Raw genomic sequence first — 144,179 nt, forward strand, 5'->3', positions numbered from 1 at the left:
GGCCTACAGCTCAATGGGTTTACATACAGATGAGGTAGCTACAATAACAACAACAACAAGAGACAAGCTTACCATCATTACCTTTCTTTCCACCTAAGATGGTGTGAGTCAGGATCCAAGGAAGCAGGGAAATAATGTACAAATCGAGCAAACTATCACCAGCATGCCCAGTGAAATATAACGGAGACTTACTGTACTATGATGTTAGAGTCACATGTTTATATTTTTGCAGTTTGCTGTGTACTCTGCCTAATTACATCAATTTAGATAAAGTTTTGCCGATACCACACAATTATATTTGGACTGAAAAAGCACGCTGGTAGTGAATGAATTAACAATGATAATACCTAACCCCTTCAGTCTGACATGTGTCCCTTGTGTTGAATATTTGCCTACTGTTCAGAGGGAGCAAAAATAAAGTACAAAACATATCCGTATGCTGAACAAGATAAAAAAAAAAAAAATCGAATGTGCTGTGGACCTGACCTTTTTTACACACACACACACACACACACACACACACACACACACACATACACACCGCTCGCTGGTGCAGTGGTAATGTTCCCCCTTGCCAACTGGTGGACGGGAGTTCGCGCCTCGCTCAGGTTGCGAAAAAGTTTCACTGACGAAGTGGGTGGTTACTGTCCCCCTTGAGCAAGGGGACGGGTATATGAGTGTGTAAAGGTCACAGCCTTACCTTTAGATCGGACTATATGAGCTTTCAGCTCCCTTCTGGGAGGGTAAAAGCTGACGATCACGACCATCAAGTGATCCTGACCAACCCGGTGAATTACAACTAAATTTTCTGGTCGCAGGAAAAAATAAAAATATCCTCGTGCTGAATACCTTAATAAGCAGCGTTTCTCAAGCTTACTGTAAATTAGTAGCAACAGAGGCCATTAAAACTGATGAACCTAACACTGCCCTACTGCACGACAACAGCCAATACTTATTCATTTCTTTCGAAGTGTAGGGGTGTGTAGCTGGGCAATCATAATCCAGTATATTTAAAGGTAGGTGGGGTTTCTATTGCCTTTGCTGACATTACATGATAGGTAACCCTCGGGATCAAAGCTATGCAAGACTGTAACTCCCTGATGGAGCGCTGTAACCACCAGGCAAAGTTTTGTATTCTGTATAACGTCAGGGATGCAGCCAAGGATACGAATTTACTGTAACATAAGCTACTGTGAACTTGTCCACTTCAGTATGCAGATGTCATTTATATTTTATAATTTTAGTCACGCTATATCCAGACGATCTTAATCAACCTTAGGAAGGACTTTCCGAAATGGAAAGGTTACATTTTGACTTCAATTACCTCACCTGTACGAGAGGCGTTTCCACACCTGAATGAATTTGATCAGGTAGCAGCAGGAACAAACCCCCCAAGAGGCTAAAGCATATGCAAGGGATTAACAATGAATAAATAAATAAATATATATATATAACTAATTCCACATACTTAAACTACATTGTGGCCAAGGATTTTGTTGTTTACTGACAACTGTGTTCAGATGTAGATGGTGTTTCTGAACTGGAGAGATTTGATATTTCCGTAATAAACCCTTCAATACAAAAGGCTGTTACTAAGCTGGATAAAATCATCTGAAAACAGCAAGAATAAATGTAAAAGGACATCACTTAAAGTCATGTAATTAAACAAAGATAACCAAGATGCTAGTGGTGGAAAACTTCCCACAGGTAACCAAATTGCAAGTGGTGAAAGACTTCCCCTAGGACTTTGGTAATCAAGTTGCAAGTGGTGAAAGACTTCCCCTAGGACTTTGGTAATCAAGCTGCAAGTGGTGAAAGACTTCCCCTAGGACTTTGGTAATCAAGCTGCAAGTGGTGAAAGACTTCCCCTAGGACTCTGGTAATCAAGTTGCAAGTGGTGAAATACTTAAGTAAACAAGTTGCAAGTGGTACATACCTTCGTGGATGTGACCGAATATGTGAACTTTAGGCTTGATCCTGTAGGTAACTTCATTCTTGAGGTCTTTACAGCCAACGTTGTATCCCTTACGTGTGAGGTCACCGTGACCCCAGGGTGGCCCATGTGTCACCAGAATGTCCGTGTCGTCTGGTATGGCGCGCCAGCGAGTACGCAGTGCCTCACCCCTTGGCAGGCTGAAGGCTGGACTATTGAAGATTGGAATCCTGGACGAGAGAACACCTTGTTTTATTTTATTCCTAGTCACAAGAAAAATTTCTCCTCTTGCGCCTATAGACATCATATATATTTTATTAATGCTATCACCACAGAATATAATTTTATTCAACTTCAAAGAGATCTCCTAGCGTTAAGAATGATGAGGATCCTGGGAACGGAAATGCAACATCCTTATTACACTCTTTTTACCACTAGACAATTTTGATTCCTTCATTCCGTGGATATCATCATCATTATCATCGCCTCTCACGCCCTGCTCCTTCCATGGAACCCTCGGACAGAGGATGAATACGACAGGACTACATGCATCTCACCAATATACTGCTCTATTCTCCTCCTTCATATCACATAAGTTCTGCCACTACCAACAGTACTTCCTTTACAATAGGTCCATCCGTACTGCACTAACCATGACAACGATCGCCTAAAACATGATAACCTGCTGGTCAGTTTCCAAAATCAAGCCTTCCCAAACATAAGCACATACTCATACACACACAAACACTGTAGTAGTCACTCTAGAAACACAGAACAATCGTCACTATAACTAAAACAAGAACTAAACATACCCTTCTTCCTAGAAACCTGTAACACTGTTCTGCTTAATATTCAAGATAACTGAACGCCTAATTCTTAGCAAAGTCACATCTCATGTCCCCCTTTCTCCCTCACTACACGGCTTTAGAGCACTCCGTTCCACAAAACCTTACAAACTAACCTCAAACAACGCACATCTGACGGCATCAATTCTGCACAACCCACACAACATACAATTCTTACAACTATGGACATTCGTATAACCTTTGATGCTATCCCGATGCAAACTAATAACTAAAATTTACAACATAAACATAGAGAACAACAACAAACGCTGGCTCGCTATCTACTTATGATACTTATCCGTCAGACAGGCATATGTTACGCTCCAGGGCAAATCTTCATAAACACAAAACTTTCCTAACAGTTCCACAGCGCTCCGGACTTCCACTCGCACTTTTCAGTCTATACATGCACCTACACCCTAACAACCCATAAACATTGCCACACATTCAGATGACATTACCATAACCTCACACCACATCAGACACAGCCTGCACACTGCAACAAGCCTGCCTTAACACACTTCAGGCATGGGTCGAGGACAACTGGCTGACGATCGTTCCACCCATATCCACCACCACACTCATCACCAGCAGCAAACATGAACACAGGTACTCCCCGAAAATCACACCTAACAATGAACCTGAGCCACACACACCCTCCACGAAGATCCCTGGCGAGACATTTGACAATGGACTCATTTTCAAAAATAACAAACAAGACACCAAGAGGAGATTCACCCGCAGACCACGTAGCCTACTCAGGGCACTTACAAGGACAGACTTAAGGCAACAAAAAGAAACCCTGTACGAACACTGTATTAGATCAGTGATGTTCTGTGCCTCCCTGGCATAGGCCTCCATCCCATCTAACACCCACTACAGCACCTTGCAAACTATACAGAACAACGCCCTACCACCACCACTGGCTGCATGAAAACCACTCGCACAGCTCAAACTTTTTAAGTCCTCCCTGTTAGAGAATATCTTGATGTGAGATGCACACAGTTCTATGTAGCAGCCTTTGCCAACTCACAACACTCTATCATTACATGATAGAGCCACATACTGTAACAATATCAATCATTTCCTGTGGCACCCCACGGGATGCATAGGGCCTCGATGAACTCTCTCCACCAATATTTGTGTCTTGCCATCTCCTTCAGGTCCCACCAACACTCCTCTCCCGCTTCTCTTTTCATTATCTTCAACTAGGTTTCCCTCGGCCCACCTCTGCCTCTTCTTCCTCTAGCAGTCCACTCTGGCAAATCCTATATTAAAGTGCCTTCTTTTCTGTATATGTGCCCCAGCCATTTCCAGCGAGACAGTCTCACATATTCACCAACTGGTTCCACTCTCGTAATATCCCTTACTCTTTCATTTGTAACTCTCTCTTGCCACTTTACCCCCAAGAATCCTTCTCAGCATTTTATTCTCAAATCCTAATACTTTCTGATCTGTTACAAACATACTGTACCATGACTCATGCCCATAAATTAAAATTGGACTAACCATGGACTTGTAAATTTTTACTTTAGTATGTACCGAAAGCATATTATTATTCCAAACAGATTTCAACATTCCAACAGCTCGCCAAGCCTGTGTAATCCTCTCCTCAATTTAATTGTTTAATGATCCATTAGATGATACAATCGTTCCCAGATATTTAAAGTTTTCTACATTCTTCACCACATTATTCCCAATTACACAATCGATTTGGTTCTCCACGTTCATATTAATAATTTCAGTCTTTCCACAGTTTATTACCAATCCCACTTTTTCTCCTTCCTCCACCAGACAATCAAGCACCCTTTGCATCTCGTAAATACTTCCGCAAATCAGTACAATATCATCAGCATAGTCCAAATCCATCAGCTTCTCATTTTCTTTCCAGTTAATTCCTGCACCTGTCCTCCTTACAACCTTTCTCATAACATAATCCATAACCAAAACAAACAACAATGGCGAAAGAACTCCTCCTTGAATCACTCCTGACCTAACTTCAAATGGATCACTCAAAGAACCACCCACCATTACCTTACAAAATGTACCTTCATGCAGGCTTCTAATAATATTTACAAACTTTTCCGGTATACCATTGGATATCATAATTTTCAACATAGCTCCACGTGAAACACTATCAAACGCCTTTTCAAAATCCACAAAACACATACTAAGTGGCATTTTCATCTCATTAGCTTGTTGCATTAGATGCCTTATAATAAAAATCCGATCATTACAACCTCGACCCGTTCTAAATCACGCTTCTTCTTCTCTTAAAATTTTATCAATTACTGGCTCTGTTCTGTTCAAGAATATTTTGGAAAAGACTTTTGCAACTACAGGTGTCAAAGTTATCCCCCTCCAATTTCCACACTTACTTAAATTTCCCTTTTTTTTTGTTTTTTTTTGGTATTTTTATAATCATTCCATTTTTCCATTCTTCTGGAATTCCACCATTATCCCAAGCCACATTAAAAAGTTTCAACAGCGCATTCACCAACTCATGATTACCTTCAGCATTTCAGGAAATATTCCATCCTCTCCTGGGGCCTTAAAATTCTTTAATTACTTTATAGATTTTGCTACCTCTTCCAGTGTTATATCCCCTGTTTCTATTTGCAAATCTCTCTCGGCTGGCAAAATGTCCTCTTCAGCTGGGATTGGTCTGTTTAGAACAGATTCAAAATGCTCTTTCCACCTTCCTTTTATATCCAAATCTTTAGTTATCAAGTTACCATTTGTCTCGTACAAGTATTTCCTTCCTTCTCTTTTCAGTCCCAGTTAACATTTTATGGCCTGATACGCTGCTCTTGTGCTCTGGTCGTCATTTTTACTTAATTTAAGTTCTGTCTCTGTTGCCTTTTCATCATACAGCCTCCTCTTATCACGTCTAACGAGTCTTTTTACTTCAGAATGTAAACTCCAGTACTTTGTTCTAAGTACTTCAACTACCTGGCCATCAACATGTTTTTCTTCACTACTTAACTTAGCCTCTTTCCTTTTCTGAATTGCATTCCATGTTTCATCTGACATCCACTTTTTCCCTCTCGCTTTTCCTTTTTTCTTAATAGTAACCTTAGCACTCTCATGCAAAACCTCTTTTACCTCTCTCCACATTTGATTAATATCATTGTCTTCAGATTCCATCAAAGTCTGCAGGACTAGAAACCTGTTCCTACATTCCCACCGAAACTTTTCCCTCGTGCTCTCATCACTTCTCAGCTCATCCAAATCATAATTATTACCTCCTGTACAATTACCATTAACGTTTCTCTTAAGTTTTATTTTAATATTTGACACAAGTTGATGATCACTACCTACATCTGTCCCCCTCCTTACGCAAACATCCTGCAAATAACTCCTATGCCTTCTGCTAATTGCAATGTGGTCAGTCTGGTTACAATATTTACCACATGGTGAAATCCAAGTAGTTTTATGTATTTTTCTATGCTCAAAGATATTTCCACCAATCGTAAGGTCATTTGCCAAACAAAATCTTCCAAATCGCACCCCATTTTCGTTTCTTATACAACACCCTCCTTACCCATACAATCTTCAAAGCCATCCCTACTACTACCAACAATCGCACGAAAATCACCAATGCAAACTAACACATCATGTCTTGCCACTCTATTCACTACATCCTGCAGCTTCTCATAAAAGTCATCCTTCATTTCATCAGCAGCCTCATTTGTCGGAGCGTACCCTACCACCATACTGATATTACCATGGTCAGATTTTAAACGAGCATAAAGCAAGCGCTCATTAATTGGTTCAAACTCATTTAGTGCTTTGCAAGCATCTCTACTCAGCAGTAAGCCTACTCCTTGGTAATGATTTCCATCACTCCTACCAGAAACCAACAAAATAATACCATCTTCCAAATTCATTTTATCTACTCCAAGCAACCTCGTTTCAGTAAAAGCACAATTATCTATATTGTATTCCTTGAACACTGAAATAAGTTCTTCCATTTTACCAGCCTAATTGAAAGTTCGAACATTCCAATTTCTTATTCTTAAGGTTCTTTTTGGATCTATAAACTTATTCCTACACCGTGGGATTCTTAGCACCCCCTGCCCACTTAAGGGCTGCACGGAACTGAGGGCCATTGCTTCATAACCAGAGTTCATCAAGATTTCTTAGGCAGAACAATATTTTACCCTGGAGCCAATACCAGTGGCTCGCAGGAACCAGACAGTGGAGAGAGGAAATTATCTAAAAGAAAATAAAATGCAGAGGGTTAGAACAGACAAAATACAAGGGAAAGAAAGACAGCAAAAAAGAATGTAGATAAAAGTCACCACACAAACATTACCAGACCCTCGTCAACATCCTACCTTCAGACATTCCAACACCAGCAATGCAGAAACACCTACATGCACATTTCACACGCAGGGCAATACAACTCCTCGATCAGTACACTATCCTACAAGCTCCCCTCCCGACATTTACATATCAGAGATAAGCTATATAGAGCTAAGCGAGTTGACCTAGCTAAGCTTAGATCAGAACACCCAGCCCTCCTCAGTTACCAGTTTAGATTCGAGTTTAATGGACTTAGGTGACACTTGCCCGTTTGTCAAACAGGCCCACACAAGATTATACATACAGCGGAGCACTGCACTGCACATGCCTAGATGCAGACACGACATCAGCAGTGCAAGGAACCTATGAGACGACCCGATAGTTACAGTTGCTCACCTATGGACAACAGGTCTGCTCAGCCAGGCGAACCGGAGTTAACAACAACAACTACAAAGTGAATAGATCTGCCAGAATGCAGGGCAGGCCCAAACATTCCGAAGTATGGCATTTCCAGCTACTGTACAGATTTATCCACAGCACCGAGCACTTTGGCTGCTCAGAGCCTTACTTCGCCGCTCCCCCCCCCCCCCCAAGTCAGTGACGCCACCGCCGCCACCTCACACCTGCCCGGATTTATTAACACGCCCCAGATGCAGACATTATTATGGCCAACATTACGAACAGCTACGGAAAACTCTCTACGGTGGCATTTTCTGATCGTTCGTAGGCCTTCGTGGGCCACTGATTATCGTGGGCTGAGGTTAACGTCACTCTATCGTCACAAATCTCCTAGCCATTCTGAGTATCGGTGGTGAAAGCGACTCGGGGAAACGCCCAATCACCAAACAATTTGTGGGGCGGCTGACTTGTTTACATGTGGGGTAAAGAGACGTCCCTTATACTAAATGAAAGGGACGTGGATGTATTGATTCTTATCTAGTTTATGACATTACTCCTACAGTTTATCAATTATAAGCACACTGTAGTAGTTTGGCTGTTAATAGCCTAAATTGTGCACATGTATAACGATGCATGGGTTGGTGAGGGAAGCTGCGACTGGCCCGTTAATTCCTGCACGAGACAACCCTAGCATGTATTCAGTATGGACGGTGGGTGTCAGCGCCGAAGTGGTGACATGCAGAGGTGTATGGTATGTAGGAGGACTACTAGGTCTTGAAAGCAGGGTGTGAAGCCTATGCCCAGAGTCGGTCACATAAAAAAAAAAAAAAAAAACATTCATTCGCATCTTAGCCCCCTCAATGGGGCGAAGAGACAGATCCTCACCTTACCATACCGCACGAGGGTCAACTGCGCAGTGCAATCAGTGACATCCGCAGCAAGGCCCGACAGCAGAGCTGGTTTATATATATATATATATATATATATATATATATATATATATATATATATATATATATATATATATGTATATATATATATATATATATATATATATATATATATATATATATATATATATATATATAATCATCATCAGCCGTTTGAGTATCCACTGCAGGACCGGCCTATCCCGACCGAAATCGAGACGATACAGGCAATGTATACCTACCAAGTGGCTTAGGCTGTCTGGTAGAGATTGTATGTACTGTAGGGTAAGAAGTGCTTGTAAGTGTAATTGTAGTGTTGGAGTGGCTATGGATGTGTGTAGTTTATGAACCAAATGTAATCGGCCTGCGCAAGCCAACTGGGTGCAAGCATACTTTATAGTAAGCAACACTGGTTCAACCACAGCACCCCTTGTGTCCGCCAATGCAGTACATGGCCGGGTGAACACTCCCAAAGTTTATTACCCTGGTGAGGCACGAACCCTGGTTCACCCGCGTACGAAACGCACACTCTACCACTGTACCACAGAGGCTCCATATATATATATATATATATATATATATATATATATATATATATATTTTGCCAGTCGCCTCAAACCCTTAATGGGTGGCCACAAACAAATTGCCTCCATGTCGCCCAGTCCCTCGCCATTTTACTGCCCTGCCCCCATTTCACACCCCCCTCTCTTATGTACCTCTCCATTTCATTACTCTCCCCGCTGAGGGGGGTCACCTTGACGTGGTGGCGGGGCTTGAAGCGTGGCTGGCAGTGCCACCTACTTTGGAGGCATGCCTACCTTTGTAGGGTTCGGCATTTGTCAGTGTCGTGGACCAAGCACCCCCTACATCACTGGTAGAGGAGGCCTACTGGTGATGTCAGTCCCTGCCCATTTGCCATCTAGGGCGGGACTGTTGCCTCCCCACGTGTTTGCCGTGCGTGGCGTCCCGTAATGCTGGGAGACGGGAGTCCTGGAGGTTGAGTGATGCTGCATGGTGCGCCCTGCAGCTAGCAATACACCTCTTTGGTCCCTTATTCTGGCTAGACGGGTGGCCTGGTTGGGCCCGACCAGGTCAATCGGCTTGGTCACTGGCTAGCCATCCAGGCTAGTCAATTAGTGGCTTTAGGGTCAAGCGGGCACTGGAGGACCTGGTGGCTCCTATCGTCCTGGAGTCACCCTTGTCAGGGTCCCTTGGTGGTTACCTGCGTATACTTTTCCACTACCTCTGGGGTCGCCAGTGGTGTTTTCCCTGGCATATGGCCTCCCCTTGTTGGGCTCCATGGTGGGTGGAGGGGTGGGGGAATGAAGGTAGTTTTCTTATTATGGCTGCTAAAATTTCATCTGTTGACGACCCTGGTTCTGTCCCTGACCACCCTTTACAATCTCCCTCCTGTGCGCCTCTTGTGACTCTGGCTGGTGAGACCCATATTGCCACCCTGGATCCATACCTACCTGGTTCCAGTGGTTTACGGTCAGCGGCCACTACAAAGAAGAGCCGGACACAGACAACAACATATAGTGGACATGCCCGTGAGGTCCTGCCGGGTGTCTTTGAGAGGGTTGACTTCGCAAGGTACTACACCATTCGTACTTTGGATGGTCAACCTATTGCGAATTTGGATATTTTTACGGTTCATCGGCGAATCATGTCAATCTGTGGGAGGGAGCCGAAGATTTCACCTCAGGGGGATGGTAGCCTACTAGTGGAGGTTACATCCCCTGAAGAGGGTTCCCGGCTGGCTGCCCAGTGTAAGGACCTGGATGCGCTGTTTTCTTGTGTCCCTCATGCTTTTTTCAATCAGTGTCGAGGTGTTGTTTTCTCCAAAGACTTACTTCGCTACAGTGAAGAGAAGCTACTTGAAGAGCTTCAGGTCCACAGGGTTGTCAAAGTGGAGAGGTTTCGGAAGAAGGTTGATGGTGTACTTACCCCAACTCCATCCTTGTTGCTGACATTCGACTGTACTGTTCTGCCTTCATCCATAAAGGTGGCTTGGTTGTCCCTTAGGGTTAAACCCTTTGTACCAAATCCACGACGCTGCTACCACTGTCAGATGTACGGGCATGTTGGGCGAGTCTGTCGTCGTTTGCAACAGGGCCTCCCAGTGGTGTGTGTCAGTTGTGGAGAATTCACTCATGCAGGACAGGACTGTCCTGGACCTGTTTGTTGTTTGCACTGTGGCGAGGCACATCCTGCTTCATCTAAAGACTGTGCTCGGTTTTGCTTGGAGAAGGAGATCCTCCTCATCCGTAATCGTGACAAAATAAGCTTTTCTGAGGCCAGGAGTAGAGCCATGTCATCTGTTTTCCGTAACGGAGTGTCTTATGCGTCAGTTTTGTCCGGTCATAGCCGTCCTCATCGACCTGTCCAGCAGCAGACTCGAGTTCCTCCTGTTGTGTCAGCTCCTATGCCTTCATCTGTTGATCCCATGCCAGTGCAACAATCTTCCGCACTTGAGATGGTTGCCGCTACAGTTCAAGATTCGACCTCTACATCTATGGTATCCCCTGTTAGTCATGGTGCACATTCTTCATTCGCTAAACGTCATCGTGGTTCCTCAGAGTCTTTGAGTCTTGAAGATCCTCCAAGCAAGGTGTCGGTCGTGGAGTCCACACCTCTGTAGTCACTCCATCTGGTAACAGCCCTCAGACCCTGCTTCTGGGTCTTCGGGGCTTCTGGGGTGTCAGGTCAGTCTGGCACCTCTTCCTCCGGGTATCGGATGTTCCTCCTCCGGTTACCTCGAGGATCCTGTCCTGCCCCCTCCACGTTTGGAGGCCAGGACCCCAATCCCTCCTGCTCGACCTCTTGGTTCACTGGGGGCCCCGGGCAGGGTTCGGAGTAGCTCTTCCTCTCCTGCTGGGCAGCGACGGGTGTCTGTGAAGTCTCCCAACACTTCGCAGACCCCAGGCCCTCGTTCTAGCCATGCTGCTGCCCGTGACAAGGCCCTTCGTGGGCGTATCCGCATTCCCAAGAAGATTGTCTCCCAGGGTCGCTCAGTGGTTTCCACTAAGTGACCCTTTCTTTTGGGTATATAGTTCCTCCATTTTAATATTTTTAGTATTTTTTTTTTTTTTATGGTTTTCTGTTTGTCCCTCTCCCCTGCCCCTTTTTATTTCAATAGTTTTAATGGCTAATATTATTCAATGGAACTGCCGTGGTTTACGAGCCAACTGGGAGGAACTCCGCTGGCTTCTGGCTGAGTATTCACCTGTGTGTGTTTGCCTACAAGAGACAATGGTTGGTGATGCTGCACCTCCCAGTCCACCTGGTTACCAGGTTTTTATTCAGATCCTCTTCCTGGACAGGGTCATGGTGGGGGTGTGGCTATTCTAGTACGCAGTGACATACCTTTCACTGCTGTGAATCTTAACACTCCACTGCAGGCTGTTGCTCTCCAGATTTTCCTTCCCCGTCATTATACTGTGTGCTCTTTGTACCTCCTCCTAGTGCCATTATTCAGAGGGTTGATCTTGAAAATCTTATTCGTGTACTTCCCTCACCCTATTTCTTGCTGGGTGACATGAACAGTCATCATCCCTTGTGGGGTGGCTCCACAGCTGACTCCTAGAGGTACTATGTTAGCCTCCATTGTGGAGGATGTGGATCTGTACATTTTAAATTCTGGTGAAGTTACTTACTTCCATAGTCAAACGGGTATTTTTACTGCTATTGATTTGTCTCTGTGCTCTGCAGGGATAGCCCTGAATTTTACATGGGCTGTGTTACCAGACTTACATGGCAGTGACCACTTCCCTATTTTATTAAGATCGACACAAAGCGAGCCTCGGAGTCGTCTTCCCCGTTGGCGCTTGGATAGGGCAGTCTGGCCGGTTTTTGAGGAGCTGTGTTCCCGAGCCGATGTGTGGAGGATTTTGTCAGCACTGATGCTGCTGTTGATTATTTCACAGACTTACTTTACTCGGCGGCACTGCAGAGTATTCCGAGAACAGCTGGTCACTTTCTCTCGCGTCCAGTTCCCTGGTGGACCAATGAGTGTGCTTCTGCTGTTCGGGCTAAACGTGCTGCTTTCTCCCGACTTCTGTCGTCACCGAGGTGACCCTGGCTACTTAGTGGCATATAGGGAGGGCCCGAGCTCATGCCCGGCGGGTTATGAAGGAGGCTAGGAGGAAGTCTTGGGCGTCATTTGTTTCTTCAATTTCTTCACAGACTCCTCTCACGAAAGTGTGGAAACGGGTGAGGAAGATTTCAGGGAAATTTCCCTGCCTCTCCTCCTGTTTTATCTCGTGCAGGTGTGGTGGTGGCTCATTCTTCGTCTGTTGCCGAGATATTTGCCGCTTATTTTGCTAATGTCTCTAGGAAGGACACCTCATCCTCGCCGGCACGCGCCACGACGGCACCTGGAATCTTTGGGCATTAGTTTTCCATCTACTGCAGAGGAGTCGTATAATGTTGCTTTTTCTGCTTCTGAACTTCAGACGGCATTGTCACAGTGTCGCGACTGCCTCCAGGCTTGGATGATGTCCCATATGCCTTCTTACACCACTTGCCTGATGCAGCCCTTCATTTTCTGTTGTCACTGTATAACAGAATTTGGTGCACTGGTGGGTTTCCGACCTCATGGGGTGTTGCTGTGGTTCTCCCCATCCCTAAGCCGGGTAAGGATCACTTGCAGGCCACTAATTATCGCCCAATCTCGCTGACATCTTGCCTTTGTAAGGTCCTTGAAAAATGGTGAATAGTCGGCTCATGTGGTACTTAGAGAAGGGTGGTTACTTGTCTCCAGTCCAGTGTGGGTTTCGAAGATGCGGTCGACCACAGATGCTCTCCTTTCTTTAGAATCTTCCATCTGCCAGGCTTTTGCAACTAACCAGCATCATATCACAGTGTTCTTTGATTTTGGAGAAGGCGTACGACACTTCCTGGCGTCATGGTATATTACAATCACTTTATGAGTTTGGTCTCCCGTGGGCGACTCCCTCTTTTATTCGGGAGTTTTTATCTAATCGGATTATTCGAGTCCGAGTTGGGAGTGAGCTGTCTACTGCACATCCCCTTGAGGATGGTGTGCCACAAGGGAGCATACTAAGTGTTACCCTTTTCGCAGTGGCAATTAACAGCGTTATTTCTGTGCTCCCTGATGGTGTTCGTGGCTCTCTCTATGTTGACGATTTATCAATCTCTGTCACTGCCTCACGGATGTCAATGGCAGAAAGGAGGATGCAGATGGCTCTCAACCGTGTCTCTAGATGGGCTGATGACCGAGGTTTTCTGATTTTCCTTCAAGAAGACCGTTGCCATGCATTTTTGCCGCATTCGTGGAGTCCACCCTGACCCAAACGTTGTTTTAGACGGGCGTCGTATTTCGTGTTTAAAGGAAACCCGGTTTTTAGGGCTGATTTTTGACAGCCGGTTGACTTGGGTCCCTCACCTGAGGTACGTAAAAGCTGAGTGTCTCAGAGCATTGGGTCTCTTGAAAGTTTTAGCGCACACGTACTGGGGAGCTGATCGCAAGACCCTCCTCCTCTTGCATCAGTCTCTGATTTTATCCAAACTTCATTATGGATGTGAAGTTTATTCTTCTGCCTCAGAAGCCCGGCTTCGTAGTTTAGATTCCATACATCATGCTGGTGTTCGTCTCGCCACTGGGGCATTCCGATCTTCCCCGATTTCGAGTTTGTTGGCTGATGCTGGTGTCCTTCCTCTAGACTTCCTCCGTTCTTCCCTTTTGATGAGATGTGTGTCCTTTGTCAAGGTCTCTCAAGATTCTCGGTCACCTATTTTTGCCACTCGGCCATCCTTTCCAAAGCCCTTTGGTTTCAGGGTGCAGTCAGTTATGTCTAGCTTCTCTGTTCCTTCTGTGCCGATCACTCCCCACCGTGTCCCGAGGGTGGGCTACTGGCTTCTCCCCAGGGTGACATTTTGTCGTTTCATCTCATCCAGTAAGGCCTCCCTTCCGTCTCAGGTTTTATTTTCTGTTTTTAGAGCATGCCTCTTCTCATGGGGACTCCATACCAGTTTATACTGATGGATCCAAGTCTGATGCGGGTGTGGCTTTGGTGTGGTGCTTCCCACCTTCTGTCGAGGTGGGAGCCTCCTATGACTGCTTCTGTTTTTACGGCTGAGCTGACTGCTATTTTATTTGCCCTTCAGATTCTCTTCACTCTCCCCACACTGCTTTTACTGTTTTTAGTGACTCACGAAGTGCTCTTTCTGCAATGGAGTCTTTTAATCCCTCTCATCCTTTGGTTTTATCCATTTTGGAGTGGCTTTTCCTTTTAGGGCGTCGTGGACGTCGTGGTGGATTTCTGTTGGGTTCCAGCTCATGTAGGAGTGGCAGGGAATGAACGAGCTGATCAGCTGGCCAAGGCGGCAGCGGCTCGTCCCCTCTTGCACAGTCTCCTCTGTATCGTCTGCCTGCTGCAGATATGCGCTCCTGTATTGCCTCCAGAGTTTGGTGCTGTTGGCAGGAGCATTGGGATGCTGTAGGTGCCAATAAGTTGCGCTCGATTTGCCAGAAGGTGGGCTCATTCAGTTACTAGGGGCTTCCCTCGTCAATGGGAGACTGCTTTGTGCCGCCTCCGCATTGGCCACACCCGTTTCTCTCATGGCTTTTTAATGGAAAGGGCTCCTCCTCCATTCTGTGATGACTGTCTGGTTCCCTTGACTGTTCGGCACCTGTTGGTGGAGTGCCCTAGTCTTGAGGATTTGCGTCGTCGATTCCTCTCTGACCACCAAACGGATGGGGGTGTGTATCATCTTTCCTCTGTGCTTGGGGAGGATGCCTGTGCCTTGGGAGGGGCAACCCTCTCGTTTGTGAAGGAGGCAGGATTTTTTAAGGATATTTAGAATTTCTCCTTTTTGATTGTGTGGTTTATCCTCTGTTTTTTGTTTTTACTTTTTACTTCTTTGTTATACGGCGGCATATGACCCTGGCAGTTGCGCCGCCATGATTATTATGAAAAAAAAAAAAAAAAAAAAAAAAAAAATTTCATTACTCCATCTCATCCTTGGCCTCCCCCTCCCTCTCCCCCCCTTCACCTCACTCACATACACTCTCCTCCTTAGTCTCTCGCTTTCCATCCTCTCCACATGGCCAAGCCACCTCAGTGTATTTCTCTTAACGCTTTCTATCACGTCCACATCCACACCACAACGCTCCTTCCTCTCCCCATCTATCAGTCTGTCTCTCTATGTAATTCCACATGCTCCTCTCAAACTCATTTCCACTTATATCACTCCTGACTTGTGTCCTTTACACAAGGTCCATGCTTCACAACCATACGTTAGAGTTGGTGTCACAATCCTACCATGCAGAGACTTTTTTACTTCCATGCTCACTTCATTATTTCTTATCATTGCTCTCAAAGAACCAGCAACCTTTCTTCCTTGTTGTTCTCTTTCAAGCATTTCATCCTCCAAACTTCCATCCTTACTCACCACACTACCAAATTACTTCTATGTACTCACATTTTCCATTTCCTCATCATCCAACCTCCCTGTAGGCTACATTCAGTGACTTTGATTCTCTCCAAGTCCATAACCTTACCCTTCCCTACATTCACTTTTGGATTCTGTTTCTTACACACTCTCCCAAACCCATTCACCAAGACATGCAGTTCCCCTTCGTCTTCACTTAACAATATAGTATCATCTGCAAACAACGGTACAGGGGGTTTCCAAACACTGCCCTCTCACATTAGGGCCGCTCCAACATCCACTGCCCTACCTTGTATCTCTTTTATAACCCCATCCATGTACAGATTGAACAACCATGGAGACATGACACATCCCTGTTTCAACCCAACCATCAAATAGAAAAACTCACTCAGTTTACTATCCACACGCACTGCAGCCTTAGCACCCTCATACATACTCTTCACAGCATTCAACAACTTCCCATTTACTCCATATATTCTTAATACTTTCCACAATCCTTGTCTATCCACCCTGTCATATGCCTTCTCCAAATCCATGAAGGCCGCATACAACTTCTTTCCCTTCTCTAGAAACTTTTCCACTAAATACCTAAGAATGAGTATCTGATCTACACAACCTCTTCCCTTCCTAAAGCCTCCCTGTTCTTCTCCAACTAATTTCTCTGTTATTTCCCTAACTCTGTCAGTAAGTATCCTACCATATACTTTTCCTATTACACTAAGAAGACAAATGCCCCTATGATTACCACATACTTCTTTTTCCCCTTTCATTTGTACAAGGGAATAATTATACCTGACTTCCAATCCTCCGGGACTCTCCCTTCCACCCAGGCCAATCTGCACATCTTCCACATCCATTCTACTATTAACTCTCCCCCATGCTTCGGCATTTCACCACACACTCCATCAGTTCCTGGGGCTTTCCTCATTTTGACTCTTCATTGCTTTCACAACTTCCATCCTACTGATTTCTTCCTCTCTTCTCACCTCCCTCCTTCTCCCAGCCATTCCTCAGCCTCTTATATTCGCATTACTTTCATTCTCTATGTTCAACAATTCTTTAAAGTGTTCTCGCCATCTGCTCACATTTTCTCCCTTCTCAACTAGTAATCTACCATTTTTATCTTTCACTCCCCAGCTAATTTCACTTCCACCCTGTCTTACTCTTTTCACCTCTTTCCAGAACATTTTCTTACAGTCCCTCCACTTTACACTCAAATTCCTTCCAAATTCCTCGTCCACTCTTCTTACTCTCTCTCTTACTAATCTTTTCATCTCTCTCTTCCTTTCTACATATAACTCTCTCTTCCATCTCTCAACTTCTTTCACGCCCCTATTTCTCATCCACTCACTATATACTTTATTCTTTTGTGCCACAGCCTCTCTCACCTCTTCATTCCACCATGCTGTTCCCTGCACCCCCTTTCATCTTCTCTTTGCCCCACACACCATCTCACATGCTTTTTTTTTTTTTTTTTTTTTTTTCATGTGAGAAAGAAGGAACCAAAGGCCATGAGCCCGCAGTAACAGTTCCCTCCAAGAGAAAAACAAAATACAATAGAGAGCCAAATTCAAGATCCGATCATTTTGAGATGCCTGGACACACTGCGTTTGAAAGACTGGAGATCGTAGGCAGCAGGAAATACAGACAGAGGGAGACAGTTCCAGAGCTGACCTGTTGCAATATGAAAGACTGGAAGTAACGGTTAACTCTTGCATTAGAGAGTTGGACAGAAAAGGGATGAGAGTTTGCTGCCAAACGGGTGCTATGCGCCCGTTGTAGAGGTGGAGGAATGCAAGCAGACAGTTCAAAGGTGCAGTGACCATTAAAGTAGCGACAGAAAAGAGATAAAGATGCAATAGTGCGGCGAAGAGACAGAGGTTGAAGGGAGTCAGTAAGAGGAGGAGAGTTAATGAGACGAAAAGCCTTTGACTCCACCCTATTGAGAAGAGCTGTATGTGGGGAGCCTCCCCACACATGAGAGTTGTACTCCACACAGGGGAGGATAAAACCCCTGTATAGAATCAACAATTGTGCAGGGGTAAAGAAAGAGCGGAGTCGGCTTAGCACACCCAATCTCTTGGAAGCAGATTTTACAAGAGATGTAATATGATCTTTCCAAGATAAGTCCCGAGTAAATGAAACCCCAAGAATGTTCAAGGATGATGCAGGATTAAGCTGAATATTATTAAACATTAGTGGGTATACCTGTGGAAGATTTTGTCGGGTTGATAGGTGTAAGAACTGAGTCTTAGATGCATTAAAAACAACCATATTATTTTTACCCCAGTCAGAGATACGAGCCAAGTCAGACATTAGGTGTGCCATAGCCTCATCCCTTGTTTGTTGAAGTAACTGTTGAGATGGGCGTTGCGGGAACCGAATGGAAAGGTGAAGGGTGGAGTCATCAGCGTATGAGTGGATAGGGTTAGATGTACAGTTTAGAAGATCATTGATGAATAAAAGGAAGAGAGTTGGTGATAGGACAGAGCCCTGAGGAACACCATTGTTGATAGATCTAGGAGAAGAACGATGGCCGTCTACAACAGCGGCTATAGAACGACCAGAAAGGAAGCTAGCAATGAAGGCACAGATAGAAGGATAGAAACCGTAGGAGGGCAGTTTGGAAATTAAAGATTTATGCCAGACTCGATCGAAAGCCTTTGAGATGTCAAGTGCAATGGCAAAGCTTTCTCCAAAGTCCCGAAAGGAGGATGACCAGGAGTCTGAAAGGTAGGTGAGAAGATCGCCAGTGGAGCGTCCCTGACGGAACCCATACTGACGATCGGAAAGAAGGTTGTGATAGGAAAGATGCCTTAAAATTTTTCTATTGAGAATTGACCCAAAAACTTTTGAAATACAGGACGTTAAAGCAACTGGACAATAGTTGGAGGGTTGGGAGTGGTCACCCTTTTTTGGGACTGGCTGAATGAGAGCAAACTTCCAGCAAGAAGGAAAGGTACAAGTTGACAGACAAAGGCGAAAGAGTTTGCCTAGGCAGGGTGTAAGCACTGAAGCACAGTTCTTGAGAACAACAGGAGGGACCCCATTAGGCCCATATGCCTTGTTAGTACTGAGGCCAGTGATGGCAGAAAATACATAAACTGAAGAAATTTTAATGTCAGCCATGAGGAAGTCAGAGGGGGGTAGTGATGGAGGAACAGCACCGGAATCGTCTAAGGTGGAATTGGAGGAGAAAGTCTGTGCGAAGAGATCTGCTTTATCAGTAGAAGAAATAGCTACAGAACCATCAGAGTAGAAAAGAGGAGGGAAGGATGATGAGGTAAAGTTGTTAGAAAGATTTTTGGCAAGGTGCCAGAAGGAGCAGGAAGAATTCGAGTTGGAGAGTTGAGAGCAATTAGTATGGATGAAATTATTTTTAGTAGAGCGAAGAACAGATTTAGCACGATTCCGGGCAGAAACGTAAAGATGATGTGATTCAGGGGTGGGTTGGCTCCGGTACCTTTTGTAGGCCCTCTCCTTGTTGTGGACAGCATTAGAACAAGCGTGATTAAACCAAAGCTTTCTTGCGTTAGTCAAAGGGTATGAGAAAGGAATGCATGCTTCCATGCCCGAGAGAATAACCTCCGTAATGCGCAAGGCACACTCAGATGGCTCCCGGCCATGGAAGCAATAATCATTCCAGGGAAAATCAAAGTAGTACTGCCTGAGGGCCTCCCAGTCCACGGCTCCAAAATGCCACAGACAACATTTCCTTGGAGGGTCCACAGGCCACACCGGAGTGATAGGACAGGTTAAGGTAATAAGGTTGTGATCGGAGGAGCCCAACGGAGAGAAAAGATTAACAGAATAAGCAGAAGGATTAGTTGTGAGGAAGAGGTCAAGTATGTTGGAGCTCTCTCCAAGGCGGTCAGGGATATGGGTAGGGTGCTGTACAAGCTGCTCTAGATCATTAAGGATAGAAAAGATGTAGGCTTGTTCACCAGGTGGATCCGTGAAAGGAGAGGAGAGCCAAAGGTGGTGGTGAACACTGAAATCTCCTAGAATGGAGATTTCAGAGAAAGGAGAAATGGATAGAATGTGTTCCATCGTAGAAGTAAGATAGTCGAAGAATTTTTGATAGTAGAATTAGGGGATAAGTAAACAGCACAGATATATTTAGTCAGAGAATGACAGGAAAGCCGAAGTCAGAATGTAGAGAATTCAGAAGAATCGAGTTCAGGAACACGAGAGTAAGATAAGTCGTTGCGTATATAGACACAACAGCCACCTTTGGCTTTGAAATGAGTATAGAGAAAGTAGGAGGATACAGAAAAGGGTTTGCTGTCAGTTGCCTCAGACAGCTGAGTCTCCGTGAGACAAAGAAGGTGAGGTTTGGAGGAGGAGAGGTGGTGCTCAACAGAGCGAAAGTTAGAGGAAAGGCCGCGAATGTTGCAGAAATGAAGAAGAAGAGAGTCAGACAGTGGTTCCAGGCACCTTGAGTCATCACCGGGAGAGGGGCGGACGGTGGGGGCACGTATTTCTTCTGTGAATATCTTGCATACACCTTCCACGTCCCACATATGCTCCAATTCGTATTTATCCAGTCGTTCCTGCACTTCTCTCTTATATTCTGCCTTTTTCTCATCCTCTTGTAACCTCTCCACTCTCCTTGCATCTACTCCTTCGTCCCATCTTCCTTTCTTCTATTTCTCCATTTTATTTGGACCTTGATTCTGACCACCACCAAGTGGTGGTCAGACAGTCCACTCCCCCAACCTTTATATGCTCTTGCATCCATTACACATCTTCACATCCTTTCATCCACACACATACATAATCAATCATTGCCTTCCTTTCATTCAGTTCACCATCACCCTTCTCATCATTTGTCATGCATACCTGTGGATCATTTTGTGCCTGAAGAGGGTATTGGTTATCACCAACCCCCTCCCAGCACGAATGTCCACTAACGCACTGCCATTCTCATCTATCTCAGCAGGCACACCCCACTCACCAACTACTCCATCCACCTTCCATTCATATCACCAATCAAAAACACTCTTTCATTCCTTTCGAACTTTTCCATGTACACTTCCACATTTGTCCAGAACTCTTCTCTCACTCTGCTTGCACGATCTTGTGTTGGCAAATACACGAACACAATCGCCCACATTCGTATTCCAACTTTCAATCTTACCCACACAATCCTTGAGCCAACTGATTCATACTTTCTTATATTTCCTTCCATCTGTTATTCACAATAATACACACTCCTTCTTTTGCCCTCTTATTCTCACCTACTCCTGCACATATACCCCATCCATACTCCCATTCTCTGACACTCTCACCTCACATTTAGTTTCAGTTAATCCACATACATCCACTTTCGCACCCTCAAGCAGCTGGAGAATCTCTCTCTCTCTTTCACCTCATCATTTGACCCCTTACATTCCACGTCGCCATCCGTATCATGTCCTTTGTACGGTCTTTAGTCGTCATCTTTTGGTCCGTCCTGGTCCGAGGCTTCTTGTTCGTATTTTTTGTTAGTTGTTTTCCTGGGAGGGGCACTAACCCTTCACCAACCCACTTGCTGTTACGTAAGGAACACGTGTTGGTTGGTTATAAGGTTACCACTCAGTGCTTAAATGGTTTCCTGGTTTACAGGAAATCATTTGGCTTGCCACTCAATGTAGAGATACCCCCAAAACAGGTTATCACTACTTCTATTTCTTCATTTTACTTGGACCTTGATTCTGACCTTGATTCTGGTCAGTCCTGGTCCGAGGATTCTTGTTCGTATTTTTAGTTAGTTGTTTTCCGAGGAGGGGCACTAACCTTCCGCCGACCCCTTTGCTGTCACGTAGGAAGCACGTGTCGGTTGGTTATAAGGTTACCACCCAGCTCTGTAAATGATTTTCTGGTTTACAGGAAATCGTTTCGCATGCCACTCGATGCTGCACAGATTTCTTCGGCGAATATCTTGCACACACCTTCCACCTCTTCCATCTGTTCCAAATCATACTTACTGTACCCAATCGCTCCTCCACTCCTCTCTTATATTCTGCCTTTTTTCCATCCTCTTGCAGCCTTTCTACCCTGCTTGGATGGACTATTTCCTCCTGTCCATCCATCGCTCTATTCCTCCATTGCACTTGAACCTTGACTTTCAACACCACGAAGTGGTGGTCAGAAAGTCCATTCCCCCAATCCTTGTGTGCTCCAGCATCCATTACATACCTTCTCATTCTGTCATCCACACACAGATAACCAATCACTGCCCTCCGTTCATTCAGTTCATCACCCACCCCTCTCATTACTCGCCACGTATACCTGTGGATCATTTTCTGCCTAATGGTGGAACTGGCCATCAGAAACACCCTTCCTGATCAAATGTCAACTAGAGCACTGCTATTCCCATCCACTTCTACAGGCACACCCTGCTCACCAACTACATCCACCTTCACATTCCATACATATAATGTATGCTAAACCTCGACTTAAAGTAAGTTAATAGACCAAATATCGGATTTATTGGACACTACAAAGTTACCGGGTTTCCATCGGCTAAAACGAAGAATGGCCGTTAAACTCGGTCACAATACATGTGTTTCACGAAAACAAAAAAAGTGCGATATTATGGACCAAGTTAGTGTAAAATGGATACAGTTTTCATTTTTAACACTAGAATATGCTGTTGTAGTCATTTTTTATTAAAGAGCTTAGAATCCCTTTTCAGAGAGATTGCCATTGGATATAATGGATTTTAGGCTTTATTGGACCAGCCTTCCCCCAATTAATCCGTTATATATATATATATATATATATATATATATATATATATATATATATATATATATATATATAGAGTCAATCGGGGTAAATAAAAACATAGGGCAAGTTGGGGTAAAAAGTAACAAAGCCCTGCCAATCTTTATGTGTTGTCTAATTTTTCTAGTTGTTGATGTTGTGAGAGGCCTACCTGTACTCCATATTGTGTATGCAGATTTGCCCAACAATGATCTGTTGCCAGGTTATGATCAAATGAAGACTTTTTGTTTTATTTTCTGCTCATTTAACTTTTTTGGCGTTTTTTCTTTAAGTAATATCATTTCAGGTGCTCTGAATGCACTGCATTCATTCTGCTGTCAGGTGATTAGTGACAGTTGCCCTTAAGAGTCAAACCAAGAGACAGGACCTGCCTTCTTTTGTAACTCCAGTATAGATATGTGGTTTTTTTTACCCAGGGTACAGACACCCCCAAATGGGTAATAAAAAACCAATGTTTCTTATTGCATCTAAAAAACAACAAAGCAGAAAATACAACAAATCAGCAGTGTGAGGTCCAACAAAGCCTCACATTGAAGATAAACTTCATGGAAAGCAATACAATTATTTTTCTGATGACGCAGTTCTCGAATGCTTCAAAAATGTAGTTAAGTTTGGATTTCCTTCTCCTAAAAAGGCAAAACATTAGAAGAATGTGAAGTTTGCATGGATCAGTCCAAACAAGTAAGATACCAGTATATATATAAAGGACAAGAGGGCACTCATGGAGCGCATACCTCCGTCAGTGTGATTGCAGGATCCTGCTCCGGATCTGCCCTCAAATTTAATCATTTCTTTTTTGGCCCATGGCCCACTCTTCCACAAAATTTTATTGAAATTCATCGAGAACTTTTGGAGACACTGTGTGGACAAACAAACAAGAAACACACAAACACAGGTGAATACATAACCTCCAACTTCGTTGGCAGAGGTAAAGCCTTGGTTCGTAACTGAAATCGTCTGCCTATATTCAGAATGTATGCTGTATTTTTTTTTTTTTGATCTAATTATAGGTTATGTATAAATGTGTTGTACACATAAACAAAGAAAATTCATGAGCTTTTGGAAGCTGTATTTCCATTGGTTTCAGAGTCTTTGCTATTTTTTTTTTTTTTTACCCCGAGAATGGTTTTCATTTTCCCCATTCACTGGGGTAAAGAAAAATCCACATATTCTTTAAAATCTCAACACTGACATATCGTGTTTCCTTTTCTTTGTGGCTATCAGCATATCTATGAAGCACGTGTTATTAATATAATTGCATATATATATATATATATATATATATATATATATATATATATATATATATATATATATATATATATATATATATATATTATAGATAGATAGATGTGTGTGTGTGTGTGTGTGTGTGTGTGTGTGTGTGTGTGTGTGTGTGTGTGTGTGTGTGTGTAATTCACCGGTCGGTCAGGATCGCTTGATGGTCGTGATCGTCAGCTTTTACCCTCCCGGAAGGGAGCTGAGAGCTCATGTAGTCCGATCTAAGGGCAAGGCTGCCACTCTTCACACACACACACACGCGTCCCCTTGCTTAAGGGGGACAGGAACCACCCACTTCGTCAGTGAAACTTTTCGCTACCTGAGCGAGGCGCAAACTCCCGTCTACCAGATGGCAAGTGAGAACGTTACCACTGAGCCAGCGTGTGTGTGTGTGTTTGTGTGTGTGTGTGCAGAGGGTTATGTTTTTGAGGCTGAGTCAGGTTTCTGGGGCTGAATGGTGAGTGAATGAATGTACTGTCTGTATTGCCCAGTATGCTTTTGATAGTACTCACTCGTTTATGGTTTTTCTTTTCTTCTTTTTCTTGACCCTACCTCATAACACCCTTAGATGGATGAAATATATGATGATGATGATGTTGATGATGATGACTTATTGTATGCTTGTGATGTGGGACAAGGTAGTTACAGATGAGAGGTAAAGGAGTGGGAGAAAGGGATGGAGACATGGGGACAGTGGGGTGGAGTTGGGAGGAATCAGATGGAGATGAAAGGAATGGAATGGAGGTGGAATGATATTTTGCTGAAGAAGATGGTAGAAGGGGATGAATGTGAGGTGGAAAGAGGATGGAGATCATCAATGCCTCCACCACCAGCATTACCACCATCCGCCTTACCATGGACTGCCGTATATCTTGAGTCCATACAGGGTGATTTGTTGATCCTGCAGATACGTGGCATTGGTCAAGAGTTTATGTGGGTCCTGGGGTCGGGGGCATACCAGTGGGTCCAGCACTTCGTCGTGATTACCTGCTATCACCACCTTATGTGGGTGTGGCAGCTGACCTGGGGGGAAAATATAACACACAATAGTCAGCCATAACTATAATATGGCAGGGATGGGTTCCAAATATAACAACTATTTCCTACAACTGGTGCTGTACACTGAGACAACTGGCAAATCAGCTTTAGAGGTGCTATGGAAGTATAACAAATGCTTTGCTAGCTGATGTGACGAAAGCCCCTTCACTCTGATGAATCAACCATACAATTTTTTTTTATGCTAGGAAGAAGGAACCAAAGGCCACAAGTGCGCAAAAACTGTTCCTTCCAAGAGAAAACAAAATACAAGACAGAGCCAAATTCAAGACCCGATCGTTTCGAGATGCCTGGACACACTGAGTTTGAAAGACTGGAGATCATAGCAAGCAGGAAACACAAACAGAGGGAGACAGTTCCAGAGCTGACCTGTTGAATAACTGTAGGACTGGGAGTAACGGTTAACTCTTGCGTCAGAGAGTTGGACAGAATAGGGATGACAGTTTGCTGCTAGACGGGTGCTACGCGCCTGTAGTAGAGGTGGAGGGATGCAAGCAGACACACACATTATATATATATATATATATATATATATATATATATATATATCATCTCATCTCATCAGCCGTTTGAGTGTCCACTGCGGGACCGGCCTATCCCGACCGAAGTGGGGACGATACAGCCAATGTATCTCTACCAAGTGGCTTAGGCTGTCTGGTAGAGATTGTATGTAGGGTGAGAAGTGCTTGTAAGTGTAATTGTAGTGTTGGAGTGGCTTTGGATATGTGTGTGTAGTTTGTGAACCAAGTGTAATCGGCCCGTGCAAGCCGACTGGGTGCAAGCGTACTTTATAGTATGCGACACTGGTTCAGCCACAGCACCCCTTGTGTCCGCCAAAGTAGTACGTGGCCAGAAGAACGCTCCCAAAGTTTATTACCCTGGCGGGGCGCGAACCCTCGTCCTTCAGTGTACGAAAACGCACACTTTACCACTGTACCACAGAGGCTCAATATATATATATATATATATATATATATATATATATATATATATATATATATATATATATATATATGCATGGATCCGGTGTTTGCTGTGAGACAGGTATGTGAAAAGTATTTAGCGAAAGGTAAGGATGTGTTTTGGGCGTTCATGGATGTAGTAGAGAAATAAGTGATAGGGAGGCTTTGTGGACTGTTTTATGATTGTATGGACTTGATGGTAGGTTGTTAAAAGGAGTGAAAAGTTTTTATGTAAATAGTAGAGCATGTGTAAGAGTGGGAAATACTGTGAGTGATTGGTTTCCCGTGAGAGTGGGGCTACGACAGGGTTGTGTGATGTCGCCTTGGTTGTTTAATATATATATGGATGGTGCTGTAAGGGAGGTGAATGCAAGTGTTAGGTGGAGGTCTGAGTCTGGTGATTGTTGATGGTAGAGAGTGGAATCTGAAGCAGCTGCTGTTTGCAGATGATACTGCACTGGTGGCTGATTCAAAGAAGAGATTGAGACAGTTGGTAGAGGAGTTTGGAAGGGTGTGTGAAAGGAGGAAATTGAAAGTAAATGAGAATAAGAGTAAAGTGATGAAGTGTACGAGGTTGGTAGATGGTAGGAGGATGAATATAGTTTTGAATGGTGAGTTGCTTGAGGAGGTAGAGTGTTTTAAGTACTTAGGGTCAAATGTTGCTGTGGATGGAAGAATAGATGCAGAAGTGAAGTTTAGAATGAATGAAGTAGGAAAGATGCTGGGAGGAATGAAAAAAGTGTTTAGATGTCGTTCGCTTAGAATGGACGTAAAGAGAAGGCTGTATGAGGGTGTTGTGGTTCCGACTGCATTATATGGGGCTGAAACATGGAATATGGGTGTAGCAGAGAGGAAAAGTTTGAATGTAATGGAGATGAGGTGTCTGAGGAGTATGTGTGGAGTGGCGAGTATGGATTGAGTGCGAATTATGAAGTGCGAAGGAGATCTGGAGTTGTTCGGGAGATGGCTGATCGAGTTGAGCAGAGGGTGTTGCGATGGTTTGGGCATATGGAGAGAATGGATAATGAGAGATTGGTGAAAAAGATAACTAGCTCTGATGTGAGAGGTGTAAGGCTGAAAGGAAGACCACGAATAGGATGGATGGACAGTGTGAAGAGAGCGCTGGATGTGAGGGATGTCTGTTGAGCAAGGAAGAGTGGCTGTGCGTGACAGAAATAAATGGAGAAAAATTGTGAATGAATAAGTGATGACGCAGCCCTGAGGGGATATTCTCCCGCATTTGGTCTGATCAGCTGATCAGGTCAGGTGCGGGGAAGGAGATGGGTCCATTATGATGTGGCAGGGGTAAATCAGCTCTGCTGTCGGGCCCTGCTGTGGATGTCACTAATTGTACTGTGCAGTTGACCCTCGTGCGGTTTGGTGCGGTGATGCTCTGTCCCTTCTCCCCTTTGGGGCTAAGATGCGAATGAATGTGTTTGAGTAAATTGGGAGTGCGTCGTCTTGTCTTGGCTACCTCCCTTTCCTTGGGGGAAGCAGCCTGCTTGTGTGTGTGTGTGTATATATATATATATATATATATATATATATATATATATATATATATATATATATATATATATATATATTCTGCTCTATTCTGTTCTACTAGTGCTACTACCAAATAATTTCATTCGGCTTTTGAGAGACTTTGAACTGAGGTTGTCAGACACAGCCTTCATTAATCCTTTGACTGTCTGAAGTCCGTCCTAAGTTGAATAAAATCGTCTCATGTTAACATGAAAAGTCAGTCCAGCAACTATTACGCAGAACAAAAAAGTACTTTAACATGCATCTATGGTGTAAACCCCTTCACTGCCCGGACCTCTTGTTACTGAAGAAAATCATCTGGTGTTACCCTAATCGTAAGTTTCAGGTGGCCTGTAAACTTAAAAGCAATAATCGGTTATCCCCCAGCAGAAGAAACCACGGACCAGTGAGCAATTCGTTGACTCTGAAGGGGAAACAAACTACATATGGTGAGAGTGAGGGGGAGTTCACAGTGACATCATGACAAAATAATTGGAAGCTGACATATTTTGTCCGCTGGGAGGATGCCAGTCACTGCTGTCGTCTGCACCAGTAGCAGAGAAAGGCTTTCCTGAGATGGTTTTTCAGGACATTAACTGCTGTGTTAGGATTTCTCTGCTCGTAATATCCTGAACAAAGACACTAATGTCGGCCACAGAAATAAGGTTATTTGAGAAATTACCATACACTTGGCGTTTAAACTGCATCCAGAGTATCAACTACAGAAAGTCCTTGTTATAGCCTATGTCGCCCGTTTTAATGCTCAGCGCTAATATTACAGAAAAATTATAAATTAAAGTTTGACTGGTGTATCATACAGTACAGATTGAAAATAAAGGCCAATAATGTTCTTACACCTTGATCCGTAATATCCCATGTTTTTGTACATTTTTGTCATGATGTTATGTATTCTTTACATCAATTCAATATTTATTTATTTATTTATTTTTTTTTTCAGTTGATCGATGACACTTGAGGGTAATATATTACCAATGAGTTCCTATACATTTTGTAATAATTATCCACACTACTAAAATGTACATTCATAGGTAGTTTGAAATTTTAATCATAAGGTGTAATAACCGATAAGAAACTGAACAAATTAAACTCTGGTCTGACCGAGATTCGACCTCAATCCCCTGTGCTCCACGCGCGCACGTTACCACTGAGACAAAGAGAACAGCCCCACTTTGCCTAACGGGCCACGCGGGCTCTTATAGACCCCATTACAAAGGGTTCCTAAGAGTAGGTTGAGAGCTTCGCTGAGGGAAGAAACACTTGCTCTCTCTCTGTTTTGATTTCTCAAGGACTAGGCCGTGTCCTCCTGCCGAGGGCTTTTCCTTCGTCTAGCCCCATTATGAGCTGACACATCGACTCCTAATCCCCTAAAAGGAATTTCGATCATATTAGGCCTATGCTAGTAATATCTGGAAAGTGAACCCTTCCATGAAAACTGTGAGATATGAGAAATACAAAGCAGCTGTGCGGTGCGATGGCAGAAACAGCTGTCAGCAGCTTGGCGACCTGGGATAAGACTAGACGGTCAAGTACCCCATTCTGATACTAAAACTGTTTTGTACTTCGTTCGTTCGTTTAAAGATTCCCTGCACCTATAGTGCAGGCCGGGCCATACATTAGCCCGGTCAGTGGGGTATGGGCTGGTTAAAAAAACAGTAAGGGGGGGGGGACAGGACCTGGAGATTGCCCAGCACACACGTCCTGTCTCCTGGCTGGCTTTGTGGTGTGTGTGACGACACCGTTTTGTACTTATGAAATAAGAGTGATAAATTCTTATCCTGCGCGTATCACCCTAACAAATAAAGGTTAGGGTGGTGAAAGGGCAGCTTCATTATCTTAATACCCTGAAATATTCAGATGATTTTTTTTTTTTCATATTAAAATATAATACTTTCACCTTATTAATTTGGTAGAACCTACCTGATAGTTCTAACACTTTCAAGGGCTCAAGTTTGGGTATAAGTCTGCGAGTGGACTTCAAGTTCCGGCAGAGTATTTTACTTTCGAGACTGGATCCAGCATGGCCATTGTCTGGTTTTCAAGTTTTTTTCAAGCCTTGCCCAGACCTGAATGCAAAATTGAAATCCTCAAAGGCCAAGAATTTGGGGCTTTCATAAACTGAGGGGTCAACGCTGCCATGTATATCTTGTACTGTTCTTCAAGTTATAGTATGGACACCTCTTTCTATTAGGTTCATTTATTACTCTTTCTTGAGATGTACTGCTAATAACAGCTCAAAATTTCATATCCTTAACTCTTTAAATTTAAATGTACTGGTCAATTATTATTTTGAAAGTGGCTGTTTTCTGCCGACACAATATATATGGTTGATTTGCAGATTCTCTAAATTCCTAATACCAGTTGTTTGGAAGAAGAAGTTGTGTTACTGTGGAACATTTTTCAGACATACTGTATAACGATGATTTAATTGTAGCATGCTGCTGAACCTATCTCTATCTATCCATAGCCCGATGCACTAATCCCGCAAAGAGTGGCCGCAGACAAAACGCCTCCAAATTTCTCTGTCACCCACCATTTGACAGCCCTCCCCCCAATTTACTCCTCCCACCCTTATATACCTCTCAACTCCATCCCTCCACCTCATCCTCGGTCTCCCCCTCCCTCTCCCTCCCTTCACCTCACCTACATACACCCTCTTAGTCAGTCTTTCATTCTCCATTCTCTTCACATGTCCAAACCACCTCAGTGTATTTCTCCTAATTTTCTCAACCACATCCACATCCACCCCACAACGTTCCTTCACTTCTTCATTCGTCAACCTGTCCCTCCATGTCACTCCACACGCTCCTCTCAGGTAACTCATTTCCACTGCTCTCACTCTTGCCTTGTTCCCCTCTTGCAAGGTCCACGCCTCGCTTCCATACGTCAGGGTGGGGATCACAATACTATCATGCAGAGACTTCTTACCGTCCATACTCACCTCCCTATTTCTCATCACTGCTTTCAGTGAACCAACAACCTTCCTTTCCTGCTGTACCCTTTCACGCACTTCATCCCCCAAAGTTCCATCCTTACTCATCACACTACCCAAGTACTTGAATGCACTCACATTCTCCATATCCTCACCATTCAACCTCACTGCGCATTCTGTGACTTCATTCCTCTCAAACACCTTAACTTTACTCTTGTTTACATTAACACTCAGATTCCTCTTCTTACACACTGTCCCAAATTCATTCACCAAACCGTGCAACTCCCATTCATCTTCACTCAACAATACTGTATCATCAGCAAACAGCAACACCGGAATCTTCTACACCTCACCCTCATTCATTACAGCCACCTCCCACATCCACTGCCCTACCTTGCACCTCCTTTGCAACCCCATCCATGAATATATTAAACAGCCATGGAGACATCACACATTCTTGTTTCAGTCCCACGTTTAGATAAAGGAACTCACTCAGCTCACCATCCACTCGCACCGTAGCCCTAGCTCCCTCGTACATACTCTTCACAGCACTCAACAATTTCCCATCCACTCCATATATTCTTAATACCTTCCACATACCTTGCCTATCTACGCTGTTATATGCTTTCTCCAAGTTCATGAAGGCAGCATACACTTTCTTTCCCATCTCCAGATACTTCTCCACTAAACATCTTAGAACAAATATCTGATCTACACACCCTTTTCCCTTCCTAAATCCCCCTTGTTCTTCTCCAATTAGCTCCTCTGTTACATGCCTAAGCCTATCAATAAGTATTTTACCATATATTTTTCCAGTCACACTAAGAAGGCAAATACCCCTATGGTTACCACATACTTCTCTCTCCCCTTTTCCTTTGTATAAAGGAACAATTATATCTAATTTCCAGTCCTCTGGAACCCTTCCCTCTTCCCAAGCCAATCTACACAACTTCCATATCCACTCCACAACAATCTCACCCCCATACCTCAGCATTTCAGCTAAGCCGACTCCGTTCTTTCTTTACCTCTGACAATTGTTGACTCTATACATGGGTTTTATCCGCTCCTTTGTGGAGTACAACTCTCATGTGTGGGGAGGCTCCCCACATACAGCTCTTCTCAATAGGGTGGAGTCAAAGGCTTTTCGTCTCATTAACTCTCCTCCTCTTGCTGACTCCCTTCAACCTCTGTCTCTTTGTCGCACTGTTGCATCTTTATCTCTTTTCTGTCGCTACTTCAATGGTCACTGCTCCTCTGAACTGTCTGCATGCAATCCTCCACCTCTACGACGGGCGCGTAGCACCTGTCTAGCAGCAAACTCTCATCCCTTTTCTGTCCAACTCTCTAATGCAAGAGTTAACCGTTACTCCCGGTCCTTCATTTATGCAACAGGTCAACTCTGGAACTGTCTCCCTTTGTCTGTATTTCCTGCTTCCTATGATCTCCAGTCTTTCAAACGCAGTGTGTCCAGGCATCTCGAAATGATCGGATCTTGAATTTGGCTCTCTCTTGTATTTTGTTTTTCTCTTGGAAGGAACAACGATTGCTGGCTTGCGCCCTTTGGTTCCTTCTTCCTCGCATTAAAAAAAAAAAAAAAATCACCACACACTTAATCAGTTCCTGGGGCCTTTCGCATCTTGGTCTTCTTCATTGCGTCCACTACTTCCACCCTACTGATCTCTTCCTCCCTCCTCTCATCTCTTCTTCTCCCAGTCATTCCTCCGTCCCTTACACTCGCACAACTCTCACTCTCTATATTCAACAAATCCTCAGAGTGCTCCTTCCATCTCCTCAATTTCTCTCTCTTCTCCACCAACAATCATTATTCCTGTCTTTCACTCCCCTACTATTTCCCCTTTCACACTGCCTTACTTTCTTTACCTCCTTCCAAAACAATTTCTTACTCTCCCTCCATTTCACACTCAGATTCCTCCCAAACTCTTCATCCACTTTCTTCTTACTCTCCTTCACCAGTCTCTTCACCTCCCTTCTCCTGCTCACATATACCTCTTTCTTCTTTCTCTCATCTTCTCCCCTACCTCTACTCGCCAACCATTCACTATATGCCTTCTTCTTTTGTTCCACAGCTCGTTTCACCTCATCATTCCACCATGCTGTCCCTTGCACACCCTTGCATCTCCTCCTCACTCCACAAACCACCTCACACGCTGCACCTATCACTTCCGTAGATATCTTACATACGTCTTCCACCCCTTCCATCTGCTCTAACTCATACCTTCCCAATCTTTCCTCCACTATGCTCTTATTCTCTGCCATTTTCTCACTCTCTTGCAACTTCTCCACTCTTCTCACAGGAGCTGTTTCCTCCTGTCTTCCCCTTCGTCTCCTCAACCATTTTCTTTGCCGCCTTACCTTGACCATCACTAAGTGATGGTCGAAGATTCCATTCCCCCACCCTCTCCACTCTCTTCCATCCAACTCTTGTCTTCTCATTCACTCATCCACACACACGTAATCTATCATTGCCTTTCGTTCAACAAGTTCACCATCCATCCTTCTCATGACTCCATGTATACCTGTGGATCATCTTATGCCGGAAGGTGTTGGCTATTGCCAACCCCTTACCAGCACAGATGTCCACCAAAGCACTACCATTCCCATCTACTTCAGCTGGCACACCCCACTGACCAACCACTCCATCCACTCGTACATTCCTAACTTTGCCATTTATGTCTCCAATCAAAAACACTCTCGCTCCTCTCAGACTTTTCCATACATGCTTCTACTCTCGCCCCAAACTCATTTTTCACTCTTGCCACTCGGTCCTCTGTTGGCACATACGCACATACAATCGCCCAAGCTTGTATACCTACTTTCATCCTCACCCATACAATCATTGCACCCACTGTTCCATACTCTCTTATATTCTCCTTCCACTTCTTGCTTATCATCAGACATACTCCCTCTCTTGCCCTCTCATTCTCATTAACTCCTGCACATATTCCTAAACCATACTCCCACTCTCTCACCCTTTCACCTTACCATTTAGTTTCAGTCAATCCATATATATCCACTTTTGCATCCTCAAGCACCTGGACAATCTCTCTCTCTTTCACTTCATCATTCACTCCTCTCACATTCCACGTTCCCATCCTTAGAATGTCCTTTGTTCGTTCCTTGGTCGTCAACGTATGGTCTGTCTTGGTCCGAGGCGCTTTGTTCACTTGTTTAGTTAGTTCTTTCTACGGGGTGGGACACTAACCCACCACCAACCCTTTTAGTCGCCTCATACGACAACAAGCAGGGATACTGGGGGAGTATTCTTGAAACCCCCCTACCCCCAGGGGGTAGTATTCGAGTACCCAAATAACCATAAAAGCCAAGTAAAACTAGACAGATTATGACGAAAGACTTCTTCATTAAAAAAAACAAAAAACAAACAAACATATGTTGGAAAACATTCATGACCTATATTCCAGGAACTAACAAGACTCTAATTATGCATTCCAAAAGTTCATTAGTATTTTCTAAAAGGTTTACTGTTGTTTGGCAGGTTATTTTGACATAAAACTAATGGACTGCAGGCTAAAGCTGCTCTTCTCCTGCGATCCACCTGCTTCATTCGAGGGAAAGAGGAGAAGATTATGGACGTTTGTGTAAATGAACAGCGGAACTGCCAAATTATATTGGTGCTAAGATGTGAAGGTGTGGGATAGTACCTCTAGTTAATAAAAATCAAATTCTTACAAAACTCTTATGGTATATTGCTCAGAATACAAGTTGAAAGGTGAGGTACCGTCCACATCAGTGGTTCTTAAGCTGGGAGTAAATACTCCAGAAGGGTAATATTGCCTGTTCAAGGGAGGGTAATACTGTATCTGTAAAACATTGTTAGGCATTTTTTTTAAGACAAAAAATGATGATCATAAACAGGATCTGGCTACTTTCTGGATAAAGTTTAGTAAAGAACACACCATTCTATCACACTGAGCAAGTTCCTGGTGCCCTTTGCAGCTACATACCGCTCTCCGGTGTGCATTTCTGCCATGCAAAAAAAAAAAAAAAAAATCCAAAAACAGAATGCTGCTTGACTGACATGCGATGCGTATTGCCGCCAACTGAGCCACACAGGAAAACTGATTAAAGAAAAAACTGTTTCACCCATCACACCAGTAGTTTAATGTAGTATATGTTCTACTGAAAACACTCGATTTAATGTAGTTGAAAACCATACACTGACTTCTTTCTATATACTGTATAATCACTTAGAAAATACATTACCAGTACCAATATGTTTTTCTACACTTTCTCCTGGTTTAAGTAGGATGGAGGTAGTAACAGAATATCTTGGTGTGTCAAGGCATAATAGTGGCAATAATGTTAAGCACCACTGGTCCAGATAATATGCTGAGATTTTTGCCCGTGTATCATTTGGTATCAGCGGAGCCTACTAGGCCTCAGGTACAATTCTGCAGGCTTCGATTCCTTCTCAAGCCATTTTGAGACTAACCACAACACTACAGGCATACCATAACTACCCACAAATGATACCAACTGAATATTAACTGCCTATATTCTTTTTTTTTCTTTTTGCATGACTATGCCATTACCTTCAACAACACACAGCTCAGTCCTTCTCCTCTCAGCATTACTGATTTTCTTTTTCTTGTGATCTGCCTCATAAAGATCACATTACTTCTAAAAAAAAAAAAAAAAAAAAAAAAGAAGAAGAAGGGGGTTTGCTTATGGGTGTTTATGGTTGTATCAGTGTCTACATTTATACCTGTGGAGAGTCTCGGATGGTCTGTGAAGGAATTCAAGCATGCTAAATTGTTGATGAGGCCTAGCAGGTTCCATTCATAACAAATATTCTCACACTGATGAAGTTACATATGGGTACAAGAATCATTCATTTAACCAAAACATGACAGATGAAAAAAATTGCAGTGTGTCGTTTGGATGGGACCTCACTGTGAGTTTGATTTCTGAATGAATGCACCATGAGGACTGCAAAAATGGATTTTGTTTACCTAGAGGTACTGCACATTCAGAAAATACCAATGGTCCTTTTGGTAAACATGATACAAAGAAGCTCTCACACTATCTTGATGAGAACAGCCCGGACGATCAAATTACCAAGACTAATCCCAACTCCAGTGAAGGGAAAAATTCCACGTCACTGGTGATGAAGGTATAAGCAGACAGACTGATGGTAAGGGAAAAAGAGTATACCCACGAATTCCCTGCATCCTGTTAAGGGTATGACAGTGGAAATGGGTTACCTGAAAGGTGCGTGGGGAGTTACGTGGGTGGAGTCGAGAGGGACCGAACACCCAGGACAGGTAAGGAAGTTCAAGATCATTCTGGTATTGATGGGTAAGAGTATGTGCTGGGAACTATCACGAGGTGGTAGGTGGGGTGTCCACCATCCAGTCACTTGATGTAGTGTTGCGTACTTCTTCCTTCACGTCTATCATTCTTTCTCTGTATGTGCCCTCCTTTCTTCCTATTTCTACCATCTTTTTGTCATTATTTATTACGTTTCTTTTCATATCAGATGACTCTACACTGAGTGACATCCCCAAAAGTTCCATATAACTCAGGAAAATTTTACAAGACTGGATGGTAACATGGAACCTAGTATGGTGTCCCTGTTACCATTGGTGGAGACAGAAGCGGCGTCCATCCAGGGACCAAACCTCCACACTAATTCCTGCGCCTTGCCGTATCGAGGCTATGTCAGCTTAATGAGAAGTTCGGTTCACTGCCCTGGACGGCCCTGCAGGGGCGGTTGCTTGCCCGTGGTTGATGGGTCTGCTTGATCAGATAGACTGGGGTAGATCAGCAATAACAACAACTTTTACGAGAAGTACCATGGGAATGCCTGGTCATGTAAGGAAATCAGAAAATGAGGGATTTACAAAAAGAATATGTGATGTGGACGAAGAAACTAGGAAAGAGACACCGGGGATAAGGTGGTACAATACGATGGAGAGGCATAAGAATGAAAAGCTTTGGGATGGAGGAAGGGTTGCTTAATGTATGTTTAGGGATAGGGTGACCTGTGCAACCCTCTCTGGGATTAAGGCATCTTGAGGGCTACAAATCCCCCTCTTTATATCAAAGTAAAGAAATGAAGACCCTGGCCCCTGCCCTCACAAATCCCACACACCCCAATCCTACTAACCCATCCTCATGCCCTCACCAGCAAAGGTTTTACTGAAATCCCAATGAAGGATGACCAAGAATCTTAGAGCAATGACTGGAGCTTGCCAGTGAAGCATCCCTGCCCTCACAAGCTCCTACCCCATAGCCCAACCCCCTACCCTCACTAACCCTACCCTCTACCCCTTACCCAATGTCTATACTTACCAAGCCAGTCATTAAACTGCCTTATCTCCTTGTATATGCCATACATGGTTATGTCACCAGCGTGTATGAGTATGTCACCCTCCGCCACCTCACTCACGGCCAAGCGATGTGCCCGTCCATGGGTGTCACTCAGGCACACCAGTCGTACCTGGAGGTTAGGGCAGGCCATAAGGTTTATTGTGATGTGAGCCTAATAATAACTTGACAACCAGGCACCTGAACTACAAAAGACATCACTGTACTGAACGAATTCATAAGGAGGTAGAGAGGGGTAGGGAAAGCTGTGGGTGTGTGGCTGTGGCTAAGGGTGTGGGTATACGTGTGGGGACATTTGTGGATGGCAGTGTGAATGTGGTAGTGGGTGTGAGTATGGAGATGAGTGTATGTAAGGAGATGGATGTGGGTATGTGGGGCTGAAGATACCAGTGTGGGTATGGCTATAGTTGTAAGTGTATGGAGTGAATTATGAGTGAGAGAATGGTTGGAGAATGGGATGGGAATATGGGAATGGTTAAGGGTGTATGATTAAGTGATTGTGGTTGTGGATGTGACTAGCGGGAAGTGATCATGTTCAGCCATTCAATCAATGACATTTTTTTACCTTATTCTTAACATCGCTAACCAAGTTGGAGGAGGTTATGTGTTCACCTATGTTTGTCTGTTTGTCCACGCGATATCTCCAGAAGTTCTCGCTGAATTTCAATGAAATGTTGTGGAAGGGTGGACCATGGGCCAGGAAAGAAATGATTAAAATTGGAAGTGGATCCGGATCCGTGTCCTGATCCTGATCCTGCAAAAGCATTGGCGGATGTATGCACTCTCTGAGTGCTTTCTAGTTTTTTTTAAAGGATTGAATTTTGAACTGCAAATGTCAGACAATTTTAATTAACCTCTTCACTACCTGGCGCGTCCCCAGGTGGCGGATAGGGAAGGCCTTGTAGATGTACAAGGTACCGTCTTAGACGGCACGGACCATGGGACCCCCTATAAATATATAGGGCTCCACCGAATATAACGAATAAGGTGGCAGAAAAATTACATCTCACCAGAAACTATGTGGCAGGGAGGTGAGATTATTTGCCACAATCCTCCCAACCAAACATAAGTTCTATTGCAAAGTATTTGACGGCGTTCCTGTTGGATCATCGTCTACTAAAGGTCCAACCGCACTGCCTCCTGTGTTTACAGGCAGTGTGCCACCGAAAGTGAGTAGACACTGTGTTGACAAGTTAGAGACTGGGATATTAAACACCTTAAATCCATGAAGATCTATGCATACAATGTAAGAAGCCTCGCTGAAGATTACAAGCTGGATAACTTAATGGCTTAACTGGAAAACATTAGTTGGGATATTGTAGGTTTGAGTGAGACCCACAGAAAAGAAGAAAAAGTAATTCAGCTCGATGACAGTGGCCACCTATTTTACTACAGAGGAAGAGGAAATAAAAGAGTTAGTGGTGTAGGATTTCTAAGTAACAGAAATCTTGCAAACAACATTGATAAATTCAGCAGTGTATCTGACAGAGCAGCAGTGGTTGTAATCAGACTGTGCAAAAAATATACCCTGAAAGTAATACAAGTATATGCACCAACTTCTCAGAGCTCAGATGAAGAAATTGAAACATCTATGATGACATCTCCCTGATTATGAAAGAGGAAAAGGCCACCTATTAGTTTAATACAGCATGGCCTTGCAAGGTTGGAGTAGGTCTGCCTAGGTTAATCCAGGTACTGCACAGCCGGTTTACCGCACGGCCTTGGTAATTTCCGATAAAATCGGTAATAAAATTTATTGTTCTTTCTAGAACCTTACTATTTTAGTGACTGTACAATTTTTATTGCCACATTTATCCCAGATTTCCCATTTCAAGGGGAAGGGGGGCAAAAACTAAAAAATGGTTAATTTGCAATAAAATCGACAATCGAAACCTTATAGAAAACACTAAATTCGTAAGGTTCTAGGAAAAAGAAACGAAAATCAAGGATTTGGTCGAAACGATAATTTTACCATTCATTCAACTGACATCGGTGGCAACACAGCAGCGATGGACAGGGCAATTTGTAACCACGAAACCACCAGAGGGATGAGAGGTGGTATAATCACTATGCATCTGAGTGGAGAAGAACCAGATACTATGACAGTGAGATATGGAATATGCAGAAAAATGGTGAACAAGTGCATCAACTAATATATACAGGAAGACCACACCAAGTCTCGTCAGCGCTCAGACCATCCTGAGAAACATCACAGGAAGAAAGCCACAGCCACAGAAGATTGGCCGGCAGACAGTGCACGTATGGTGAAGACAGGGTTGCAGTTACAGTGCTTCACACGAACAGTCGTACACCGACTGCAATGAGCAGGTTTCCACACACGTATCCCAGCAGTCAAACCTCTACTGACAATGGCACAAAGATCAGCATATGACATCTGCAACCCAGTATATTAACATGACAGAATTTTGGCAGCATGCTGTACTTTGCGACGAGAAAACCTTTTCATCAGTATCTCTTTGACCATCATACATCTGGCATCAAAGCAAAGTAATTCCCGTGGATCGTTTCCTGGTGGTGTATTCTTACCAAGTTATTATATATTATATAACATTATATATAATATATATCACATATAATATGAAAATACCCAGGACTCCAGCTCAGATTGAAAGTATGCCACAGTCCCAGCTCCAACTGCAACCAGAAACCACCACCAGGTAGCTGAAATACGAGTGTCTGCATGAGTGTCTGCATACATGGTGTCCGGAAGTTTCCTAGGCCGGAGCCACCGCACCGCCATCATCGCAACCCAAGCCACCAGTACCAACGACAGTGGGGGCTGGTCAGCTTAGTGCCTGCTAGAGGCGGCACAACTGAGCTTACTAGATGTGGCTTGGCAATACAGAAGGGGTTCCAGTGTCCAGAGTGTTTGCTGGAGGCGGCTTGGCAACGCAGGAGTGGCCACACACTCCCAGGAGTCCAGCAAGCTTCTCCATTGTGACCTGAAGCTGTAGTCTGTCCTCCCCCCAACACACATCCCCTCACACACGTAAAGAGAGCCCTCCTCCCCCAGGAAAAGGAATCCAGGGCTTTGTCTTGACAATTGGGTCCCTTCTAACTTCACCGCTAGACCCACTCTGGGTACAGACCACACTACTCTATTCCCAGGCTGAGAGAGAGAGAGAGAGAGAGAGAGAGAGAGACCCAGACATTGGGTCTCCATTTTGCTGGAGTCAGAGTTGTAGTCGATCTCCCCCTTGGTCCTATCTGAAATAATTTACTATGGTCGTACCATTCTAAAGTGGCGGTTTGGGTGGGGCACGAACCTCTGTACAGTGTTGTCACGTTTTCCATACTCGCGATGCCTCTCTGTCTGTCTGTCTCTCTCTCTCTCCTGGGGGGATGTGCATCACCCTAGGGAATTTTGTTTCTTTTATGTCTTATAAACTTGTGCTTTCATTTCTTTATTTTGTTTTTTATTATATTATTGTTTTACATATGACGCCAGATGACCTCGGTGTTACGGCGCCTTTTCATTGAATCATTCTCGCCCTCCTTCCTTCCCTCCCTTCATCTTTCCCTCAGCTTGACAATGCACTCAACACTGCCCCTTGCCTGCCTTCTCTCTCTCTCTCTCTCTCTCTCTCTCTCTCTCTCCTTGGGGAGATGTGCGTCACCTTGGGAATTTTGTTTCTTTTATGCGTGACTTATAAACTTGTGCTTTCATTTCTTTATTTTGTTTTTATTATATCTAATTATGTTTAAAAATATTATTGTTTTACATATGGCGCCAGATGACCTCGTTGTTGTGGCGCCATGATTTGTTTTCATTCAATCACTCTCTCCCTCCTTCCTTCCCTCCCTTCCTTCATCTCTCACTCAGCTGCACTCAACACTGCCCCTGGTCCGCCTTCCCCCCCCCCTCTCTCTCTTTCTTGCCTGTGGTACTTTAGGATACATTTTGGTTATATTCTTTTACGTTATAATGTATACAGTATATTGTAAATTTGATTTTATTTCCACACCACCCAGGAGGTTAAAGTCTTGGCGCGTTTTTTTTAAGAGGTGTCCCCAAACAGGCCTATTCCTCTATCCCTCACAGATGACCAGGTCGGACTGGGTGTGTGGGAGTGTTGCCGCTCACGAAGATTTAATGTATATATTTTTTTTTACTAAGAAACTGGCATATTTTTGCTTATATTCCTGCACATTATCTTATAATCATAATTGTGACATTATTACCCACCCCAGAAATACGGTAACAGCCAATAAAAGTGACTACTTTTTTTTAAGCAACACTGTAAAATAATTATGCCACGTTTCTGTATTGCCGTATAAATATTTTACGCATAATCAGTTTACTGTTCTTTCATGTATTATAATACACACGTTACCATTATATTCTTATGTGTTTATCTTATTGTGATGCCTATTACATATATCAGAGCCGTTCACAAAGCGGGTATGGAACACGTGGCATCAATGTACAGAGGCTCGTGCCCCACCCAAACCGCCACTTAAGATTGGTACCACCATAGACTCTAACGCCCCCCTACAGACATAGACAAAACCTGGCTCCATCCTTTTCCAGAGGGGTCCTTGTGATGGGTGTCAGTGTTATATGTCCCCTCCAGATATCCCCTTCAAATTCCCTTTCACCCCAACTAACCATTTCTCGTATATAAATCTCACGATACTGGATGTAAGGTGATATGTACAGGCTGGAGCAATAATAAATCTTTTGTCTTGCCATCTGGAGTTTCTGTGTCTATCCTGTACTCTTAAGGTGTATTGAAGCTTGCTTCGGTGTTCCTCCCTGTTTAGAAGAATCCCACTAGACCAGAAGGACTCCAGCATAACACTCGTGACAAGCAGTGGTTCTAATTACGGTTGGAAGGCAAAGCAGAGTTTCAGTCACTGAGGTACACGGTAACACAGATGCCAGCTTGGCATCACTAAGGTCCCACATCCCCATTTCCGAGTACGATCGTGAGCTGTATGATATTACAACTTATATGGAAACGATCAGACTGGTGTTGGATTTGGTATATAAGGAAGATGCACAGAAGACTGCGGTATTACTACCCCACTTAGCGATGTTGATAGCTTTCATAGCCAGGAAAATTAATGCAGCCCTAACATGGGCACAATTCAGAAAAATTGTCATCCAACCATCCCTCAGGGCAGTCGTCGCACTGTCACAACTGAATGACGTGAAGTTTGAGTGAGACCTTGATGTTACCCTAGTGAGATTTGCTGAAGCTCTCGATGTCTTCGTATGTCTAGCTCACTAAGAAACGACGAAACTAACACATTTTTGCTCACCTTATACTGTACATGTCCTACTGAGTGCCGTCCAGGAACATTTTATCATTCACAACACACAAGAGTTCGATCAGGATATAATAACGATCCGACAACTACTAACAGCACAGACAGTGCGATAGAAGTAGATTGGGGTCATGCGCTACATCTTGACTCAACCAGGTTGGAAGATTGAAAAGAGGCAAAGTGTGAACTGCCCCTTCTATCCCTGTATCTCCCCCTCCCCGCAGAACAAACAGCCACAGCAAGACAACTTAATCTTGATCAACCCTTGGGAGTTCAAGGTTTGTAGTGCATTCTGCGCCCTGCACGATATATGGGAACAAATCAGAGCCCAATGTAACCAGTCGAATTGGTGTGGCCCACCCCCAACAACCCTGCCCCATTTCTCATCATGTAACCAACAACAGTACCCGGATGGAGAATGCGGAAGTAGGACCTGAGGACAGTGTGGAGCCAATAACCCTCCTTGATGACAAGGAGGTGTCCATAGAAGAGATGGAGACCTCAGAAGCCGGACTGGATTTTTAGCCCTCCCCTGTCAGTTCTGGCCCTGGTGGGGGCAACCAGCAACCAACTCAAAACACCAATCTACACAAAAATCAAGGTCCAAGGAGTCCCTGTGCGGCTCATAGTGGACACAGGTGCCGAGCATTCTTGCCTGTACATGTGGTACTACCACAGAAACTGGGCAGCCTTCGAACCCCTCCAACCGTCGTCCACTACCCTCATCGGGGCAAGGTATGAGCTGTAGGCCCTGAAGGGTGAAACTTGCCCACCACCATGGAACCGTCCGCCCACACTCACCATCCATTAATTGTGTTCGACTTCAAATGTATAGTGTACGATGACTATCTTGGGATGGACCTATTACAGAAGCTATGAGCCACCACTGACTACCAGCACCAGCTGCTCTGATTCGGTGCCCGCCCTCATGCAGCCAGCCTGCACACAGTGGTGCAGGCCATCACCAAAAAAAAAAAATAAATAAAAAAAATAAAAAAGTGCCACCTCACCACCAGGCCCGGGTACCGCTGAGTATCTCAGCCCAGCAACCCCTGCTTTTCTTTCTGTGGATGGACCAGCCATTTGCTGCTAACTGCCTAATTTCCCCAGCAGTTGTCACCTCCCCCCCACCTCAATGCGGAAAAACTCACTGCAGTGCCAAGAGGAAGACTGCCAGGTCCAAGAGATGCTTGGTACAGGGATAGTGACACCCTTCAAAAGCCCCTGGTCTTCCCCTGTAGTCTTAGTAAAAAAGAAAGACAGATCCATGAGCTTTTGCATCAATATACCATCAGATTAACTTTTTTTTTTTTTTACTCATTTGTTCTTCCTTCCTCAGTTTTGTTATTAAAAAAAATGACAAACCATAAAAGATGCTATGCCACTTCCTCAGATTGACAACTCCCTAGACTCTCTATACGGTGTGTGGTGGTCCTCCACGTTAGACCTGCAGTTGAGCAACTGGCAGGTACTCATCCAACCAGAGCATCATATCAAAACTGCCTTCACCAGTGGTGGATGGCTTTATGAATTCAACATCCTCCCCTTTGGCCTGTGTAATGGGCCGGCCACCTTCTTCTACCTAATGGAGTCAGTCCTGCGAGGGCTCACTCGAGATACGTGCCTAGCTTACCTGGATGATGTCATCATATTTGGGTGCACCTGGGAAGAGCACCTTGACAGCTTAGGACAAATACAAACTGTGGGTCTGAAACTCAGTCCATCCAAGTTCAACCTGGCATGAGAGTCCATCACTTTCCTCAGCCACATCATCTCACATGAAAGAATAACCCCAGATCCTGACAAGCTCCAAGCCATCACAGAGATCACCCCACTTACAGACATCAAAGAAGTCTGTACCTTCCATGGTCTCAACTCCTGCTGTCGGAGATTTGTTAGGAATTTCGCCACTATCTCCAAATCCCTACACAACCTGACAAAAAGGAGGGGAGGCCTTCCAATGGACTGCCCAGAGGCTCGAGGCTTTCGAGGTACTCAAGCACCACCTTATCACGGCGCCAATAGTCACATTTCCCAATTATACGCAGCCCTTCTGGCTGTACACCAATGTCTCCCTAGTCAGGATAGGTGCCATCCTCGCACAAGTCAAGGAAGGCAAGAAGCTCATCATAACATGTGCCAGCCAGGCCCTGATCCTGTTGGAGGTCAACTATACTGCCATGAAATGTGAATGCTTTGGCATGATCTGAGCACTGAAGCACTGCAGATCATACCTTCTGGGTACCCCACTCACCATTATTACAGACCACCAATCCCTACAGTGGCTATGAAGGTCCCATACTACTGACGCCCTCTTAGTGCAATGGAGGGGAAACTCTGGAGGAGTTCAATTTGAGATTTTATACCACCCCAGCAAACTCTACACCAATGCTGATGCTTTATTGAGGCTTCCCCTTAACTCGCTCCTTGAGATGCAGAAAACAGGGCACCATGCACCACAGAACACTCCAGTGCGACAATGGTAGACTAACCAAAAACTGACGTAGATGCCCAACCATATCTTCAGCAAGCTGGTGAGGGTAGACCACCTCTATACCCCTTCTGGCAATATCGATATTGACCTGGAGAAGGTTGAGGACATCCTGACCCATCTACATTATGGAGACGGGATCCACCTCAGACAGCAGAAGTTGCTTTAAACCTTCAGAGACATCTGCTGAACAACGCACCCCTCAGCAATCGCCAAACGATTGATAGAAGCTTGTCGGGCCTGTGCCCTTGCGAAGGACATCTCCCGAACCACAGGATCCACCGGGCACCCAACGGCCACCTGACCCTGGCAGCTGCTGGCCATAGACATTATGGGCCCTCTCCCATCTAAGACAGCGGTTCGATTTGTAATTACCTTTGTTGATACATACTCAAAATTTTTAGTCACCTGCCCTGCTAAGTCTTACTCTGCTACCACAGTCACTGAGGCTCTCATCATCGACGTGTTCCTCTACTTCGACGTACAGCAGGCCCTCCATTCAGACAATGCCCATGAATTCTCAGGCCAAGTTTGGGAACAACTGTCCCAGCTATTCAGGTACTGTCTCTCCCACTCCTCCCCTTACGACCCCCAGGGAAACACCATCTGTGAGAGAAGCCAACAAAGCCTTGCTAACCAACTCCGGACCAGGCTAATTGCCCTGGACACTGAGGACTAGCCCTCCCAAGTGAAATTCATACAGTGGGGGATGAACACCTGTCCCTGATCAGATGGTATTATGGCCCACGAACGTGTCTTTGGAGAACACTGCTAATCCCCTTCCGGCACTTGGCGGCGCACAACTGTTAACCACCAACTCCACCTCCCTAGACCCTCTCACACACCTCAAGAACCGGCTCCACCACTTGCAATCTTGCCAGGAACTGCTAAAAGATGAGCCTTCGCCAGACAACCCATGTTAAGTAGGCCCATGAGTCATGGTTGCTTAGTTGCCCCTTGACCACAAACTTCTGACCAAATTCATAGGCCCCTTCGAAATTACATGCATACCAAATTGTTACCAGGTCATTGTTAATTCTCACCGTAAAGCCAGGGTCTACCGAAACAGGCATATATGATGGTACAACCACCTCCAGAACAACCAGACCTACACCAAGACCAGCGACACGAAAACCCCATACTGTATGTTGCCAAACCCCATCACTGACCAACCCTGATTCCCACACCTCCTATCAACTTCTCACTCCATCTATCCCCACCATGAACCACCATAACCCTGCTCTCTGCCTCCCCATCAGCCCCATCTGCTCCTCTGACACCAAACCCTGTGACCCCACCACCACCTGGCTTGCAGTCCTCATCATCCAGCTCTCCTATTCTCTAAAACCCCAGCCCCCCATTCACACCAACTACAACCAGATTATCCATCCTGCACACCCAGCCAACCCCCTCCACACCCCTCCCCTAATGCCCCCAGCTCTGCCTCACCCTCGTCCCAACTCACCATCACTCCACCCCACCCTGTGCCTCCATTCAGGGATTCTCCCTCCTCCCTCACCCCAAGTTGCACTTCACCAGCCTCCTAACATCCTCCATGGCTTTCCCTGATTCTTTCTTCCCCCCTCGTACCCTTAGCTTAGCCTTCAGCTTCACATCCTCCTTCTCCCACATACTTAACAGACGGAGTCACATTCGAGTATTCACAAAAGCAGGCCGACAATCACGACCCCTGAACAGATATAGCCTCACACTACCACCACACAATGTAACCCCACCCCCGCCAACCCCTGCTGCTGACCCCACACCCCACCCAACATTACAACCCCCCGAAATCAAGTCCATTACAAACACACACTCCTACCTGTCCAACAACACCAATGCCTTCCCACCCCTCCCTTGCAGCAGTGCTTTTGCATCCGCTCCAGGCTATGACAAGCCAGCCCCCCGGTCTCCCTGCCACATCTGCAGCCACTACCATCGCCACTATTTCCTCCCTCCAGCCGCAGCTGACCCAAGTCAACATACTTGTCCGCTATGCCTTCTGGGTCTTGCAGGACGGGCAATGAAGGAGGATCCAGAAACTAGAACACCTGTCCCAGCTGCTAGCCAGTTATCTTCACCCCAGCTCCTTGATCCTCATCAAAGACCCCGCCAAAGAACCCGATGAACGATCCTGCTTTAGGGACCGCCTCCTCCACAATCTCAAGCCAACCACCATCACCAGCCAGTAACATGTATTTGACTTTCTGCCACAAGGACATGGCTTAAAGGATTGTGGAGGTGGTAAAATACCTGGGACTCCATCTCAGCCGGAAAAGTAAAGCACATTCCCAGCTCCAACTGCGACCAGAAACCACCACCAGGTAGCAGAAATACGAGTGTCCACACCAGAAGGACACAAAGAGTTGGCACACCCAGCATCCAGAAGTCCCTCTAGACCGAAGCTGCTGCACCGCCACCAATGCAACTTGAGCCACCATTACCAATGACAGCGGGGGCTTGTCAGCTTAGTGCCTGCTAGAGGCAGCACAACTGAGCTTGCTAAATGTGGCATGGCAATGCAGGCGTTCCATTGTTCCAGAGTGCTCGGTAGATGTGGCACAACTGAGCTTGCTAGAGGCAGTTTGGCCAAGCAGGAGTTCCAGTGTTCCAGTGTGCTTGCTAGATGATGCACAACCAAGCTTGCTAGAGCTGGCTTGGCCACAGCAGAAGTTCCAAACCACACACTCCCCGGAGTTCGGCAGGCTTCTCCAGTGTGATGCTGAAGATGGAGTCATTCCCCCTCCCACAAACACACACACACACATCCCCTCACACACATAATGAATGTCCTCCTACCCCTGAAAATGGAATCTCGGGTTTAGTAATATAACCTTGTTGTCCCAACTATCTTGAGTCCCTTCTAGTTTCACCGTTAGACCCACTCTGGGTACAGACTACACTACTCTATCCCCAGGCTACGAGAGAGAAAGAGCCAGACATCGGGTCTTCACTTTGTCTGAACCAGAGTCGTAGTCTATCTACCCCTTGCTCCTACCTCAAATAATCCACTACACTCCAATATATATATATATATATATATATATATATATATATATATATATATATATATATCCCATTGGATCCCAGAGTTGCTGGGTGAAGCACATGCACACCACAAAGCCAGCCAGGAGACAGGACGTGTGTGCTGGGCAATCCCCAGGTCCTGTCCTCCCCCCTTACTATTTTTTTTATCTAGCCCATACCCCACTGACCGGGCTAAAGTATGGCCCGGCCTGCACCATAGATGCAGGAAATCTTTGAAAGAAAGGGTGAAGCACTGGACTGGGAGGGTACTAAGTGTACCGCCCTCCGCCTATCGGCTCATAGTCGCGAAGCTCATAGGTCCCTACCGGGATTTCCCTACTTTATCAAGATGTGAAAATTCCCAGTTCTGTCCAGTACTGGGGACACTGGGCTCCATTGGGATATATATATATATATATATATATATATATATATATATATATATATATATATATATATATATATATATGTATATATATAAGAGAGATAGAGAAGTGCGGGGTTGCTCTGTGACTAACAGTAATGACCACATACAGTATATATAACGGGAAAGCACTCAAAGAGCACATACCTCCGCCAATGCCATTGCAGGATATGGATCCGGATCCGTCTCAAAACCTAATCAATTCTTCTTTGGCCCATGGCCCACCTCTCTAGAAAAATTCATTGAAATTAACTGAGAACTTTTGGGGATATCATGCAGACAAACAAACAAACAAACATAGGTGAATACATAACCTCCTCTAACTTCGTTGGCGAAAGTAAAATACTGTATTAACTGACGTCAGCATTTGTCTCTGGTGTTTTCCATCGGTTGCAAATACGTCATGTTTTTGGATATGCCCTATATGTAAGTTGTTCGAACTGAAACATCATCATCAATGTTTGCGAAATACATTATTGTGTTGCTAGTTACTAATCATTATGTCAATCATTAGTCTTAAGTAACAACATTCCAAGGTCACTGCCTACCTGACCTACCAGTTCCTCCTTTCTTCCACTGTCATTCCTTCCTCACCGATTGATGGCACATTATGGTACCACTGGCAGATTTGACGAACGTAGCGTTGTAAGGTCACGGAGAAGTGGCCGCATCACGGGTGGAGTGTGGGGCTGGATGGCATGGAGTGGTGTGAGTGAGCTGACACACACTGATCATCGTCTCATGGCACAGAGATATGTTGAAATCATGGAGGAAGTATTGTTGCCATCTGTGATTTCTACATGGTTCAGGACAACAGTCCACTTCACAGTGCAGGAGTAGTAAAGGATTGGTTTGCCTTACATCCCCAGATAACAGTCCTTGACTGGTTCTCGCATTCTCCAGACCTTAATCCCGTAGAGAAAGAACGTGTAGGGCCATATGCCTAGGAAGTACAATGGATACTGAAATACTCACCCCAATGGGAGACCACAGGAGTGGCGCAACACCCAACCCATGAAGGAACCACGAACAGGGTGTTGTGACACCCACCCCAGGGGAAGACCACAGGGAGGTGCACAAGGCGCGTGAAGGGCCCAGTCAAGACGGGCTTGTGTGCCCCACTACCTTGCGCCCCTCTTCCCCTCAATGGCGCCAGACATGAGAACGCCACCCCAGCAGACTACTCTCCAGCCGGGCCAGCACTTGCCAGCATTGTGGGGGGACTTGTGGCAATACAGTCCCAGGTAGCACCATGACGACGGACACTGTCCGTGTCGGGGAGAAGTTGGCCACTGTACACTTCTCAGCTACTACCTCCTGAAGGACCATGGCGATGGCCACCGTCCACACCGGGGAAGGGATGGCCACCGTACGTCCTTCACCTGCAGCCTTTGCTGGGAACAGGACCGTGGTGACGGCCACTGTCCGCACCAGGTAGAGATTGGCCATGTACATCTCTCTGCTGTGTCCCCAGACACGGGCAGAACCACAGCAATGGCTATCGTCTGTGCCAGGGAAGGATCAGCCACCATCTGTCCTTTGTCTGCCACCTTCTCAGGAAGCAGGACAGTGGCGACGGCCACCGTCTGTGCCAGGGAAGGGTCGGCCACGGTACACCCTTTACCTGCTGTCCCAGGGGCTAGGAGAACCGCAGCGACGGTCACTGTTTGCACCAGGGAGGGATGGGCCACCGTACATCCCTCATCTGCTGCCCCTGTGACTCCCCTCACAGAGGACATCTCTTGCATGCCTCACCACCCCCCACAGATGCAGTTCCCCGGCGAAGTTGCAGCTGAAGGAGATCTGGCGAGGCCCCATTGTGAGTCTGGGGATCCGTGCTCTGCAGTCAGTGCCCCGACGATGCCCCTCGTTGTTGGACTCCAGGAGGAAGGGATGCCACAGGCAGCCCCTGATGGCGACTCAACCCGAACGAGACCGCAGCCTCCAGTCACCCAGGGGCGCCCCCAGGACTCCGGGACGTGACCTCCCCAGCCCTATCGGCAAGCAGTCCTCCTCCAGGAGTGGGAGCAAGGAAGCGCACCTGCTCACCCTGTTTGGTCCCAGTCCCGAGGGTCGCCCTCCCTACCATGGCCCCACTAGGAAAGGGCCTCCCTCCATGCTGCCCAGCAGCCCACTCCAGACGACCCGGCCCCTGGCAGTGATCCCGTGCCTCCTGCGGGAGGGTAAACCTGATGAGACCCCTCCCACACCTGGACAATACCTGTGAGCAGCCTAAACCAGAGTCCACCTGTCTTATTGTGAGTTTTACCTATACAGTGTATAGTACTGATATTGTATTCAGTATTGTGTTGTTACTAAGGTAATATACGTGTAAGGTTGGTTGACCTGAGTTTCTATGCCATTCCTCTAGTTGCATGCTCTAGACCCAGTCTTCAAAGGGAACCCCAGCTCAGTCGCTTGTGTTCAGAGGACAAGAAGTTGTTCCTTGAACACGTAGCAAAACACTGGTGGCTAGTGGTGGTTCTTGATCCGGTCAGAGAGCAACAAATAACATTAGGGAAAGTTTAACAAAATGGCGGCCAAACCACACGTGCAGTTGCCAAAGTTCGACCTTGAACAATACGATATCAATACATACCTGTCGATGGTTAAGCCATTGGTAGACATAGGATTCGATCATGACAGGGAGATGATACTGTAGCAGTTACCCCGCTGCACGTGGGCAAAGCAGTGTCAAGTATTGCCACTAAGATCGTCCTGGAGCTAACATGAGCGCAATTCACCCAAAGTGTGAGTCAGGCAGTCACCCCATCCTTGGGGAAAGTTGTAGCATTGTCACAGCTCGACACTTTCATCTACGATGACAACCTGGACAACACACTCATCCAGGCCAGGCGACTTGTCACCGCCGCTTACCCGGCGACCACTGCAGCCACCCGGGAACAGCATATATTTAATACACTGTTGAGGATCCTCCCCAGCACCATAGGGGAACACTTTACAATATATGACCCAACAGGAGACCTCGACAAAAATGTCCAGCTAGTGCAACACCTCTTAGCCGCCCACTCCACCCCACAGCACATTGGGACAGTCAGTAAATTCCCCACCCAGAGGGCAATGCCACACCACAAACCACGGACGTCCCTTACCCACGTAAACTCTTCAGCAACACCCACCATACTTAGGGTATACCCTACCAAGAGGGGCCCCAACCCTAAAGAAAATACGCATGTTATCTCTATCAGCCCATGGGAATTCTCTGCCTGCAGCCACAGATGCCCTATCCATGACATCCGTGAGCAGCTAAAGACTGCCTGGTGCAGGACAACCACCCAAGGGCGCCGCAAAGTCTCCTCACTAGACGACGAGGGCACCGAGGATGATACCTCATCCACCGACTACGCAGACCCTGGGGAAGTGCACCCCGAAAAGGAAGACGCCCCACAACAGTTGGGTTTTTAGGACCGCTCCCACACCTTCCCACGGTGGCAGGGGCCATTTCACAGAAATACCGCCCTCCCAGTCTAAGACAAGATGAGACTGAATGGGTAAAAGTGAGGCTACTGGTCGACATGGGAGCAGTCAGATCCTGCCTCTACAACTAGTTCCGCTCCCACCACATCTCAGCTTTTGACCCGCTTCTCCCCACCTTTGCTCACTTCATAGATGTGGGGGATGGTCCCCTGCCAATATGTGGGAAAACCCGGGCCCTATGTGCTGATATCCACCAGCAAGTATCCACCCAACACAAGACCATCATTTTTTACTCAATCTGCCGTGCCTACGACAGCTACTTGGTGCTGGACCTCCTGCAGAAGTTACACAATAGCATCGACTGTTACAAGTGACATCTCCACTTCCAGAAGCCTCCAGCCCCCCCCCCCTCCCAGCCACTCTTCATGTGCACACCCTTAACCCCTCCTTCTCCCTACCCCCCTGCCATGTCCTCCACCCCACCCCCTACCCCCCTTTCCCCCCCACTCCTCCCCATCCCACCTTCCCTGCAACTGTCACCTCTGCCATGACCATCCCCCCCCAGCATGAGGCCTGGCTACACCTGAACATGCCCACAGGAACCTCTATCCTGCTCTCCCCTAGCCTACAACCTGGAACCTTCTCCTCCTGCTTACTGTTCCCCACCTTCCTCCCCCCTCACCTCAGGGCAGTACTTGTCACTAACATCTCCATCACCCCCCTCACCCTCCCCAGAGGCCTAGTGGTTGGAGAAATGGAGGAAGTCGAGCCTTGTGCACTCCCCTTCCTCCCCTGCCATCCTACCCCCCCTACCTGAACACCTCTCACCTCATCACAAAACCCCTGCACTACATGAATAAAAAAGGTGAGCCCTTCATCTAGACCGACGATTGAGTCATTGCATTCTACACCCTCAAAACCAAACTCATCACCGCTCCCATTGTTGCATCCCCTGACTACATCCTGCCCTTTCACCTATACCTATACACTCACGTGTCCCTAGTGGCGATCGGCGCTGTCCTCGCCCATCACCGAGAAGGGCGAGAGCACATGATCATCTGCGCCAGCCGCACCCTCAACCAAACTGAGAAAAACTATACTGCCACCAAACAAGAATGCCTAGGCATCATATGAGCATTGGAGCACATCCGAGCCTACCTCTCCGCCACACGTCACCATCATAACAGACCACCAGTCCCTACAGTGGCTATGTCAGTCCCACACCCACAATGCCCAGCTGATCAGGTGGAGAGAAAGTCTCGAGGAATTCAACTTCGAGATCTCCTATCGACCTGGCAAATTACACACTAATGCCGACATCTTGTCCCACCTGCCAATCAACTCCATCAGCGCCACCTCAAACCTTGTACACCACTGGCAGAACTAAGATCGCCCCCACTGGATACCACTTCATATTCTCTAAGTTCCATTAGTATGGCGATCACCTGTTCACCCAGGTTGGACCCATAGTGCTTGACCTGGTCACTGCCCTTGATACAATGACCCACCTACACTCAGGCAAAAGCATCCATCTCAGCACCAAGAAGCTACTGCCAGTATTTAATGATATTTACTGGATGCCCGGCCCCTACAACCTGGCCAAACAAGTCATCCAGGCCTGCCGGGCCTGTGCGCTAGGCAAGGACACACCCGAACACCTGGCCTGTTGGGGAACATCACCGCCCACAAACCATGGCGTCTGTTGTCCATGAACGTAATTCACCCTCTACCATCTAAAGCCGGCTGCGAGTACATCATTACCTTCATGGACACTTACTCAAAATTTCTCATTGCCTCCCCAGCCAAGGAACACCACGCCATGGCCATGGCTGACGCACTCGTCTGCCATGTCTTCCCCTACTTTGGCATCCCCCAAGCCCTTCACTCAGACAACGCCCCAGAATTTACCAGCAGGATATGGAAAGAACTTGCCACCATCTTTGGCTGCCAGATCTCCAGCTCCTCTCCTTACTGGTCCCAAGGGAACGGAACATATGAGAGAAGCCACCGCACCCTTCTCAACCAGGTGCGGGCTCGAATAGAAGACACAAAAAACGGAGACTGGCAGGCGCACGAAAAAATTGTATAGTGGGGGATGAACACCTGTCCCCGAGAAGACGGAATCTCTCCCTACGAACGGGTGTTTGGAGAAATCCCCCTCCTCCTGTCACTACAACACCACATCCAGCCCCCCTCCACGTCCAACCCCCTTCACCACCTCAAGAGCCAACTGCACCACTTACAAAAACATCAGGACTTACAACCTGACATCACCCCATCCAACCCCTACAAGCCAGGAGACTCGGTAGCAGTAGCGCAATTACCGGTCCCAAACAAGATCTCACCACGGTTCATGGACCCTACACCATCATCAACGTCCCCAACCCCTACCAAGTTACCACCCAGTACCATGACACCCAGCACACCTACCGCAACTTCCACGTGCGACTATTTCACCTCCCACCTGACACCTCCCAACCATGTTGCACTCACTCCTCCACCCACGACGCCACCCCACCACCACCTGCCACCACAGATCACACATCTGACTCATACAGCTACTATTTCACGCCCTCCATCTCCTCACCCTCACCCAGTTCCCCCTCCACAGCCACCTCCCCCACCCCACCCTCCACCCGCTCCACACCATCCCCACAAGCCCCCGACGCATCCCCGGTGACCTCACCTGATACCTCACCACCCGTCAAAATGCCGCCACCCCTACACCCACACAGTTCTCTTCCTCACACACCCCCTGCTCCACAACCATGACCTACACCCGACCACACACCAGTCCTTCAACCACCACCACCACCACAACCCCATGTACTCCACCACCAAGGCGGTCAATCACCCACCCACGCCCAGCCACCACACCACGTGGTCCCATCACCTTACCTCCCACACCTGTCCTCACTACCACCACAACCAGATCCGGCTGCCTCTGCTGCCCACCAGCCAGGTACGCAACCACATGCTCATCCACACCCCCAACATCACCAAAACCAACCTCCCCCACCCCCACCACACCCAACACAGCCCCCATAACACTAAGGATGCACCAGGCCCAATGGAAACTTCCACTGACCCAATCCTCCAGGGAGAGGATTTGCACCTGCCCTCAGCAATCCCATAAAATCCAGGTCACCTCACCCGTCGCCAGCATTCAGCCAGGAGAGGTCGGCCCCTCACCACCACCAGAGATGAATATACACCGAATGACCTGCACCCCTGCCCAGGTGAAACATCAGCGTATCCAAGGAAAACCTCACCTCCCCCGCCTCCTCCTAAAGACACCGCAGACTTCCACCCTCCACATCTCCTGCGCCCCGCACCAGGAACCATACCCGCCCATCCATCACTGGACCACCCTCCTCCGCCACCTCACACCAACCCACCGGACCACCACCTTGGACATCTACCACTTCCAGCCACAGGGACGTGACATTTTCCCCACCAATGGTGGTGAAATACCCACCCCAACGGGAGACCATGGAAAGGGTGGCACAACACCCACCCCATGGAGGAACCACGGACAGGGTGTCAAAACACCCACCCCAGGGGAGACCTTAGGGAGGTGCATAGGGCATGCAAAGGGTCCAGTCAAGATAGGCCTGTGTCCCCCACTACCTTTCGCCCCTCTTCCCCTCAATGGAGCCAAACACGAGAACATTGCCCCGGCAACTACACTCCAGCCGGGCCAGCACTTGCCAGGATTGGGGTGGGACTTGTAGCAGTACAGTCCCAGGTAGCACCGTGACGACGGTCACAGTCCTCATCAGAGAGAAGTCGGCCACTGTATGCTTCTCAGCTACTACCCCCTGCAGGACTGCAGCAACGGCCACCGTCCGCACCAGGGAAGGGACGGCCACTGTGCGTCCTTCACCTGCGGCCTCCACTGGGAACAGCACCGCGATGATGGCCACTGCCAGCATTGGGGAGAGATCGGCCACCGTACGTCTCTCTGCTGTGACCTCAGAGACGGGCTGAACCATGGCAATGGCCACCGTCTGTACCAGGAAAGGATTGGCCACCATCTGTCCTTTGTCTGCCACATCCTCAGGGAGCAGGACCACGGCGATGGCCACCATCCGTGCCGGGGAAGGGTCAGCCACTGTATGCCCTTCACATACTGTCCCAGGGGCTAGTAGAACCGCGGTGAAAGCCACTGTCCACGTCGGGGAGGGATCGGCCACCATACATCCCTCGTTTGCTGCCCCTGTGACTCCTCTCACAGAGGACGTCCCTTGCATGCCTCACCACCTGTCCACAGGCCGAGTGGGACACCTTTCTTTTTCTCTCCGCAGAGGCAGTTCCCCAGCAGAGTTGCAGCTGGAGGAGATATGGCGAGGCCCCGTGGTGAGTCTGGGGACCCGTGCCCTGCAGCCAGCACCCCGACAACACACCTTGGTGTTGGACTCCAGGAGGAAGGGATGCCACAGGCAACCCCTGATGGTGACTCGACCCGAACGAGACCACAGCCCCCAGTCACCCAGGGGCGCTCCCAGGACTCTGGGGCTTGACCTCCCCAGCCCCATCAGTGAGCAGTCCTCCTCCAGTAGTAGGTGCATGCAAGCACACCTGCTTGCCCTGTTCGGCCCCAGTCCCAAGGGCTTCCCTCCCTACCGAGGCCCCACTAGGGAAGGGCCTCCCTCCACGCCGCCCAGCAGCCCACTCCGGATGACCCGGCCCCTGGCAGTAGTCCTGTGCCTCCTGTGGGAGGGCACACCTGACGTGACCCCTCCCACACCTAGACGACACCTGCAAGCACCCGAAGTCCACACCAGCACAAACCAGAGTCCACCTGTCTTTTTGTGACTTTTAACTGTACAGTGTATAGTACTGATATTGTCTTCAGTATTGTGTTGTTACTAAGGCAATATATGTGTATGGTTGGTTGATCTGAGATTTTATGCCCTGTTCCTCTAGTTGCATGCTCTAGATCCAGTCTCGAAAGGGAACCCCAGCTCAGTCGCTCGTGTTCAGAGGACAAGAAGTTGACCCTTGAACATGTAGCATAACAGATATGAAGGACGAGATCAGAGGGAATTGTTTAACAAGGTGGGTGAGTTGTGGGAGAGTCTTCACCAATACCTTGACTTTACCCAATGCCTTGCAGAGTCATTGCCAGGAAGGCTACATTAAGTCCTTGCATCAAACGGGGCCTACATCAGATATTAATGTATCATCAGTTTCTTCAATAAAATCTTTTCTATATGTAATGCTAGGTGTATTAGGGTCGGCTTCCCGTCTCTCTAACACCTACTGTGTAGCTGGGTTCTCTTTCTAGACTGGAGCTTGGACAAATAGGAGAGAGGTAGGACACAAAAACTCAAGGCAACAACCGTACACGTGTATTACTAAATTCTACAGTGGAATGGGTAGATGTCACGAATACAGATACACTGGACAATTATAATTCTTAGGCCTAGATATGGGTTATTAGTATCGTGCAGGATACTATCCAGGTTAACCCTTTAACTGCGGGTGTCATTCCAGAATGACATCGACAAAACTGGACCAAACCGCGGGTGTCATTCTGGAATGTTCGTGAATATTTTGAACACAGCGCGTTTTTCCTGTGCGCAAATTGTCTCACACAAGAGTAGCTGTCGAGTTCTTTCACGCCAGCCATCCCACACCTCCCTCCTCCCACCCCGAGGGGGCCCCCCCCACCCCTGCCCTGACACGCATCAGTCAGTATCTGTCCAGCTCTGTGCGTGATAATGGCGCTTTGTCCTGACTCATCGTCGCTCGCTTCCTCCTCACAAATGATCAGTGTTAGTGTGCCTTCGACCTCTACACCGGTGAAGGAACTGCCGACGGCGAGGCAGAAGGGGTTGAGCACTCCAGAAATTAGAACAGAGCTGGACAAAACTGTTAGTACTACTCTGGATTGTGACAGTGAGAGTGATACACTTACAGCAAGTAGTGACGATTTTGCAGTGATTGGTGGTGAACCCTTTACCATTGACAGTGACAGTGATGAAAGTGAGCGTGTAGTTTCCCCTCCACCACCCCCAACTTACTCTGGGAAAGGGAAGGCGCCTATGGGGAAAATTGGTGTTGCACGTGGGAAGGGAGTGAGGCGCAGACTTACGTCTCCTACACCAGGCCCTAGTAAGCATTTCCCACCACTTTCCCATTCCCCCAGCCCTATTGCCCTCACATCATCTTCATCTTCTGCCGTGCCCTCTCCTCAGTTTACATCATCTGAGGAATATGAATTCCCAGAGCCTGCACAGCGAGGGAAGGCAGGCCGTGCAGGCAGGGTAAGCAGGGCAGGCCGGCCTAGAACAAAGGGGATGCGTGGCAGTTGGAGGGCAAAGCTGGGCGATAAGTGAGGTGGTAAGCGAGGTGATAAGCGGGAAAGAAAGGGTCAAATTTCACCACGCACCAGGTCAGTGACCCCCCTGCCTGCCCCCCGCTCAGCTCCCTCACCCTCGCCACCCCCCCACTCACCGCCCCCGCACTCACCCCCCTCCCGCTCGCCTCCTGCCTCACCTCCTGCCTCACCCATTGCCTCCACCTCAGCTCCTTCTCATGGGGAAACGAGTGCAATGCGACCTGCCACTTCCACTGAACCACGCACAGGGAAAGTTGATGCATTTGTTTGGTCTGACGGTGCAGATTTTCAGCCACACAATCCGCCGTTTGATATGACAAATGCTGGAATACAGCCTGCCTTTCCATGCAACGCAGGAGATGATTTTGTTGACTACTTCCTGGCCTTCATGGATGACGAAATCGTGCAGCATGTCAGCAATGAGACCAATAGGTATGCAGCTCAGTGTGCAGCAGAAGGGCTGGGACCTATTGGCTCACCAAAGCAAGTGTCATGGTTGCCTGTCGGGATCAGAGAGCTGTATGTGTTCTTTGCACTGATGTTCTTGATGCCCCATATCAAGAGACATGAGTTGGAGGTACTGGCTCGTGGATGATATTACTTTTATCCCAACATTCGGGAAGTATATGTCACGGGATCGGTTCCGACAGCTGCTAGGATACCTGCACTTCACTGACAATGGAAACCTGTCCCAAACTGACCCTTTGTGGAAAGTGAGGGATTTTCTCAACAGGATTAGGGATCGATTTATGCGATTTTTCCGTCCTATGCAGAAAGTCGTCATAGACGAATCCCTGGTATTGTTCAGAGGACGTCTCAAATTCATGCAGTACATCCCCAGCAAATGCCACCGCTTTGGGATAAAGTTCTTTGTGCTGTGTGACTGTGAGACGGGGTATATCCTTGATTTCGTCATCTACTCTGCAAGCACAATGGACGTGAACAGGAAAGACCCCCTTGGCTTCTCTGGCTCCGTTGTAAAAGTGCTGATGGAGAGGTATTTTGATGGGAATCATGTGCTGTACAAAGACAATTATTACACAGCACCGAAACTCTCCAAATACCTGGCTGAACACGGCATTGGCACTGTTGGCACTGTACGGAGCTATAGGAAAGAGTGGCCAAGTTTCCCAGAAGCATCATCCTCATCCAAGGGAGATGTGCACCTGAAGAAGTCAGACAAGCTTCTGGTGATCAGGTGGCATGACAAGAAGGTCGTGAATATGATCAGCACCATCCACAAGGGGGAATTGCAGAGAACTGGGAAGGTCAGCTACAGGACGGGAGAGCCAATCATGAAGCCTGATGCCGTCATTGATTACAATGTGAACATGAGACTTGTTGATAAGTCTGATATGATGATTGGCGAAATAGACTGTCTCAGGAGAAACACCCGATGGTACAGGAAGGCTTGCCTGCACATGCTCGATATGTTTTTTTTTTTTTTTTTTTTTTTTTATGTGACCGACTCTGGGCATAGGCTTCACAGCCTGCTTTCAAGGCCCAGTAGTCCTCCTACGAACCGCACACCTCTACATGTCACCACTTCGGCGCTGACACCCACCGTCCATACTGAATACATGCTAGGGCTATCTCATACAGGACTGGTGTATTGGTATTAGCGGGGGTATTTTTACGACATGTCGGCGGGCCTTCTGCATGCTCAACGCCTTCATCCTCTACAAGACACAAGTCGGGGGCATAAGGCAACCATCCCTGAGACAGTTCTCCAAGACTGTCATGCAGCAGCTGCTTGCACGATTTGGTCAGGTGACGGCATTGATCCCGAGGCGACACTCTGACACACAACCTGACCGTCTTGAGTGCCGCATTTACATGAGCCGGCACCAGCTTATGAAATTGCCTCTTACAGCAGGCGGCAGGTTGTCACAGGGCCGCTGCAGAGTATGTCATAACACCACACGGAGGCCTCGGACGAGAAAAATGAGCACACACCAGTGCCAGGAATGCCAAGTCGCTCTCTGTGTGACTCCGTGCTTTGCTGAGTACCACTCTCTGAGTAAATACTGAAAGTGACAGTGATATACAGTGATGCAACAGTAACGTGCTTTACCAATAATTGTATAATGGATAATGTAGTAATAAGGGATATTTTGCCTAGAAAAAAATGTAAATATTGGCCAGTATAATAAGTGATATTGTAATAAGAGAATCTGCGGCACTTGTGTAATTCTGCAGCACTTGTGTAATTCTGCAGCACTTGTGTAATTCTGTGATGCGACAGTGACGCAATATAGTAATAAGTGCAGTGTAAGTATAATGTATATTGCCCAGATTATATGTAAAATAATATTAGAAGTTAGAAATAATGAAAAGATCGCCACTAACCAAACGTCAGTGAGCAGGTGAAGCCGCAGTAAAGTGGGGCGCGGCTGCAGTGAAGTGCCTTTTACCTACCTCAATGAACACAGAGTGGGTGTTTATCGTATGTGCAGTGTTCATATATGTTTATATTACTATTATCAGAGAGTGGTTGGCATTTGGTACTGGTGTGTGGGGCGTAAAATAGTGATTTTACACCCCTCACTTCTAACGGCACTACCCGTCCGTGAAAGTCAACAAAATCATGAAACCTACATCAATGGAAAGGTGAAGGTTAGTACTTTCTAATGGTACCTTATTTTTTTCTCTACCTTTATTCTGTGCAGAGTTATTAAGGTTTAAAGGTTTGTTTACATTTGGCTGAAACCCCCGTGGGAGAGGACAGTCAGGCCAAAACAATGCCCGCGGTTAAAGGGTTAAGGTCGGGTAAGGTGAATAGCACTTAGGGCAGAGGTTTATATATTATTATTGCAGGAAGTCCTGTGGAGAGGGTGGTACTATTTCACTGTTGGCAATTATTACTTTAACACTGATTTTAGTATGATCTGGCGTTATCAGATGGTAGCATATTCACTGTAATATACTTGTATTTAACTGCTTGGCCGTGATCACAGTTTCATTGATACTTTTATTCACTCCACCACTTTTATATTGTCACTGGTGCTTCTCTCACTGACTTCCCTTATATGGTTAATTCATTGCTCTGCCTTCACGTCACTAAGCCACGGACACTGCTTTCACTATCACTTCTTTCGGGTCTGGGCATCGTGGCGGTCAGGTACGAGGGCGGCGGAGATGACCCAGCCTCACTACTGATGGGGCTGAGTTCCGCCGGGGGCCTCTGTGTTCAGGGGCCACAGGATCATGCGCAGGGGCGTCCTCTCTCGTCCGGGGCTGCAGGTGGTAAAGGGCCCCATGCTTTCGGGGCTTGGGGCGGGAGTACGGCCCTCAGGGCTGGGGCCAAGTAACTGCCTGAACTTCTCACTCAGGCACCTGATGGAGGACCAAGATCTCCGGCGTCTGGGTGTAGGGAGGTCCCGCCTGGGGGTCCTGGGGGTGGTCTGGGGATCCCAAGGGCCGTGGTCCCCGGTGCTTGGTGGCGCCTTCAGGAGGGGGCTGTGGTGCTGGGGTACATTGGGGTCCGTCAGGTGAGTCCTCCCCAGATCCGGCTGCAGGGAAAAGAGGCCAGGGGAAGTCATGGGGCCTCTCCAGTACTCCTCCAAGCTGGAGACTCCCTCTGAGTCATAGGTTGGTGAACAGGAGTCAGCACCTGATGGAGGTGCAGCTACAGGCCATCTCCTGCCGTAGGACCTGGCTACTGGCCATGGCCTTCTAGGGGCGCAGCTACAGGCCGTTGCTAAGGCCCGGCTACTGGCCATGGCCTGGGGAAGGAAGCAGCTACAAGCCGAATCAGGGGCACCTTCAGAGCGGCTACAGGCCGTCTCCTGATGAAGGCGGGAATGGCTACAGGCCGTCTCCTGATTTCCCTCAGAGCGGCTACAGGCTGTCTCCTTCAGTAGAGTTGAGCGGCTACAGGCCATCTCCTGACGAAGGCGGGAGCGGCTACAGGCCATCTCCTGACGAAGGCGGGAGCGGCTACAGGCCATCTCCTGACGAAGGCGGGAGCGGCTACAGGCCATCTCCTGACGAAGGCGGGAGCGGCTACAGGCCGTCTCCTGTTTTCCCTCAGAGCGGTTACAGGCTGTCTCCTTCAGGAGGGTTGAGCGGCTACAGGCCGTCTCGGAAAGGACACCTTCAGAGCGGGTACAAGGCATCTCCTGACGAAAGCAGGAGCAGCTGCAGGCCGTCTCCTGTTTTCTCTCAGAACAGCTACAGGCCGTCTCTTCAGGAGGGTTGAACGGCTACCGGCCGTCTCCGAGATGCTTACTGGAGCTGGAGTAACAGCTCCACCCCAATGTTGGTTGGGGAAGGCTCACCCAGAAGGTAGTCTTGTATTCCTGCTATGATGGTGGCGTGCGAGCTCCGGGTCATTGGGACACGCGGCCCAGGCGGACTTATGTTGTTGTCGCGCTGAGTCCCAGCACGCTGTCGCTGCTTCTCTGTGGGCTCCTTCTGGGGGTGTTAGGTCGCCCCATGTGGCACTATACTGCATTTTACCACCGTCTGCTGGGAAAAAGTCACATCCCTGTGACTGGAGGTGGTAAACTTTGGTGTCGTTGGTGTGGCAGACTGGCTGTAGGTGTTGGAGGAGGGCATGCCAGGCTGTGGTGGCTGAGTTCTCGTCTAGCTGCTCTTCACAGGTGATGAAAAGGGTGGATGAGTCGGTGGAGGTGCGAAGGAGTCGCAGGAGGTGGTGAGGTCCTCGGACTTTTGTTTCCGTCCAAAGGGCTGCACCCATATGGCTCGTCAAATTCTCATGGCTCTAGGTGTTATCCTCTGTGCAAGACTGTGTTGAATGCTGGAGATGGACGGTGAGTGTGGGGTTTTATGTCGGGGTAATGCAGTGTGGTGTCTCTGGGGAGTGTAGGTGGCCGGGATGTGTACCTTGTGTATCATGAGTGTGAGATGATTTAGGGCAGGGGTAGGGGTATGATTTTGCGGCGAGGCAAGTGGGGTGGGAGAGTGGGTGTATCAGGCAGGTGGGTGAGAGAGGCGGCTGGAGCATGTGATGGTTGTCTTAAGGGTGGGTGTGGGCGGTGATGTGGGTGTGCAGTGTCGGCATGTGTGTGAGGTGCACGGGACACGCGAGGGCGGCTGTGGGGTGGCAGGAGTGTGGGCGGCATGGCACGGGGAGCGGGGTGTAGGGTGAGTGGGTGGTGGCATCGTGGGGGCGTGGGTGACGCAGGTGGAGTTGCAGGTGGGGTCGAGGGGGAGTGTGCGGGTGGCGGGCTGGGAAATGTGGTGGCAGTGGTGGGTGATGGCTGGGGCGAGGTGTGGTGGTCGGAGGGGGTGTGGGCGGGACACGCAGTGCTGGGCATGGGAGAGAAGGCGGCAGGTGGTGAGGAGGTGGGGGAGCGGCGGGGAGTTGGTGGTTTCGGTGGGTTGTCAGGTGAGGTGCAATGCAGCGTGACGGATGGTGAGGTGGAGGTGGCGGGGGAGGGTGAGGGAGAGAGAGATGGCGAGGGGGAGATGTAACAATTGTAGGAGGTAGAGGGAAGTGGAACGGGGGTAGTGGGTGGGACGGGGTGCAGGGCCGGGGCGGTGGAGGCAGGAGTGCAAAAATGTCACACATGCCGGTTTCAGAGAGTGCGGGGAGTGCCGTGGTACTGGACGATCACCTGATAGGGGCTTGGGACGTGGATGATGATGTGGGGCCCCATGAAGTGCGGCACGAGCTAGTGGGGAGTGGGGAGCTGCACTATCATGACAGTGTCGCCCGGCTCGTAGGGGTTGGAGGCGGTGTTGGGGCGGAGGTCCAGGTTGTTTTGGAGGTGGGATAGCCGACGTTTGAGATGGTGTAATGGGTCTGACGTGGGGGTTGAAGTGGGGGGTTGCAAATGCTGCCGAAGGGGCAGGAGGAGGGGTGTTTCCCCAAACACTAGTCTGTACAGTGAAATTCCGACTTCTCAGGGGTGGAAGTTGATGCCCCATTGCACGATTTTTACGTGGGCGGGCCAGTCGTTGACTTTGGTGGCTTCTATCCAGGTGCGGAGTTGATTCATCAGCATACGATGGCTTCGCTCGCATATGGCATCTCCTCGGGCCCAGTAAGGGGATGAGTGGGAGGTGTTATAGCCGAATATGTGGTCCAGCTCCTCCCAGATCTTACTGGTGAACTCGGGAGCATTATCTGAGTGGATCTCTTGTGGGATACCAAAGTACAGGAATGCGTGCCAAATCAGGGCGTCGGCCACTGCGACAGCGTGATGTTCCTTCGCCGGGCAGGCTATGACAAATTTGGAGTATGTGTCAGCAAACGTGATCACGTACCTATAGCCTGATTTCGAGGGTAACAGTCCCACTACTTCAATCGCTAATAGCTGCCAAGGTTTGTGGGTGGTAATCTGGCCCGATGGACCGGCGGTATGGGTGATGTCTCTACCAAAGGAGCATGCTCGGCAGGATTGGATAATTTCCTTGGCATGGGCGGAAGGACTGGGCACCCAATAGGTGTCGTTAAAGACCTGCAGGAGTTTTTTCGTGCCCAGGTGAATGCCGATGTTGGTGTGCAGGTGACAGAGGACGTCGAGGGCAGTGTCGGAGGCTAGGAGGATATGCCGGGACAGGGTAAGCAGGTGGTCGCCCTGACGATACAGTTTCTTGAAAAGGTGCTGGGGGATCCAGGGGGGTCGCTCTTTGCGATGACACTGCTGGAGGAGATCTGGCTCCAGCTGGGTGGCATTGATGGGGAGCCGAGAGAGAGAGTGTCTGCGTTGGTGTGGAGTTTGCTGGGGCGGTACAAGATTTCACAGTTGAACTCCTCCAGGGTCTTATGCCATCAGCTGAGCTGGTCATTGTGGGTGTCAGACTGCCGCAGCCACTGGAGGGACTGGTGATCAGTGATGATGGTAACTTGGATCCCTGATAGATATGCCCAGAAGTGATCAAGTGCCCAGATGATGCCCAGGCACTCCCTCTTGGTGGCGGCATAACTTTTTTCTGCCTGATTAAGGGTATGGCTGGTGCAGGCGATGATGTGCTTGCGGCCCTGTTGGACTTGGGCCAGCACAGCCTGATCGCAATTAGTGAAACGTCTGTGTACAGCTGGAATGGGAGGGCATAATCGGAAAAGGCCACGATGGGGGCAGAAACAAGCTTATCCTTAAATTGTTGGAAGGCAGCTCATCTCTCGTCTGTCCAGATGAATGGTTCTCCCTTATGGGTCAGGTCATGGAGTGGTTTGGCAATGAGGGCGAACCCCTTCACAAAACAGCAATAATAGGACGTCAGGTCGAGGAAGGCTCGAATCCCATGAACGTCTTGTGGTGGGGGTATGTCCGTGATGGTGCAGAGTTTGTCTGGGTCGGGAGATATGCCATCCTGGGAGATGACGTGCCCCTGGAATGAGACAGTTCTGACGGCCAGGACACACTTTGTGGGCCGGAGTTTGAGGCCTGCCTGTCGGATCCTGGTGAAAACCCGGTGGAGGCGCTGTAGGTGGTCGGCCCAGGTCTGGCTGAAGATTATAAAGTCATCCAAGTACGCGAGACAGATCTCCCACGTGAGGCCACTGAGGACGTATTCCATTAATCTGGAGGTGGCGGGGGTGTTACAGAGGCCGAAGGGCAAAACATTAAATTCATAATGTTTCCCGTTGCTGGTCGAGAAGATGGTTTTCCCTCTGTCATCCGGATGCACTGGGACCTGCCAATATCCTGACTGGAGGTCGACGGTAAAGAACCAGGAGGTGCCACATAGGGAATACAGGGAGTCATCTATGTGCGGGAGTGGAGTGGCGTCCTTGGTGGTTACGTCATTAAGCCAGTGGTAATTGATGCAGAACTGCATCGTGCCATCCTTTTTCTTCACGAGGACAACGGGGGAGGACCAGGGGCTGGTGGAGGGGGAGACGACTCCAGCTTCACTCATCTCTTGTACCTAGTGGTCTTCCTCTTCCTGCTGTTTGGGGTTCTTCCGCCAGGATGGCCGCCAGATCGGTGGGCCCATCGTATGGATTTCGTGAGCCAAGTAGGTGGTGTGTCCAATGTCAGCTGGTACCACCGCGAACAGATCCTGGAAATCCAGGAGGAGGCGATGGAGGGTGTCTAATTGGTGAACGGAGAGATGGTCGGGGATGGGGGGCAGGGGAGTAGGAGGGGGAGGGGATGCAGGGCTCGGCTTCCTGCATCTTTCCAATTATGAGCCCTTTAGTGATGGTGAGGGGCGAAGGGGTGAGGTTGGAAATCCAGACTGCTGTGTGGTGAGGGGCAAGGAAGGTTGGGGGCAGAAGGCAGGCCGAGAGGATTCTGGGTGGCAAGAGTGGGGAGAATAGGACAGAGGTGCCTGACGGCCGGTTGAGGGGCACCCAGGCTTCATGGTGGGGGGGAATGGTGACGGCAGAGGAAATGGTGGTGGGAAAAGAAGGGGGGGAGGGGGGCGGTCAGGGGGAGGGAGGAGGGAAAGAGGGGGGGTGCAGAGTCTTCCGGCCATGGCCGTGGCATGCAGGTGCAGACAGCCCAAAGGGGAGGGGGTGATCGGGTGATTTTCGGAACTGGAGCTGTCTGTTGCGGCGGGAAACATTATGCGGGGAGGCGGTGGCTCAATCGGTAGAAAGGTGGCCTGCAGTCCTTACGGACCCAGGTTCGAATCCTGGCTGGGGCAGGGAACAGTTTAAGGATTTGAATTTCATTAAATCAGGCTTTACTGATCTACCAGAAGACCCGCCGACATGTCATAAAAATACCCCCGCTAATACCAATACACCAGTCTTGTATGAGACAGCCCTAGCATGTATTCAATATGGACGGTGGGTGTTAGCGCCGAAGTGGTGACATGTAGAGGTGTATGGTATGTAGGAGGACTGCTGGGCCTTGATAGCAGGCTGTGAAGCCTATGCCCAGAGTCGGACACATAAAAAAAAAAAAAAAAAAAAAAAAATCAATGGTGGCTCCTAACTTCTGCAACAGGTCCAACCCCAGGTATCCATCATAATTACGGAAGGAAGAGTCGAATACTATGAGCTTATGCTGGGTTGACACCGGCTGATGGGTGTCAACACGCAGGGTCCGTGTTTCCCCATGGATTGGAAGGGGGCCATCCCCCACATCCACAAGGTGAGTAGTTGTTGGGAATAACTGGCCAAAAATCGATTTGTGACGAGAGAAGTAGTGGCTATACAGGCAGGATCGGGCCGCTCCTGTATCGACCAGAAGTCTGGCTTCCACCCTGTTCAGCTTCATCTTGTGGTAAACTGGGAGGTGATATTTGGGGAAAGTGGCCCCTGCCACCGTGGGAAGGTGCGGGGACAGTCCTAAAAATCCAACTGTTTGGGGCCTCCTTCTTCTTCCTCCAGCTCTTGTTCCCCGGGTTCTGTCTCCTCCCCGGGTGCAGGTTCGTCCTCTGTTACCTCATTCTCTAGAGAGGAAACTTTACGTTGGCCTGGGGTGGTGGTTTTCCGTCATGCAGCTTTCAATTGATCTCTGATATCGTGCAGTGGGCACCTGGAACTGCACACAGAGAACTCCCGGGGATTCACTAGGATGAGGTTGGGGTTCTCCACGTGGCTGGGGCGCCGGTGGGTGGAGTGTGCCCTCGGCGGGCTGGGTGCTGGGGTGGGGCTGGTGCGGGGCATAGGTGGATGTGGCTTGACTGAGGGAGCCGGAATATTTGTGGGAAACTTTTTTACCACGTTGATTTGCTGGGGTGCAGGGCGGGAGGTCAGGAGGCGGCGTATCAGTTGAATGTCCTTATCCATGTCTCCGGTCAGGTCATGGATCGTAAAGTGCTCCTTGACCATGCTGAAAAGCACTCTCTGAAGAGTATTAAAGGTGTGTTGCTCCCAGGTTTCATCATCTGCCTCCAGGTAGGCAGCAGTGACCAGGCGTCTAGCCTGGATTAAAGTATCATCCAAGTTGCCATTGAAGGTTAAACTATCCAGTTGGAATAGCGCCACCACTTTACCTAGTGATGGGGTGATGGCTAGAATCACGAGTTTTGTGAAATTCTGCCAGGTGAGCCCCGGGACGATCCTGGGTGCTATATTAGCTGCCGCTTTGCCCAGTAGCTGGAGTGTGACTGCAAATTTCTGCTTGTCATCCTCAAAACTGATATCTAGTAAAGGTTTAATAATTGCCAGGTATGTGTGAACATCACACTGTTCGGGGTCAAATTTAGGTAATTGCACATTCGGTTTGGTTGCCATTTTCCCAGTATTTCTTAATTACCTCTCTCGTATGCCCGGGTCAAGAACCACCGCTGTCCACCAGTGTAATGCTAGGTGTTTTAGAGTCGGCTTCCCGTCCCTCTAACGCCTAGTGTGTAGTTGGGCTCTCTTTCTAGACCTGAGCTTGGACAAATAAGAGAGAGGCAGGACAAAAACTCAAGGCAATAACTGTGCACGTGTATTACTAAATTCTACAGTGGAACAGGTAGATGTCACGAATACAGAGACACTGGACAAATATAATTCTTAGCCCTAGATATGGGTTATTAGTATCGCACAGGATACTATCCAGGTTAAGGTCGGGTAAGGTGAATAGCACTTAGGGCAGAGGTTTATATATTATTATTGCAAGAAGTCCAAGTTTTATATATTTGTGGAGTGGGTGGTACTATTTCACTGTTGGCAATTATTACTTTAATACTGGGGTCTGTGTATGATTTTAGTATGATGCGGCATTATCAGATGGTAGCATATTCACTGTAATAGACTTGTATTTCACTGCTTGGCCATGTTCATGGTTCACTGTTACTTTCATTCACTCCACCACTTTTATATTGTCACTGGTGCTTCTCTCACTGACTTCCCTTATATGGTTAATTCACTGCTCTGCCTTCACGTCACTAAGCCATGGACACTGTGCTTACACTCCCTTCAAATCTGGGCGTCATGGCAGTCAGGTACAAGGGCAGCGGAGGTGACCCAGCCTCACTACTGTTGGGGCTGGGTTCCCCCTTGGGCCTCTGTATTCAGGGGCCACGAGATCACACTTAGGGGCGTCCCTTCTCGTCCGGGGCTGCAGGTGGCCCTGTGCTTTCAGGGCTTGGGGCGGGAGTACGGCCCTCAGGGTTGGGGCCGAATAACTGCCTGAACTTCTCACTCAGGTGCCTGATGGAGGACCAAGATCTCCGGCGTCTGGGTGTAGGGAGGTCCCGCCTGGGGGTCCTGGGGGCGGTCTAGGGGTCCCAAGGGCTGCAGTCCCCGGTGATCGGTTGCGCCATCAGGAAGGGGCTGCGGCGCTGGCCTACGTTGGAGTCTGTCAGGTGAGTCCTCTCCAGATCTGGCTGCAGAGAGAAGAGGCCAGGGGAAGTCATGAGGCCTCTCCAGTACTCCTCCAGGCTGGAGACTCCCTCTGAGTCGTAGGTTGGTGAACAGGAGTCAGCACCTGACGGAGGAGTGGCTACAGGCCGTCTCCTGTCATAGGGCCTGGCTACTGGCCGTGGCCTTCTAGGGGTGTGGCTACAGGCCATTGCTAAGGCCCGGCTACTGACCGTGGCCTGGGGAAGGAAGCAGCTACAAGCCGACTCAGGGGCACCTTCAGAGCGGCTACAGGCTGTCTCCTGATGAAGGCGGGAGCGCTACAGGCCGTCTCCTGATTTCCCTCAGAGCGCCTACAGGCCGTCTCCTTCAGGAGGGTTGAGCGGCTACGGGCCATCTCAGGGGTGCTGACTGGAGCTGGAGTAACAGCTCCACCCCGATGTTGGTTGGGGGAGGCTCGCCTGGAAGGTAGTCTTGTATTCCTACTATGGTGGCAGCTGGAGAGCTCTGGGTCATAGGGGCACAATGCCCAGGCGGAATTATGTCGTTGTTGCCCTGAGTCCCGGCGCACTGTCGTTGCCTCTGTGGGCTCCTTCTGGGGTGTTAGGTCGCCCCCTGGGGCACTATACTGCATTTTACCATATGTCTTGTTTCATCCCCACATTCAAATGATTCTCTCTCTCTCTCTCCTAATTTTTTTAGACAGTGTAATTATGTTCGACCTATAGTGTGCTAGTCGTTACCATAATTATTCATTCAAAGTAGTTTGGTATGTGAAACAATAGATGACTACTTAGAGCCTTACCTCCCTGTGACATTATTTATTTTATGCATTATAGCAATTCCGACATTGTTAGAATATCAACTGTCATGCCAGTGGCTACATACGAAGCTCAACCATACCTTATCTATTTATCTGATAAGTTAGGTAATCAATACAGTCTCACGTTGACAGAACTGGCTTATCAAGTAGTGACAAACCCATGACGTGATTGAGATGATTTCAGGAAACTGACAGGGACCTAATGCCACTTGTAAGCATGGTGTCGAATGAGAGAGATAAACGTCGTTTAGATCAGATACAGGGGTTGTTACACATGTAGTTTACTGTATATACAACGATCAAATATGTGATGAGGTCGCCAGTCACGCTGAACCACTGCTAACATTCCGTGGCAGAATATCTGGAGAAACTGGCAACTTTTCTCAGACACCAGTACCAACTGCTCCGATCATGTCAGGAAGCGAGCACCGTAATGTTGGTCCGTCATGGTGTGTTTTCATCAAATTTCTGGAACAGAGTTGCCTTTTACTGTATATGTTTTCCCAGTGAATTTGGGGCGTTATTATTTTCAAGATGTGTGCCTCTGTAACATTATCTGCTTGTAATCACACTTTTTAAGACAACCTGTTCGTAGTCGTGGGTGTGGTATATATATATATATATATATATATATATATATATATATATATATATATATATATATATATATATATATATATATAAACCTACTGTCGCAGTTTTAGAGGCAAACTGGTCTTGATGGTAGCTGAGGAACAGTGTTTACCCATAATCACACTTTTGAGGAAATCATTTCCTAGTAGCAGGTGTGATACAACTTTTATCCAGTCACAATTCACTCTGATAGCTGTGCTCTTATTTATAACCACAATGGCACTTTATTATTTTTGCACACCTCACGTTCAGGCCCGTTAGAATAGCACCAAAACCAAACCTGAAAGTCCAGGGAACCGAAGACCTTCCATTGGAAGTGGGCAGTAAAGGTGCTGTTGGTAAAACAGTCTGGCCAGGGGCATTCATTGCCTTTTGACCAAATGCTACACACTGGGGATAATGTATGACCTGGTCACATACCTTGCATGTAACTCCAGAGAGAAAGAACACTTCCCTTTCAGTCCCTTACACGCCCTTGCCTGCACTTCTCTGAGTTGTTAATGACACCTATCGCTAAACTTGGTTCATAATCGCTAAAATGTTACTAAAAACGCCTGGAAGTATTTAGAAAAACTATCCACATTTCCAATGCTACAACTGAAGTTGGATTAAAAAATAAAAACAACTTTTAGATTATACCTAGAAAGGTAATAATGGTGTACTGCCACATCCACGTTCACAACTAAAGCTTAATAAAAAGAATGGTAGGATGCCGCCAAACAAATAGAAAATCTAAAAAACAAAAATTTCAATAATACTGCTAGCACTGCATAAACAAATCTCTGGCGTGCACTTAGAATTGTTAAGCTTCATCTAAAAATCGCTAGAATGTAGCCAGATGCAAAACTCCAGAAAATGGCAGAAAAACCTAGTATCCGGAAGAATGCTAATTCTGTGTTGTAACCTTAGGGATATCACAAAAGTTATCATCGTTATGAGGAAGTATTATCTGAGTTGACAAATCCAAAACCATTTATATTGCTAAGTTTTATTTCATAAATCTCTATCATCACCAAATAAAATACTCAAGAAAATCAATAAAACAACCTTCAAGGAATGCATACTTCCGACGACACCAATAAAACTTGTAATCTGCTATCATTCCTCTCTCCCCTTGGAATAATAATTCTATGATTTTACGTGGTCAGTTTTTTCTACGGTATTCGTCGCCCTGTTACGTTATTACAGACATGCATACCTCAGCTAACGAAAACAGAAATTGTAATTTTTTGCATCTGGATCCAGATCTACCTTAAAATCGAAATCAGCTCCTCCTTACACCATTGCTCACCTGTCCACCAGATTTCACAGTACTCCGATAACAGCTTCTTGAGACATCTTTTACACAGGCATAGGCTACGGGTATACGGGTGAATAACCCCGCAGCAGTGGCTGAGAGGTCAGCGTTGCTGCCTGTCCCATAGCGCCAGAGTTCGAATCCTGGAGCGAGCAGCTGGTGTCACTTGGCTCGTGTCGGTCCACCCTTTGTGGGTTGGTAGGTGAAATGAGTGCCGGGAGTAACACCTAGGGAAGGTAACTGTGATAACTTAGATGATGCGCTGACCTTGTAACTCAAGATATTATGTGAATAACCAGCCACAGGCCCAAAGGCTGATGTTACAGAGATGAGCATCGCAGCTAAGTGCCTTATGGCATCTGACCCCACCTGTACCTTATCTTTATGTACAGTAAACCACTGATGGAGGTAATTATTAATAATTTGCAAACTCTGGCTAAAACTAAGTAAAATGAAAGAAAAACATTTGGGAGCCGAATGCTAATCGCCCGCCAGAATATGCTACTGGCTAATTTACAAGCGCGGCCCACCGGGGGGAGCTGGGGGCCGGCTTTCCCCAGGGGGCCAAGGGCCGGCGCCCTCCCGGGGGGGCAAGGGGTGGCGTCCCCCGGGGGAAGCCGAGGTGCAGGCCCCCCTCCGGTGAGGGCCATGGGGCGGCGCCCCTCCCCGGAGAGGGGCCGTGGGGTGGCGCCTTGGGGGGTGGAAGATTTTGGCCATCTCTTGTTACCCTGAAGGTTTCATATTGATAGCTCAAGCCGTTCGTCAGATACAATGGGAACACACACACACACACACACACACACACACACACACACACACACACACACACACACAAAGGTGGATAAAAACATTATCGTCCGCCTTTATCAAGATGGGCGATAATTAGTAAGACCGTCACTATATTTCTTGTCGATAGGCTTAAATAACTGTTGCTAAATGGAAATGAATATATTTAAATCTAGCAGTAAAAAAGAAAAAAAAAGAAGCTTTTGTGGAAACTGTGAATGCTTAAATATCAGGTACAAAGACCTGACTGCCTTTTTAAAGTATACAGAGAACATAAGCAACAAAAAGTGGTGATAAAATCTGAGTCCCATACAGGATCAGACTAGCCGGTGAAGGGTGAGGGCTCGCTTTGCTCATGTAATGTCTATCTATCTATCTATTGCCAGACGCCTTAATCCCATAAGGGGTGGCCACAAACAAATCGCCCCCACGTCGCTGTTCCCCGCCATTTCACTGCCCTGCTCCCAGCTCACACCCCCTCCCTTATATACCTCTCCACTCCATCCCTCCATCTCATCCTTGGCCTCCCCCTCCCTCCACCTCACTCACATACACTCTCCTCATCAGTCTCTCACTTTCCATTCTCTCCACAAGGCCAAACCACCTCAGTGTGTTTCTCCTTACGCTTTCAATCACATCCACATCCACAACACAACACTCTTTTACATCCTCATTTGTCAGTCTGTCTCTCCATGTGACTCGACATACTCCTCTTAAACAACTCATTTCTTCTGCTCTCACTCTTGACTTGTGTCCTTCCAACAACGTCCAAGCTTCACTTCCATACGTTACAGCTGGTATCACAAGACTGTCATGTAGTAGCTTTTTCTCTTGCATGTTCACTTCCCTGTTTCTTACCACTGCTTTCAAGGAACCAGTAACCCTTCTTCCTTGTTGTACCTTTTCAAGCAGTTCACCTTCCAAACTTCCATCCTTACTCATCACACTACCCAAGTACTTAAACGTACTCACACTTTCCATTTCCTCCTCATCCAACCTTACTGTACATTCACTGACTTCACTTCTCTCGAAGACCATAACATATTCTTCCCTACATTCACCTTTAGATTCCGTTTCTTACACACTCTCCCAAACTCATCCACCAAGCCTTGCAGCTCCCCTTCGTCTTCACTTAACAACACAGTATCATCTGCAAACAACAGTATAGGGAGCTTCCAAACACTACCCTCTCTCATCAGGGCCACTTCAACATCCACTGCCCTACCTTGTATCTCTTCCATAACCCCATCCAAATACAGATTGAACAACCATGGAGACATGACACATCCTTGTTTCAGCCCAACCTTCAATTAGAAAAACTCACTCAGTTCACTATCCACATGCACTGCAGCCTTAGCACCCTCATACATATTCCTCATTGCATTGAACAACTTCCCATCTACTCCATATATTTTTAATACTTTCCACCATCCTTGTCTATCCACCCTGTCATATGCTTTCTCCATATCCATGAAGGCTGCATACAACTTCTTTCCTTTCTCAAGAAACTTTTCCACTAAATACTTAAGAATAAATATCTGATCTACACAACCTCTTCCCTTCCTAAAACCTCCCTGTTCTCCAAGTAATTCCTCTGTTATTTCCTTAACTTTGTCAGTAAGTATCCTACCATATACTTTTCCTATTACACTAAGAAGACAAATGCCCCTATGATTAACACATGCTTATTTTTCCCCCTTTCCTTTGTACAAGGGAATAATTATACCTGACTTCCAATCCTCCGGGACTCTACCTTCCTCCCAGGCCAACCTGCACATCTTCTACATCCATTCTACTACTATCTCTCCCCCATGATTCAGCATTTCTCCACACACTCCATTAATTCCTGGGGCTTTCCCCATTTTGACTTTCTTCTTTGCTTCTACAACTTCGATCCTACTGATTCCTTCCTCTCTTCTCACATCCCTCCTTCTCCCAGTCATTCCCCAGCCACTTATACTCACAATACTTTCATTCTCTATGTTCAACAATTCCTTAAAGTGTTCTCTCCATCTGCTCACTTTTTCTCCCTTCTCCACTGGTACTCTACCGTTTCCATCTTTCACTCCTCGACTAACATCACTGCCACCCTGTCTATCTCTCTTTACCTCTTTCCATAACACATTCTTACAGTCCTTCCACTTTACACTCAAATTCCTTCCAAATTCCACACCCACCCTCCTCTCACTCTCTCTCACTAATCTTTTCACCTCTTTCTTCTTCTCTGCATGTAACTCACTCTTCCAGCTCTCAACTTCTTGCACACCCCAGTTTCTCATCCACTCACTACATGCTTTCTTCTTTTGTGCCACAGCCTGTCTCACCTCTTCATTCCACCATGCTGTTCCTTGCACCCCCTTTCGTCTTCTCTTCACCTTACACACCACCTCACATGCTGCACATATTTCTTCTGTGAATATCTTGCACACACCTTCCACGTCCTTCATCTGCTCCAATCCATATTTACCCAATCGCTCCTCCACTTCCCTCTTATATTCTGCCTTTTTCTCATCCTCTTGTAACCTCTCCACTCTCCTTGCATCTACTCCTTCCTCCCATCTTCCTTTCTTCTATTTCTCCATTTTATTTGGACCTTGATTCTGACCACCACCAAGTGGTGGTCAGACAGTCCACTCCCCCAACCATTATATGCTCTTGCATCCATTACACATCTTCACATCCTTTCATCCACACACACACATAATCAATCATTGCCTTCCTTTCATTCAGTTCACCGTCACCCTTCTCATCATTTGTCATGTATATCTGTGGATCATTTTGTGCCTGAAGAGGGTATTGGTTATCACCAACCCCCTCCCAGCACAAATGTCCACTAACGCACTGCCATTCTCATCTATCTCAGCAGGCACACCCCACTCACCAACTACTCCATCCACCTTCCATTCATATCACCAATCAAAAACACTCTTTCATTCCTTTCGAACTTTTCCATGTACACTTCCACATTTGTCCAGAACTCTTCTCTCACTCTGCTTGCACGATCTTGTGTTGGCAAATACACGAACACAATCGCCCACATTCGTATTCCAACTTTCAATCTTACCCACACAATCCTTGAGCCAACTGATTCATACTTTCTTATATTTCCTTCCATCTGTTACTCACAACAATACTCACTCCTTCTTTCGCCCTCTTATTCTCACCTACTCCTGCACATATACCCCATCCATACTCCCATTCTCTGACACTCTCACCTCACCATTTAGTTTCAGTTAATCCACATACATCCACTTTCGCACCCTCAAGCAGCTGGACAATCTCTCTCTCTCTTTCACCTCATCATTTGACCCCTTACATTCCACGTCGCCATCCGTATCATGTCCTTTGTACGGTCTTTAGTCGTCATCTTTTGGTCCGTCCTGGTCCGAGGCTTCTTGTTCGTATTTTTTGTTAGTTGTTTTCCGGGGAGGGGCACTAACCCTTCACCAACCCACTTGCTGTTACGTAAGGAACACGTGTTGGTTGGTTATAAGGTTACCACCCAGCGCTTAAATGGTTTCCTGGTTTACAGGAAATCATTTGGCTTGCCACTCAATGTAGAGATACCCCCAAAAACAGGTTATCACTACAGTAAGTGGGTGGATGATGTGTGTCCCCACCTACCACTGCTCAAGTAATGTAAAACTTCTCATTTCACAAACAATTAAATTTATAAATTCTCACAATAGAAGTGACATAAAAAATGCTACACATCTCAAGATGTTAAAGCTTCAGGATAAACAATATCTTGGGTTTTTCCCTCTGGTACAAGGCCGAAAAAAATTGCTTGGGTAGCCAACCCTCGAGCTTCCCATGTAAAACTGATCGTGAGAGAAGCACGGTGTGGTAAGGTTAAGGCCAAAATCTTGAGGGACTGCCCTTGAGCCTTGCTGAGTGTCATGAAAAAGCTGAGATGCACAGGAAACTGAAACCGTTTGAACTCGAAAGTGAGATCTGAAGGCTTTATTGGCATTCTTGGTATGAAGATGTCCTCTCCTCTGCCATTCCCTGTGGTGATGGTTGCTTCAGTGACATGGTGTAGGAGCTGCTTCACCACCAACCGTGTTCCACTGCAATGCTTTGGAGGGTCAAGGTTCTGTAGGAGAATGATGGGTGCACCAACCTTTAGTTCAAGGCTGTGCTGAGGTCTGTCTATCTATCTATAGCCCGTCGCCCTAATCCCGCAAAGGGTGGCCGCAAACAAAACGCCTCCAAGTCGCTCTGTCACCCACCATTTGACTACCCTCCCCCCAGCTCACTCCCCCCTCCCTCATATACCTCTCAACTCCATCCCTCCACCTCATCCTCGGTCTTCCTCTCCCTCTCCCTCCCTCCACCTCACCTACATACACCCTCCTAATCAGTCTTTCATTCTCCATTCTCTTCACATGTCCAAACCACCTCAGTGTATTTCTCCTAATCTTCTCAACCACATCCACATCCACCCCACAACGTTCCTTCACTTCTTCATTCGTCAACCTGTCCCTCCATGTCACTCCACATGCTCCTCTCAAGTAATTCATTTCCACTGCTCTCACTCTTGACTTGTTCCCCTCTTGCAAGGTCCATGGCTCGCTTCCATACGTCAGGGCAGCGATCACAATACCATCATGCAGTGACTTCTTAACTTCCATACTAGTGTGCTGAGGTACACTAGGTAATTCCAGTGAGCTGAAGAATTCGACAGGATACTGGACTGCCTCAGGGGTATCAAAAACAGAATCAGTTGACTTGTAAAGCTGAACTGGTCCAGGAATCTGCTGGAGGAGGGTCGAGTTGATCTGTCCCACACATCATTCTTTGGGGCAAGTATCACTCTTTCACATGGCCATTGGGAGTGGGGTGGCTCAGTGGTAAAGCGTGTGGGTCGAGATTGCGAGGTTGAGAGTTCGCACCGTGCCTAGATAGTTTCCTTTGCCAAGAGGGGTAGCACTCTCCTGTAACCCTAGCAGGGCTACATGATCTACCTAGGTCTAGCTCGGGGGAAATATCCCTTAATCCCGTTTGCAGTGCCATTTGTGGTCCCTGAAGTGCTCCAGTAGGTTAGAAAAATCTTTGTTTCTCAGCTCTTCCTCTCTCTTGACAACTGTGCCAATCTCTTTCATGATGATCTGACCATCAGGATCAAGAACCACCTTGCCATTACCAAGCAGGAAAAGGCACTCAGCGATATCCATGCAAAATGGATGCTTATGTTAGTAAAGAGGCTGAGTCTGGTGAAACGGTGCCAGAGATAAGAGGATTTGACATAAGCTTGCATCTCATCAGCTCGAGGTCCTCGAGGAACGATAGGTAGAGTCTGCCTGAAGTCCAGCCATAACGAAAGTTACACCTCCCATGTGGGACTTATTTCCATGAATATCTCGGAGAGTTTTGTCAAATGCTTTGAAAGCTGTTCTGTGTGACATGGTGCACCCATCCCAGACAATCAGCCTGCAATGCCTCAGAACTACAGCAAGGGCTGTGCCTTTGGATATGTTGCAGCTTGAAGCTTCAGCAAAGGACAGATTGAGGGGTAGTTTGGAGACGGAGTGTGCAGTCCTTCCACCAGTGAGAGGAGTAGCAGCAATTCCAGAGGAGGCCACTGCAAGTGAGATGCAGTTGTTCTGCTGGACATTTGCTAAAACGAGGTTGATGACGAAAGATTTTCCTCTTCCCCCTGGAGCGATGAGGAAGAAGAGACCCCTCAGTTTTTCTTTACACTGTCATTGATTCTATGCTGCCTTCTTGTTATCCACCAGCTTGGGCTCATTCTCAGCGACGAATTGGTGTTGTAGCTGGTTCTCTAAAAATCTCAACTGGAGTGGTCGCTTGTCTTCTCTCTGGTTTAGGGAGACTGTAAGAGTCTGCAGTCATCAAGAGTCTTGCCATCCAGTGAGAGCACAAGATCCTCTATCATGATAAGAGCCTGGCTGAAAACTGTGTTGTCAGAATCCAAGGACATGTTTTGGTTCTGCTGGCGATGATGATGGAGGATGTCATCGGAGAGGTTTTCACGGTAAGTCGTCCACAGAGTTGGAGGGGAAGAAAGATCACAGCTGTGAAGTATGACTGTAAAAAGAGCCTTCTGAACTGGTGTGGGACCTGATAAACCAATGCCTCTTGGAGAATCATGTCCAGTGAGTGTCATCTTCCAGCAGTCCTCTCCTCTGGCAAGCTTGCTTCCCTGTAAGCTTGACAAAGATTGCCAGCGACGGTGCGGAGATCTTGGAAAGAGTTTGGACCCCTGACATTAAACAGAAGCATGCGCAAGAAGAAGCACTCAGACTGGTTTGGATGGACGCTCTATACCTTTCTTAGAACGTCAGAAGACTTGATGCCTGGATGACCCTTGACCATCTTACCTGCCTTTCGTCATTGTCGTGTTCAGCCACTGGAATTCCAGGTATAGTAGCGTGGTTCCTGCCAGTAAAAGAGAGTCAGAACGAAGTCATCTTCACGATAGGGCTTGAAAAAAGCTGTGAGTTTGTCTCTTGGGTAGCTCCTGTGTCATCTGTGCAGCATTCTGTGCTGTGAAGTAAACTTTGTCCACTCATCAAGTGAACTACTAGGTGTTCAATGGCTGGGTGGCGTTCATGTATTGGGAAGCCAAGAATTCTCCACACTGCTTCATTGCTGCTGATGTAGTGTCCGTTCTGGTGCTGCCTAACCTCATCTATGTCTGTTAACTTAAGGTTGAAGACTGCCATGTCCGACCCCTTGTTGTCATACTTGCAAACATATTTGGTGGATTTGATAGAGTTGCAGAATTTGACGTTGACATGGGCATTAAAGGCGCGAGAGAACGAAGGACAGAAAGGGGCAATCCACCAGTTGTCAATCTCGACTTCTTGATATTGGCCACGTAGTCGGATGTTTGTCTTGTCTGTCGACTCTCCATCTTCTGGTTTGTGCCATTCGTAGCATGGATACCCATCATGATCGGCCTGCATCTCTTTCAAGGCCTGCTTGGGGTACTTCTCTGTGCACTGGCCGTCCTGCATGCATGGAGAGTTTGGACTGAAGCGACCGCAAGGTCCATTGCCTAACTGGCTCTTGATTATCTTGTGTAGCTCAGGGTCTTCTTGTGGACTGGGGAGTTCGGTGCTGATAAAAGAGTCGGTCTGGGCTAGACAGATGTCTCCTGTAGCCAGACAATATGGGCATAAGGCAGGCAATGTTTTCGGCATTCAATCGTGTACATGTCACATCGTGTGGGACCGAAGATGTGCTTGGTGAGGAGATCTATTAGCTTGACAGCCTTCTGTATGAAGACTAGCAAAAATGTCATGGCCGCTATTGGAAGCTTGTACTGGCAGTAGCTCAATAGTGATTTTTGGCCATTTGGATTACAGGTGAAAATGATGAAGAGGTCAGGACAGCCAAAGTGTCTTATGTATGTCAAGAGCAACTTTTCGTCTCATACATATACCTTGGTCCGCCTGTGAAAGTCAAGGGAAGAATGACCATCTTTCGAAGCTCATGGCCATGGGCAGCATTGTTACTGATGGAATCTCGAAGGTGAGCATTGTCGTCTGCCCTAAGCTCTTTCTGATGGCTGACAATGTTAGCAAGCCTCTGACTCTCGACCTTGGCATACATGTGTGCCAGGTACTAATGGAAAATATCACGCTTGCAAAAAAGATAGTCTGAAGACCCTGGCTGTAAAATCAGATGGTAGGCATAAAACTCCATAGCTGTCACCTTTTTGTCTGTCGGATTGCCATCTGAATCTTGATTGTAGATTTGCCAGTAGTTGCCGTCTTCACCTCTGGTGTAAATGAGTGGATAATGATGTCCGTCGTAAGCCCTGTTAGATGCACTGATCCTCTCCTGTTCATTGTTTGTGTCTGATGACAACTGTTATGGCACATCCTACGAATATAACGTACTTCATATTTTTCTGTGACATGATATTTTGGTTTGCAGTGTTTGCTTTGGTTGCATGTTATTAGGCAAGAAATTCGAGCTTCAGCTAAGGAAAATAGGAGGGCTGTTCGCTGATATTTAGTTTATACGTGTGATCTCTTTTGTGTACGGACAAAGACCTGTTGTTTTGTATGAGAGAGGCAGTCCACTCGCCTAACTAGAAAGACGTTGTGTTGGGGGCTCCGTATTTTTCTAGGGATTAACCAGGGACTGAGAGGTGCCTCAGTCTGTAAATACTTCAATCAGGTCTGTGCAGTACGATATCTGTGACAGTGAGAAAACAGAGTTGTATACTTTACACTGTCATATGGCTAGGGGTCTGTGTTTGGGCTCAGCCTCTCGAGGTGAGGGGAAGTTGAAAAGATTTATGATCTGGGTTGCTAAGCCTCCGAGGGGAAGCTGTGGGCGTAGGTGACATTACTGTGTGATGAATATCCAATAAAGAAGACCCCGGTGCAAGATAAGGTGTTTTACAATACCTACCCGTATGGCGAACATCTTTGGACGTTACACGTCGAAGTTCGAAGATTCGCTTCACTTAAGAAGATTTGTCACCCATGGTGAGGTGATTTATGTAGTCTGGCCCCAGGACCGCCATTTTGAGTGAAGTCCCACCCACTATGTCAAGCTTTGACCCTACTGAACACCGGGACACATCCACTGAGTAGCCAAGTGATATAACATCATTGGACTTGCAGTATTTGTGTTTGACTTGTATGGTTTGAAAAATTCCCACTGAAACTAGTGATAAATGAATGGAGAGTTTGGTGCTGGGAACAAAGGAATTCATACTGCCATTACATGGTAACAGCTACTCACAGATATTAATGAATACTGTAACCTCATTGTGATATAACTTAGTATTGCTTGATGCATGATTGCATGCTTGAAGAAAAAGTACTTTGCAGCAGTTAATTAATGTTGCTGTGTTGGTGCTGTCTAGTAGTAAATACAGTATATTGCTGGGTTAAATGCTGAAGTAAAGGTCACTGTGCTGAGTATAACTGCAGTGAATTGACCTCAATGCTTTGTTGATTCATTTGCAATATTGTTGCTGTGTAATACTTAGGGTACTGAATTGCTGTCGTGAATTACGATTTGTACAATACTTATTGATGTGTTTGATGCAATTACTTTGCCACTAATTTAATTGTATGCTGATGTACTGATTGACATCATTTGCTTGGATTTTACCAGAAGCATTTGGATACTATTTCTGTAACTATTGACAAACTGCATTTTAATTTTGTCATTTATCTGGCACTGTAGAAGTTAAATGTCTCATAGGGTAGAGGAGCACGAGCTCTTCAACCTGTAGGAAATGCCATGTTATGTAGATGCTGCTGTAAGTGTTAACACTCCTGTCTCGGATTCTGGTGAAAATACCTATAACAATGAAGTGGAGCAGCATCAGCTGGATGTAGAGCATTTTGTAACCAGCGGAGGTAATAAAAAAAGTCAACAAGCAGATAATAAAAGATGGAGTGATATCTGAACGAACAGAGGCACTAAAGAACTCGACAGCTGGTAAGTTAGGAATATTAACCAAGAGACTCAGAGCAATAAAATTGTTCATTTCGAAGGATAGTTGCAATACTGAAGCAGTTAAGTTTGCAGTCGATGGTGCTGAAGCCTCTGTCGTATGTCTTGAGGAATGTCATTTGAAGCCAATGAAGTCTTTCAGCTTCACCACGATACAGGTGTGCAGCAGCTGGTAGATTCATACCTTGACCTCGTTAGAAAACTGTCTTATGAACATGTGGATCAAGCCAAGAGCTGGTTGAGTTGAAAAGAATATGCTGGGTCTACTGTAGCAGACCCAACGATAGAGCAATACAAAGGCCTCAGAATCAGGGAGCACTGTACTGTCGAATGCATCCTCAAAGAATTTTTCATCTATAAAGGAGTGCTATGGGGCATTGAGCTGCGCAAGAGGCCAAGCTTTGGAATGCCAAAGAGATTCTCTAGAATAAGCTGTGAAAGCTTGAGTTAGAAGAACAAGAAAACAAGTTGGAACGACAAAGGAAGATGCGGGAACTTGAGTTAGAGGAACAAGACCATAGGTTAGGGCGACCAAGAAAGGAAACCAAGTTGAGATCACAATATATGGCACTGGAAGCTGAAGCTGCTGCAGCTGTTGGTGCCGAACAAGCCTGGGGCGACTTCTGAAGAAAAGAAGTCCAGGGGAATAGCTACAGAAATAAGGAAAATCAGAAAAAAAAGTTGAATCCGGCACTTGAGAGTGTCCCATGAAACAACCAGGTTTGGAGTTCACCAAATGATGACAGGTCCGTGAGACTCGATCCTCATGCAGAACCATGGCGCCTATGTAGTGAGGAGAGTGATAGAAGCGCCAGAGTTGAGAGAATTCGACCATCTAAACCTCCTGAGATGATGACATCTCAGCCAGAATATCCTCCTCCCGCGGAATCACCCACGAGAAGTGACTGACGTATTGATTCAGAGGCAGCAAGCTCGATGAGTGAATGACCACATCTCTCGGAAATGATTCAACTATCGAAGACGGAATTACAAGTCTTGAATGGAAACCCACTCGAATACTGGAGATTCATAAATAACTTTGATGAAACCATCGGTAGAATTTCAGTTAGTCCTTCAGCTAAGCAAAGCCAATTGCTGTAGTTGTGTTCTGGAACTGCTGCCAAAGAGATGTCATGTTGTTATATGATGACAGCTGATGAAGGGTATAAAAAGGCGACAGATCCTGGAGGAGAGGTTTGGTAATGACCTCCCAGTATCGCAAGCCTGGCTAAACAAGATCATTCAAAGCCCCAAATATGTCCAAATGACAAAGCCGGATTGCAAGAATTTGTGAATAACATCAAGGATTGCTTAGAGGTGCTCAAAGCTATTGGAAAGAGGGATAAATTGAGATTAGAGCACAGTATGGTCAAAATAGCTGAGAGGTAGTTCATTTTAAGGACAAATATAAGGAGTACCCTGATACAGAAAGGCTTACTGAATTCATTGAGGAATCTGCAAAGACAGCAAACGAACCACACTATGGAAACGTAAGTATAACACCGTACGAAGAAAAGAAAGGAACAAGACCCAAGAAGGTAAATGTTGCACCTAAGAAAGCTTGTTTTAATACAGAAGTTTGTGATAGGGACTTTGCCTCCACTTCCGTTGAATCCACAAAGACTATGAAGGAAGCTGGAGCTATGAATGCAAGCAGCATGAAAAAATCCTGGTGTCAACTTTGCAATAAAGAACACTGGTTACCGGACTGTGAGCAGTTCCAGAACTTGATATCAGAGAAGTGATTGAGTTTTGCCTGAATTATAACTGCCTGCATGGAGAACACCGGGAGGGTCAGTGTGGGAAGTGGTCTACCTGTGGTGTAAATGGTTGCATCCTATAGCATTCCAAGTTGCTGCAAAAGGTTTTCTAAGGTACGGATAAGAAGACTAAGCGAACCAGTGAAAGTAATGAAAGGACATCGAAGTTTATTCACAGATTCAGCTACGGATGCAGGGCACCAGGGACTAACAACATAATAGTCTTGCCGGTAAATAGCGTTTTGGTACAAGGTAAAGGCGGGTCCAAGCCAGTTTGAGCTCATGCTTAAGTAGACACGGGAAGTAACAGGACATTTTGCTCCTAGTCTTTGGTGGAAAACTGAAACCTTGAACTAAGAAATGTGTCCCCTTCTACCTTGAACACAGCTGACAGTGAGAAAACAGTGTTATATACTTTACACTGGTGTAAAAGTTAGGTTAAAGTAGACGTAATTCCTCCAGTCATATGGCTAGGGGTCTGTGTTTGGGCTCAGCCTCTCGAGGTGAGGGGAAGTTGAAAAGATTTATGACCTGGGTTGCTAAGCCTCCGAGGGGAAGCTGTGGGCGTAGGTGACATTACTGTGTGATGAATATCCAATAAGGAAGACCCCGGTGCAAGATAAGGTGTTTTACAATCCCTATCTGTTTGGCCAACATCTTTGGTCATTACTACAATGCCATATTGTCCGTTCTCGTATCCACAATGATAGCTGCCACCTCAGAAACAGAAGAAGCGTTGATACGACGGCGATGTTGCCCTACAGGTACTCTGTCAGGGTTGACGACTATGTTAAACTCCCTTGCTGGAGGGTTTTCAAATGTGTACTTTAAGCCGCAGACACGCAGACAAGATGGTCGTTTTGGTGAAGCATGTCTTGAAGAGACCGGATGATTGGGAGACTGGTTCCAAGGATGACCTGACTTCGTCCTTCTGCCTGGGGCTTGGGGTTTCCAATGAAGTAGATGTGGAGGAACTTGGGCTCCCCATCAGCCACAAGAAGATTACCGATCGTGTGATGGACCTGCTCTTGAACCTTGCAAGCTGGCATGTAGCCAAGCTCAGTGACTTCTTTGTCAGCTCCAAAACTCGTCATTTGGAAACAGCTGTTGTGTTTGCGTATGTTATCGAGAAAGTGGCGGCTTTAGGCTCTTTCTTCCTTTAGGATTATTATTATTTTTTACGGTTCTGTAGGGGATGTGTGTGTGGGCAAAATAAACTTGTCATTTGAGCAACACATGCCTTCAGTTTCCTTCTCCCGTTTCAATGCTCCACACGTACCACACCTCTAACACATCGAACCAGTTTCCGCCGCGGTAGAATAACACTGATCTACAGTTTTTGGAAGTCCACTGCTTCAGAAATGAAATGTGCTGTTTCTGGTAGATTTTGACGTGCTGAATTCAAATATGACCATTAAATCCCTTGATTGGCTCCTGGTTTCCGGATATTTTCATATTTAGTACATACATAGTAAGTCACACTACGTATATTTCATATCACATTAAGACTGAATAATACAGACAAAATGTGTTCACTAATTCAACATGATGCTGTGAAAGTACTAAACTCGAAGACATCTCTCAGATATCGGTGCGTTATTAAGCACGTAAGTTGTGTATATTGTTATTTTTGACATTTACATGCAGTCTTCTTATTATTTTTAGTGTATTTGTCTTGTGTATGTAGGTTAAGATAATATATATCTTTCTTTAACAATTAATGGATTCCGTTCTTTTATCTTAAAATACGGTAATGTTTATTTTTAGGATCTTGCTGTACTCACTGATGATGGACTACGATGGTCCGAAATACTGGGAATCAGTAAAGATGGATTCGATCATCGCTCTCGTGCTCCTGTTTATTTTCAAGATTCGATACCCTGGTGACCAACCTGCTATATCTATCTATCTATCTATCTGTCTATCTATCTATAAAGATTGCTATGTTAGTACAACCAAGAGCACCCAATTTTTGACATAATTCTTTCTGTAGGACGTGATGATAATATGAGCTAACTGAATGACTGCTGACCAGCTTACACCATGCAATGTGGGAGTCAGGCTGATCACAACAAACAACTGTAGCTGTTCGATAATGACCATCAGACTTTGGGGCTTGCTTACAGCTTAGCTTACACCTTCGCTTACTTAGTTGTTAACATGACGCAGCACTCAGGGAGTGCAACACCAGCATTCTATAAGGTATGCAAGGGTTTGACATTTTACTGTGCCCAGTGACCATGACTTTCGACAGACTGGTTTCAAAATCGAGCTACTTTTTTCTTGCCTAACCTTTAAGTAAATTTGGTTCTGATAATTTCAAAACCGTTTGGGTTGACCTTGCCACTTGTCATGGCACCTTGGCTTTTGACGTTCTTCTGTGACCTTGAGCTTTGAATGAATGTTCTCAAAATCGAGTACCTTTACCTTTGCTTTACAAATTCATTATATACAAGGTAAAATGAACATAGTAGCTGACGCATTATCTAGGAACCCGAACACAATTCAGGTCGCGGCGTTAGATCTCAAAGGAAATATCCCAAACCACGATGATATCGCAAAGGCACAAAGACTTGACCCAATATGGTCTAAAGTTATATACAAGTTAGAAAGTGGAGATGACATCCAATTACCCAAACTGCATGTACCACTCGAACAATTCACAATGGTCAATAATACATTATACAAGATTAACTCTAAACAACCAAAACGCCAAAGAAATACTAACCAGTTGGTAGTACCTAATGACATGATACCCCAAGTATTACGATTGATACACGACAGCCCACATGCAGGACATCCTGGAAAGGATAAGACATTCAACCAAGTCCAGCTGTTATATTACTGGCCTTCATTACGAAGAGATATAAACAATCATATAGACAGATGCGAATCATGTGCAAAACACAAAGGATACCCAATCACACCTGCACCGATGGGTAATTACCCTGTACCACATCAACCATGGGACGTTGTCGCTGTTGATTTACTCAAGATGCCATTATCATACAATAATAACCTATACTTATTCGTAGCAACGGATCATTTTTCCCGTTATGTCATTTTAGCTCCAATTAAAGATAAGACAGCAGAGACAGTAGCAAAGGCAATAACAGATAATGTAATATGTCGCTTTACTACCCCAAAGGTACTAATAAGTGATAATGGAGGAGAATTTAATTCTGAGATCTTACAAGAAATATGTAAACAATACAACATCAAAAAGGTTAACGTTTTAGCCTATCACCCAGCATCTAGTGGGTTAGTAGAGAGACAAAACAAAAAGTATTAGATGTGCTACGACACATTCTCAGTGAAAATTATGCAAGCTGGGATGATTGGATTCCCAGAGTAGAAGCCTCAATTAATGGATCTATAAATAAATCCATAGATGACACACCACATTTCATTATATATGGGACAGATAAAAAACTACCATATGAGCTCCTAGAAGGTGACAGTCTGCCCATATACAATTACGATGATTACTCTAAACTCCGTTTACGTGAATTCCAGGACATTCACAAAAGAGTCAAAAAACAATTGACGATGTCCAAGGAAGAAATGACGGAAGCATTTAACAAGAAGGCAAGAGAGTCTCCTATCAGCTTAGGAGACATTGTTTACGGTATCATTCATACGAGAGACAATAAATTATCCCCAAAATTTGAGGGCCCATACAGAGTAATTAACATAAAAGCAAACAAAGTTTTAATTAAGTCACTGTCAAGTGGCGAAGAGAAACAAGTTCATATTGACCATTTAAAACGAGTTTCAAGGGAATTATCCAATAATTATTCAGCATCGGATACAACCGAACAGGCGAACGTACCTCAAGAAACCAAGCAAGAAAACAACAATAATTACAAAAATAGATTAAGGTCATATACCAAACAATCAAACATAGGTGCAACTGTTCCAGTAAAATCTACAGCACATCATTTACGAGATTTAAATATCGATTTAAACTCCTTCTATAAATGAAATAACAATCAACCGTAACGCACATCATCACTATCATCGACCACAGCATGACCATATTAGAAAATTAATTGATTTTTTTTGTCGGTAGGTAGCGATGAAGGGACTTATGCTATGGATTCTCCTCTACATAGCAAGAGGATATGAGCACTTAGACCCCCAACACATAGTACAACAAGGATGCCTCATAGCTCCAACGGCCACGACTACAATCGTTAAGGACGTCATGAGTACTGAAATAAGTCTAGATTACTTGTATGAATTACCTACTTATCTAGACAGTCTTGCGAAGCCTATGCGAATTCTGGACTTCATGATAGGAAATTATGTTTCACAAGCACATAACACAAAGGAAGTGAATGAAATGGTAAAGTTAGAGAATTGGAAAATAGAACAGGCAAAGTCAACTATGCTCATCATGATCCAAGATCTCCCATCTTATGGAACGAAGGTATTGAGCGACAGGAACAACATCACACGTACTCGCCAAAAGCGCGGTTTGTTCGACCTGGGTGGCACAGTTCTTAAGAACATCTTTGGATTGGCTACAGAGGATGACCTTAAAGAAATAAACAACAAATATAATAAAATAGCTCAGATACTAACATACCAAGATAAATCCATCACAGGACAGAACTCAGCAATGAAGACAATTGTGAAAAATCTGAAAAAGGCAGAAAACATAGCTCTCGAGAGTGTAGATAAAATAAATGAAATGGAAGGAAACATTACACTTTTCCAACACTTCTCCATCATCACAGAACATATTGACACGATTCTACTACAATTAGACAACACTAGAGATCGTTTCAGGGCACTTATCCAAGGAATTTCGAATGCTGGTGATGGCAAGATCACAATTGACTTACTCCCAGTTCATGAGCTACGTCAGATAGTTAGTCAAGGCATACATAAACATAAATTGAAGCCGTTGTTCCACAGTAAGGAATTCATGCAATATTATCCTTATTTAGAAACAACACTAACACCAACATCAGTAGTAGTTCATGTACCATTCATAACTGAAGACCTGTTCACAGTATACCAAATACATCCCTTCCCCTATAAAAATAACAACACTTTGGTCATCATCAACATCAACACAGACACCGAACTCATCATGGTCTCCAAGAGACGGGACACTGTCACTTTCGCAAGTGAGTCAACGATTGAACGAAAGTGCCGCACATCCTTACATGCTGTTCATCTTTGTCCTGCGTACATTTTCACGTTTCAGCCTACTGATACAGTCCCTTGTGAAATGGCTATCATCAGAAATGACAATATTCATAATCATTGCAACTTCACTTTTCCTCCAGATAAACTTGTACACCATCAACGCATCGGACACTCACAGTTTTTTTATTTCCCTGATAACACATCAGTTTACATAGTCTGTCCAGATATACCATCTCATACTTCAGCCTCAGGATTATACATAGCATCAGACTACTGTGCAGTATTTACACCAGCCGTGTCTACTTTATCCACCATCAATCACTACGCCATTATCAACCATACACACAAACATTTCCACCCACTGCCTGATATGGACTTAAACATGAGCACAAGCATTAAGTTGACTTCACCTAAGTTTGAAACTATGCACCTGATCAATGAAACAATGAAGCCCTTGGAAGATTTGAGTTTGAGTATGTTCAACCCATATTATGTGTATAGCCCAGCACCTACTGTCTTTATAATCTTTTGCATTGTATTTGCAGTACTGCTGTTCGCAATGCACAGAATGCATGCAAGAATTGCAAATTTGGAGTCAGTATTTAGTGGGGGGAGAGTTAACATCCAAGTTAACCCCCCTGAATGAAGTGTACATATTTTGTATATAGTATTAATTATATATATAAAAAAAATATACAAAGAAGAATGACCCATGATATAGAAGTATGGCATACCAGTACCATTATCTTTAAATGAAATATTAATAACTCTTACCATAATCTTAATTTTAAACTATTTTTTTTTCTTGCATGTATGCATTTCACTACAATAACCCAAGTACATACTGTATTACAGTTAAATAGTTTACTTTTAATGCATTTATTCAAGTATGTATACAACTTGTTTAAAATGTAATATTACCGGATCATTGCAATTTACTATGAATATTATATGTATACAATATTATAATCAATATTATGTACTAACAGATTAGCATATGTCAATGATAATTGCTGTCAGAGGACTTTCAGCGGCGTGGCTGAGCAATGTTATGAGTCCATATTATATTTACAAATCATAATAGACAGATAGATAAATAGATAGATAAACAGCTCCATGCGAGCCTGGGAAAGGGAAATGACCCTGCAAGTTAACTGAGGAAATGCTGACAACAGATTAGGAAGTAGCAATGTCAGGAGATGATGCAGGTAGTGTGTCAGCGAAATAGCAGGGGAACAAAGCCTAGTGACATACACACATACTCACACACAGGTTTCTGGAACTTTCCAACCACAGTGTAACACACGTGACACGACCCCTGTTTCACCAAAATTTAGGAAAGAGAGCTCAGAAGGAGGCTAGCATTTGAGCAGACAGGCAGTGGAGAGAGTGAACAAGAAAGAGGGGCTCAACTAGACTTACTTATTATATTGTCTCTGTAAGACATACCCTGCTCAACTTAGATTTCTCTGAAGCTAATAGATGAAGATCAACTCCTTGTATTCATCTTTAATTCCTACTACAAGAAATCGAGAGTGAGAACTAAACCACAAAACTTCTCTACAAGTAACTACAAAGTCCTTTGTGACAACCTGAAACCTTCCAGAAGTTTGATTTAAATTATATGTAGAAAGCTTGAGTTGCCCTTGCCATTGGCTTACTGTTCTCACAAGCCATAGTTAAACTCCTTGTCTGATCCTCAACTCGAACAACGAGTTTCGTCTAAAACAGATCAAAATTGTTCTTTACACTCATGAGTCAAAATCTGACCTTGTCCTGTGATCTTGACCCTTGACTGACTGGTTTCCAAATTTAATTCTGCCCACCTTCCACTCATTCAGTGCAGCGATACTCTATTCCAGGGTGCCTATACACTGAGCGACAAGCCAATTGATTTCCTGTAAGCCAGGAAATTTAATACGCTAGGTGGTAACCGTATAACCAACCAATATGTGTTCCCTGCGTGTTAGAAAGTGGGTTGGAGGAGAGTTAGTGCCCGTCTGGAAAACAACTAAAAAGACAAACAACATGCCTCGGACCAAGAATAACCAACAGGTGGCGACCAAGGACCGTACAAGGGACATGGTGCGAATATCAACTTGGAATGTGAGGGTTGCAAATGAGGAGGTGAGAGAGAGAGAGAGAGAGAGAGAGAGAGAGAGAGAGAGAGAGAGAGAGAGAGAGAGAGAGAGAGAGAGAGAGAGAGAGAGGTTGTCCACGTGCTTGAGGATGCAAAAGTGGACATATGTGGATTGATGAGACTAAAATGGAGAGGTGAGAGTGGGAGTATGGATTGGTTATATGTGTGGGAGTAGGTGATAAGCAGAGGGCAAAGGAGAGTGTATGTAGTGTTGTGTGAAAGAGATGGAAGGAGAATATTAGAGAATATGAATCAGTTGGTTCTAGGATTGTGTGGGTAAGACTGAAAGTAGGAATACAAGCGTGGGTGATTGTGTGTATATAAGCGTCAACGGAAGACCCTACGAGCAGAATGAAAGAAGAGTTCTTGGCAAATGTGGTAGATGTATTGAAAAGTTTGAGAAGAGTGAGAGTGTTTTTGATAAGATATGTGAATGGAAAAGTAGGGGATGTAAAGGAGGATGAAGTAGTTGGTGAGTAGGGTGTGCCTGCAGAAGTGGATGAGAATGGTAGTGCTCTATTGGACATTTGTGTAGGGAGAGGGTTGGTGATAGCCAATACCCTCTTTAGGTACAAAATGATTCACAGGTATAAGTGGCGAGTAGTGGATGGTGAACTGAATGAACGAAGGGCAGTAACCAATTATGTGTGTGTGGACGACAGAATAAGGTATGTACTGGATGCAACAGCATATAGAGGTTGGGGGAGTGGACTTTCTGACCAGCACTTGGTGGTGAAAGTCAAAGTACAAATGCGATAGATGAATAGAAAAAGAGAAGGGCAGGGGGAAGTAGTCCATACAGGAAGGGTAGAAAGGCTGCAAGAGGATGGAAAAAAGGCAGAATATAAGAGAAAAGCGGAGGAGCGACTGAGTAAAATGATTTGGAGCAGATGGGGGACGCGAAGATGTGTGGAAGATATTCACTGAAGAAATCTGTGCAACATGTAAGGTGGTGTGTGGGGTGAAGAGAAGACGAAAAGAAGGGTGCAAGGAACAGAAAAGTGGAATCAAGAGGTGATACAAGCTGTGGCGCAAAAGAAGAAAGCATATAGTGAGTGGATGAGACGCAGAGGCATGGAGGAAGTTGAGAAACGAAGATAGATTTGCTTGTATATGTAGAAACGAAGAGAGTGGTGAAAAGATTGGTAAGAGAGAGTAAGAAGAGAGTGGATGAGGAATTTGGATGGAATCTGAGTGGAAAGTGGAGAGAATGTAAGAAAATGCTCTGGAAGAAGAAAAAGAGAGCTAGACAGGGTGATAAAGAAGTTGGTTGGGGAGTGAAAGATAAAAATGGTAGAGTGCTAGTGGAGAAGGAAGAAAAAGTGAGCAGATGGAGAGAACACTTCAAGGAATTGTTAAACACACAGAATGAAAGTATCACCAGTATAAGTGGATGGGGAATGGCTGGGAGACGGAGGAAGATGAGAAGGGAGGAAGGGATCAGTAGGATGGAAGTAGTGGAAGCAACGAAGAAAGTCAAAATGGGGAAAGCCCCAGGAATTGATGGAGTACGTGGTGAAATGCTGAAGCATGGGGGAGAGATAGTAGTAGAATGGATATGGAAGAAGAAAGGTTGAGTCCCGGAGGATTGGAAGTCAGGTATAATTATTCCCCTGCACAAAGGAAAAGGGGAAAGTGTGTGGTACTCATAGGGATATTTGTCTCCGGAGTGTAATTGGAAAAATATGAGGTAGGATACTTATTGACAGAGTTAGGGAAAGAACAGAGGAATTAGTTGGAAAAGAACAGGGAGGTTTAAGGAAGGGACGAAATTCTGTAGAAAATTATTCATCCTAAGGATGATCATGAAAAAGTTTATAGAGAAAGGATTGAAGTTGTATGCAGCATTCATGGATTTGGGAAAAACTTATGACAGAGTGGGAACAAGGAATGTGGAAAATATTAAGAATATATGAAGTAAATGGAAAGCTGTTGAATGCCCAAAAGAATGTCTATGGGGCACTAGGGTTGTAGTGCATGCTGATGGAGAACTGAGTGGATTTTTCTCTCTGAGTGTTGGATTGAGACAGGAATGTGTCATGCCTCCATGGCTGTTCAATCTGTATTTGAATGGAGTTATAAAAAAGATATAAGGTAGGGCAGTGGATGTTGGAGCGGTCTTAGTGAGAGAGAGCAACATTTGGAAACTTCCTGTTCTGCTGTTTGCAGATACTGTGTTGTTAAGTGAAGACGAAGGGGAGCTGCAAGACTTGGTGAATGAGTTTGGGAGTGTGTGTAAGAAACGGAATATAAAGGCGAATGTAGGGAAGAGTAAAATTATGGTCTTCGAGAGAAATGAAGTCACCGAATGTATAGAGGATGGATGATGAAGAAATGGAAATAGTGTGCATTTAATTACGTAGGCAGTGTGATGAGTACGAATGGAAGTTTCGAAGATGAAGTGCTTGAAAGGGTACAACAGGGATAAAACTTGCTTGTTCTTTGAAAGCATTGATAAGAAATAGGGAAGTGAGCATGGAAGTGAAAAACTCGCTGCATGAGAGTATTGTGATACCAACTCTAACGTATGGAAGCGAAGCATGGACCTAGTTAGGAGGACACAAGAATGAGTGCAGTGGAAATGAGTTATCTGAGAGGAGCATGTTGAGTTACATGGAGTGACAGACTGACAAATGAGAGGCGAAGGAGCTTTGTGGTGTGGATGTGGATGTGATAGAAAGCGTTAGGAGAAATACTATCTATCTATCTATCTATAGCCCGACGCCCTAATCCCGCAAAGGGTGGCCGCAGACAAAACGCCTCCAAGTCACTCTGTCACCCACCATTTGACTCCCCTCCCCCCAACTCACCCCCCCCTCCCTCATATACCTCTCAACTCCATCCCTCCACCTCATCCTCGGTCTACCCCTCCCTCTCCCTCCCTCCACCTCACCTACATACACCCTCTTAGTCAGTCTTTCATTCTCCATTCTCTCCACATGTCCAAACCACCTCAGTGTATTTCTCCTAATCTTTTCAACCACATCCACATCCACCCCACAACGTTCCTTCACTTCTTCATTCGTCAACCTGTCCCTCCATGTCACTCCACATGCTCCTCTCAAGTAACTCATTTCCACTGCTCTCACTCTTGACTTGTTCCCCTCTTGCAAGGTCCACGCCTCGCTTCCATACGTCAGGGTAGGGATCACAATACCATCATGCAGTGACTTCTTAACTTCCATACTCACCTCCCTATTTCTCATCACTGCTTTCAGTGTACCAACAACCTTTCTTCCCTGCTGTACCCTTTCACGTACTTCATCCCCCAAAGTTCCATCCTTACTCATCACGCTACCCAAGTACTTGAATGCACTCACATTCTCCATATCCTCACCATCCAACCTCACTGCACACTCTGTGACTTCATTCCTCTCAAACACCATAACTTTACTTTTGTTTACATTAACTTTCAGGTTCCTCCTCCTACACACAGTCCCAAATTCATTCACCAAACCTTGCAACTCCCATTCATCTTCACTCAACAATACTGTATCATCAGCAAACAGCAACACCGGAAGCTTCCAAATCTCACCCTCATTCATTAGGGCCACCCCCGCATCCACTGCCCTACCTTGCACCTCCTTTACAACCCCATCCATATATATATTAAACAGCCATGGAGACATCACACACCCCTGTTTCAGTCCCACATTGAGATCGAAGAACTCACTCAGCTCACCATCCACTCACACCGTAGCCCTAGCTCCCTCGTACATACTCTTCACAGCACTCAACAATTTCCCCTCCACTCCATATATTCTTAATACCTTCCACATACCTTGCCTATCTATTCTGTTATAAGCTTTCTCCATGTCCATGAACGCAGCATACACTTTCCTTCCCTTCTCTAGATACTTCTCCACTAAACATCTTAGAACAAATATCTGATCTACACACCCTTTTCCCTTCCTAAATCCCCCTTGTTCTTCTCCAACTAGCTCCTCTGTCATATGCCTAACCCTATCAATGAGTATTCTACCATATATTTTACCAGTCACACTAAGAAGGCAAATACCCCTATGGTTACCACATACTTCTCTCTCCCCTTTTCCTTTGTACAGAGGAACAATTATACCTGATTTCCAGTCCTCTGGAACCCTTCCCTCTTCCCAAGCCAATCTACACAACTTCCATATCCACTCCACAACAATCTCACCCCCATACCTAAGCATTTCACCACACACTCCATCAATTCCTGGGGCCTTTCCCAGCTTAATCTTCTTCATCGCTTCCACTACTTCCGACCTACTGATCTCTTCCTCCCTCCTCTCATCTCTTCTTCTCCCAGCCATTCCCCAACCACTTATACTCACACTGCTCTCACTCTCTACATTCAACAAATCCTCAAAGTGCTCCTTCCATCTCCTCAATTTCTCTCTCTTCTCCACCAACAATCTATTATTCCTATCTTTCACTCCCCTACTATTTCCCCTTTCACACTGCCTTACTTTCTTTACCTCCTTCCAAAACAATTTCTTACTCTCCCTCCATTTCACACTCAGATTCCTCCCAAACTCTTCATCCACTTTCTTCTTACTCTCCTTCACCAGTCTCTTAACCTCCCCTCTCCTGCTCACATATACCTCTCTCTTCTCTCTCTCATCTTCTCCCCTACCTCTACTCGCCAACCATTCACCATATGCCTTCTTCTTCTGTTCCACAGCTCGTTTCACCTCATCATTCCACCATGCTGTCCCTTGCACACCCTTGCATCTCCTCCTCACTCCACAAACCGCCTCACACGCTGCGCTTATCTCTTCCGTGAATATCTTACATACGTCTTCCACCCCTTCCATCTGCTCTAGCTCATACCTTCCCAATCTTTCTTCCACTATGCTCTTATACTCTGTCCTTTTCTCACTATCTTGCAATTTCTCCACTTTTCTCACAGGAGCTGCTTCCTCCTGTCTTCCCCTTCGTCTCCTCAACCACTTTCTTTGCAGCACTGAGTCAATTTGGCCATGTGCATAGTATGGTGGATAGTATGGAGAGCGAGAGACGAGAGTGTATGTGAGTGAGGTGGAGAGAGAGAGAGAGAGAGAGAGAGAGAGAGAGAGAGAGAGAGAGAGAGAGAGAGAGAGAGAGAGCGCGGGGGTGGCCGAGGATGAGATGGAATGGAGAGGTATATGAGAGAGGAGGGGTGTGGGCTTAGGGGAGGGCAGCGAAATGGTGGAGGACAGAGCACCATGGCGGCGATTTGTTTGGGGTCACCCCTAACAGGATTAAGGCGTCTGGCTATAGATAGATGGGTATATTCTTACATCACCCCCAATCCTTCCACTAAGTTTGGTATATTTTGGATGAAATCCACATAAGGTTATATTACTAGGTAAAACTTTGACCTTGCCCTGTGACCTTGACGTTTGACCTATTATTCCCCAAAGCAACAAGGATTCAAGTAAGATGGAGGAATAGAAGAAGGGAAAGACGAGAGGAAGGAGTAGTTGCAAGGAGAGTGGAAAGGTTACAAGAGGATGAGAAAAAGGCAGAGTATAAGACAGAAGTGGAGGAACGATTGGGCAAATATGAATTGGAGCAGATGGGAGACGTGGAAGGTGTGTGTACGATATTTACAGAAGAAATATGTGCAGCATGTGATGTGGTGTGTGGAAGGAAGAGAAGACGGAGGGGGGTGCAAGGAACAGCGTAGTGGACTGAAGAGGTGAAACAGGCTGTGGCACAAAAGAAGAAAGCATACAATGAATGGATGAGAAATAGGGGCGTGGAAGAAGTTGAGAGGCGGAAGAGAGATTTATATGTAGAAAGAAAGAGAGAGGTGAAAAGATTAGTAAGAGAGAGTAAGAAGAGAGTGGATGAGGAATTTGGAAGGAACTTGAGTGTAAAGTGGAGGGACTGTAAGGAAATGTTCTGGAAAGAGGTGAAGACAGTAAGACAGGGTGGAAGTGAAGTTAGCAGGGGAGTGAAAGATAAAAATGGTAGATTACTAGTGGAGAAGGGAGAAAAAGTGAGCAGATGGAGAGAACACTTTAAGGAATTGTTGAACGTAGAGGATGGAAGTAATGCGAGTATAAGTGGCTGGGGAATGGCTGGGAGAAGGAGGGAGGTGAGAAGACAGGAAGAAATCAGTAGGATAGAAGTTGTGGAAGCAATGAAGAAAGTTAAATTGGGGAAAGCCCCAGGAATTGATGGAGTGTGTGGTGAAATGCTGAAGCATGGGAGGGAGATAGTAGTAGAATGGATGTGAAAGATATGCAGATTGGCCTGGGAGGAAGGTAGAGTCCCGGAGGATTGGAAGTCAGGTATAATTATTCCCTTGTACAAAGGAAAAGGGGAAAAAGAAGTGTGTGGTAATCATAGGGGCATTTGTCTTCTTAGTATAATGGGAAAAGTGTATGGTAGGATACTTATTGACAGAGTTAGAGAAAGAACAGAGAAATTAGTTGGAGAAGAACAGGGAGGCTTTAGGAAGGGAAGAGGTTGTGTAGATCAGATATTCATTCTTAGATCTTTAGTGGAAAAGTTTCTAGAGAAGGGAAAGAAGTTGTATGCGGCTTTCATGGATATGGAGAAAGCATATGACAGGGTGGATAGACAAGGATTGTGGAAAGTGTTAAGAATATATGGAGTAGATGGGAAGTTGCTGAATGCTGTGAAGAGTATGTATGATGGTGTTAAGGCTGCAGTGCGTGTGGATGGTGAACTGAGTGAATTTTTCTCTTTGGAGGTTGGGTTGAAACAGGGATGTGTCATGTCTCTATGGTTGTTCAATCTGTACATGGATGGGGTAATAAAAGAGGTACAAGGTAGGGTAGTGGATGTTGGAGTGGCCCTGGTGAGAGAGGATAGTGTTTGAAAACTCCCTGTACTGTGGTTTGCAGATGATACTGTGTTGTTGAGTGAAGACGAAGGGGAGCTGCAAAGCTTGGTGGATGAGTTTGGCAGAGTGTGTAAGAAACGGAATCTAAAGGTGAATGTAGGGAAGAGTAAAGTGATGATCTTTGAGAGAGGTGAAGTCAGTGAATGGACAGCGAGGTTGGATGATGAGGAATTGGAAAATGTGAGTACGTTTAAGTACTTGGGTAGTGTGATGAGTAAGGATGGAGGTTTGGAGGGTGAAGTGCTTGAAAGGGTACATCAGGGAAGAAAGGTTGCTGGTTCTTTGAAAGCAGTGATAAGAAACAGGGAAGTGAGCATGGAAGTGAAAAAGTTACTACATGACAGTATTGTGATACCAACTCTAACGTATGGAAGTGAAGCTTGGACGTTGTTGGAAGGACACAAGTCAAGAGTGAGAACAGTGGATATGAGTTATTTAAGAGGAGCCTGTGGAGTCACATGGAGAGACAGGCTGACGAATGAGAATATAAAGAAGCGTTATGGTGTGGATGTGGATGTGATAGGAAACATTATGAGGAACACACTGAGGTGGTTTGGCCATGTGGAGAGGATGGAGGGTGAAAGACTGACGAAGAGAGTGTATGTGAGTGAGGTGGAGGGGGGAAGAGGGAGGGGGAGGCCGAGGATGAGATGGAGGGATGGGGTGGAGAGGTATATGAGAGAGGGGTGTGTGAGTTGGGAGCAGGGCAGTGAAATGGGGGGGGACAGGGCGACTTGGAGGCGGTTTGTTTGTGGCCACCCCAAACGGGATTGAGGAGTCTGGCAATGGATAGATAGATAGAACAGCTTTACTCAAGAGAAGTCCCTTAACCCAGCCATTAAATTTGGTTAAAATAGGGTGAAAACCTTTTGAACTATTGTTTACACATACACACACACACACACACACACACACACACACACACACACAATCAGTCAAAACATACCAGCAAGGCGGGTGTAATAATGTAGTCGTATGGCTGACGGTTGGTAAAGCAATGAGATGAAGTGACTGTGAGAGTAATGTATGTACGCTGAGGAAGCAAAATAAGTAACATTCCTACTGCTCCTTCCTTCCCTAAACCACTTCAGTTCCAGGATGCATTTTTTTCCCCCTTGCTAGTCCTGGCCATATTACTGATATTCTCTCGAGATATTTTTTCGAAATTGAGTGCATAAATAAAGTGCAGATTAACCACATTAATGCCAGGAAACCCTTCCCAAGTAAAATATACTGAATCGTGGCAGACATTGTTACCTTCAATTCGGTGACGATATTTTCTACTTCATCTTTGCTATATCCAGAAATTTTTCAGTTAAAGAGAAGTTTTACGAACTGGATTTGGCTGCCGCCTTCATTATCCTCACCCCTACTAGATTTCTCTCGTAGACCAAATACAATCGTCTGGAAGCTGTAAGAATTATCTATAAAAAGATGTAATCGGACTGAACGAGTTAAAATGCAGTGTCATCGGTCTGAAGGGATTAACCCTCTCACGATCGGTACAGCTCAAGTATTTTATTGCATTTGCGTCAGATGATATTTACCTAAGACTGGGTCACAGCAGCGTGAGAATGAACAGTTAACATTAACAGTGTCATGGTTGGAACAGTTGTAATATTTTATCGCAGGTAACGCCAGGTGATTACATTCAGGTAAGAATGAGTCACAGCCGCCTGGGTGTTAAAATCTGAGAGTCCTCGGAAGAACCTAATCAAACACACGTCAACCCTGTCACTCCCTCATCGTAGTTTGTATTTGATCTTTACTATCACCTGATCATTTAATTTTCAGCTCGGGGTGAGTCTTGCAGCGGGCGTGGTTAATGTGTATCTTTCGTTGTCCCCTCCATTGCAGCCATCATGCCATAGCTGAATAAAAGCATCCAGAGGTACCAATAACGTGGTACAAGATGCAGACGGGAGCTTTGAATTCAATGTTTGGAGATTCTAGTATGTTTTTATTTCCTTTTCCTGGATGATGATGATGATGATGATGATGATGATGATGATGATGATGCAGCTAGAAAGGTGATGATGATTATAACGATACTGATGAAAACGACGACGAAGTCGAAGACGACGACGATAGTGATGATAATTATGATAATAATAATAATAATCAACAGAACACAGGAAATTGTCCTAGGACAAGTGTAATAAAGAAAAACTTCCCACAACCAATGCTTACTAGAAACCAAACAATAAAGGGACATCGTCAAGGTCACCGATCTTGTGCATGTCACCCTAGGTCACCACAGTGTATAAGTCTAACAAATTTGGTGGCCCTAGCTTTAATCCTTGATGGATAATTGGGTGACATCCGAAATATTCGGAAAAGTCCTTTTTTTTTTTTTTTTTTTTTTTTTTTTTTTACCCCAGGCAAGGTCATGGCGACTGATAATGTGCTTATCACCTTAGGTCGTCACAATGTACAAGTCCTACAAGTTTGGTGGCTGAAGCTTTAATCCTTCAAGGAAAAATAGGTGACATCCGGAATATCCAGAAAAGTCCCAATTTTTGCTCCATGTAATCTCAGAGAAAAATCAACCGATTGGAACCATACTTGATCTTTACCCCGGGTGCCCATTTTCGAACTCGTCCAAGATTTTGGCCATATCTTGATATCCTGAGGGTTTTATGTTTATAGCTCAAGCGGTTCATGAAATATAATGGGAACACACACACACACACACACAGGGATTCAATCTAGGCGGACGTGTGACACCGGCGCTCTGCACCAAATCATCACGGCCAGTGGCATTACCTAAATAGTATCTTTGTATGAGTCAAGCTCAGTACCAGGTCAGACTAAATGATTGTTCATTATAAAAAGGAAAAAAATAATAAGTTTCAACAAGACTTGTAAAAACAGGAAATAGAACCAAGACGAAAGAATACGCTGAGTCATCTCTGAGGTTTGTTTAGACTACAACAAGACGGAGATTGTAAGTATATGCTTTGCACTTTAAGTATTGCAAAATGGATACATACTTCAGTAAAACAAATTTGGAAAAGAAAAGGGATAAAGGTAAAAAGCAAAATGATGATTTCTACCACGAACTGGTTGAAGTAGAGACCCACAATAGACTGGTTGAACGTGTAAACAAACTAGAAATGGCTTTCAAAAATGAAATTGATGAAATAAAGAAGCAGATGAACTTGCAAAAGGAAGAAATAGAAAAACTAGGAAGGGAGGCCAATAAGAAAGACACAACCATCAGTGAACTAACCGTGGAATTGAGTACACTTAGGAAGAAAATGAGTGAAATGGCAAGTACAGTAGTCAATCACGAGAGTGTTATGGAAGAGTTCAAAAATGACACAGAGACAATTAGGCAAGTTAGCAGTCTTATTGACCAGAGCAGTGATATTGAGGAGAAGATAACACAAGTAAATGAAGCTGTGCAAAGCTACAAAAATGATGTAGAAACCACGTATGCTGAAATGGTGAAAGTAAAGAAAGACTTAGAAACAAGGGTGGAGGAAAAAAGCATTAAAAAGGAGGTGAAAAGAGTAATCCAAAACAATCCAAAGTTAGTCAGAGATTCAGTAGAGATAAACAAATCAATAGTAATCACTGGTATAGAAAGGGATGAAGTTAAAAACAAGATCACAAGAGACAAAAAGGAGATGGCAAATGTAATGAGCTTACTGAAAGAAGTATCAGAGGAAATCTGTAGTAAAGACATATAGGAACACAAAAGGTTAGGGAAATACGAGAAAAGCAAGACAAGACCTCTAAAGGTGACTTTCCAGAGTGTAAATACTGTGGAAGAGATACTAAAAAATGTAAAGAATCTTAAGGAAAAAGAGGAGTTCAAAAATGTATGGATAAAAAGATGCCTAACACAAGAGGAACTGGAATTACTGAAAGAGAAAGGGGAGGAAGCAAAAACAAAAAAATGAGGGAAGATCAAAGGAGGAGAAGAACACATTTTTTTTTTTACAAAGTAATAGGATTGCAGGTACGAAAGTGGTACACAAACAGGATGGAAGAAAAAGGAGGAAGGTAGTAGAACCATGCCATGACAAGTATATAAACAAGATGATAAAGTTGATGTACTCAAATGTGGATGGAATGGTATCTAAATTACTAGAGATGAATGATTATGTCAGAGAAAATGAACCACAAATAATATGCCTAACTGAAACAAAATTAATACCAAGGATATCAAATGACATTCTAAACTTAGAGGAATACAATATATGGAGAAGAGACAGATATGTAAAAAAAGGAGGAGGAATTATAATATTAACTAAGAAAAATCTAAAAGTCAAGGAAATAAAACTAGATATACCATCACAAGTAGAACTGATTGCAGTAGAGATCGACACATCTGAAGGTAAAGTAATTGTAGCCAATTTGTACATGCCACCCAGATCAAACACATGGGAAAGAGACGAATATGAGGACCTGGCAGAGAGTACAATTCAGAGTGTAAGATCATTGCTACATAAAATGGAAGAGAAATCGGAAAGAATTGTATTAACTGGGGACTTCAAAATAAATATAAATTGGAATACTCTAGATATAAATAGCCAAGAAAGCAGTTGGGACCAAAAGCTCCTGGATCTCGTACAAGAGTTTTTCTTAACACAACATGTGAGAGAAACCACCAGAAAAAGAGGACTTGATGTACCTTCAGTGCTAGATCTATAAATTTACAAGGCAAGAAAATGATATTGACAGTTTAATATATCACCCTCCACTCGGCAAAAGCGATCATGCAGTACTAAATTATAACTTCAGGATAGCATATGACATAGTAAACAGCAATGATAGTTACAAAAAGAGCCTAAACTATAAAAAGGGAAATTATCAAGACCTAAAGAAGTATTTCTTAGAAGTTGATTGGGAAAATGAGCTTAGAGGACAAGATTTAAATGCTGTATATAAAAAATTCTGTGAATTTTATGAAATAGGAGTCCAGAAGTACATCCCACAGCACAAAGAAGCAGATAAGAAAATACAGAAATTGTTCAATACAGAATGTAAAAAATCAAAAGAAAGAAGAGATTTGTTGTGGAATAGATACAGAAGACACAATAGTGAAAGGGCGTATAATAATTACAAACCGGCAAGAAACGACTATACAAGAATAAGGAGGGAAGCCCAAAAACAGTTTGAGGAGGATATAATAAATAAAAGTAGTGATCAACCAAAGCTGTTTTACAGCTATATCAGAAGCAAAACTAAAGTAAAAGATATAATACAATCCATTACGGACGAGAGAATCACTTATACACAAGAGAAAGATATTTGTGAAGCACTAAATAAGAATTTCCAATTAGTTTTTACAGAAGAAAAAAATTTTGAGAGGGACTATGTGGAACACGCATGTCCACACATACTACCAGATATACAAATAGCAGAAAAAGTAATACAGGAGGAGTTAAGTAGATTAGACAGAGGAAAAGCAAGTGGTCCTGATGAAATTTCATGTTGGGTATTACGAGAATGTGCAAAGGAGTTGTGTAAACCATTATTTTTAATTTTCAAGAAATCCCTGAGTCAAGGTAAACTACCTGATATTTGGAAAAAAGCAAATATTGTCCCCTTATTTAAGAAAGGAAATAGACAAAATCCACTCAACTACCGACCTGTATCACTGACCAGTGTTGTAAGCAATGTATTAGAAAAACTTATAAGAAAAGCTTGGGTAAATCATCTAGAAGAACACAGTATGATAACAGAAAGACAGTTTGGTTTGAGAAAAGGAAAATCATGTGTTACTAATCTGTTGAGCTACTATGACAGAGTAACAAACACAATACAGGAAAGGGAAGGATGGGTGGACAGTATTTATTTAGATTTCAAGAAAGCTTTTGACACAGTACCACACCAAAGACTTTTATGAAAACTGTACCATCAAGGAGGAATTCGAGGCAAACTGTTTTGTTGGATGCAAGACTTTCTCATAAAAAGAGAAATGAGGACAGTACTAAGAGGAAACTACTCATCATGGAAAGAAGTGACAAGTGGAGTACCACAGGGTTCAGTGCTGGCACCAATCATGTTTTTAGTGTATATAAATGATCTAAACAGTAACACTGGAAATGACAGCTATCTGAATATGTTTGCAGATGATGCAAAAATACAAAAGAGAATTACTAGCACAGACTCTTGTAGGGAGCTACAAGAAGAATTAAATAAACTTCATGAATGGAGTAGTACATGGCAAATGGAATTCAATGTGGACCAGTGTCATGTAATCAAGTTTGGTAAAAGTGGAAAAAGACCTGATTGGGATTATAAGTTAGGAAATAAAACCCTATAAACATCGGAAAGAGAGAAAGACCTAGGTGTGATTATCAATGACAGACTATCTCCGGCTGACCACATCAGCGAGAAGGTACGGAACATGTATACACTGCTTGCAAATATGAGAATAGCATTCACATACATAGATGAAGACATGCTAAGAAGGATAATAACATCATTCACTAGACCAACCCTGGAATATGCATCAGTAGTCTGGAGTCCTCATCTCAAAAAGCACATAGACAAGATTGAAAAAGTTCAAAGGGCGATGGATACCAAGCTTAAGGGACCTAAGCTACGAAGAAAGACTAAATAAACTGAATCTACCAACACTACAGGAGAGAAGGAAAAGAGGTGACATGATAATGCTATATAAATGCATATCAGGAAAGGAGAAAATAGACATAAATGATTGCTTAACATATGGAGAAGCATCAGCAAGAGGACACTGCAAAAAACTGCATAAGAAGAGAGGTGATAAAGACGTAAGGAAATTCAGTTTCCCAAACAGAGCAATTGATCAATGGAATGCACTACCGAATGAAATAGTGTGTGCCAAAACAATTCACAAATTTAAGGATATGTACGATAAATATGGTTTAAGACACGGGACAGTACGAGCTTGACTCATTCCTGTAAAGATACAATTAGGTAAGAACACACACACACACACACATACACACACACACACACACATACTTTAGTAAAGAAAATTTGGAAAAGAAAAGGGATAAAGGTAGAAAGCAAGATGATGATTTCTACCTAGAACTGGTTGAAGTGGAGACTCACAATAGACTGGTTGAACGTGTACACAAACTGGAAATGGCTTTTAGAAATGAAATTGATGAAATAAAGAAGCAGATGCACTTGCAAAAGGAAGAAATAGAAAAATTAGGAAAGGAAGTCAACAAGAAAGACACAACCATAGATGAGCTGACAGTAGAATTGCGTTCACTTAGGAGAAAAATTAGTGAAATGGCAAGTACAGTAGTCAACCACGAGAGTATTATGGAACAGTTCAAAAATGATACAGAGACAATTAGGCAAGTAAGCAGTCTGATAGACCAGAGCAGTGATATTGAGGAGAAGATAACACAGGTGAATGAAGCTGTGCAAAGCTAGAAAAATGATGTGGAAACCACTTATGCTGAAATGGTGAAAGTAAAGAAACACTTAAAAACAAGGGTGGAGGAAAAAAGCATTAAACAGGAAGTGAAAAGAATAATCCAAAACAATCCAAAGTTAGTCAGAGTTTCAGTAGATATAAACAAATCTATAGTAATCACTGGTATAGAAGAGGAAGAAGTAAAAAACAAGGTCACAAGAGACAAAAAGGAGATGGCAAATGTAATGAGCATATTGAAAGAAGTATCAGAGGAAATTTGTGGTAAAGACATAGAGGAACACAAAAGGTTAGGGAAATACGAGAAAAGCAAGACAAGACCTCTAAAGGTGACTTTCCAGAGTGTAAACACTGTGGAGGAGATACTAAAAAATTCAAAGAATCTTATGGAAAAAGAGGAGTTCAAAAATGTATGGATAAAAAGATGCCTAACACAGGAGGAACTGGAATTTCTGAAAGAGAAAAGGGAGGAAGCAAAAACAAAAAATGAGGGAAGATCAAAGGAGGAGAAGAACACATTTTTTTTTTTTTTTACAAAGTAATAGGATTGCAGGTACGAAAGTGGTACAAAAACAGGAGGGAATAAAAAGGAGGAAGGTAGTAGAACCATGTCATGACAAGTATATAAACAAGATGATAAAGTTGATGTACTCAAATGTGGATGGAATGGTATCTAAATTACTAGAGATGAATGATTATGTCAGAGACAATGAACCACAAATAATATGCCTAACTGAAACAAAATTAACACCAAGGATATCCAATGACATACTAAACTTAGAGGAATACAATATATGGAGAAGAGACAGAAATTTAAAAAAAGGAGGAGGAATGGGGTGCTTTGTGGGGTGAAGACAATTGACAATCGTCATGGTCGAGCCTGCCACAGACGTCGTAGGACACGCATGCTCATGAATCATATGCTGCATTTGTTTGTGTGCACTTGTGATAGGATTAATGTCATTCCTACTTACAAAACCACTTACACTCTCCAATGAATACACACAACAAGAGCTTATTCATTTGTATGAGTCATACAAAAAGGTAAAAATATTCTAATCTGGCAAGTCTACCAACTAGTCAGCTCATTCATCCCTTATAATTTAATGTTTTCTATGTTAATTCTTTAGAAATGAGTAGATTTGTATCTCTTAATATATGGTTTCAATGAGGAAAGTCATATTTTCCTCCTCTGAGACGGTTTACTAACTTAAATTTATTAATGCCTAAATTCGCCTTCAGTCAACGATTTCGACAAACCGTCCCAAATCCAGGAACGGTCAACAGTCATTTTTTGCCTGCTCGTGAGAGAGGTCGGAAGGCTGGACTGAAGTCGAGAGGACGCACGCTGAGAATCAGAATCGTACTGTTCTCTTCCCCTGTGCATTAATAGGGGTGGCCATCAATTTCCTCAGATTATGAATGATGAAATTACAAAATAAACAATTTGGATAATATAGTGTCATACAGTATGTATATATTTCTCAAAGTGGCTAATCAATCCAGAATAGAATATATTCTCTATAATAAGTATATATAGAAAACTATATATATATATATATATATATATATATATATATATATATATATATATATATATATATGTGCTTTTCACTTTCACTCACAAAGTACACACTGCTTCCTACCCAGATGACTTAACACTCCCACACATACTTCATGACTGGTGTACTACAAAAAGACTCAGAATGGCCTCTTTTATGGTAGAACACAGTCATAACTCACACCTCACTATCGAACAACATCCCTCTTGTCCCACATGTACACAAAATCTTTGGTGAAATGAAAGCACAGTAACAAGAATTTGGTAATCTTGCAGCATATAGCAGTTAGTTAGAAGCTGATCCGTAAAAATATTTATCTAAGACAGCCTTTCTGAAATTATCTTGATGTCCTCAAATGTGAATATTACAAAATCTTGGGTGCCGCAATATTAGTAAACAAAAGCAGAGTCTATCTTGTCCCTGGGACTGTTCCTTCAATGCGCATGCGCCACTTAGATATTTGGGATGTTACGAGCGTCGTACCGATTTTTTACTTATATTGGCTAGTAATCGACTTGAAGAGGGCAATTACAAAGTATTTCGTTCCAGCCAATAGTGAGTAATGTAACTCCACCTCTTTCAGTACAATAAAAGGCTACTAATGCAAAATAAATGAGGATCTTGGAGTTCATTTGATGCTAATCTAGCTGGATAAATATTTTTTACGTATTACTATGAAAATAATAAGTAGTTTCCCTTCATTTCTTCTCAATTATTTGAGAAAAAAATAATTCCTCTACACATTACAAACATTAATTTGAATCATAAGTCCACACAAAGATATATTATTAATGATTCATGAGAGTGCGACTGTTCACTGTCAGTGGCAGGCTCGACCACTTCAATGGCGGCCCCAAAGCACCCCATTATAATATTAACTAAGAAAAATCTAAAAGTCAATGAAATAAAACTAGATATACCATCACAAGTAGAACTGATTGCAGTAGAGATCAACACATCTGAAGGGAAAGTAATTGTAGCCAATTTGTACTGTACATGCCACCCAGATCAAACACATGGAAAAGAGACGAATATGAGGACCTTCCAGAGAGTACAATTCAGAGTTTAAGATCATTACTACATAAAATGGAAGAGAAATCGGAAAGAATTATACTAACTGGAGATTTTAATACAAATATAAATTGGAATACTCTAGATATAATTAGCCAAGAAAGCCGTTGGGACCAAAAGCTCCTGGATCTCGTGCAAGAGTTTTTCCTAATGCAACATGTGAGGGAAACCACCAGAAAAAGAGGACTCGATGTACCTTCAGTGCTAGATCTAATATTTACTCTGCCATCACTGGCCTCAGTACTAACAAGGCATATGGGCCTGATGGGGTCCCTCCTGTTGTTCTCAAGAACTGTGCTTCTTTGCTTACACCCTGCCTAGGCAAACTCTTTCGCCTTTGTCTGTCAACTTGTACCTTTCCTTCTTGCTGGAAGTTTGCTCTCATTCAGCCAGTCCCAAAGAAGGGTGACCTCTCCCAACCCTCCAACTATCGTCCAATTGCTTTAACGTCCTGTATTTCAAAAGTTTTCGAGTCAATTCTCAATAGAAAAATTTTAAGGCATCTTTCCTATCACAACCTTCTTTCCGATCGTCAGTACGGGTTTCGTTAGGGACGCTCCACTGGCGATCTTCACACCTACCTTTCAGACTCCTGGTCATCCTCCTTTCGAGACTTTGGCGAAAACTTTGCCATTGCACTTGACATCTCAAAGGCTTTCGATCGAATCTGGCATAAATCTTTAATTTCCAAACTGCCCTCCTACGGTTTCTATCCTCCTATCTGTGCCTTCATCGCTAGCTTCCTTTCTGGTCGTTCTATAGCCACTGTTGTAGACGGCCATCGTTCTTCTCCTAGATCTATCAACAGTGGTGTTCCTCAGGGCTCTGTCCTATCACCAACTCTCTTCCTTTTATTTATCAATGATCTTCTAAGCTGTACATCTAACCCTATCCACTCATACGCTGATGACTCCACCCTTCACCTTTCCATTCGGTTCCTGCAACGCCCATCTCAACAGTTACTTCAACAAACAAGGGATGAGGCTATGGCACACCTAATGTCTGACTTGGCTCATATCTCTGACTGGGGTAAAAATAATATGGTTGTTTTTAATGCATCTAAGACTCAGTTCTTACAACTATCAACCCGACAAAATCTTCCACAGGTATACCCACTAATGTTTAATAATATTCAGCTTAATCCTGCATCATCCTTGAACATGCTTGGGGTTTCATTTACTCGGGACTTATCTTGGAAAGAACATATTACATCTCTTGTAAAATCTGCTTCCAAGAGATTGGGTGTGCTAAGCCAACTCTGCTCTTTCTTTACCCCTGGACAATTGTTGACTCTATACAGGGGTTTTATCCACCCCTGTGTGGAGTACAACTCTCATGTGTGGGGAGGCTCCCCACATACAGCTCTTCTCAATACGGTGGAGTCAAAGATTTTTCGTCTCATTAACTCTCCTCCTCTTACTGACTCCCTTCAACCTCTGTCTTCGCCACACTGTTGCATCTTTATCTCTTTTCTATCGCTATTTTAATGGTCACTGCTCCTCTGAACTGTCTGCTTGCATTCCTCCACCTCTACGACGGGTGCGTAGCACCCGTCTGGCACCAAACTCTCATCCCTTTTCTGTCCAACTCTCTAATGCAAGAGTTAACCGTTACTCCCAGTCTTTCATTTATGCAACAGGTCAGCTCTGGAACTGTCTCCCTCTGTCTGTATTTCCTGTTGCCTATGATGTCCAGTCTTTCAAACGCAGTGTGTCCAGGCATCTCAAAATGATCGGATCTTGAATTTGGCTCTCTATTGTGTTTTGTTTTTCTCTTGGAGGGAACTGTTACTGTGGGCTCATGCCATTGGTTCCTTCTTCCTCGAAAAAAAAAAAAAAAATGATATTGACAGTTTAATATATCACCCTTCACTCGGCAAAAGCGATCATGCAGTACTAAATTACAACTTCAGGATAGCATATGACATAGTTAACAGCAAAAAACAGTTACAAAAAGAGCCTAAACTATAAAAAGGGAAATTATCAAGACCTAAAGAAGTATTTCTTAGAAGTTGATTGGGAAAATGAGCTTAGAGGACAAGATTTAAATGCTGTATATAAAAAATTCTGTGAATTTTATGAAATAGGAGTCCAGAAGTACATCCCACAACACAAAGAAGCAGAGAAGAAAATACAGTACAGAAATGGTTCAATACAAAATGTAAAAATTCAAAAGAAAGAAGAGATTTGTTGTGGAATAGATACAGAAGACACAATAGTGAAAGGGCGTATAATAATTACAAACAGGCAGGAAACGATTATATAAGAATAAGGAGGGAAGCCCAAAAACAGTTTGAGGAGGATACAATAAATAAAAATAGTGATCAACCAAAGCTGTTTTACAGCTACATCAGAAGCAAAACCAAAGTAAAAGATATAATACAATCAATTACGGACGAGGGAATAACTTATACACAAGAGAAAGATATTTGTGAAGCACTAAATAAGAATTTCCAATTAGTTTTTACAGAAGAAAAAAATTTTGAGAAGGACTATGTGGAACATGCATGTCCACACATACTACCAGATATACAAATAGAAGAAAAAGTAATAAAGGAGGAGTTAAGTAAATTAGACAGAGGAAAAGCGAGTGGTTCTGATGAAATTTCATGTTGGGTACTACGAGAATGTGCAAAGGAGTTAAGTAAACCATTATTATTAATTTTCAAGAAACCCTTGAGTCAAGGTAAACTACCTGATATTTGGAAGAAAGCAAATATTGTCCCCTTATTCAAGAAAGGAAATAGACAAAATCCACTCAACTACAGACCAGTATCACTGACCAGTGTTGTAAGCAAGGTATTAGAAAAGCTTATAAGAAAAGCTTGGGTAAATCATCTAGAAGAACACAGTATGATAACATAAAGACAGTTTGGTTTCAGAAAAGGAAAATCATGTGTTACTAATCTGTTGAGCTACTATAACAGAGTAACAAACACAATACAGGAAAGAGAAGGATGGGTGGACAATATCTATTTAGATTTCAAGAAAGCTTTTGACACAGTACCACACCAAAGACTTTTATGGAAACTGTACCATCAAGGAGGAATTCGAGGCAAACTGTTTTGTTGGATGCAAGATTTTCTCATAAAAAGAGAAATGAGAACAGTACTAAGAGGAAACTACTCATCATGGAAAGAAGTGACTAGTGGAGTGCCACAGGGTTCAGTGCTGGCACCAATCATGTTTTTAGTGTATATAAATGATATAAACAGTAACACTGGAAATGAGAGCTATCTGAATATGTTTGCAGATGATGCAAAAATACAAAGGAGAATTACTAACACAGACTCTTGTAAAGAGCTACAAGAAGAATTAAATAAACTCCATGAATGGAGTAATACATGGCAAATGGAATTCAATGTGGACAAGTGTCATGTAATCAAGTTTGGTAAAAGTGGAAAAAGACCTGATTGGGATTATAAGTTAGGAAATAAAACCCTATACACATCAGAAAGAGAGAAGGACCTAGGTGTGATTATCAATAACAGACTATCTCCGGCTGACCACATCAGCGAGAAGGTACGGAACATGTATACACTGCTTGCAAATATGAGAACAGCATTCACATACATAAATGAAGACATGCTAAGAAGGATAATAACATCATTCATTAGACCAACCCTGGAGTATGCATCAGTAGTCTGGAGTCCTCATCTCAAAAAACACATAGACAAGATTGAAAAAGTTCAAAGGGCCGCTACAAGATGGATACCAAGCTTAAGGGATCTAAGCTACGAAGAAAGACTCAATAAACTGAATCTACCAACACTACAGGAGACAAGGAAAAAAGGCAATATGATAATGCTATATAAGTGCATATCAGGGAAGGAGAAAACAGACATAAATGATTACTTGACATATGGAGAAGCATCAGCAAGAGGACACTGCAAAAAACTGCATAAAAAGAGAGGTGATAAAGACGGAAGGAAATTCAGTTTCCCAAACAGAGCAATTGATGAATGGAATGCACTACCGAATGAAATAGTGTGTGCCAAAACAATTCAGAAATTTAAGGATATGTACGATAAATATGGTTTAAGACACGGGAGAGTACGAGCTTGACTCATTCCTGTAAAGATACAATTAGGTAAGAACACACACACACACAGACAGGCAAAGACATCATCGCTCCGCCTTCTAAAGGCGGATAATGATAATAATAATAATAATAATAATAATAATAATAATAATAATGACAAGAACAATGTAACTCATCACTGGTGCAGTGAGTTATAATACCATTGACAAAACAAGAAAACTTCCTACAGGAATGTGGGAAGTTAAAAATAATAATAATAATAATAATAATAATAATAATTGTTCGAGCAAGGAAAGCGAACGAGAACACCAAGTTTAGTCACGGTTTGGACCTCTGACAAATGTACCCGAGCGAAAGATTGATGGTAAAATGCCCGCCGCCGGACCATCCACCCCGCCACCCCCCACCCCACCACCGGGCCACCACCACCCCACCACCCCTTGGAAGGGATAACGGGGGGACTAATGACCCAGGGCAAGAGGGCCATCCAACCACCACTGACCTGTGCCCCTTCTCCCCGCAACTGCCCCAACGCCAGGTGAGCCTAGATCCGCAACAACCTCAACGGCGGGCTGACCATCGATAGCAGTGGGGTGGGACTGATATAAAATCAGTCCCTGGTAGCTTTTTGGTGACGACCATAGCTACACCCTTTAAGGGCAGGAGGTCCCTTGGTGAGCCACGAGGTGTCCCCACCTCTGCCACAGTGAGCCACGAGGGAGAAATACCCTCTGCCACGAACCGGACAGGAGGTCCTTTAGTGAGCTACGAGGGAGAAATACCCTCTGCCACAAACAGGGCAGGAGGCCCAATAGTGAGCTGTAAGGGGCCAGTACCCTCAGCCACCCCAAGGGTAAGAGTCCTTTGTATAAAGCCAAAAGTGGGTCCCAGGGTAAAATAACCTGGAGCCACGGCTGTGACGGTGACAGGAGAGAGAGTCGCCTCCGTGCTACCCTCCCTGTATAGGAGAGAGAACATGGTCTCCATGTGTCTTCTACCTTCAGCAATCTCCTACGGGATTGCTGAAGGTTAAGTGGTGTCCAGCTACTCCTACGGGAGTAGCTGGACACCACTCGGGAGAGTTGCCCCGAAGGTGTCGCCAGAGCAGAGACCAAGCCCCAGTCGGAGCCTGCCTCCTACTCCTGGGAAATTCTTGTCTCCCCCAGGCACCCGCAGGAGACAAGGCCGCAGCCCACACCTGATGACGCGTCCCCTGGCAGACCTCCACAGCCCCAGGACCCCCAGGCAAGCCCAGCAGCCTACCAACGCTGCCCTCCTCCCATCACGGAGCCTCCGACGCCAGACACGCCTCCTCCGCCTGTTTGGCCCCAGTCCCGAGGGCCACCACACCAGGTCGAGGCCCCACATAGGCGGGCCTCCCTGCACCACGACGACGAGATCCTGAGAGGAGGGTCTACATCAGGTCGAGGCCCCACATAAACGGGCCTCCCTGCACCACGACGACGAGACCCTGAGAGGAGGGCCTACATCAGGTCGAGGCCCCAGGCAAGAGGGCCTCCCTGCAACGCATCGACGGAACGGACCCGGGTAGTGACTCCCCCCTGCGGGTAATGTGACGCCCGCCACGGGTAGAGTCCCCGGAGGTCCCCCCCTATAGTGATAGAGTGATATCACCCCAGAAAAACGGGTAAGATCAGTGACATCCTTTTTAATCTCAACATACCCGAGAAAGTGGAACCGGAACAGTGACAGAGTGACAGTGCGATCTAGAGGAAGTCAACAATTAAGTGTTCGTGATTCCCATAAACTCACCTGCCCCTTTTTACAGACAGTAATTCTATAATAGTAAATCTAGTGTTGTTCCCCCATCCCAGAATAAAGTAGTTCCCCCTCGTCAGTGTGAACTGTGAACGGCAGCCAAATGCGCGGTAGAATGTCGCCGCGCCTAGTTGATCAAGTCGAGTGTCGTGATCCGTCCCCTGCCGTTCTTATAGTAATACTCCTCCCCTAGACTATTAATCCCGTATATTCCTCTTGTGACTGTGAACAGAGACTTTTTGGGCTTTGATGAAAGACAATCACCTTCACTTATAGAACCACAATCCATTGTTAAGTGTGAATACAGTGTGTGTTGAATATCCCGTGTCATCCTAACGTAACTCTGTATATCTGTATCCCATATCCTGAATATCATTGTGTAATATTGTAACGGTGTTAGAATTAAGGTAATAGATGTGTTAAGGTGTACTGCCTAGTTTTTATGTCCTGTTCCTTTGTTGGTGCTTTACTTCCGGTCCGGAAAGAGGACCCCGTTCAGTCGCTAGTGTTTTTGGGACGAGGAGTCGACCTAAAAACACTCAGCATAACAGATGGCATCAACAAGAACTGGGGCAAGGGTCGGGAGAAAAACTCTGTAGTACAAAAGCGAACTTTTTCGAAGATCTCAGCCAATTTTGAAGTTACAAGAAAGATAAATACCAATTTGGAAATTGCATAAAAATCTTCAATTATTTTCATATCATAGACAACCCGTAATTCCCAACAGTTTTTCCGTAAATCGAGGAAACGATTTTTTTTATGAGGCAGATTAGCGTAACAGCTGCGCAAGAAGTAATGGTCTAAGGTTGCGTAAGTAGCGCAGCAGTATTTTCCGACGATTGTTGAGTGCCTCCAGGTTTTGCCTTTTCAAAACAAGTAATACTTTCAGTTTGGCTTTTTTTTTTTTTTTTTTTTGTTTTTTTTTGACTGAATCCGAGTCAAACTGATACAACAGCCTGATCGACGAAACACTCAATTTCTGATTTCTTACTGAAATCGGAGCACCGAGATTTCTTGTGAAAGTATTTTTAGGGTGAGCAAAAATCAGTCATTATCAACCTGCTAGGTCCCAAGCCCTTGACCTAATAATTAATACAAGAGGTGTTTTGGTTTTAGGAAGTGTGAGGGAATATTTTTGGTGTAATCTAATAAGTTCTTTTTAGTATTTTCAGGTAAAAAAATCAGAGGAAGATGCTGAGCCACATGAGACAATATTCAGCACTGCCTGACTTGCTCGCTCGAACACGTTCCACACGTTCAGTGTAGACGCCTCTTACGTTATTAATAATCACCATCATCATCATCATTATTATTATTATTATTAGTATTATTATAATGGGTTGGAACACAGATAATGATAATCATGGAGAATTAGGAAAACGACGACGATGACAGTCACTTTACCTTATTAGCTGGGATGGAGCTTAGAGACGTGGCAGGGGAGGGGAACGACATTGTGGAGAGGGCAGGGGAATGGGAGGGGAGAGGAGGGGTAAGGTGAATTATGTAAGAGAGAGAGAGAGAGAGAGAGAGAGAGAGAGAGAGAGAGAGGTCAAGGAGTGTCGTAAAGGGCAGTATATGAGAAGCGAAAAGCTTAAGAATACTGTATATTCTGAAAGCGGGAAAAAGACTCAAAGGGCATGAGCAATAACTAACCAAATAAATAAAAGATAAGAGGCTATGAAGAATGGAGCACAAGTAGAGCCGAAATTATTATCTTCACAAAATACACAGCTTCAAGTTGTGCGCATATCTTTTACACGAGGAAAACAGAAATTCAGAGATACAAGGGTGAGTAGGGATAGACCAGAGATGAGGTGGCGAAGACAGGAGGAGGAGGAGAAAAGCGTGAGTAAGGAACAAGGAGCTGAATTAGAAGAGGAGGATGAGGAAGAAAGGAAAGAGGGGACGAGCAGGAGGATTCAAGGAAATAGGGAAGGCAGAGAAGAAGGCGGAAGTGGTTAGTTGGTCGGCTACTGAAATAGAGCTGGAGATCGAAGTATAGAAGCTGAGTTGACTTGTAATAAACTAAGTGAGATGAGGAAGAGGAGATGAAAAAAGAAGTAGGAGAAAAAGAAGAAAGCAAGAAAGAAAAAAGAAAGAAAAAGAAAGAACAAAAAGAAAGAAAGAAAATAAAGAAAAGAAAAGAAAGAGAGAATGAAAGAAAAGGGTAGTGGTGGTCAGAGAAAGTCAAAGAAGGGCAATGAGAAGACGGGTGGCAGAAAACTGCCAGTGATGACTGAGAGGATATTGACTGGTTAGGGGTGTGGAACAGAAGATGGACGTCGTGTGTCTGCTACGGGGTTGACTCTGGTATCTCCTTCCTGCAATACAAGAAAACCATATGTGTGTGAATGTACAGCCCAAGGTCCATACACACCTCCAACAAATATCAACCTTTTCAGTCCGGTGATGTATTTCTACATTCAGCCAGGCCCTCACCAGATCATTTCACTTAGCTTAAGGGAGATGTCTTGCAGTGATGGGACTAATGACGACTTTATTTAACTCCTCAAGTACAAAAAGTGTCTCCTATGCTGAGCAAACTTTTCATAAGATAGCAAGAATAAAATAAAAATTACGTCATCGCACTGAAGTGGCTAATTCTGTTGCCAACTACTCAACGGGGAATTTTTTCTGAGAATTTAACCCCATCAATCCAATGACGTAGTTTAACATTTTATTACAGCTACCTTCAGACGATTTTATTCAGGTTAGAAGAGACCTGCTAACTGAATGAGTTTAAGAAATAAAACCTCTAATCTCATTAAACACTAGTTCGAGTGTTATGCTGGATGTTTTTAAGGCGATTTCTCGTCCAATAGTCACTAGCGACTGAGCTGGGTCCTCTTTCGAGACCGGAACTAGAACACTTACAAAGGAACAGGGCATAAAAACTCGGCAGGACACCTTAACACATATATTGCCATAATCCAATTTCCCTTAGAGTATGCATACAATGGTATACAAGATGTGGAACGGGTATAGTGACAGGCTGGTTAACAATAGTACATCACGTCACACATACACTGTGATAACACCCGAGTTATTGTACAGGAGAATAATACAGAGGGATGGTGACACAGTTCAAACGGTACTATTTCTTTAGTCCTTATATAGTACACTGGTCTGTTGAACTTAGGTATCGCCATAGCACCTCTATATTACTCTAGTCCTAGGAACTTAGGCATCGACACAGTATACTGGATACGTTAGGTTAGAGACACTTTCACTGGTGGTGTTCCTGTCTCACTGTCTTTAGAATATACGGGCATTGTCACTTTCAAGTCTTTGGTACAACACTGAGATCTCACTGTGTCGTCACTGGGCTGCCGATGTCTGGGCTTAGTCAAGGTGGCGCCCGGGAGTCGGAGGGAGCCCTACAGGTGAGATCTCCTGCAATAGGCACAGGACTGCTACTGGGGGCATCACACCCTGGGCGCATTTCTGGTCCGGGGTGCAGGGAGGCCCTCTCTTGTCGGGGCCTTGACCTGGGGAGTGGCCCTAGGGACTGGGGCCAAACAGTGTCAGGAGCCGGGCCTGCCAGTTCTTACTCCGGGCGGAGGGCTGATGGTGAGTGGGGCCAGGGCACTCCCGCCCTGGGGTCCGAGGGGTGTCCCTGGGAGGCCGGGGACTGCAGTCGCCTCTAGGCTGGGGCACCGTCAGGGGCTGGCTGCGGCATCTCGTTCGTGAGGTGTCCGTCAGGACTGGCCATCATCCAGGGGCAGGCTGGAGGGTGTGGATCCTACCTACAGCTATCGGACCTCACCACCACTCCTGGAATGGCAGCACCTCTGGGGAACCACACCTGGAGGGAGAGACAGAAGGGTGTTCCATGCAGCCACCGGGTGGAGAGTGGGCCGTGCCAGGAACCTTCTCCTCCAGGAGAACCCTTGGGACTGTGGACGAAGGGCGTACAGTGGCCGTCCCTTCCCCGGCATGTACAGTGGCCATTGCCGTGGTTCCACAGGTCCTTGGGATAGCAGCAGAAGGACGTACAGTGGCTGTTCCTTCCCCGGTACGTACAGTGGTAGTTACCGCGGTGCTGCTCCCGAAGGAGGAAGAGGCAGATGAGGGATGTACAGTGGCTGTTCCCTCCCTGGCACGTACAGTAGCCGTCGCCATGGGTCTGCCTGCCCGACGGGAGGTAGCTGAGGGACGTACAGTGGCCATTCCCTCCCCGGTACGTACAGTGCCTGTTACCGTGGTGCTGCAGGGGGAAACAGCTGAAGGGTGTACAGTGGCTGTCTTTTCCCCGGTACATACAGTGGTAGTTACCGCAATGCTGCCTGGGACTGTATCTGGAGCAGTCCCACCCCGATCCTGGCGAAGGCTGGTCCGGTCGAGATGTATTCTCCCATCACTGTGACATCATGGTTGGGCAGGCTGAGGGGAAGAGCGACACAAGTTCGGGGCGCACCTGAGCCCATCTCGCTCTGGACCGGCATCGTGTCCACCTGGCCCACTGTGGTGTCTTCCTGGGGTGGAAGTAGGGCTGCGGCTCCGTAGTGGGGTGGGGGGTTTGGCGGCAGGGGTGCTCATTTTACTGAGAAATCTCTCTATCTATCTATCTATTGCCAGATGTCATAATTCCGTAAGGGGTGGCCATTGACTTTGAGTTATTTGTTTTATGGGGTGGGGCACTAACCCTCCACCAACCCACTTGTTGACACCATGATCTAAGTAGGGGAGGTCAGCCAGACAGCAGGAAATCCCCTCCTGCATGACGTCACACGCACCCCACTGCCTTCTCAATCCTTGCTCTCAAGGCTGGCTGGCTGGAGTTGGCCTGGACGCGCTATCTGAGATTCGACCACACTGCTTCATTCATAGCTTCATCTCTCTTACAGTATATTTTGTCTTCATAACCATTTACCATAACCACAGTCAATACGTCAATAAATCACATTATCGTCTGCCTGTAACATTCCACAGCAGGACTTAATTTATGCTTCTCCTATCTATCTATCTATATTTTTTGTTTTAAACTTAATCGCACCTTCCCACCACGGTGGGGTAGCGATAGGACTAAGGAAAAAATAATAAAATAACAAAAACCTCCACACACAAATACACATTCGACCACAGTCACTCTCATCTCTCTATCTATCTATGTAAATATATATATTAATGATGTATCGAATACCAAATTTTAGAGCTCCGCAGAGGCGGAGGCGGAGCCGGATATCAATTTCTCATAAATTGCGGTTGCGGATAAAACCGCAAAGGTTAAGATATTAATTTTTGCGGACGCGGACACAACTGCGGATTATTTTTATCTCCATGTCCGCGGTTGCGGACGCGGATGCGGATTTTTTTACACATATTACTGTACATTTATGCAGTATAAACTTTTACTCCAGATATGCCTATATATTAACATAGCACGTGTAACTATTGCGACAGAGAGAGAGAGAGAGAGAGAGAGAGAGAGAGAGAGAGAGAGAGAGAGAGAGAGAGAGAGAGAGAGAGAGAGAGAGAGAGATTTAGGTATGGAGGATTTCCAAACTTCGTCAATATATTGTAACGGGTGACATACAAATACAATAATAAATCATTGTTTTAGTGTTGTTAGGAATACAAGGTGTAAACTTGAAACGATCCCCAAATATTGACAGGCAGACTATTATCATGGTCGATACGAACAACCTACTGTAGCTGTCCATTCCCCAAATCCGTCGCCTACCCTGGCCTTCACCTTGCCCACCTACTTCCTAAGACTTCCTTCCTCCCTCCACTCCCCCCCCCCCAACAACCACACAACGCCACCTATAGAATGAACTCGAAGGCCGATTCGTGTTCACAGTGGAATGAGAGATTTTACGATCCGAATATTTTTCGAGTATGTACAAACAAACCAACACAGACACATTTGTGCCACATCTACAATATCTCGCTACCAGGTGGCCCAGGCGGAAACGTTACCGGGTGTACAATCATTTATCACTCCATGTCTCGGTGTTTAAATTTAAATTAGAAGTTGGCCAACAGGTTTTTGTCTTCCCAGACGCGATTTTTACTGTTACTTCATTAGGGTATCTGTTACTTCATTAGACAGGGTGTCAAAGACGTTAGTCGGGGAGTGAAAGTTAAAAATGGCAGATTGCTAGTGGAGAAGGGAGAAATAGTGAGCAGATGGAGAGAACACTTTAAGCAATTGTTGACCATACAGAATGAAGGCAATGCGAATATAAGTGGCTGGGGAATGGCTGGGAGACACAGGGATGTGAGAAAAGAAGAAGAAATCAACAGTATGGAAGCTGTGGAAGCATGAAGAAAGTCAAAATGGGGAAAGCCCCAGGAACTGATGGAATGTGTGGTGAAATGCTGAAGCATGGGGGAGAGATAGTAGTAGAATGGATGTGGAAGATCCTGGGAGGAAGGTAGAGTCCCGGAGGATTGGAAATCAGGTAAAATTATTCCCCTGTACAAAGGAAAAGGGGAGAAGGAAGTATGTGGTAATGATAAAGACATTTGTCTTCTTAGTGTAATAGGAAAAGTATATGGTAAGATTCTTATTGACAGATTTAGAGAAATAACAGAGGAATTTGTTGAGAAGAACAGGGAGGTTTTAGGAAGGGAAGAGGTTGTCTAGGCCAGATATTCATTCTTAGATCTTTAGTGGAAAAGTTTCTAGAGAAGTGAACGAAGTTGTAAGCGACCTTCATGGCTTTCGAGAATGCATATGACAGGGTGGATAGACAAGAAATGTGGAAAGTATTAAGAATATGTGGAGTAGATGGGAAGTTGTTCAATGCCGTGAAGAGTATGTATGAGGATGCTAAGGCTGCAGTGCCTGTAGACAGTAAACTGTGTGAATTTTTCTATTTGAAGGTTGGACTGAAACAGGGATGTGTCATGTCTCCATGGTTGTTCAATCTGTATATGGATGGGGTTATAAAAAAGATACGAGGTAGGACAGTGAATGCTGAAGCGGTCCTGATGAGAGAGGTCAGTGTTTGGAAACTCCCTGAACTATTGTTTGCAGACGATACTGTGTTTAAGTGAAGACGAAAGGGAGCTGCAAGGCTTGGTGGATGAGTCTGGAAGAGTGTGTAAGAAACGGAATCTAAAGGTGAATGTAGGGAAAAATAAAGTTGTGGTCTTCGATAGAAGTGAAGTCAGTGAATGAACAGTGAGGCTGGATAAGGAGGAAATGGAAAATGTGAGTACGTTAAAGTACTTGGGTGGTGCGATGAGTAAGGATGGAAGTTTGGAGGGTGAAGGGCTTGAAAGGGTACAACAAGGAAGAAAGGTTGCTGGTTCCTTGAAAGCAGTGATAAGAAACAGGGAAATGAACATGAGAGTGAAAAAGTTACTACATGACTATTGTGGTACCATCTCTAACGTATGGAAGTGAAGCTTGGACCTTGTTGGAGGAACAGAAGGCAAGAGGGAGAGCAGTGGAAATGAGTTATCTGAGAGGAGCATGTGGAGTCACATGGAGAGACAGGCTGACAAATGAGGATGTGAAGGAGTATTGTGGTGTGGATGTGGATGTGATAGGAAGCAATAGGAGAAACACACTGACGTGGCTTGGCCATGTGGAGAGGATGGACAGTGAGAGACTGACGAGTGTATGTGAGTGAGGTGGAGGGGGGAGAGGAAGGGGAAGGCCAAGGATGAGATGGAGAGATGGAGTAGAGAGGTATATGGGAGAGGCAGGTGTGAGCTGGGAGCAGGGCAGTGAAATTGCGGAGGACAGGGCGATACTGAGACAATTTGTTTGTGGATTAAGGCGCCTGGCAATAGACAGATAGATGGACTTCATTAGGTAGGCTCAAATGGAACCCTAACTCATTAACGTCACCCTGTTGTTAATAGAAGCCTTATTCAGACACATGGTCTTATGACTACTGTGGAAGTATGGTAATGTATGTGTTACCTGAACGATTAATATGATGATACTTTAACGGAAAGGTAAACGAACTGGGTGATCGACTGGGATTGCGTCTGTAAGAATGGTAAGGGTGATGAGTTAGAGTAGGTGCAAGATCTGAAGACTAACTTTAGATCTTGGGTCGGTGAAGGCGGAAAGAGGCATTGCAGTGTGATTACTGTGGTGAAATTTCTCCTCCATTCTTTTACGTAAACGTGTAGTACAAAATGTTTCAGGTATGTACCATAAACCCTGCCGTATGATAATACGATTAAAAGTGTTAATAACCTTTCACCAAAATAATATTGCTCATTAAATAAATAAATAAAACCTATCCTTTCGCCATACTTGTTTCTATACCCATATCTCCCTCAGTCCCAACACCACACCACACCACCCATCAGGTCCGGTCATCCCCATGCACCCCTCCGTTAAGAATCATTCGAATCCATCGACTGATACATCGCAGCTCAGACCTCGTGCAAGGCGAGCGCTGGCAACGCTTCGTGTTACAGCTTGAAACTTGGCTAACTGTACAGTCTCCAGCAAAAGTCGAGCGACCGGCTCGACGAGCAGGTTGGTATATGTGGCACCACCGCACCCCTAGTTTCAACCCCTCCCGTCCCCTCCCTGGTTCCCATTCATTCTTCTACCCTCCACCCTCCCCACATCCAAGGGCAAGAGAGTAAGGCCTTGTCGCATTGTCTCAACCACTCTTCCGTCATCCATTTGTCTTGGGAAATAATCGTTTTATGGTAACGAATAAAAACACAGTAAACAGTGTTTTACTCCATAGTATAGTTATTTATACGGCACGATCTGAACGCAGGGTGATATAGTAATATATTCGTATGATAGTGGCTCTGTAATTTATCATTTTGACTGTTGAATCCAGTATGTAACATTAAACAGTTGGAAGCTATAAGCAGATGGTCTGTAGTGGTCGGTGGTGTGCTCCTTCCCTTACTCGATGTAATCACTGTTACTTTACAAACTCTATTATAGGTCATTATCACTGAGCTACTACTAATACCCCATGTGTTATAATAGCAAAGTGTTGCTGATAAGTAAAACACATGATCAGTAATATCTTGGTTACTGATGTCTTAATACATGATATCGGATAACGTTGGGCAACAGGGACTGAATGACAGTATGTCTGGTGGTTAAACTTCCTAAGCTGGTCAAGCCAAGGCCATGATGTGGTTGCTGGCATTACCAAAGGTCAGTCAATATTTAGACGCCATTCATTGCTGCTGACAGTATTATAAGTATCAAGGTTAATTTCATACACAGGACAGCCAACAGTAGAGTGAGCCGCGTGGTGTGCTGGCCCCACGCACACCATACAACCAGGGCCAGATTACCAGGTGTAGGCAAATTGGGCAACTGCTTACCAGGCCTCGGCCAGTCACAGGCCATCCAGACTTCCAGAGCGGAATATACGCTTTGGGCGTCCAAATAAGTGCCATCATCCATCAGGCCATCAAAAAAAGCCATTATAAGCCATGCCAACAGTTCACTGGAAATAACGGAAAAGAGATATCTATATGTTGCAGGCCAACAGTCTGCATTGCCTACCAGGCCACACCATGGTTAATCCGGTGCTGCATACAACCAACCCTCTTCACCCCTCGCCTCAGCCACTTATCGACACTCACTCCAGCAAGAGACCCGCCACCACCTGATAACAGTATCAGGAATATAACCTTGCCTTATTTAGTTATAACTGCAATAGGGTGTAATTTGCAATTCACGCGATTATAACACGACGTATTTCGAAAATGGTAACCAATAACTAAATTGGCCAAATGGATGATCTGCATAGCACTGTACGCTAATCAACATTATCGTGCCATACAACAGATAATTCAGTTTATTCGTTTTCAGCGACAACGTTTTCAACAAAGGTTTGACTAGTTACGGTTCACACTGATCAGTGTTACTTATAGCAACGTAATAGACGTAGCGGTCAGGTTAACCTTATGATTATTTGCTCTTCAACTTGTGTCCCATGTCTGTTACTATTTTCCTCTATTTCTGTGTGGCCATGGGTTTTCCCATTAACTATCGTCAGCTGAAAAGTCAATTGCCTCAGAGAGGGAAGGATGTTATAATGGACAAACGGTTTTGGTTATGCAATATTTAATAAGGAAGACTAACTGATTACAGGTATATTTAAGAACACATTTTAAAGCGATATGAAACAATAGGGTCAGACATTGGATTTATATGATAATGGAATGTTGTGGGTAACTGAGGGAGTGATAAGGTAACCCTGCCAACACCGAGCAGGACCACCCACCACCTTTGCTATCGGCCTGTTCCAGTTGCCCTACAATAACATGTGGTATGGTGACAACAGTGAATGTTTTACTACAGATCTGATGTTTTAGCCTGACTTACCCTGCAGAGTTACAGGCTACGTTCAAACTAATGTATTATAATCTGCTATTGCACTGCATATCTGACTGAATAACATTTAGAAAATTAGGTCTTACTGTGTACTGATCATTAAATGCTTATTTGCAATATCGTTAAGCTGTAAATATCACTACTATATGGCGCAGTAGACAATATTGTAATGCACACTTTATGATGATAATAAAAACGTGTTTATGAGCATTGGTGGAAAACACACACACACACACACACACTGAGGGAATCATCGGAGGTAGACGTCCGGCACCGGCGCTCCATACCAGACCAACACGGCCAGTGGCAATACCTAAATTAGTATCTTTGAATGGGTCAAGCTCTGTACCAGGGTAGACTAAATGATTTTTCATTATTAAAAGGAAAAGAAATAATAAGTTTAAATAAGACTGGTTCAAACAGAACAAAGAAAGAACCACGATGCGTTGAGTCAGCTGGGTTTGTTTATACTACAGCAACACGGGGAAAGTGTACATAATCTGTAAGTACATACTCTGTTCATTTAGTATTACAAAATGGATACATACTTCAGTAAAACAAATTTGGAAAAGAAAAGGGATAAAAGTAAAAAGCAAAATGATGATTTCTACCAAGAACTGGTTGAAGTAGAGACCCACAATAGACTGGTTGAACGTGTACACAAACTAGAAATGGCTTTCAAAAATGAAATTGATGAAATAAAGAAGCAGATGCACTTGCAAAAGGAAGAGATAGAAAAACTATGAAGGGAGGCCAATAAGAAAGACACAACCATCAGTGAACTAACAGTGGAATTGAGTACACTTACGAAGAAAGTGAGTGAAATGGGAAGTACAGTAGTCAATCATGACAGTGTTATGGAAGAGTTAAAAAATGACACAGAGACAATTAGACAAGCAAGCAGTCTTATGGACCAGAGCAGTGATATTGAGGAGAAGATAACACAGGTGAATGAAGCTGTGCAAAGCTACAAAAATGATGTTGAAACCACGTATGCTGAAGTGGTGAAAGTAAAGAAAGACTTAGAAACAAGGGTGGAGGAAAATTGCATTAAAAAGGAAGTGAAAAGAATAATCCAAAACAATCCAAAGTTAGTCAGAGATTCAGTAGAAATAAATAAATCAATAATAATGACTGGTATAGAAGAGCAAGAAATTAAAAACAAGATCACTAGAGACAAAAAGGAGATGGCAAATGTAATGAGCTTACTGAAAGAAGTATCAGAGGAAATCTGTAGTAAAGACATAGAGGAACACAAAAGGTTAGGGAAATACGAGAAAAGCAAGACAAGACCTCTAAAGGTGACTTTCCAGAGTGTAAACACTGTGGAAGAGATACTAAAAAATGCAAAGAATCTTATGGAAAAAGAGGAGTTCAAAAATGTATGGATAAAAAGATGCCTAACACAAGAGGAACTGGAATTACTGAAAGAGAAAAGGGAGGAAGCAAAAACAAAAAATGAGAGAAGATCAGAAGAGGAGAAGAAGACCTTTTTTTTTTTTTTACAAAGTAATAGGATTACAGGTACGAAAGTGGTACACAAACAAGATGGAAGAAAAAGGAGGAAGTTAGTAGAACCATGTCATGACAAGTATATAAACAAGATGATAAAGTTGATGTACTCAAATGTGGATGGAATGGTATCTAAATTACTAGAGATGAATGATTATGTCAGAGAAAATGAACCACAAATAATATGCCTAACAGAGACAAAATTAACACCAAGGATATCCAATGACATACTAAACTTAGAGGAATACAATATACGGAGAAGAGACAGAAATTTAAAAAAAGGAGGAGGAATTATAATATTAACTAAGAAAAATCTAAAAGTCAAGGAAATAAACCTAGACATACCATCACAAGTAGAACTGATTGCAGTAGAGATCGACACATCTGAAGGTAAAGTAATTGTAGCCAATTTGTACATGCCACCCAGATCAAACACATGGGAAAGAGACGAATATGAGGACCTGGCAGAGAGTACAATTCAGAGTATAAGATCCTTGCTACATAAGATGGAAGAGAAATCGGAAAGAATTATACTAACTGGGGACTTCAATACAAATATAAATTGGAATACTCTAGATATAAATAGCCAAGAAAGCTGTTGGGACCAAAAGCTCCTGGATCTCGTACAAGAGTTTTTCTTAATGCAACATGTGAGGGAAACCACTAGAAAAAGAGGACTTGATGTACCTTCAGTGCTAGATCTAATATTTACTAGGCAAGAAAATGACATTGAGAGTTTAATATATCACCCTCCACTCGGCAAAAGCGATCATGCAGTACTAAATTATAACTTCAGGATAGCATATGACATAGTAAACAGCAATGACAGTTACAAAAAGAGCCTAAACTATAAAAAGGGAAATTATCAAGACCTAAAGAAGTATTTCTTAGAAGTTGATTGGGAAAATGACAAGATTTAAATGCTGTATATAAAAAATTCTGTGAATTTTATGAAATAGGAGTCCAGAAGTACATCCCACAGCACAAAAAAGCAGATAAGAAAATACAGAAATGGTTCAATACAGAATGTAAAAAATCAAAAGAAAGAAGAGATTTGTTGTGGAATAGATACAGAAGACACAATAGTGAAAGGGCGTATAATAATTACAAACAGGCAAGAAACGACTATACAAGAATAAGGAGGGAAGCCCAAAAACAGTTTGAGGAGGATATATAATAAATAAAAGTAGTGATCAACCAAAGCTGTTTTACAGCTATATCAGAAGCAAAACCAAAGTAAAAGATATAATACAATCCATTACGGACGAGGGAATCACTTATACACAAGAGAAAGATATTTGTGAAGCACTAAATAAGAATTTCCAATTAGTTTTTACAGAAGAAAAAAATTTTGAGAGGGACTATGTGGAACACGCATGTCCATACATACTACCAGATATACAAATAGCAGAAAAAGTAATACAGGAGGAGTTAAGTAGATTAGACAGAGAAAAGCAAGTGGTCCTGATGAAATTTCATGTTGGGTGTTACGAGAATGTGCAAAGGAGTTAAGTAAACCATTATTTTTAATTTTCAAGAAATCCTTGAGTCAAGGGAAACTACCTGATATTTGGAAAAAAGCAAATATAGTCCCCTTATTCAAGAAAGGAAATAGACAAAATCCTCTCAACTACCGACCAGTATCACTGACCAGTGTTGTAAGCAAGGTATTAGAAAAACTTATAAGAAAAGCTTGGGTAAATCATCTAGAAGAACACAGTATGATAACAGAAAGACAGTTTGGTTTGAGAAAAGGAAAATCATGTGTTACTGATCTGTTGAGCTACTATGACAGAGTAACAAACACAATACAGGAAAGGGAAGGATGGGTGGACAGTATCTATTTAGATTTCAAGAAAGCTTTTGACACAGTACCACACCAAAGACTTTTATGGAAGCTGTACCATCAAGGAGGAATTCGAGGCAAACTGTTTTGTTGGATGCAAGACTTTCTCATAAAAAGAGAAATGAGGACAGTACTAAGAGGAAACTACTCATCATGGAAAGAAGTGACTAGTGGAATACCACAGGGTTCGGTGCTGGCACCAATCATGTTTTTAGTGTACATAAATGATATAAACAGTAACAATGGAAATGAAAGCTATCTGAATATGTTTGCAGATGATGCAAAAATACAAAAGAGAATTACTAGCACAGACTCTTGTAGGGAGCTACAAGAAGAATTAAATAAACTTCATGAATGGAGTAGTACATGGCAAATGGAATTCAATGTGGACAAGTGTCATGTAATCAAGTTTGGTAAAAGTGGAAAAAGACCTGATTGGGATTATAAGTTAGGAAACAAAACCCTATACACATCAGAAAGAGAGAAAGACCTAGGCGTGATTATCAATAACAGACTATCTCCGGCTGACCACATCAGCGAGAAGGTATGGAACATGTATACACTGCTTGCAAATATGAGAATAGCATTCACATACATAAATGAAGACATGCTAAGAAGGATAATAACATCATTCATTAGACCAACCCTGGAATATGCATCAATAGTCTGGAGTCCTCATCTCAAAAAGCATATAGACAAGATTGAAAAAGTTCAAAGGGCCGCTACAAGATGAATACCAAGCTTAAGGGACCTAAGCTACGAAGAAAGACTAAATAAACCGAATCTACCAACACTACAGGAGAGACGGAAAAGAGGTGACATGATAATGCTACACATGATAATGCATATCAGGAAAGGAGAAAATAGACATAAATGATTACTTAACATATGGAGAAGCATCAGCAAGAGGACACTGCAAAAAACTGCATAAGAAGAGAGGTGATAAAGACGTAAGGAAATTCAGTTTCCCAAACAGAGCAATTGATCAATGGAATGCACTACCGAATGAAATAGTGTGTGCCAAAACAATTCACAAATTTAAGGATATGTACAATAAATATGGTTTAAGACACGGGACAGTACGAGCTTGACTCATTCCTGTAAAGATACAATTAGGTAAGAACAATTAGGTAAGAACACACTATCCAACCCGGGCAGAGCCCTTGACTCAGGGCCCATTTCCCTCTCCTCATGATCCCACCACAACGTGTGACGGCCAGCTACCCGCCCCCCGCATACACCACCGACCACTACAAACATCTGCTTATAGATCCCGGCAGTTTAATATTACACACTGACTGGATACAACCGTCAAAATGATAAATTGTATGATTACAGAGCTCACTGTAATACGAATATATTACTATATCACCCTGCGTTCAGATCATGCTTCATAAATAACTATACTATGGAGTAAAACACTGTGTACTGTGTTTTGGTTCGTTATCATAACAAAACCATTATTTCCCAAGAAAAATGGATGACGAAGAGTAGTTGAGACACAGCGACAAGGCCTTACTCTCTTGCCCTTGGATGTGGGGAGGGTGGAGGGTAGACGAATGAATGGGAATGAGGGAGGGAGCGGGAGGGGTTGAAACTGGGGGTGCGGTGGTGCCACATATACCAACCTGCTCCTCAAGCTGGTCGCTCAACTTTTGCTGGAGACTGTACATCTGAAGACATTTTGCAATGGCCGTTAAACTGGCAATATAGCTACATCATAGCCTATATTGCAACTCTCCCTCTCCCTCCCTGGTGTAATCCACGAGTCAAATTTGCCAAGACGCTTATATTTTTTCGGTAATAGAGGCATCGTGAATTCGTCTATATATTTTTAAATGTTTATCATTCCAGATTATTCTCTTGAATATGAAGTATTACTTGACGCAATCTTGTCATTCCCTAGAATAAAGAAAAAGTCGGATTCATAAATGAGACTGTTTCTGATTAGTTAAAACATTAAACCACCTAGACTGACGCACTTCTGACGGAAAAACCAACCTGTCTCAAACCTGCTCCTCAGGCAGCTTGAGTCCTGTTGGTTACTGGTGGTATAGACTACAGTGCAGGTTGAAATCGTTGCTTTTGCCCACTTGGCAGCAAAGCCAAAGCTAACAGTCGGATGGTGGTAAACCAGTTTGGTTATATTTAACGATGTGCCGACGTTACGCAAACGATGAATTTATACCAAGGTTTGTGTGGACTTGGGGTAAACCTTAACCCGCCCCGTCCTGTCGACGTATGGGTACGTTGCAACGATTTGCATTTGCCAGTCCTGGCGACGTACCGGTACGTCATGCAATTGCAAGGTCCCTAATTTGCACAATTTTCAATTTTCGCGCGTGATTTTTCGTATGTATACACGGGACACCTTCCTCTATTCCTCTACAAGATGCCAAGCAGGGACAATGCCTTACACTGCATAACCTCCCCCCTCCCCCCCTCACACCATTGTCTCGGCAATTCACCTGTTACCAGTGACCTGGCTAGTAAAGATATTCAGGGCCAGAGTGATTCCCCAATCGATGACAATGTGGAGGACAATGTTTACATAGCATTAGAAGAAGAAACAGCCAGAAATAATGATCAGGTAATGTGGCAAAAAAAGGTCAGGTATGGTGATTAGTTAGTGAGTGAAACAATGCTTATAATGCCTTTATTACTGCTTGAAAACCAATATACTCTCATACTACATATACATTCGTACCAAGTTAATAAATAAATACCGTTTATGAGTGGATAAAATAGTTACCCTCCCATAGAACTCGTTTTCTTTGGTGCCAGCATGTTAGAAAACCCAGACAGGTAAGGAGGAACTCCTACCTGGATTGGGTATTTTAAACCTCAGGTGAGCGATTTCTCTATGAATTTTCGATGTTTCTCACCAAAAGCGAAGGTTTTAGCCAAAAAATTTTTTTTCGAAAATACCTCGGGACTGGAGGATGTCGGAGGTGTGGAAAACCTCGGGACGTGACGGGTTAAGATAACTGTTAAATAGTGCATACACCATGCTTTGGTTAGATTTACAGTGTGCAGACGTTACGTAAACCATGAGTTTTTACGAATTTTTGTGGACTTGGGCAAACCTGAAGTTAATGGATGGATTATGGTTACCCCATTGTTTAGTTAAAAGTAACAATATACAGACCGAGGATGAGATGAACGGATGGAGTATAGAGGCATATGGGAGATGGGGGAGGGCGGCGAAATGGCAGAGGACAGGGCGACATGGAGGAGGTTTGTTTGTGACCACCCCTTGCAGGGGTTATGTAAACCATGGCTGTTCAGCTGGCGGCCCGCGGGCCAAATCCGGCCCTTGGGTCGTTCTTGTTTGGCCCTTTGATCGACTCAGAAGAGTGAATATAAACTAATAAACAAGTGTATAACAGATCATTTTGCGTTTGTCTTTTTATTTATGTATTTAGCGAAAAATGTAACGCAAATAATATATGGAACTATCGTTTATTTCTGTGTATGTCTAAATAGAGGGAAAAAATACAAGTAAAACAATGTATGGCCCTTTTGTTAATCTGAGTTTCATTATTCGGCCCGACTTCTAGAGTAGTTGGTATGTCCAGGATCTGGCTATAGTTCTGTAGGAAAATTTGAGTAGGGAGATTTTTTTTTTTTTTTCAGAAATGTTTAGTAGGTGTCTTTGTAATTCTGAGTAATTCTGACTTGGGCAGACATCCGCCACCTGGTAGGTTTTCCGGCTATGACGTCATCAAAGATGGCGGCCGCTCGATCACAGATCTTGTCATATCGGTGATAATACTAGACTGATTTGCATGAAACTTTCAATGCTTCTGCTAATATGGCCTTTTCGTGTCTTATTAATATATATATATATATATATATATATATATATATATATATATACAGTATATATATAGTATATATAATATATATATATATATATATATATATATATATATATATATATATACAGTATATATATAGTATATATATATATTGGGAGAATGTTTGTGAGAAGAAGGTTGGATGTATTAGCCTTGAGTGAAACGAAGATGAAAGGGAAGGGTGAGTCTATGTTTGGAGGTGTGAATGGAAGATTGTCAGGTGTTGATACAGGAAGGGCAAGAGAAGGTGAGGCCTTGTTAGTGAGTCCGGAAGTACAGCAGTGTGTGATTGAATGGAAGGAGGTGTCATCGAGACTGATGTGGGTGAAAGCAAAATCTGAATGTGAGTTGTGAGTGTTTGTGAGGGCATATGGGCCTGGTAGTGAAAAGGATAAAGAAGAGAGGGAGTCTTTCTGTAATGATGTTGATGAGTGTCTGTAGAGTTTTGGAGAGAATGTGAATGTGGTAATGATGGGAGATCTGAATGCTAGAGTGGGAAATGTTGCAATTGGAGGTGTAGTTGGTATGCATGGTGTGACTGGAAGAAATGAAAATGGGGAACGAATGATAGGGATGTGCGTTGAGCGAGAGATGGTGATTGGAAATACCCGTTTCAGAAGAAATATATTTATAAGTATACATGGGTGAGCAAGGAGGATGGAAGGGTTGTTGATAGAGCATTGATGGACTTTGTGGTTGTGTCTAGGAATGTAATAGGAAGATTGTTGGATGTGAGAGTTCTGAGAGGGGAGGGTGGAGGCATGTCTGACCACTACCTGGTGGAGAGAAAGTTAAGAGTAGGTAAGGTATGGGTGAGAGCTAGGAGACTTAGGTGTGGGAGGGAGGTTTTGAAAGTGAGTTGGATAAAAGAGAGAAAATGATAGAGTATCAGGAGAAATTGAAAGATGAGTGGAATGCAGTGAAAGATCAGGAAAATGGCAGTGTGGAGGAGGAATGGCAGTTGTTTAAGAGTGCTGTGGTGGGGCATGCGGAAGAGGTGTGTGGTGTGAGACGAGTGGGTGGTGGTGTAAGAAAAGGAGTGAATGGTGGTGCGAGGAAGTAAGTATGGCTGTGGCTGAGAAGAGACGTGCATATGAAGTGTGGCTGCAGAGGAAGGATGAGGTGTCATATGAGAGGTATAAGGAAAAGAGCAATAAGGCGAGAAGGGCTGTGCATGATGCTGAAGTGGCAGCAGATGAGAGGTGGGGTAGGCAGTTGACTGAGAATTTTCAACAGAATAAGAAAATGTTTTGGAAGGAGGTGAAAAGGGTGCGAAAGGGAGAGTCTCGGAAGGAAGAGCGAGTAAAAGCAGAGGATGGAAGAATGTTAAATGAGATGGATGCAGTAAGGAAGAGATGGGGAAAGTATTTTGAAAGATTGTTAAATGTACAGGAGGAAAGGGTGGCTGAGACTGTGCCGGATGGAACGGTGCAAGGAATAAATGTGTTGGGAGAGTGAATGATTCTTTGATCACGAAGGAAGAAGTACAGGAGGCAGTAAAGGAGATGAAAACAGGGAAAGCTGTAGGTATGGATGGGTGTGCTGTGGAATGCCTGAAGAGTGGTGGAGCGACTATTGTTGACTGGTTAGTAAGATTGTTGAATGTGTGCTTTGTGAAAGGTATGGTGCCAATTGACTGGTCAAGTGCTTGTTTGGTTCCATTGTATAAAGACAAGGGTGATAAGTATGAATGTACTAGCTTTAGGGGTATATGCCTGCTGAGTGTTGTAGGTAAGGTGTATGGTAGAGTGTTAATTAAGAGAGTTAGATAGGGTACAGAGGGAGTGATTGGTGTTGAGCAGTGTGGCTTTAGGAGAGGGAGGGGATGCGTGGATCAGGTGTTTGTTGTGAGACAAGTGTGTGAAAAGTATTTAGCGAAAGGCAAGGATGTGTTTTGGTCGTTCATGGATTTAGAGAAAGCGTATGATAGAATTCATAGGGAGGCTTTGTGGACTGTTTTAAGATTGTATGGACTTGATGGTAGGTTTCCAAAAGGGGTGAAAAGTTTTTATGTAAATAGTGGGGCATGTGTAAGAGTGGGAAATACTGTGAGTGATTGGTTTCCCATGAGAGTGGGGCTGCGACAGGAATGTGTGATGTCGCCTTGGTTGTCCAATATTTATATGGATGGTGTTGTAAAGGAGGTGAATGCAAGAGTTTCAGATGGAGGTTTGAGTCTGGTGAATGTTGATGGTAGTGAGTGGAATCTGAAGCAGCTGCTGTTTGCAGCTGATACTGCACTGGTGGCTGATTCAGAGGAGATTGAGACAGTTGGTAGAGGAGTTTGGGAGGGTGTGTGAAAGGAGGAAATTGAAAGTAAATGAGAATAAGAGTAAAGTGATGAAGTGTACAAGGTCGGTAGATGGTAAGAGGATGAATATAGTTTTGAAAGGAGAGTTGCTTGAGGAGGTAGAGTGTTTTAAGTACTTAGGGTCACATGTTGCTGTGGATGGAAGAATAGATGTAGAAGTGAAGGTTAGAATGAATGAAGTTGGAAAGGCGCTGGGAGGAATGAAAAAAGTGTTTATATGTCGTTCGCTTAGAATGGATGTAAGGAGAAGGCGATATGAGGGTCTTGTGGTACCGACTGGGTTATTTGGGGCTGAAACATGGAATATAAGTGTAGCAGAGAGGAAAAGTTTGAATGTAATGGAGATAAGGTGTCTGAGGAGTATGTGTGGAGTGATGCGTATGGATCGAGTGAGAAATGATGAAGTGCGAAGGAGAACAGGAGTTGTTCGGGAAATAGCTGATAGAGTTGAGCAGAGGGTGTTGCGATGGTTTGGGCATATGGAGAGAATGGATAATGAGCGATTGGTGAAAAAGATCACTAGATCTGATGTGAGAGGTGTAAGGCTGAGAGGAAGACCACGAATAGGGTGGATGGACAGTGTGAAGACAGCAATGGACGTGAGAGGGATGTCTACTGAGCAAGGAAGAGTAGCTGTTGTTACATAGCCTATGATTTCATCATCTTTTGTATAATTCTAACGTACAGTATGCTGCATGTTTGATCACGATTCGCCTCGTGGCTTCCATAGTGACCAAGCTTCCGTGCTTTACCTCACTCCCCCCCCCCTTCTCCTCCCTTATAGTAGAGTAAGTAAGTCGTTCTTTCTGTTGTTCAGAGCAGGAGTGTCAACTCTTTGTCCCCTATGGCTTCATTTGGGCATCCTTCTTACCAATTGTATCAAGTTCTGCCGGCCCCTATATAATGAGCTCAGTCTCTGCATTAATTGCCACTTAGATCTACTCCTCATTTTGTTCACATCTCTGTCCTCCCCTGTACAGTTGTTATTATTTTTGTGAGTGCTCAGGAAGTCTCCAACCATCTAGCAGCTGTGTAATTTGAGTATAAGTGTTATTACATTTTTTTCTTGTACTGTATAGCATAAGGTGTTGGTTCGTAGGCCTGGTAAGGTTTTTGTGATTCATGTGGAGTTTTTGATGTCAGCCATTATTAATAATATTTTGTATTTGTAATACTATATCTTGCATTAACTGAGCATTATCCGGTTTTCTCATTTTATCAGGGCTGACTTAGATAAATTTACTCTTGCTAATTTCTTGTTAATAGAGGCTATTGCAGTTAACCATATATTTAACCTGTTTTTTGCCATTACATTATCCTTATGAGTCCTGAATGTTTAGTTGTTAGTTTGAGCATTAAACTTTAACTTGTAATTTTACCTAACTCTTTTGTTTTGAACCTGGAACTTTGCGGGACAGTTGTGATTTTAGTATTCTCACTTGAAGTGTTCATTATCTCTCTCTGTTCCGTAACATAAATTTGGCGACCTCTTATCAGGATATTCAGGATATTATCATAAGGATATTGCTTGATATTTTGTGACTGTGATTTATTCATGATGTCTACTATTAGTACGCTTGAGGAAGCCAAAGATTTTTTTGTCAAATGTGCAAACGGTGTGTGATATAGAAAACAGAACAAAAAATGAACTTAAGCTTGTTGCTCAACAATTGGGAATTGCTGTTCGCTCTCATGATTCTAAAGATCAAATTGTTGACATGATTAATGAAAGCTTGTTTAATGTAGCTCCTCCAGATGAACAAACGCAGATTGAAATAGCTAAGTTACAGCTAGCCCTGCAGGAGGCTCGTGCTAAGGAGGCTGAGTTTCAGGCTTGTGCTAAGAAGGCTGAGTTTCAGGCAAATGCTAAGGAGGCTGAGTCTCAGGCTCGTATTCAGGAGGCACAGGCACAGGCTCAGGCACAAATTGAACTAGCCAGGATTCAGGCAGACCATGAGTATCGCATGAAAGAAGGTGGAACTGGATCATCTAGCTCCGATGATTTTGATGTGGCTAAAAATGTTAAACTTTTCCCTCCTTTTAATGAATCTGATTTAACAAAGTATTTTCAGTTGTTTGAGAGGGTAGCTACAGGTTTTAATTGGCCAAAAAAGTATTGGCCAGTACTCCTTCAAACTGTTCTCACCGGTAAAGCTCAAGTAACTTATGCATCTTTGCCTCAGGATCAATCTGATAATTATGATGTAATTAAGAGCTTGATTCTTAAGGCCTATGAGCTTGTTCCTGAAGCCTATTGAGTATAATTTAGGACAACTTATAAGCAAGATAAGCAATCCCATGCTGAGTATGCAAAAATCAAAGAAGATCTGTTAGAGCAGTGGTTAAATTCTAAGAATGTAAATTCTGATTTTGGTAAATTTAAGCAGATGATTTTGCTGGAGGACTTCAAAAGGTGTATTAATAATGATGTAAGCCTATATCTTGATGAGAAAAGAATAGATAATTTGTCTGATGCTGCAGTTTTAGCTGATAAATATGTTCTCACTCACAAGAGATATTCTAAAGAAAAAAGGAAAGCTGAGAGTAAGTACGTTGCCTCTACTCAGAGTACAGGTAACAGGAAAGAGAATAAAGATGATGTTTCTCAGGAAGTAAATACCAGCTCCACTTCTAGATTTCAGAAAAGTAAATGTACTTATTGTAGTAAGTTTGGTCATACTACGGAGAAATGTTTCAGGAGACAGCGTGATGTGAACAAAAAGGAGTCTTTAAATATTCAGTCAATTGGTCTAGTGTCCACCCTTGAGAGTTCCCAGAATTCTTTAACTGAGTTAACTGAACCTGCTTTGAGGGGTAAATTAAATTCTCATGATGAAGCTCCTCTTTTGAGCAGTAACGTGGGTGACACTCTCAAGAGTTCATGTGCTAGTTTCCTGTCTGATGGTTTTGTCAGTCCTCTTGACAGTAATAACAGGAAATCAGTTAAAATATATCGTGATACAGGTGCTTGCCAATCCCTTATGCTCACCAGTGTTCTAGGCTCTAATGTTAATTCCTCTGATGAAACTGTAATCCTACAAGGTGTAGGGAATAATTACTTCTCTGTCCCTCTGTGCAGAGTGAATTTAGAGTCTGGTTTTGTTAATGGTTCCGTTATGGTTGGGTTGGTTGAGACATTCCCAATGTCAGGTGTAACTTTATTACTTGGAAATGATATTGGTGGAAGTCAAGTGTGTCCAGCTCCTCAGTTGTCTAGTGAGCCAGTGACTGCGACCCAGGATTGTGATGTCCCTGATGTGTTCTCTGCATGTGCTGTCACCAGGGCTAAGTCTAAAGTTACTGGTGACTTAGAGGATAATGATGATGATGATGTTATCCTAGCTGACACTTTTCTTGCTAAATTGGACCACTCACCAGATGAGGCAGTACCCCGTAGTGTTGATAATTTGTCTCGTCAAGAGTTGGTTGAGTTGCAGGTTGCTGACCCTGAGTTGAAAGGGCTAGCTAACTCTGCTTGCAGTGAGGAAGAGTCAGCTGGTGCTTCTACTTGTTATTATATAAAGTCAGGAGTACTTATGAGGAAGTGGAGACCCCCAACAGCATCAGCCGACTGTGAATGGGAGGTTGTACATCAAGTTGTCATCCCTCGTGTTTGTAGGCAGGATATCATTAGAGTGGCTCATGATTCCAGTTTGGTAGGACACCTTGGAGTGAGGAAGACTGTGGCACGCATTTTGAAACACTTCTACTGGCCAGGTATCTTCAGAGATGTTTCCTGGTATTGTAAGTCTTGTCACACCTGTCATGTTGTGGGGAAGTGTAATCAGACCGAAAAGGTTGCACCTCTAGTTCCCATTCCTCCTTTTGAGGCGCCATTCACCCGTGTGTTGGTGGATATTGTGGGCCCTCTTCCTAGGACTTCTTCAGGATTTTCTTATGTGTTGACCCTGATTGATATGGCTACTCGTTATCCTGAAGCCATTCCACTTAGAAATATCTCAGCAAAGAACGTGGTTAAGGAAATGCTAGGGTTCTTCACAAAGTTTGGTCTGCCCAAGGAGGTACAGTCAGACCGGGGAAGTAATTTCATGTCAAATGTTTTCAAGCAGTCTCTGAAAGAGTTGGGCATCACCCAGATCACGTCTTCAGCTTACCATCCCCAGACCCAAGGAGCGTTGGAGAGATATCATCAAACACTCAAATCGATGCTCAAGAAATACTGTTTGGAACATCAGAAAGACTGGGATAAAGGTCTTCCATTCGTTGTATTTGCCGCAAGAGAATCTCCAAATGAATCACTGGGCTTCTCACCCTTTGAACTACTGTTTGGCCACGAAGTAAGAGGACCCCTTAAGCTACTCAAGGAATGCTGGCTGTCGGAGGAAGATGACGTCAACCTGCTGGAGTATGTGATGAAGTTCAAAGAACGGCTGTCCACTGCTTTACAGCTGGCGAGAGAGAATTTAGGAGCTGCTCAGAAGATGAAGACTTGGTATGATAAGTCCAGGTTACGCCACTTTCAGCCAGGAGATCAGGTTTTGATTCTGCTACCGGTGCATGGGCAACCTCTTCAAGCCAAGTTTAGTGGTCCTTATTTCGTGGAGAAGAAAATCAGTGATGTCAACTATGTCATTGCCACACCAGATCGTAGAAAGAACAAGCAACTTTGTCACATCAACATGCTAAAGTTATATCACAGGCGGGACGAAAATAATCCAGTCTGCACTGTAGCTGTTCCACCCGAGTCTGCAAGTGAAGCTCTCCCATGCAGTATGAGCCTGAGTGATAGTTTGGGGAAGAATCCTGATATCATGAATGATCTCCAGACTAAGCTTTCTCATCTAGCTCCCGAGAAAAGGCAGGAGTTTTCGGTATTACTGCAGGAGTACCCGCAAGTGTTCCGTGCCACTCCAGGAAGAACCACTGTGTTGATGCATGATGTCGATGTTGGAGACGCAAAGCCAATTAAACTGCCTCCTTACCGTGTGTACCCAGTGAAAATTCCTCTCATCCAGAAGGAGCTTGGCCACCTGTTGGACCACAAGATGATTGAGCCCTGTCAGAGCGAGTGGAGTCCTCCTGTCACTCTAGTCCCTAAGCCAGGTGGGTCACAGCGGCTTTGCATCGACTACAGACGTGTTAATCAGATAACCAAAACAGACACTTACCCTCTCCCTCGCGTGGAAGATTGCATAGACAAGATCGGAAAGGCTAGGTACATAAGTAAGTTTGATTTGTTAAAGGGATACTGGCAAGTACCTATGACTGAACGTGCTAGGGAGATCTCATGTTTTATAACACTAGGAAAGACTTTTGCATGTTCTGTAATGCCGTATAGTATGAAGAATGCACCAGCCACATTTCAGAAGCTCATGAATGTTGTAACAGAGAGTTTGGCAGGGTGTGTTGTTTATATTGATGATGTATTAATCTTCAGTGACAACTGGAAAGATCACCTATGCCATGTCAGTAAATTTCTTGAGCGTTTGGTTCAGGCTAATCTTGTAGCTAATTTATCAAAGTGTGAGTTTGGTCAAGCTAAAGTTCAGTACCTTGGGTACGTAATTGGTGATGGACACGTTGCGTCCCCAGCAGCTAAGGTTCAGGTTATAAGTGATCTTCCCAGACCTAAAAGTAGGAAAGAGCTACAAAGATTTTTGGGAATGGTAGGTTATTACAGGAGATTTGTTCTTAACTTTTCAATTCTTGTATCACCACTTACAGACCTACTGAAAATGGGAGTTAAATTTGTCTGGACCGATAACTGTGAATCCTGTTTCAGCAAACTTAAAGCTATCCTATTAAGTCAGCCAGTGCTCGCTACTCCAAATTTTGCTAAGCCTTTTAAGATGGCTGTTGACGCAAGTGATACAGGAGCTGGGGCTGTTTTGCTGCAAGAGGATGATCAGGGTATTGAACACCCTGTATCTTATTACAGTAAGAAGTTCACTCCACCTCAAAAGAACTACTCAACTATTGAGAAAGAGCTTTTGGCCTTGATTTTGGGTTTACAGCATTTTTCATTTTATTTGTGTTCTGGTTTTGACCCAATAGTCATTTATACCGATCATAACCCACTGAAATTCCTTAGTAAGTTTAAAGATAAAAATCAGAGATTGACAAGATGGAGTCTACTTCAGGAGTATTCATTAGACATACAACATGTCAAGGGGACAGAAAATGTTATTGCAGATTGCTTATCTAGACTTTAGACAGATTGTTTTAGAGTAATAAGAAATTTCCTTTGTAAATTTTTTTTTTTTTTTTTTTGTGGGGAGGTGTTACATAGCCTATGATTTCATCATCCTTTGTATAATTCTAACGTACAGTATGCTGCATGTTTGATCACGATTCGCCTCGTGGCTTCCATAGTGACCAAGCTTCCGTGTTCTACCTCACTCCCCCCTTCTCCTCCCTTATAGTAGAGTAAGTCGTTCTTTCTGTTGTTCAGAGCAGGAGTGTCAACTCTTTGTCCCCTATGGCTTCATTTGCGCGTCCTTCTTACAAGTTGTATCAAGCTCTGCCAGCCCCTATATAATGAGCTCAGTCTCTGCATTAATTGCCACTTAGATCTACTCCTCATTTTGTTCACATATCTGTCCTCCCCTGTACAGTTGTTATTATTTTTGTGAGTGCTCAGGAAGTCTCCAACCATCTAGCAGCTGTGTAATTTGAGTATAAGTGTTATTACATTTTTTTCTTGTACTGTATAGCATAAGGTGTTAGTTCGTAGGCCTGGTAAGGGTTTTGTGATTCATGTGGAGTTTTTGATGTCAGCCATTATTAATAATATTTTGTATCTGTAATAATATATCTTGCATTAACTGAGCATTATCCGGTTTTCTCATTTTATCAGGGCTGACTTAGATAAATTTACTCTTGCTAATTTCGTGTTAATAGAGGCTATTGCAGTTAACCATATATTTAACCTGTTTTTTGCCATTACATTATCCTTATGAGTCCTGAATGTTTAGTTGTTAGTTTGAGCATTAAACTTTAACTTGTAATTTTACCTAACTCTTTTGTTTTGAACTTGGAACTTCGCGGGACAGTAGTGATTTCAGTATTCTCACTTGAAATGTTCATTATCTCTCTCTGTTCCGTAACACTGTACGTGATAGAAATAAATAGAGAAAATGTGAATGAATAAAGGGTGACGCGGCCCTGAGGGGATATTCTCCCGCATTTGGTCTGATCAGCTGATCAGGTCAGGTGTGGGTACAGGGATGGGTGTATTATGATGTGGCAGGGGTAAACCAGCTCTGCTGTTGGGCCCTGCTCCGGATGTCACTGATTGCACTGCGCAGTTGACCCTCGTGTGGTGTGGCGCGGTGAGGATCTGTCCCTTCTCCCCATTGGGGCTAAGATCCGAATAAATGTGTCTGAGTGGTTGAGTAAATTGGGAGTGTGTCGTCCTCTCTCGGCTACTCTCTTTCCTTGGGGGAAGCAGCCTAGGTATATATATATATATATATATATATATATATATATATATATATATATATATATATATATATATATATTTGTTCACAGGTTGCTGAAATGTTATGAAGGTATGGATATCATTAAGTTGTCAAGTGTCAAAAGATGGTGCATCAGACTTCAAAGCAGATGAAAAACGTTGCATCATATGTAGGAGAAATGAAGATGTGTGTTAATTACTGAAAATGGCAGCGAAAAGATCAGAGCGGATGCAAAAGTGAGAAAAATGACATTGTGTCTAACCATTTGAACTCATTAAGTGATGCAACAGTGTTTTACCACCATATAAGTAATGCATGCTACAGACAATACTGTCTTACGAAGTCTCTTTTAAAGATTCGGAGTGAGAAGGAAAGAAAAAAAAGTGAAGATAAAACGATCACTTTTCAATTGGCTGAACAGGGAAGTCTTAGGAATTCTGCAAGAAAATGAGCACGACACTACAGTCCTCAAGCAAGGGTTACTTTTTATCTAGACCGGTAGTGTATTATCTGTAACCAGAAATCTCATAAGCGTCTGGCAATAGATAGATAGATAGAAATTTACTAGTAGTATAGAATATGTGAGTACTCAAGAGCTTTGAAAGCCACTTTGTACTTACAAGATGATGTTTTCACTCGTACTTGTGATCGCAAGATGTGTCAAGCGTTTTTGGTGCCGAGCTACTGTGTCACGACAACTGTATTTCTGGGTATTTACTGAGATACACGCCAAACTTAAGTCAGATAGCAAAAGCACACCTCAAGCATTAGAAAAGGTGGCAGCGTTTTCCTGCACAGCTCACGATATTAAAATCTGGACTAGATAAAGGTCATGGATACACTCTTAATCACATTAGGGATCAGTTTAATATACACAATAAAGAGATCCAAGTCAGTAACAAAGAACTAAAACTAAAGTTGTGTGATTACTTTGGAAGTGACATTGTTTTCAAAACCTACAGAGGCTAACAAACCACTTATGATTTTTTCTGCAGCCCTTCAAACAGAAGAAGTAGCAGGTGTCATAAGAAGCTGCAATCCCGTTACAGAATGTGCGATTCTATTGAGAGAAGCATTGCAGAAGCTAGACTTTGGTCTCAATGATAAATTTGGCGATGCTCAGGATCTTAGATGCTCTTGGATTCTAAGTAAAATACGTGATGTGTTTATAAACTTTTTCAGTACATTATTTAATGTAGACCCAAGCTCCATTGAAGAATGTGATATCCTCGAAAATGAAGATGATGAAGAACTGGAAATATGGAAAAAAAAAAAAAAAAAAAGGAATCTTACGGCACAAACTTTATTACAAATAATGTACTACAACCTGTATCATGGTGCTAGGAAAACATCGTTAAGTATGATGATGGACGAATCAATACATGAATGCAAAAGTAAAAAAAAAAAATGATAACAAGCTTCAGTCACGTAGGTTTAAGTGTCAGCTACCCTGAAGTTATTCATCACCACCATAACCTTGTACAGTATGCTGTTAAGCTAGTGAAGTTCCAATTCAGAGCCATTTCAAGACTGATTCATTTACGATTGGTGCCTTCGACCACGAAGAAGCTACCTTATCTGGTGTAGGAGGATCTCATGACACTGTATGTGTACTCTTCCAAGAGGAGAGTCTACGACTGGCAGCCATGGACGACGCATCTCCTGCTACTGCCTGCGACCAATCGAGGAGGGCAACTAGCAGACCTCAGTCTCCGGCGGCCCACAAGATCAAAGGAACTGTGGTTTGGTTCAATGTCAGGGAGGGGTATGGTTTCATCAAGCATCAAGATACTGGCGCTGATGTTTTCATGCACCTCCAGGCTACTGTTGCACCAAACCCTCGGCATCTCCAGCGCTCCCTTGGGGACAGTGAACCGGTGGAGTTTTGTCTCTTTGGGACTCCCAAGGCGTGGCCATGCAGGGTTCTACCTATGCATGGCGGAGTCTCACGGCCCGGGGTGAACAGGCCAGGGATCATGGGAGTTCTGAGGAGATAAGCACGTCATGGAGATGTACAGTACATCGCAACAACGAAGGCTTTTTGCAGGAGTGACAAGGGGGCTTTGTGTGTTCTTCTCCCTAAGATCTTTGAGGAGAACAGGCTACCTCGCCTTGTCATCCCTGAGTGCTTTGCCTGCAATGTTCACTCTGTTCCTCGCCGTCGGGAGCGTCAGGCCTGGCATCCATGCCCTGCTGCCTCCCCACACAACACTGCGGAAGAGACTGAGGCAGGATGCCCCCCTCAACCGACACACTGTATCAACGATCACCGAACCAGATCCGGACCTGACCAAAGAGCAGACTCTTGTCGACATTCACCAACCAACGTCAGTGACCAAAGAGGGGCAGGACTCTTCTGACTCTGTCTCCGTGGCAGAGGATGTGCGACCTGCTCCTTGGCCGAGGAGGTCAGAGAGTCCTCTCCTCCTCCGGCAGCGGAGGGCCACCAATCTCGTCCTTCCATCATGGACCACAGGATCGGCTGGACGTATCCTCCTACCGACACTTCCTGACACTCAATGCCCACACCCGGTTGTACCAACTCAGAGCCATGATCTAATCCAACCTCTATGATTTGCTTCGGGCTGCCGACCTGGGTGAGGAAATTCGACCCATTTTGTTTGTCATGGGGGAAGAGGTACGTCTAGCCGATCTAAGGGCCTTCTATCATATGTTGCCTCCACCCTTGGCCCCTTAGAACGGCTGTTATGTGCAGTGCTGGTGCTGCAGTGACGTATTGTGACACTTCATTGCCTCACTTGGCCTAATGCCCCTTACAGTGGGCGATGGCCATCATTAAGCGGAAAAAAAAAAAAATCTTCCAAGAGAAACCACTAGAAATACCAGTTAAATCAAGCTTATCGGAGACTGGTGCCATAAGAGGGATGAAAACAATTAAAGAGCTTCTTCCTGCCAATTGTTACAGCCTTATTTCAAACCAGCAAAACGTCCCGATCTCCCAGGCGATTACGAAGTTGCCTCAGAATTATTCACGATGAATGAGGATAAGAAACAATATGAAAATTCAGACATGCTACGGCAGTTTTCAAGAACTTCACATACTATTCTAAGCAATTCTGAGGATTGCAGTCCAGTAGAAAACCTTGAACAGCCTGTACTATTGTGGAAAGCTTTCAATGGACTTTGCTCAAAGGAGGTTCAACTGCAGAACAAGTTGGATTTTTACCAATACTCCCCTATACAGTAACTCAGCATGCAACTGTGTACACAGCACTGTTGAATTTCAATAGTATCCTCGACCAGCTGGACCAAAATT

At 44.5% G+C, this 144,179-nt stretch overlaps 1 protein-coding gene across 1 annotated transcript; it reads right to left on the bottom strand.

The window, feature by feature from the left end:
• Nucleotides 1–1,573: 1,573 nt before the first annotated feature.
• LOC145417017 (metallophosphoesterase MPPED2-like) lies at nucleotides 1,574–115,121 on the bottom strand. Its single transcript, XM_080285860.1, has 5 exons — nucleotides 115,060–115,121; nucleotides 36,711–36,858; nucleotides 24,737–24,905; nucleotides 1,937–2,163; nucleotides 1,574–1,611 (listed from the first exon to the last, which is right to left on the bottom strand). The coding sequence occupies exons 1-5, from the start codon at nucleotides 115,108–115,110 to the stop codon at nucleotides 1,574–1,576; spliced, it is 633 nt and encodes a 210-aa protein (XP_080141986.1). The 5' UTR covers nucleotides 115,111–115,121.
• Between the last annotated feature and the right edge of the window lie 29,058 nt (nucleotides 115,122–144,179).

The sequence above is a fragment of the Coenobita brevimanus genome, chromosome 108, assembly GCF_032717465.1.
Source record: "Coenobita brevimanus isolate Jiangsu-jjx chromosome 108, ASM3271746v2, whole genome shotgun sequence".
NCBI classification, from domain to species: Eukaryota; Metazoa; Arthropoda; class Malacostraca; order Decapoda; family Coenobitidae; genus Coenobita; species Coenobita brevimanus.

What these genes read in the sequence shown, in the direction of transcription:
- LOC145417017 (XM_080285860.1), bottom strand. Translation starts at nt 115,110, where the DNA reads ATGTCGTTCCCCTCCCCTGCCACGTCTCTAAGCTCCATCCCAGCTAAT. An exon ending in GCAGTTTAATGACTGGCTTG is followed by an intron (nt 24,906 to 36,710) that starts GTAAGTATAGAC and finishes TTTTCCCCCCAG; the next exon opens with GTCAGCTGCCACACCCACAT. An exon ending in ATTCGGTCACATCCACGAAG is followed by an intron (nt 1,612 to 1,936) that starts GTATGTACCACT and finishes TGCTGTTTTCAG; the next exon opens with ATGATTTTATCCAGCTTAGT.